Source organism: Lampris incognitus, chromosome 2 (assembly GCF_029633865.1).
Source record: "Lampris incognitus isolate fLamInc1 chromosome 2, fLamInc1.hap2, whole genome shotgun sequence".
Lineage (NCBI taxonomy): Eukaryota > Metazoa > Chordata > Actinopteri > Lampriformes > Lampridae > Lampris > Lampris incognitus.
Genome location: NC_079212.1, coordinates 121687623 through 121831801, shown reverse-complemented (window position 1 = coordinate 121831801; position 144179 = coordinate 121687623). Strand labels below are relative to the sequence as shown.

The window sequence follows — 144179 nt, the reverse complement described above, 5'->3', positions numbered from 1 at the left end:
CCGGGCACTGCAGCTGCTCCTAGCCACACAGCTAGGATGGGTTAAATGCAGAGCATAATTTCCCTGGAGGGATTAATAAAATATATCAAAATAAAAAATAAAAATCTCAGTGAAGAACAAACACAAAGTATATATTAGCCACTCTAACAAGGGTGGTCATTCTTGAATGTTTGTTCAGAGGACACCAGGATTTTTTTTTATTATACTTATTTACTCTTTTTGAAGAGATCAGCAGTGGCCAACATCCACACAAACCCAAACTACAGTCAAGCAGGAGGTGAAATGGATTTGGAGAGACTAGTGCTTTTTCCATGAGTCAGATTCCTGGTTTTGCATTGGGCCTTGCCAAACGGGCTGATTAAATGTTCACCTGAGCTGAGCACATTGTTCCATTAGCACTGTGCAACATAAACATGCACAGGCAAATGACTAAGCCTGAGTCTATAATCAGCCTGTTCTCAAGTGGGGCAGCTCCACTGGTCACGCTTTGTGTATGTTTACAAGATGAGTGTCTGAGAGCGAATGAAGTAGAACCTCAGGAAGGCAATTACTATTCTGGAGGATGATCTCAGCCCATCTCCTGATCCCCGGGTCGAGAGTCCGTTTCTATCCTCATCCTAGACCAATGAAACACATCCAGCATCGACAGGTTGCCTCACAGTCAACATGTTGAAACTAATAAAAATGAAAATACAAATAATGAAAAACATATGTGTAAACTAATGAACAAGAAGCAGTAGTCACTTACAATGTGAGCTTTCACTGAAATTTCAAGCTTGAAGTGCTTGATTTTTTTCATGACTGGGTTTTGTTTCTTCTTCCTTATAATTTATTTTTTGATGATGGCAAAAATCTGGTCATAAGGAAAAACATAAATAATAAACAGTGAGTGTATCTTAAGTATAACTTCTCGATTTGCTCCTTTCCTTCTGATTGATGCAGCGCAGTATGCAAGTCAGACAAACAGAAAAAGGAACCATGTAAGAAATTCAGCCAGTACACCAAACCTTGCTGAGATGCGAGCATTGCTGCCTAGTGGACAGCCATGATTCTAAGCTCATCAAATGCTGTTAGTAGGAACTTGTGTAAAATAACTCTTTAACTTTACAAGCGTAATAAAAAATGAAATGATGATGTATATGACATAATTCAGCGTTTAGGGGCACACAGTTATGAGGGGCATCCACTGACTGAAATACACACACTTAAGCATTTCTCAGTCATCTACTGTTTAATCAGTGTGTGATATGAGGATTTTGGAAGTACCCTATACACAGTTTACCTCATATTTTGCTCCTTTTGTTTTTTGTTTTTTTGTTTTTTCCCTCTCTGTTGTGTGAAAAATCTAGTCATGGATGTTCATCATTTTGTTTATTTCTGATAAAAAAGGCATAGCCTTCAAATCCCATGCTGCACTTTCTTCGTGAAAGATTGTGTGTGATAGATTGATTGGAAACTGACCTTTGAGATCATATTTATATAGTGAGTACTTAAAGCTTCGGAATTTAAAATGTTGAATGATTTCTGCCGTTGTTAGATAATTTTCGATCAAAAACAAATCTAATATATTAAAAGAAAATGTCTTTAATGTTAACGGCTTTCTAAATCAGGCTTGAGAGCCTCTTCCATCTCTGGACACACTGGAGGCTAATGCAGCAGTGATGGGAGCCATGTTGATGTAGAAATGCTGGATGAATACACCGATCAGCCAAAACATTAAAACCACCTGGGGACACTGCCATCAGGGAATACCATTGCCATGAAGGGATGTACTTGGTCTGTAACAATGTTTAGGTAGGTGGTACATGTCAAAGTAACGTCCACATAAATACCAGGACGCAAGGGTTCCCAGCAGAACATTGCTCATAGCGTCACACTGCCTCACCAGCTTTCTTCTCATAGTGCATCCTGGTGCCATCTCTTCCCCAGGTGAACACCGCACACACACCCGGCCATCCACATGATGTAAAAGGAAACGTGACCTTCTTCCATTGGTCTGTGGCCCAGTTCTGATGCCCACATGCCCATTGTAGGCACTTTCGGCGGTGTACAGGGGCCATCATGGGCAGTCTGATCAGTTTGTGGCTACACAAGCCCCATACACAGCAAGCCTTAATGCTAACTACCCTACAAAATCATCCATCCATCCATCCATCCATCCATCCATTATCTTAACCACTTATCCTGTTCTCAGGGTCACGGGGATGCTGGAGCCTATTCCAGCAGTCACACACACACACACACACACACACACACACACACACACACACACACACACACACACACACACACACACACACATATTCATTCCTAGGGACAATTTAGTACGGCCAATTCACCTGACTTACATGTCTTTGGACTGCAGGAGGAAACCGGAGCCCCCGGAGGAAACCCACACAAACACGGGGAGAACATGCAAACTCCACACAGAGGACGACCCGAGATGACCCACCAAGGTTAGACTACCCCGGGGCTCGAACCCAGGACCTTCTTGTTGTGAGGCGACCACGCTAACCACTGCGCCACCCTACAAAATCAGATGACTGCAAACAAAAAAATAGCAAATATGATGAGGTCATACAAGCACTCCATTTCTACTATCTGTAAATCAACATCGGCACAAGAGAGTGCAGCAGCTGCATCTTTGCATGTTTCATGGACCCTTGCTAAAGCTAAGAAGCCATTTGCTGATGCTGAGTTGATTAAAATGTGTGCAACAGATATGGTTGGCGAAGATTGAAGTCTTGATGAGAAAAACGAGAAAATGGTTGTGGAGCTATTAAAGCAGGTGCTATTGTCGGCTAACATGGCAACAAGTAGAGTAGAACTTCTAGCGGAGGAGTGTTTTTCCAATCTACTCACTGATCTGAAGAAAGCAGAAGCCATATCACTAGCCATAGACCCATCCTGTGACCATACCGATATGGAACAGCTCACTGACCTTTCAGGGGAGCAACTTTGTTTGCTTCCTCTACCTGGGCGCACAACTGGGGAAATCTTAAATGAATTAACACAGTTCTTTGAGAAGAATGGCTTGGATGTGAAAAAAATTGTTTCCATTGTCACCGATGGGGCTCCGTCAATGGTGGGACAACACAAGGGCTTGGTAAGCAGGCTTGCCGCTGTCAACCCAGCGCTCTTAGTATTTCATTGCATTATTCACAAATCAGCGTTGTGCACTAAACTGTGGGGAAATGAAAGAGGCGATGGATACTGTGATGAGACTGGTAAATTTCATTTGCGAGAGTTCTAGTCTGCAACATTGCCTTGTCAGAGCATTGCTGGAGGAAATGTCCGCGGAACACAAGCATCTTTTGCTGCATAATGATGTTCACTGGCTGAGCAAAGGCAGTGTGTTGGAGAAGGTGTGCGACTTGATGGCGCAAACCTTCCTAGTCTAGATGCCTAGATGGCGGCGGAAATTCACGTTTGCGGCGGCCTCACCCAGTACCGTCCATGCAGTGTCTTTGTCCACGTCTGCGTCTGAGTTTGTGTCTTCGTTTGATGGCTGGGAGAGCTTGGTCTGCAGCGTCCTGTGGGCCCAGGGACCATGGCCCTGCTCGGAGCTGTGCCTGAAGAGGAAACACCGAGGTTAACGCTATAGTTCAGTAGTTTTTTTTTATTGTGCCCATTCAAAGTAATTTTGGATTGATATGCAAGACTTTATAAATGGAAAAATGCGTACTAATGTACAGATTAATGTATGTGATGTGATGTTATATTTTGTGCTTTATGGGATGCACAGCGATATTAAGTTTAAACCTAAGCTTTTATTTATTCTTGGTAAATTCCACCATTGGAGTCGCCAGGTCTTTTTGCTGGGGTTTAAGCCCTGAACGTTTTGAGTGTAGTTCCAAATATAATTTCAAATGTAAGCCTATGTGAAGCCGGACAAAAAACATAACTTGTGTGTGTGTGTGTGTGTGTGTGTGTGTGTGTGTGTGTGTGTGTGTGTGTGTGTGTGTGTGTGTGTGTGTGTGTGTGTGTGTGTGTGTGTGTGAATGAGAGACAGGGTCTGATGGTTAGCGCTGAGTGACATGACACAAGTTAAAGCGGGAAGAGACGAGTAGAAGAGAAATGGCAGAGCGTGCAGGGAAAAAAAAACTCAAATCTTTTTGGATTTTTCCAAAAGAGAAGGAAGGGTAAGAATTTAGCCTATGTAATAACTTTTCAATAATGGTTGAAATTGCCTGCTGATTTATGATATGAATTTGATTCGGCAGCTACAGTCATGATGAAGAGAATCGTGATTGTAGGTGCCGTTTAGCTAGCGGGCCATACTTGTCATCCCACGGCATACTTTTATTGTCCTTTAGCAGCCAAAATAAAACATGTTTCCATAAAACAAACTAAAACGGTAACGACTCATTCATTTTACCATAGGCACAAACAAAAATTAACCATCATATCGATTTAAATCTAAATGAACTTCAAGTAAATAATTAACTTTACGCCATTATATTGGGGGTGTTGTTTAGATACTACTTAAGTTCGATCATGTAATGTAATTAGAATGCAATCCATTCCAATTATGAGTTTCATTTCAGTTGATTTCATGGTTTTACAGAGGGCAGCAAAGATGAGCTCCAGACTGAAGAGCCGGCAGCCGCAGCTGAGTCAGAATCAGGCGTGGAAACTGGTAACAACAATTTGGTGTTACTTGGTGTGTTTGTGTGTCAGAGAGTGAAGCAATTTTGATTAGCTAAAATGCTTATGCTACTCATGCCTGTAAATTGGAATTAATTTTGTCCATTGCAAATGTCAATATAGACAGGTCAATGTCATTGTGTACCTTTTAAAGTTACACTGAAATAACGAATGATTTAATTTTAGCTTATTTTATCATGCCATACACCAATTTGGCAATCTGTCAAAAAAGTAAAATAAATAAATAAATAAATATCAATACAGATACAGGAAAAAAGTTTTAATACATTGCAGTTTTATATATATATATATATATATATATATATATATATATATATATATATTGTGGCAGGATGAGGAAAAAACACAGGAGACGAAGGCGAGTTTGCCGTTTATTCCTCAGCTCCAAACCCAAAACTAAAGCAGGAACAACCCTGCACCAGCAAGCCCGGGAACATAAACCACGCCCCCAGCTCACAGTCCTGCTGGGTGAGAGGCATAGCCCCTAGTGTCCGCCACACAGCCCCCCACCCGAACACCCAGAAGGGACTCCTGGATAGAAAATTAGTGTCTCACTGGAGGCTTAAGCAGCCTGCCATAACGGCTGCGCCGTCCCTCAGCCGAAACAGTAGGTGAAACACTGTCCAAAGTCGGCTCAGAAGCAGAACGCTGAACCCGTGAAGACACTGCCAGGGTCCTGGAAGGAGGACGACCCCGACGGGGAACCTGGGCCGGAAACACAACTTCGCCTGCCACCCTGTGCGCCGGTTTAAGCCTATCAAGCGTGACACGCTCCCTACACCCACCCATATCCAGCACAAAACCCTTAGGACCCGTCTCAAGAACCCGAAATGGGCCATCGTATGGGGGTTGGAGGGGCGAGCGGTGAACATCATGCCGTACAAAAACAAAACGAGCCGACATGAGCTCCGCAGGCACGAACGGCCGCGGAAAACAATGGTGAACGGGGCCTGGAACTCGAGTGCTGTCGGACAAAAAAGGATAAACGGCCGGACGGGGTCGAGGAGCGGAACTCCCAGGCAAAAATTCCCCAGGGATGCGGAGCGGCTGACCGAGCACCAGCTCAGCGGGCTAAGCGTCGAGGTCCTCCTTAGGAGCCGAACGCAACCCGAGCATAACCCAAGGTAAACGATCCACCCAGTTACCATCCGAGAGCGCAGCGCACAGCGCTGCCTTGAGCGACCGGTGAAAACGTTCACACAAGCCGTTAGCCTGAGTGTGGTACGCGGTATTGCGGTATACCTGCACACCCAAGGATCGCGCAAGCGCCGACCAGAGCTCTGACACGAACTGGGGGCCCCTGTCTGAGGTGATATCTGACGGAGCGCCGAAACGGGCGACCCAGGAGGAAAGAAAAGCGCGTGCAACATCCGAGGATGTTGTGGAGGACAGAGGGACAGCCTCTGGCCACCTGGTGGTCCGATCCACCATTGTGAGCAGGTGCGTAAAACCCTGTGAAGAAGGTAGAGAGCCCACCAGGTCCACATGCACGTGGTCGAAACGTCTGGCCGGGATCGGAAACGGTTCGAGGGGCGACTTAGTGTGCCGGTGGACCTTAGCGCGCTGGCACGCTACACATGCAGCGGCCCACCCCTTTACGTCCTTGCGGAGGCCAGGCCAGACGAACTTGGAACCGACCAACTTCACCGACGCCCGAACTCCAGGGTGCAAGAGGGAGTGAATCGAATCGAAAACTCGACGGCGCCAGGCCACTGGAACAACGGGGCGGGGACGGCCGGTGGAAACATCGCAGAGGAGGGCAGGACTGCCTTCCTGCATCACAGCGTCCTCCAGCTTGAGGCCGGTACGCGTTGACCTAAGGGCAAGGACGTCCGGGTCGCTGGGCTGGTTGGCAGCCATAGCGGAGAAATCCACACCGAGGTGCACAGGACACACAAGCACACGCGACAGACAATCAGCAACAGGGTTGGACTTCCCGGCCACATGCTGAATGTCCGTTGTGAACTCGGAGATTGCCGCTAGGTGGCGCTGCTGACGAGCAGACCACGGCTCAGTCACCTTGGACATGGCGAAAGTCAGCGGTTTATGATCCACATAAGCCGTGAATGGGCGACCCTCCAGCAGGAAGCGGAAATGCCGGGTTGCAAGGTGCAGTGCCAGCAACTCCCGGTGAAAAACGCTGTACTTGCGCTCGCTATCCCGCAGTTTGCGGCTAAAAAATGCGAGTGGCTGCCACGCATTCGCCACACGCTGTTCAACCACAGCCCCCACGGCTATGTCAGACGCATCGGTCGTTAAAGCTATGGACGCCGTGGGTGTGGGATGGGCGAGGAGGGCAGCGTTAGCCAGGGCGCACTTAGCTCCGTCAAAGGCCTGGACCCGTTCGGGAGTCCAGTCGACAGGGTCGTTAGCCTTCTTAAGCCGCAGGGCTTCATAAAGTGGCTGAAGGAGGTGGGCAGCGCGAGGCAGGAAACGGTTATAGAAATTCACCATGCCCAAGAATTCCTGCAATGCCTTAACAGAGACTGGGCGGGGAAATTCCGCCACCGATTGCACCTTAGAAGGCAACGGGACCGCGCCTTGCGGCGAAATGCGGTGACCGGAGAAGTCAATCACCGGCAGTCCAAACTGACACTTGGCCGGGTTGACTATCAGGCCGTGTTCGTCCAAACGACGGAAAACCTGTTTCAGGTGCGCCAGGTGCTCGTCAGCTGACGGACTGGCCACTAATATGTCGTCGAGGTAAACGAACACGAAATCAAGGTCACGCAACACCGAGTCCATCAGCCTCTGAAAGGTTTGCGCAGCCCCCTTAAAGCCAAAAGGCATGCGCATGAACTCAAAAAGCCCAAATGGGGTGATCACTGCTGTCTTGGGCACGTCCTCTGCGCGCACGGGAACCTGATGATAGCCGCGCACCAGGTCCACCTTAGAGAAGATAGTGGTACCTGCCAGGCGTATGGAAAAGTCCTGTATGTGTGGGATGGGATAGCGGTCATTGGCGGTGACGTTGTTCAGGCGGCGAAAGTCGCCGCAAGGCCGCCACGACCCATCCGCCTTGGGCACCATGTGAAGCGGGGAGGCCCACGGGCTGTTGGAACGCCTCACTATACCCAGACGCTCCATGATGGCGAACTCCTCCTTAGCTATAGCCAATTTTACCGCGTCGAGGCGCCGCGCGCGCGCAAAAACTAACGGTCCCAGAGTGGGAATGAAATGTTGTACCCCGTGTTTAGTAACCGTGGTGGAAAAGGCAGGTGTAGTCACCGATGGAAAATCCGCCAGCAAACGCTGAAAAACATCCCCTAATGCTAAAAAGTTAGCGTGTGTTAACGGCCCGGCTCCACCTGTCTCGCACGGAACAGTGGTGAAAGACACAGCATCAATTAAACGGCGGTTTAAAACATCAACCAGCAGACCATTAGCTCACAGAAAATCCGCGCCGATAATAGGAACAGTAATGGCGGCGACTACAAAGTCCCACTCAAAATGGCGCCCGTGGAAACAAACAGTCATCAACCTTGTGCCAAACGTCGCAATGGACGAACCGTTAGCTGCACTTAACTGTGGGCCGCCGCCTTCGGTCGACCTGTCTGTCTTAGCAGGAGGGAGTAGGCTCTTTTGCGAGCCTGAGTCCACCAGAAACCGTCTTCCTGAAATCGAATCCTTAATGAAGAGCAGCTCACTACGTCCGCCAGCGCCCACAGCTGCTACTGAGCGCTGGCCCTGGAGTTTCCCGGCGCCTCAAACGTGCACGGAGGGACGCAGCGCCTCGCCTTGCCGCCGAACCGCTGGTGGAAGAAACAGAGGCCTCTCCCGCGCCGTCTCCGGGCAGTTATTCCAGCCACCAGCGCCGGGTCCGCGTCCTCCGACGCCGGCTGCAGAGGCTCAGAGGCCACACTCTGCACAGAGAACCGTCTGGTAGCCAGCAGCACCCGATCGGCCTCCTCAGCCAAACCTTGGCAGTCACCAGCGGCCAGACACGGGGAGTTAGCCAAAGCCGCGCGCACAGGAGACGGGAGCTGGCGCAGGAAAATGTGCGGGAAATGGAACCCACCTTCGTCCGAGCCTAGCAGCGACAGCATATTGTCCATGAGATCCACAGCCGTCCCGTCGCCCAAACCAGATAGGGAAAGGATTCTATCTGCCCTCTCTGCGGCAGATAGACTGTACCTCCGGAGCAGAAGATGTTTGAGGGCGACGTATTTACCGTGTTGCGGAGGGGCGCGCAACAGCTGCATGGCCCGGCGTGTGGACTATTGATCCAGCGCAGCGACGACCAAATAGTATCTGGAGTCGTCCGCGGAGATTCCACGCAGGTGGAACAGCGCCTCGACATGCTGGAACCACGAGGCCGGGTCGCTCTGCCAGAACTCTGGGAGTTTCACAGCCGCGGCGAGAACGGCCGGCTGTGAGAGTTGGGGCGGCGTGGCCGAAGTGGATTCACACTCATCTTCTGCTCCAAACATGTTCAATTCGGGGTCACCAATGTGGCAGGATGAGGAAAAAACACAAGAGACGAAGCCGAGTTTGCTGTTTATTCCTCAGCTCCAAAACCAAAACTAAAGCAGGAACAACCCTGCACCAGCAAGCCCGGGAGCGTAAACCACGCCCCCAGCTCACAGTCCTGCTGGGTGTGGTGTATTGGATCGAGCACTCGGTTCTCGATTGTGTTGGACTGTCACCACTACTGAGTTCTGTAATACACTGGTCGAGCCTGTAGTGTGTGATGTCTCCGCCAGTAAAGATCAGACTTGTGCCGCATCCTCGTCTCCGTGTACTTATTATTGTATTTTTAAATCACGTCAGGACACAGCGCTGTCGCTCGACACAACCTCTCCATGGCATTCTTTATTTAGACTGACACAGCATCAAAGGCAGACCCGATCAAACAACCCAGAGCCCGCAGGCATCACCAATCGATCCCAGCACAATAGAACAGCACCAAATCAAATGCAGCACTGTCGATGTGTGCAGACATAACATTCCCCCCCCCCCCCCGGCAGGATTTCAAACATGAAAGGTTGACACAAAGTCCTCTAGGTGGCCAGGGCGTAAACGTGTGCGAACAGGTCGCGGGGCGGCCTGAGGCTGGGCAGGCCGAGGTGGGGAGGGAGATGGCAGGGGAAGCTGAGGCCCAGAAATGTCTGGGGCCCGTGCAGGAGCTGCATGAAGCCCCGGGGCGTCTCGCCATGCTGAGGGAATGGCTATGGTTGTGTCACCAGCTGTGTGTGGCGGAGCTGACACCTTCCGTAGACGACTGGAGTGCCACCGAGTGCCATCGCTGAGGAGGTAAGTGGCTGGGCCCAGCTGACGGGTGACTTGGAGAGGAGAGGACCAGTATGAAGCCATTTTATTGTCCCTGTGGGGCCTGCGGACCCTGACCCAGTCTGACACATTGATGTCTGGCACCCTGGTTCGTTTTGACTGGTCAAACCGTTGCTTCATTCGCGTCTGCTGACGAGTGACTGAGGCTCTGACCCCAGAGGGAGGTGCCTGAGGTGTGGAGGGGCGGAGCCTGTCAAGGGGCATGCACAGTTCCCGGCCTAGCATGAGAGAGGCTGGGGAGATGCCTGTGGTCGAGTGCTGTGTGGCCCGATAGTGCAGCAGAGTGTGACGGATGGCCTGCATGAAAGAGCACCCTTGGGCCATGTGTGCTCTGAGGCCGTTCTTCAGTGACTGGTGAAAACGTTCAACGCCGCCATTGGCCTGGGGGTGGTAGTACGCAGTGCGTATATGACGGATGCCCTTGCTTTCGAGATAAGCAGTGAACTCAGCAGAGACCAGCTGAGGGCCGTTGTCAGTGGTGATGGCCTTTGGGAGGCCCCAGCGAGAGAAAAGAGTCCAGGAAATCGATGATGATCTGTGAGGTCACAGTGCCGGAAGTGGTGAGTTCAGGCCATTTTGAGTGTAGATCGTAGGCGACCACCATGAAGCGTTGGTGGTGGGGAACTCCATGGATCTCACCACAAATGTCCAACTGCAGGTGTTCCCAGGGCTGAGAGGGCCAGGCGAGAGGTTGCAGGGGTGGGGGAGCCTGGTGGCCAGTCTTGCCACTCACAAGGCAGGCAGAACAGTCCTTCACCAGAGCCTCAATATCTCTGTCTATCCCCGGCCACCACACCAGGTCTCGGCAGCGCTGTTTCAGTTTCACAATGCCCAGGTGGCCTTCATGCGCCGTATTCAAAACACGTGCACGGAGAGCAGCTGGGACCACTGTGCAAAACCCACGTGCCACGCAGGTGTCGTTCCAGCAGGAGAGCTCCTGTCTGACTCGGGCGAATGCAGCCAGCTCCTCTGGGACCTTGTGAGGCCAGCCGTTCTGGATGTAGGTGCGGAGCTGGGAGAGGACAGGGTCCTGTTCGGAGGCTGCCCTCAGCTCCTGCAGAGAGACAGTGGCCTGGAGGGGTGTGTGTAGCATTTGGACAATGTCCTTTTCCACACAGTCAGTGTCCGTCTGTGGAGCTGGGGTGGAGACAAAGCGAGAGAGCAGGTCGGCGACAACATTGTCTCTGCCTGGGGTGAACTGCAGGCTGAAGTTGTACTGGCGGAGGCGGTCAGACCAGCGGTGCAGCCTCAGGGGTTTGTGGCCTGTCCCAGATGTGGACAGCAGCACTATCAGGGCCTGGTGATCTGTCCTGAGGGTGAAGGAGCAGCCATAGAGGTAGAGGTGCCACCTTTCACAAGCCCAGATACAGGCTAACGCCTCACGCTCACCCACGGAGTACCGCTGCTCGGTCAGGTTGAGGGCACGGGAGGCGAAGGCAATGGGCTTCTCCACACCGTTCTGGGTTTGAGACAGCACAGCCCCTATCGCTGTCGCTGATGCGTCACAGGTCACAAAGGTGGAGCTGGAGATGTCGAAGTGAGCCAACACTGGTGGTGAAGTCAGTTGAGTCTTGAGATCACGCACAGCGTCACTGCATGCCTTTGACCACACCCATGGCTCGTCCTTACGCAGCAGCTGGCGCAGGGGGGCTGTGGTCGCAGAGTACTGGGGAAGAAACCTCAGGTAGTAACTTGTCATACCCAGGAAGGAGGTGACCTGGGCGGCCGAGCTGGGCTCAGGGATGGCCTGAATGGCGTCCATGTTGGATTGTAGTGGAGTTACACCGCTCGCTGACAGCCGGAACCCCACGAAGTCGATGGCTGGCACAGAGAGGACACATTTCTCAGCATTGAGAGTTAGCTTGTGCTTGGACAGGGCTGCGAAGACCATGTTAAGGCGCTTGTCGTGGATTTCACTGGTGGGCCCGTGTACCACTATATCGTCCAGATAAATGGCCACGCCCAGTATGCCAGCCAGCACGGAGACCATGATTTTCTGGAAGCAGCTAGGGGCGGAGCTGAGACCGAAAGGCATCCTGGTGTAGCGAAACACTCCTGCATGTGTCACAAAGGCTGTGAGGTTTCGGCTGCTGGGGTGGAGGGGCACCTGTAAGTACCCCTGTCTGAGGTCGAGCTTGGAGAACACCTCAGAGCCATAGAACTGAGCAGTGAGTTCTTCTGAGGTGGGCAGTGGATACTTATCAGGGACCACTGCCTTATTTACTGCACGTAGATCGACGCAGACACGCAGGCCCCCCGACTTCTTCTTAGCCACCACGAGGTTTGAGACCCAAGGTGACGCGTCCACGGGTTCAATGATGCCAGCTTCCAGCAGTTGTTGCAGCTCGGCGGAGACCCCATCACGGAGAGCCAACGGGATGCGGCGCAGTGGTTGGATGACAGATTTCACAGCAGGGTTGAGGAGAGGTTGATGGGTGAAGGCGGAGAGGCAGCCCAGCCCCATAAACAGCGATGGCCACTTCTGCTGCCAAGGTGTGGCGACAGTCAGGATTGCTGCCCCCCTTGTGTCTAAGAGGGAGAACCCCAGAGCGGAGAACAGGTCCAGGCCCATCAGGTTGGCCCCACGGCGTGCCACATGAAAAACTGCATTGGGCACCAGCTTGGTTCCATAGCGGACAATCACTTGGAGAGAGCCAACCAGATCGATTTTGGAGTCACCATACCCACAGAGGACAGCTGAGGGTGCGGACAGTGGCAGTGAACCGAAAAATTGACTGTAGGTATCAACATTCAGGAGAGACACACTTGCAACGGTGTCCAACAGCAGGGGGATGCACACATCATTAATGTTGACTGTGCATGATTTGAATGACACTGGCCCAGAGCTCACCTTGTGAATGATGGCGGTTGAAGACTGGGGGGTGTGGCCCTCTGACCCAGCCGGGGAAGATCGGCAGACGTTGGCAAAGTGATTGTGCTTACCGCAGCTACGGCATGTCTGGCCACGGGCAGGGCAGTTCTGAGCCCTTGAAACATGAGACCGAGACCCACAGTTACCACAGGACTGTTGAGGGCGGGGCCGAGAACGCCGTCGTTGCAGTTGCAAGACGTCCCCAGTGGAGTCGGCGCCCGCCTCGCTCTGGTTTGGTTGCGTCCCGAGGGGCAGCCGTGAGTAGAGGGAGGAGTCGTTGGCAGCTTGACTGGAGGTGGCCACTTGCTGTGTATTTAGCATAGCAGCACACTCAGCTGCTCCCTCAACCTGTAGTGCGATGGTAATTGCTCTGGACAGCAGCAGATCGTCTTTTTCCAGCAGGAGAGTCTCACGCACCTTTGCGTTGTTGGTGTGTTCGATTAGCTGGTCGCGAACCATCTCGTCCTGAAGCGCGCCAAACTTGCATGAGCTAGCTAGCCCTCGCAAATTAGCTACGTACTGCCGCACAGACTCACCAGGCAGTTGGTGTCGCTGACGGAATATAAATCGCCGAAGGAGGGCACTCCGTGGAGCAGCGAAATGGGTGCTCATAAGTCCCACAGCTTCGGCAAAGCTTGTGACGTTCCCCAGAGTCCCGAGCTCACGATGACCCTCTGCTCCCAAGCAGTGTAGCAACAGAGCCGTCTTCCTAGCCTGGCTCACGTCGTCGAGCCCTGAGGCGATGATGTAATTTTCAAAACTATGAAGCCAGCGAGTCCATGGTACCGGAGGCTCGCCAGGTAATGCCAGGAAGGGGGCAGGTGGTGGGAGAGAGATATCAGCCATCCTCGTCGCCAATATTGTATTTTTAAATCACGTCAGGACACAGCGCTGTCGCTCGACACAACCTCTCCGTGGCATTCTTTATTTAGACTGACACAGCATCAAAGGCAGACCCGATCAAACAACCCAGAGCCCGCAGGCATCACCAATCGATCCCAGCACAATAGAACAGCACCAAATCAAATGCAGCACTGTCGATGTGTGCAGACATAACACTTATATATATTAGTGATTAAGTTAGTAACCCACGAATAGTAACACTACAATGGTGTACATAAGAGAAGTCACAACATGGTGTCAGAAGACGGAGTTACGGTATAATTCGAGGGCGGTACTTCAACGAGTTCGCTGGTAGCTGAGGCAGCTAGCTAACAAGTGCTAGCCTGCGCACAAATATGGAACAGTTCAAGCCGCCACCACCGCTGATACTTACCGGGAATGTCGCAGAAAACTGGGAAGATGGGAACAGCGTTTCCAGCTGTACACGACCGCTTCAGGTGCGTTGGATAAGGAAGAGACGGTTAAAATAGCCATTCTGCTTCACACCATCGGCGAGGAGGCGCTAGAAGTGCATAACACACTCACCATCATCCCAGGAGACGACGAATCGATGGAGGACGTTCTGAAAGCCTTCAAGGACTACTGCAGCCCTCGGAAGAACGTCGTGTTCGAACGCCATCAATTCTGGTCGCACACGATGTCAGCAGGAATATCGGTGGACAGATTCATCACAGAGCTGCGCCAGAAGAGCAAAGACTGTGAGTTTGTCAGACATGAAGATGACATGATAAGGGATAAATTAGTGTTCAGCATAAATGATGCCCGTTTGAAAGAAAGACTGTTACGTGATAATGAGCTTACTTTGCGCAGGGCTGTAGAGATATGTAGATCAGCCGAGCTCGCCAAGTCACAAATACAAGCGAAGCAGACGTCACATGTTGTCCAAGACGCCTCAGTGGATGCATTAAAGAAAGCAACAGGGCAAACGCGCACGGGCAGCTGGAACAAGAACAAAACGAGCAGCAAGAGGCATGTAACAACAACTCTCTGCCACAAGTGTGGAAATAAACATGAGCCCCGTCAATGCCCAGCTTATGGTGCGGTGTGCCACAAATGTGGTAAGAACAATAACTTTCCAAGGTGTGTAAATCAAGCACTGAAAAAAGCGGCAATTACAAGACAAAGACAGTGCATAATCTAGAAAGTGAAATTGATTCCTTATATATAGGCATGATTGGAAAATACAGAAACAAAGCAGCCCACCAAGCTAAAGGCACTGTATGGCGTGAAACAGCCACGGTCAGAGGCGTAGCAATTAACTTCAAGTTGGACACAGGCGCCGATGCAAATGTGCTTCCAATGCGCGTATTCCGGCAGCTACAAGGTCCCGTTCAGTTACGGCCCACAAAGACTGTGCTGATTGCTTTTGGTGGTGCACGACTACCCTCAGATGGTGTTGCATCTCTAGATTGCCGCACGTCTAAGCATATTGGACTTCCATGTGTCTAGCCGAGCTGGCAAGCCAATCCTGGGTGGAGATGCGTGTGAAGAGCTGCAGCTGGTGAGAAGAGTCGAGGCGCTTGCAGTGGAGTCCCCACAACCAGCAAAACCTCCGGCCACCAAACATGCTTTATTAATCATTGAAGTATGCAAGTAGAAAAGACTTGTTCAGTGTTGATGCCATAGTGTTAATGGTCCGGTAAAGGGTCCACTGTTTAAGTAACTGATGAGAAGGCCACATCTCAGCTGGAAAAGAGGGATGTGGTGTATTGGATCGAGCACTCGGTGCTCGATTGTGTTGGACTGTCACCACTACTGAGTTCTGTAATACACTGGTCGAGCCTGTAGTGTGTGATGTCTCCGCCAGTAAAGATCAGACTTGTGCCGCATCCTCGTCTCCGTGTACTTATATATATTAGTGATTAAGTTAGTAACCCACGAATAGTAACACTACAATGGTGTACATAAGAGAAGTCACAACACTGGGTGAGAGGCATAGCCCCTAGTGTCCGCCACAATATATATATATATATATATATATATATATATATATATATATTATAACTGCAATGCATTAAAACTTTTTTCCTGTATCTGTGTTGATATTCCACTCCTCATTAGTTGACCACTTATAACACCATTCATTCATGGAAAAAAAAACTCTATATATATGTATATATATATATATACATATATATATATGTGTGTGTGTGTGTGTGTGTGTGTAACATGCACAGATAAACAGACTCGCTAGTCCTTGGCTAACGGGTTGGACCCTTTAGTCGACTGGTTAACGTTGTCGCCTGTGTTGCAAGACATCTGGGTTCACGTCCTGGCTGTGACGGTTCCCGGACTGCCCCCCAAATTTGCTATATATATATCGATATATATCGATATATATATCGATATATATATATAGTAGAAGAACCCCGCTACAATGTAGCGGTTTGGTTATCCACCCGTCTAAATCTCCCTCCTCTTCATCCTGCCAGCTAACCGCCTTCCGCCCCCCCACTCCAACTCCCTCCCCCCAAATGCTCAGAATCATCTGAAATGCCGAGAAAAGTGGTGCCATTTTTAGAAAATGCATAATTATGTATAATTATTCTAATTATATTTTAATGTTCTGCTATTTTGCTGGTCCTCTCTGGAACAATACCAACCACCTCCAAAAAAAATTAGGATCATAAGTGCATTTTTGCAAAAATGCATATATTTTGCATAATGCCAAAACATTTCTAAGTCCCAGAATTTTTTTTTTATATAGGTGAAAAAATCAAAGATGCTCAGAATCATCTGAAATGCCGAGAAAAGTGGTTTTTTTAGCCATTTTTAGAAAAATGCATATTTTGCATATTTATGCATAATTATGCATAATTTTAATTTTCTGGGATTTTTCCCGTACTCTCTGAGACAATACCTACCACCTCCAAAAAGAATTAGGGTCATAAATGCTTTAGTTTTCGGTCCCGCTATCTACACTAACTAACACACACACACACACTAACACCACACACACACACACATTACAAAAATATATGAGTAGATACACAAACACACACACACACACACACACACACACACACACACACACACACACAGCGGTGCTAGAAAGTTTGTGAACCCTTTAGAATTTTCTATATTTCTGCATAAATATGACCTAAAACATCATCAGATTTTCACACAAGTCCTAAAAGTAGATAAACAGAACTCAGTTAAACAAATGAGACAAAAATATTATACTTGGTCATTTATTTGTTGAGGAAAATGATCCAATATTACATATCTGTGAGTGGCAAAAGTTAGATATGTGTTTTTGTCTTTGTGTTGCAGTGCTGTGGGCTGGGGGAAATGACCAAGTGTTCCTGATTCCTGACTTACACAATGAACTTGTGTCATTTTTATCCGTACTGTGGAGCCAAAAAGCCCAAGAATATCAGAGGTTTTTAGTGACAAACAGGTGATGGCATGTTATTTTTTTGCGTGACATGTCTCATATAAATCACCTTAATCTCCAATTACAAGGCAAGAACCACACTGTTGCAGACATGTAGGAGGTGGTTGAAGCTTTCCAGTCAAAGCTGAACCTTTTGGAGAGAGACAGTCATGGGAGAAAGTTGCACTTTCCACATCTGCGGGAGCATTGCGAGAAGAAAATGTGAGAGGATCCGGCGATGAAGGATTTTGTGACGAGCCTGGCAGAAAACGTCAAGGAACAATTTGAAAGCTCCCCTAACACTCAGCTAACATCCTCCTCTTCCTGAGACAGCATATTCTCCGTTGTGGATGACGGCCAGTGGACTGCAGAGGCCAAAAGGCTGGTTGGTATCTTCCATAGATGAGGCAACTCTTCAGATGGAGGTCTTGGAAATGGGAACATCTGATTTGCTCAAAGCACAACACGACGTTGGGGTGAGTGACTTTTGGATCAGTGTGGTTCCCCAAGCTCAATTTAAAAACATGAGAGCTATTGCAATGCTACTACTCACAATTTTCCCTTCCACGTACATATATGTGAGTCATAGTTTTCTTCAATGAACTCGCTTGATCAAGAACCAGGAAAGAAACAGACTCCCCAATGCACATCTTAGCCAATGCCTCAGGCTTGCCACAACAGAATATAGGCCCGACATGCGAAAGATTGCCTCATCTCGTTGCTCCCACTTGTCTCACTGATTAGTGAATGAACATCCATTTAGTTTTGTCCATTTGTCCTTAATTAATTGGTTGGTTTTGGATTTATTTTGTTTCAAAAGTGTGTGCTTTTTTTTGTGTGTGTGTGACCCTCAACACAGGCTTTAAGAATCCCAGGCCTAAATTATTACTACTACCACCACCACTACTACTACTACTACTACTACTAATAATAATAATAATAATAATAACAATAATGATAATAATAACAAAAATAATGATAGTAATAATAATTGTAATAGCAGCAACAACAACATCTGCACATAAAACAACTTTTGCTAGTGCAATGGAAAAAAAATAATGGATGTTTCAGCCCTTGGCTTGGCATGCATGACATGATTTGGCCCTTGGGGAAAACTAATTGGGGAACCCTGGCTTAATCCTTACTGCAGCAGCTGGATTTGAATCCAGCCCAGGCCCTATGCTGCATGTCATCCTGTCTCTCTACTGTCACTATCAAAATGAAGTGAAAAATGCCAAAAAGAGAAAGTCCCATTTGATGTCTGTTACTTATTAGCCCTCAAATGTCTTGTTTTATGCATGGAAACTGATTTCTGCACTAAATATACTGCAGGGTTTTGGATGCATAAAAAAGGGTGTGTACAAATGGAAAATAAGTAATCATAATCTGTGTATCATAGTGGAAATATTTCAATTTACAGCTATTTAATGTATCTTGCAGGATACTCAATCAGCCTGAAATGTGAAAGGACATTTTCATGTTATGTACAATTGTTCTGAATGATGCCAAGGACACAGGTAAGTCAAAAGACATATGCTGCAGCCATTGCTAGGTTTATATTTGTCCGATTAGACAGATATATTACATTATAATAGTGCACTGACTCGTGAGTTGATGGGATGACCAACTGGTCACTGCTTTCTGCTGGTATAAGAGAGTGGTGAGTGTGTTGGAGAAGTCATTGTTTGGAGAGTGTTTTGAGGGATGAGGGCAATGATAAAATAGGTCCAACTACTATTACCATGGCCTCACAGGAACAAGGGTATCAACCTTGAAAGACAAAATCAAAGAAATAATAGAAAACAACTTCTGTAAGAACCCATTATACCGCCCACATACCTTCCTTTTTTGAGACAGTCATAAAAGGCGACTTGGACTTGGCAAAGGTTTCATGACTTCTTGCTGAGATTTTCTGGGTTGAAATCAAAATGTATGATGAATAGCTTACTGTGGAGCTAAAATCCATAGAAAATTACTTAAGAAGATACATTTTGATGATATTTTCAATTTCCCCTTGCCTCCCACATGTCCCCCGGCACCATGGCTTCAAATATTTCCTAGAGTACACAACTGCCCAAAGATTGTTTAAACCACTTTTTCTTCCACAAAGAAAAGGAGCCAACACTGCAGGTGTGTACATACTCTCAGTCAGTGTGTCCAACATGGGAGGATGTTCACTTGCAAAACTGACAGAATCTTTCCTAAGCCTCCACAAAAAAACATAAACCTGCGGAGTCATTTAAGCCATATGTGCCTCACAACATGAATAAATATATGTGGATTACGATGCAGGTGCTGTATCTCCATGAACCTGGTTGAACAACTGGCAATTGCCCCAGAGGGTTAGGCTGCATCCGTAGCAGGCAGCTTATGCAGGGAAAAATCATAGGACAGACACTCAAGTGGCTTCAGATGATGGACTCTTGTGATGTGCCAACCAAACACTCAGCCCATAAACCACACATGCAACTTCTAAAATCAATTCAAATTCAAAATGAATGCATCCTATTCAGGGTAGAGAAATGCTGCAAATTAGACTCATACAGCATCTTGAAGCCTTCCAAAAAACAAAAAAAGCACAGTTTTGAAGCCCCGAAAGTGGCGCTAATTAATCCATTGTTAAGATGTTTTTTCACAATTCCATGTCACCCGGAAAAAAAATGGGGGGGGGCTGAGATAGAAGCCTGATAAGAGGTAGTTACTTGATTTTGCGGGCGAGTGGCGTTCCAACTAACACTGGCTTGTATACTGACAATGAATAGGGAAAAGAGAGAGAGAGCAAGAGAGAGAGAGAGAGAGAGAGAGAGAGAGAGAGAGAGTCGGGGGGGGGGGCAGCTAGAGATGCGGTGGCTGCTTTATCGCAGTTAATTTTTGTATTCATGTCTCCAACATCATTTAACAGTCTCATCATTTGATCTTCTCTTTAAAGTTTTACCGGCCGCCGGTTCTCAAGTGAAGTATTGTGAGTATTATAAATTGGTGAGGCTTCCGATTTAGGATCTAAAACAACAGACCACCTCAATGTGTTGAAAATCAAAGCCTGCAGGCAAAAACAACACCATATGGATCCATCAGGATACCTACAGCTTGCTGAATTCATCTTGTGGACAGCACAAACATCAATGAAATAATGAAAACACTTGGCGTCTTCCATGTTTTTTCCCTCCTCCTCATTCCTCACCTGATGTGTTGAGTACTGTTGAGACACAAGATAAGAAGAGTCTGAAGACATGATGATGCAACATCTTCAGCATTTTCCATGAGCTCATACTGCCACAGAAATGTTGACATACCAAAAGGCCACTTATAAATGGAGAATTGGCACATGAATTATCAAATCAAATCAAATGTCCTTTTTTCGAACATGCAAATAAAAGAAAAAATGACCAAGCATGAATTAAAAAAAGTGATAAAAATAAAACCAAACAAATTCAACAAAAATAATTCTCAATAGAGAATCAAACAAATATATGTTCGAAAAGGAGCAGGCAGAAGCTACTACTTACAATTTCCTCCCCCGTCTAATGCTCAATTAATAAACCTAAATAATAAACTTAATTTTTCACACATCAGGGTAAGTCATTTTCAATATCTATCTCAGAATGACTCAAAAAAAAAAGGGCTCAACGCAGCTATTTTCTTCACACGTAAACTCCTCTTCTTCTTCTTTTGGCTTGTTCCCTGTTTCACAGGGAAACTTTTCATGACTTCTTTCCTGCAGGCCCATAAATGCTCTGCAGCAGCGATTCAATATGTCCGCCTCCTCATCCTTAAGCTGGTATGCAGCAACATGGGAGTTGAATACAGTTGAATGGGCAGCACTGTTGGTAGAGGCTTCTAATTTTTCTTAGTTCCCTGAAGTGAAGCAGATTTCTTCTCACAATGGCCTCCCCTCCTGGTTTTGAGATTACTTTTTACCTATAATCCATGTGTGGGCCCAGAAATGCCCTATAATAGGGATTAGAAATGTCTGGCCCTTGTCCGTTAATTGGTGCTTCAGTAGAATGGGTGGTGTTTCTGGAAGTGGCTTCAAGGTTTTATTACATTTCATTGAGTAATAATCCGTTTTTAATGCCAAAATATTGTAAGGTTTATATTACTGGAGTTTTGCACATTGACTACTTTGTACACTAATGAAGCCAAAGTGACAGCACTGAGAGGAAGTTAAAAGAACATATTTCAAAAGAGTTTTGCCATTTATTTTTGTTGATTTTTTTTCCCATTTTGTGTCAGTTGGAAATGGAAACAATTAATGTTTTTGTAGATCAAAATTTCTTGGCCAATCTGATAATTGAATATAACACTCAAATCTGATAAAGGCAGAAGCATATTCAACATTCATCAAAACCTACAGTGTTCAGGGCGTCCGGGTGGCGTGGTGGTCTATTCCGTTGCCTACCAACATGGGGATTGGCGATTCGAATCGCCGTGTTACCTCCAGCTTGGTTGGGCATCCCTACAGATACAATTAGCCATGTCTGCAGGTGGGAAGCTGGTTGTGGGTATGTGTCCTGGTCGCTGCACTAACGCCTCCTCTGGTTGGTGCGCCTGTTCGAGGGGGAGGGGGAACTGGGGGAAATAGCATGATCCTCCCATGCGCTACATCCCCCTAGCGAAACTCCTCACTGTCAGGTGAAAAGAAGCAGCTGGCGACTCTACATGTATTGGAGGATGCATGTGGTAGTCTGCAGCCATCCCCGGCTCGGCAGAGGGGGTGAAGCAGAGATCGGGACGGCTTGGAAGAGTGGGGTAATTGTGGGCCAGATACAATTGGGGAGAAAAAGGGGGGGGGCCTATAGTGTTCAGAATGGGCAGCTTTCTTTTCTGTTTAGCCATGTTATTCAACATGTGAACAATTCAAGATTCCCTTCGGGTATGTCCAGTTTACAGGTGTTTTGTACAGTTGAACATTCGAGTTTTGTTGCACAAGACTGATTCAGTAGGCTTACACACTATTCTGTATGACTTATTCAGTATATTCCCTCCAATCCATTCAAACTTTGATGCTTTGTAGTGTTTCCATACACAGCAATATGATTCAATATAATCAGTACATACGACTCAGTGTGTATCATTCAGTAAGTACCATTTGAGTCTTGATTTGTACTGAATTCATAAATGATTCGTTTAAATATGATTTATTTGTTCATTATGACCACCGCTGTCTGGAGGTTGCCTACTAGACCTCAGTCCTGCTGAATTTCAATCAGCAATTCATCTGAAAGAGAGAATTTTTTTCTTGATTTGGTTGCTTGCTTCTTGTTCTTTAACTCAAACTCAAGTAAAGCAAAAAGAGGGTGTTGTGGGTTAGTAAGTCGTAAATGGTAATCCAAAAGACACATTAAGAAACTCATGCTTTTTCCAAAAGGTAGAAGTGGACATTGAGCATTCCGGGGAGGGCAGATACGAGAGTTCTGAATTGCTATTACTTCCCTGGTTAATAGAGATACACACACAGCCTCATTTAATTAATTACTAGAGCTTCAGCATAGAGCAGGGAGTCGGTCTGAATTTGCAAATAGTGCGTCCCTGTTTAATGAGGTTGAACTAAGCCACAGCACACACTGCAAACAGCTAATAGTTGGATCAGCATGTAGCCCTCTAAAGTTTGATTGGAAGAGATTGAATTTTCATCCTTGTCTGCTTTTGATTGCAGGATGCTCATTCCCAGACATGCCTATGATGATACAGATGCAGTTTTGCTGGACTGAAAGCTGATCAGACACTGAATCAAAAACTACTATTACCATCCAGATTTTCTTAAGTTAGGTGCCCTTGTTAATCATGTATCTCAGTTCATCTACAGAAAGAAAAACAGACAAATTGGCCAAACGTTAAGGTGCGGTAACATAACACTGACTGATTGTGTGTGTGTAACGATAGCAGTTAAAGTTATACTGGCATCCTTTTGGCCATGACGCATGCAGTGTGACGTAAATATGCTGTCATCTCACAGCTTGTGGCTTTGTGTACTGTTGGGGGGCTTCTTGGTGTCCTGCAGAGCTTCCTCACTACAGGCCCACCCCCTGCCGTCTGCTCTCCCTGCACACGTACAGGCAGTGCATTAGCCCCCTGAGTGAGTCAACTCAACATAAAGCAATACAATCAATTAGAAGCTCTTGCAAGCAGTTTCAGGCTTACTGTCCCATTTTCGTCTCACGGCATATTCCTTCCTCCGTCAGCAGCAAAACACGAGGTAACAGTGATGGTCTTAATATACCAATCTACGTATCTTGCTGATTTTTGGATCACTCACCGTAAATGTATTACTCTATGATTATTCAGAGTGCTCTTGTTGCCGGGAAATAATGTTGGGATCAGGAGTTAGACAGAGCATTCATATTTTGTTCTGGAAGAATATCTGGTAACAATGTGGTTCTGGCTGAATTAATTGTTATCAGTTTCTGGCACCTACTAGTAATCTCACACACATCGAACATATGTACAACAATGACAAAAATAATATGCAAATTGGCATGTTTGCAAAGGGTTCATTTACAATTAATGGAAGGTCATTGGAACCAACTAGAGGGCCAGTTAAGGAATAACTGGAATTATTTCTCCATTTAAGCTGGGAGCAACACAGCGGAGTTCAGTAACGACTAAGACAAGCAACAAAACAAGGGCCCAATGAGGCACCCAGTAACATTAGGTCTTCAAATAAGTCTTTGTAACTACAAGGCCCAGCAACTCATATTGGTTTCTGAATATGAAGGGTCTTGCCGGAGGTTATCATGCAGGTCTTGGGCACTGGCTGATAAGAAACAGATTGGGATTTCTTAGGTGAGCTTCAGCAATAGCTTATCTGACCACATCCTGATGAGATTTACTAAGACTAGGAGAGGATGGCTGGACTGCTTGTGATTCCAGACAGAGCCCCATAGATAGTTTTTTTTCAAGTGCATTTTTTTTTGGGAGCAGTCACACAGAAGTCACCTTAAAATCCAATATAAAAGGCATTGTCTTGTTAATGGCTTTAGCCCTACCTGGAATGGTAGGAAGCACAAAATGCTGTTCGCACATGCCAAAACCCTGCTTTGGTGCTGTTGTATGCACATAACTTGCACAGGTCACCCAATTACCTCAGGTCTTCCCAGAAGAAGGGGGAGGAAAGGAAGATATCGTTGCTAAAGTTCACCTGGGAATGTAACATGGGTGTCCCTTCGTGAGAGCCATCATTGATACCAGACGAACTAAACACAGCCCCATTCAAGTCTAATATCATGTATAGTATTAACAACATTATGAGGTAATTGATTAATTAGGAGTTAATAATGGAATAATTAGGAATTAACAATTAAATTTCATCATTCCAAAGGGCAGGAATGGCAGGGCTTTCCGACCCAATTATATTCCATTTAGAAATGCATTTCTCTCAAAATCAAAAAAATCTAGAATTGGGGACTTATCTTATTGAGCTCAATGAAAGTAAGCCTGTATGTACACTACCGTTCAAAAGTTTGGGATCACCCAAACAATTTTGTGTTTTCCATGAAAAGTCACACTTATTCACCACCATATGTTGTGAAATGAATAGAAAATAGAGTCAAGACATTGACAAGGTTAGAAATAATGATTTGTATTTGAAATAAGATTTTTTTTACATCAAACTTTGCTTTCGTCACAGAATCCTCCATTTGCAGCAATTACAGCATTGCAGACCTTTGGCATTCTAGCTGTTAATTTGTTGAGGTAATCTGGGGAAATTGCACCCCACGCTTCCAGAAGCAGCTCCCACAAGTTGGATTGGTTGGATGGGCACTTCTTGCGTACCATACGGTCAAGCTGCTCCCACAACAGCTCAATGGGGTTCAGATCTGGTGACTGCGCTGGCCACTCCATTACCGATAGAATACCAGCTGCCTGCTTCTGCTCTAAATAGTTCTTGCACAATTTGGAGGTGTGTTTAGGGTCATTGTCCTGTTGTAGGATGAAATTGGCTCCAATCAAGCGCTGTCCACTGGGTATGGCATGGCGTTGCAAAATGGAGTGATAGCCTTCCTTATTCAGAATCCCTTTTACCCTGTACAAATCTCCCACCTTACCAGCACCAAAGCAACCCCAGACCATCACATTACCTCCACCATGCTTAACAGATGGCGTCAGGCATTCTTCCAGCATCTTTTCATTTGTTCTGCGTCTCACAAACGTTCTTCTTTGTGATCCAAACACCTCAAACTTGGATTCATCCGTCCACAACACTTTTTTCCAGTCTTCCTCTGTCCAATGTCTGTGTTCTTTTGCCCATCTTAATCTTTTTCTTTTATTGGTCAGTCTCAGATATGGCTTTTTCTTTGCCACTCTGCCCTGAAGCCCAGAATCCCGCAGCCGCCTCTTCACTGTAGATGTTGACACTGGATTTTTGCGGGTACTATTTAATGAAGATGCCAGTTGGGGACCTGTGAGGCGTCTGTTTCTCAAACTAGAGACTCTAATGTACTTATCTTCTTGCTCAGTTGTGCAACGCGGCCTCCCACTTCTTTTTCTACTCTGGTTAGAGCCTGTTTGTGCTGTCCTCTGAAGGGAGTAGTACACACCGGTGTAGGAAATCTTCAATTTCTTAGCAATTTCTCGCATGGAATAGCCTTCATTTCTAAGAACAAGAATAGACTGTCGAGTTTCAGATGAAAGTTCTCTTTTTCTGGCCATTTTGAGCGTTTAATTGACCCCACAAATGTGATGCTCCAGAAACTCAATCTGCTCAAAGGAAGGTCAGTTTTGTAGCTTCTGTAACGAGCTAAGCTGTTTTCAGATGTGTGAACATGATTGCACAAGGGTTTTCTAATCATCAATTAGCCTTCTGAGCCAATGAGCAAACACATTGTACCATTAGAACACTGGAGTGATAGTTGCTGGAAATGGGCCTCTATACACCTATGTAGATATTGCACCAAAAACCAGTCATTTGCAGCTAGAATAGTCATTTACCACATTAGCAATGTATAGAGTGTATTTCTTTAAAGTTAAGACTAGTTTAAAGTTATCTTCATTGAAAAGTACAGTGCTTTTCCTTCAAAAATATGGACATTTCAATGTGATCCCAAACTTTTGAACGGTAGTGTATATGTTTTTGAACATCATCTGATACAACTAAATATCCTTTCACCATAGTGGTAACCTGTAGTTCCAACTCAGACCAAATGACATTATGGGATTTTTTTTTAATCTTGGCTCAAATGTCACCTGTTCTTAAATCTAACACTTCCCTAATGAATCTTGTTAATTGAAGATTAACAAGATTCACTGACAGATTCCTTGACAGGAGATTGACAGGCAGCTTGGTGCAGTTTCAGCAGTATTGCGGCTGTTGTACCGGACCACTGTGGTGAAGAGGGAGCTGAGCCGGAAGGCAAAGCTCTCAATTTACCCGTCAATCTTTGTTCCAACCCTCACCGATGGTCATGAGCTTTGGGTGGTGACCAAAAGGGTGAGATCGCGGATACAAGCAGCTGAAATGAGTTTCCTTCATAGGGTGTCTGCGCTCAGCTTTAGAGATAGGGTGAGGAGCTTGGACATCCGGAGGGAGCTCGGAGTAGAGCCACTGCTCCTTCGGGTCAAAAGAAGCCAGTTGAGGTGGTTTGGGCATCTGATTAGGATGCCTCCTGGGTGCCTTCCTTTGGAGGTTTTCCAGGCACGTCCAACTGGGAGAGACCCCGGGGTAGACCCAGAACTCGCTGGAGGGATTACATGTCCAATCTGGCCTGGGAACGCCTTGGGATCCCCCAGGAGGAGCTGGAGGGTGTTGCTGGGGAGAGGGACATCTGGAGTGCCCTACTTAGCTTGCTGCCACCGCGACCCTACCCCAGAGAAGCAGCTGAAAATGAATGAATGAATGGATGAATGAATAATGATTAATTTTCAATTAAAACAAGACTTCTCTCAGAAAAGTCCTCTTAGTTCTCATTAGTCAATGCAGATTTTTTGTTATCAGATATTTGCGAACCCATTACATGAAGTTTAATACCCCCAAAGGATTCTGTGGTCTTGCACAAGCAATGCTAACTGAAAAAAACAAAAAACGAATATTGTCTTAATGTACACTACTGCCTTTAGCAAATCTGAAATGCAGTCAGCAAGCACGTGCAGTCAGGAAAGGGGGAAATATTCAATATTCTCAGTGAGTAGCAGGCTGAATGAATTAATTAAGCTCTCGTTTCTGGAGGCTCATTAGCATTCCATTGTACTGCTCTGTTACTACACGTGTATTTGCAAGGCCACAAACCTCGTCGAGACCTTATACTGCACTTTTTATCAGGGTGGCATGTGTAATGCTCTTATCATGGTGGCAATATGTGTTCTGTTCATCTCAGTTACATACTACAGTACATATGTGGAGGAAAGGACAATCCGTCTTGAGGGATTTATTAAAATCACACCAGAGGAATCTTAGCCCACTAATGCCTCGAATACTTGGTCATGCTCTCTTTTTAGCAATACCACTCTATGCTTGAGTAAAGAAAGGAGGAACAGAATAAATTTTGCCTCTTTACATAGGCGGATTATGAGATGATGGGCCCCTGGGCATGGACACATAAAGGGCACCCCCCCCCCGGAGGGCAGGTACACTGACTTGCAGCCAACAGCAACAATAACTAAATTTACTTGTACCTCAACAGGATTTACAGCACACATACACACAATTAACACAGACAGCATATTAATTAAGACATACATTCATCTATAGTTTCCTTCAGTTTTTCAGGAGGACTTTTGGGGCTTTGCTATTGAACAGAACCCCAATGACTAAATCCTTTGCCTGGGACCAGACACTGATTTCACCCACTTCACTGAAGTTGACTGGTTTTTCTGGTCTAGCATCATGACATGAAACAACGGTTTCTCGGTTCAAAAAGTGATTATTCAATGAGCGCTGTGACAGGATTAATGAATAGCCAATCAGCGCCATGGGTGGGACTAACACCGTTGTCAAGATGACATGTCTTCTCAATATCGCCCGACATCCTAGTTTGTTTTTACTTCTGGTCTAAGGACAGGATGTTGTGTTGCTGTTAAGCCCACCGAAACACACTTGTAATTTGTGATACTGGGCTATACAATTAAAATTGACTTGACTTGACTTATTTCGCTCCACTCTTAAAACCCTGGCAAAACCAGTACGTTGGCATGGCTACACATCAGCATTGACTTAAAAAGATGTTAGATCCTGGTGGATACATTGGTCCCTTGTGATTGGTTAAGGGAAAATCGAATCCCCGTACCCCACAGAAATCAGTTAGAGTGGAGGCAGTGTCAGACTGAAGATGGAAATAGAGTGTAACGAGTTGACAATTCTGTCTGATATCAGGCAACAAAGCCCTTTCACTATGTGACAAGAAATGCAAAGTTAATAACAGCGACTTCACACAGAGGCTCTGGCTTAGGGGCCACCTGAGCCCTTGGGCCCCTGGGCCTGGGCCCGGTAGACTGGTTCGGTAATCCACCCATGCCTTTTCATGTTTAGCATGAAGAAAAGGTGTAGTCAGGGGCAAGGTTGGAATGCAAAATTATTTCATTCTTCATTGTGAAGGTTTTTTTTTTTTGACATATAGGTCATGTTGGAATTTGAGACATTAAAACACTGAAAAAAAATAGTTGTTTTCAACTAGATATATGAAATACAACTATAAATGTCAGACTGATGATGTCAGAAAACATTGTGATCCTTAAATGATAGCCTTGGGGATTTATAGCTCCCTTATAGATGGCTTCATCTTCTTCTTTTTACCATGGTACCTTGGGCATCAAAAGGCAAATTCTGGCTAGACTGGTCAACGGTGAGACACTTCACTCCTATACATACACCTTTGCACTATCAAAACTCTTTACAGTTTACAGCACTTAAGCAAAATAATTTTATACTAATCATGTGTTTATCATGGGTGATGTCTCCTAATTAACAGCCCCTATGCCGTTAAATATTTAAAATACCCCTCCACTCAAAAATGTGTTTTTCTTATGTTTGTGCCCCCTAAAATGTCTGGCCTTGACTATACTGACTTGTATCTGTGCAGTTTGTCACTGGAGCGGTGTTTTCATATTCCTCTACTGTAGGAAGAGTTGTCTGTTCACTAGAGCGATGTTTTCACATTCCTCTACTGTAGGAGGAGTTGTCTGTGAATTTCCCTAAAATCTGAGATTCAAACGTACCCTGAGTAAACTAGATTTGGGACGTCACAAATCTGAAAGCCAATCGCTGTCTAATATGCAAATGTAGGGCGGGCAAAGAAATTGAAATCTGTTGCGCAGATGTTTTCACATTCCTCTACTGTAGGAGTTGTCTGTGAATTTCCCTAAAATCCGAGATTCAAACGTACCCTGAGTAAACTAGATTTGGGACGTCACAAATCTGAAAGCCAATCGCTGTCTAATATGCAAATGTAGGGCGGGCAAAGAAATTGAAACCTGTTGCGCAGAGTGCATCTGCAATGTTCATTTCATTGAGGAGCGTTTCCATAATTGAATACAAGAGTCACTGGTTTTTCACCAAAAATTAGTTTTGAAGTTTTGCCAACTATTTATCCTGGGACTGCGACAGTGAGTGGAAGTCAGTATGTAGTAAGTTATTTATTTTACTCAAACAACAGTCAGATGACAGCTTTCTGCATGTAACATTTCCTTTGTGATTTATAAATAGCATTAACTACGTTGGCTTTTTGCTAGCTGATGCTAGTTGTTTGGTAATAGTAAAACTGTAAAATATGTATTTAACTAACATTTCAAAGTTCAGCCATATGAAATGATGATGGCTGCTTGAGGCGCGGTTTACAATGTAAACCTGTTTTCTAGTCTGGACTTTGATCCCGACTGGGCTCGCAGAGGTCCCCCCCCCCCCCACGCCCGCTCCGGAGGCACCACTAAAGGTGTCCGTCGTTGTGCACTTTTAGGGCTGAGGGAGTGGCAGTGGAGGGGGGGGTTCCCCCCATTCCCCCCTCTGGTGCAGGTCACCTCTCCCCGACATCCCAGCAGTTTTGAATTTTAGACTACTGCCAATGAGCGAGTTCCCAGGCAAACTTAGTTGGGTATCAAGATAAACAGATATTACACGTAATATAAAAATCTCAGCCAGACGGAATGTATTTTTCTGCAAACTTTGTTATATAATGAAAGCCACTTTAATCGACACTGTATTCTTACAATGAATGTATCTTCTGCATTTATGGGGGTCAGTGTCAGCGTAAGTGTCAGTGTCACTCGCATTGCCTCTCATCCGCAATGGTCGGAAATGTATCTCGCACTTGGCTGCTTTGGTGCATGTTTCCTGGAAGATTTTCGCAAACTGTTTTTGAATTGGATCGCATTTCTTCAACTTGTCTGTCAACCTCGTCTGCAGCAGAGATGCAGCTCACTAGGTCGCAGTTTTCTTTCTGAAGAAACTGGGATAGGTGGAATGTTTTAGCAAGCATCTTCTCGCAAACATTCATTGTAAACATGAATTCGGCTTTATCAATTGCACTGAAAAGCTGGTAAGCTTTAACAGACGAATCCCCAGAGAATGTGTCACTAATCTTTATCAGGCTAGATCTCACTGGCTCATATAGCTCATTAAAAGTGATTATGGCGTTGTGACGCTCTGCCCATCTTGTTTCACACAGGGAGCAGTCTGGTTTTCTTTTGATCAGGCATAAGCCACTGTATTTCCTGTCTCAAGCAGAATCATGAAAAAAGTGGCAAATTTCAGATACAATGCCAAAGCAATTTCTCACTAACTGACTGTACAGCATTTGTTCAACACCAGATTTAGACCGTGACTCGCACAGTGCACATACCCAGCATGCTTATGCTTTTCTTTCAGTTTTGCCTGTGCCCCGTTTATACACCCACTCATGGCAGAGGCCCCATCAGAGCCGGCCCAAGGCATAAGCGAACTAAGCGGTCGCTTAGGGCCCCCGCACCAGCAGGGGCCCCCAAGAGCGCTTGAAATGTCAAACACGACAGGTTGATAAATATATATATTTTTGTGTGCATGATGTAATCATATCAGTTGTAATCACCAAAAAACAAAAACAAAATATTTCGATATCATGTTGTTAACAGACTGACAAATGAACGTAGTGCGCACAGTCAGTCTCAGCAAAGCACCAGCAATTAAGGAGCACTTCTTTGGGTTTCTATTAGCTTCCGAAACCACTCATCTAGGCCTCTCTGCACTGATTTTAAAGAAGCTTGAAGAATTAAACATCCCTTTCCAGGACTGTAGGGGACAATCATATGACAACGGGGCAAATATGAAGGGCAAAAATAAAGGTGTGCAGGCTAGGCTGTTAGAAAAAAAAATCCATGTGCTCTTTATGTGCCTTGTGGTGCACATACCCTGAACCTCATGGTTTCAGATGCTGCCAAAGAGATGCTTCTTGTGTTTTTGGAAATGTTAAAAACATTTTCAGACTTTTCTCAAGTTCTCCTCAAAGGTGGGCCATCTTGCAGAAGCATGTGACCATCACACTCAAGTCTTAGAGTGAAACGCGATGGGAAAGCCGCATCAAAAGTGTTGAACCATTGCGCTACCAAGGTGAGAGAAGCTTTGTTGGAAGTCAGGGAGAACACTTATGACTCAACAGTGGAAGTTGAGGCCCACTCCTTTGCCGAAGAAATTGGCTCATTTAGATTTCAGATTTGTTGTGTGGTCTGGTATGACATTCTGTCACAAATCAACACCACAAGCAAGCTCCTTCAGTCAGCCAACATGCAGCTTGATTTCACAGTGGCTCTCATCCAAAAAACAAGAACAATTTAATCAGTTACAGGAGAACTGGTTTTAATGATGCATGGGTCTCAGCAAAAGAGATATGTGAGCAAATGAACACTGAGGCAGTGCTGAAGGAGAAGAGATTGAGGACCATTAAAATAATGTTGGCCTATGAGGCAGCTGATGAGCCACAAGCTGATGCCATGAACAGACTGGAAGTATCTTTTTTAATGGTATTGTAGACTGTAGCATTCAGTCTTTGGGGGACCGCTTTCAGTCTCTGGGGGAAGTCAGAGACAACTTTGGAGTGCTGCTGAATTTCAGCCAACTTGACCCACAGACAAGAAGGGAACAATGTAGTCTTCTTGGGGAGAAACTCGCATGTGGAGAAGAAGCAGAAATTGATGGGAGTGAACTGGCTACAGAAATGGAGAGTCTTCCAGAACTCCCCCAAGCCAGTATGACAGCATTTGAGCTCTTGACTTACCTGTCTGAAAACCAGATTTGTGAGTTATATCCAAATCTTTGGGTAGCTCTAAGGATAGCCAGCACTCTCCCTGTGACTGTAGCTTCTGCAGAGCGCAGCTTTTCCAAGTGAAATTGATAAAAACATACTTAAGATCTTCCATGGCTCAAGAGAGCGATTGAGTGGACTGGCACTTATAAGCATTAACAATACAGTTGGCTGCGATATCTCCTACAATGACGTCTGTGAATGTTCTCATTCGTCCAGGTCATGGTTATCCAAAGGAATTGAATCGAGAGCAACTGGACTTGGTCTAGCCAGAAAGGCACGAACTGATGAAGCCTCTTGGATGAGAGGCGAAACGTCTTCATGGATATATACCAAGTCCAGTTGCACTCGATTCAATTCCTTTGGATACAATGACGTCATAAATGACTTTGCCTCCAGAAAAGCCAGGAAACAAAGATTTTAAGGAGAATGATAAATTAAAGCACTTTATTTTGGGATATTTTCTGAACCATTAGCACACCTCTGAACACCATAGTTTTCCAAATAGTTTTTATTCATCTGCATATTATTTAATCTTTATTGTTATATCGTTAGATGTTAGAAGTTCCTCTGTTCATTGTATGTCATTTTTTAAGTTTCTATTTAATTGATTTAATATTGTCTGTTTTTGCATTTGCATTTTATGTAAGAAAATAATTTATTTCTTTGTCACTGTTCTGCACTTTTGCACAGTTCAAAAACAATTAAAATAGTTAACTTGTTCAGTAAATGCATTGTCTGCTGGTTTATTTTAAGACTTTCCAGCACAGTAGTAAGTCAAGTGGTAATGATCAAGCATGGACATAATATTGTCGGTGGTGGGAGGTGGATTTAGCGTGGGGGATGGGCAGGGGGGGGCAAATCAAATTCTGCTTAGGGCCCAATAAAGCCTTGGGCCGGCTCTGGGCCCCGTCATAGCCCTGACCACGTAAGAATCGTACATCAATGCGTGCTTTCGTGATCTGTCCATCAATAGAATTGGCAACTGCTTCTCCAGTCAACGCTTCTATGTCTATAAATGACAGAAAGTCCTCTCTGGTTGCATGTTTGCCATCATCACGCTTAACCACATATCGAATGCAGAGAGACAGCTGTTCTCTTCCAGAGCAATATTTCATTTCATCCGCTAGTACACCAAAAAAAAAAATAGCTGCATGTAGAGGAGCTCAATCGGGAGTCGTGACAACTTTCTCTTTCAGCTACACAACGTACACCATTTATTCCTTCACCATTACAACAACCACACAAAAACCCGCGCAGCGGAAGTGTACCACTGTAAACCCGAACCGGGAAAACAGCAGCTGTAAACAAACTTTCCCACTAGCTCAATAAGGGGAATTATGTATTCCTATAACCACTACATGCATTTATTTTCTCATTCTGTGTTTCGGGACTGCAATAGCTTGCATTCGCATGAAAGTGACCGAGGTGTTGGAACAGAGCTTTGTCGCCAGCTAGTGCCCCAAATCGAATTAGCGCTCTGAAGTTCCGATCGTTGTGTTTGGGCCGATGAAGCCCAACTGGCCCCGAATCTACATGCCCTCGTAGCGCGATTTCTTGACGAGCACAGAAAATTATGGTTTTAATTATGCTTTTCAGTTTTTCCCTGTTTTCTGTAACCTGTTTTTTCTTCTCAGAGTCCAATTTCAGTGACATGTCCTCAGTTTTGTTTTGAAGAATCTGTTGAAAGTGGTCAGCTCTAACAATTGCAACAATGTGGTATTTTTTCTTTGCATGATCTCTAAATGCTTCTAATGCCTGCTTCCAGTTCGAGAATAGTACACTGACTAACTTTCCGAACGTAGCGTTGCCTCCTTTGCCCAAACCGTCCACCGCAAACGAAAGGCAATGCTTGCAGAAGCAACCACCCGCCTGTGCCGAATAAACTAGCCAAGTATATTGGTTCAACCAATGACGCTGAAAACTTAGCCTACCTTCATTCACGGGGAATGAATGTCCAGTTAAGGGCGTCCAGTCAGATGAATAAATGTTTCTCCTGTGCTCATCTGAAAGTCCCTTACTTCGTCTTTGTGAAACATAGTCCATTATGTCAGACTTCGGTGAAACGTTAACAGCAACAGCCTCCTGTGCTGTTTGCTCCCCCACCGCGGCCTCCTCTGCTTGCACCATCGTCGTATCCACCGATTCTCTGCCAGAAATGTCGCCGTCGCCGATAAGCTCAGATTCAGAGGCTTTGGGCTTTTTCGGGGGAAGAAAGAAGTCGCTGATTTTTTTTGTTCTTTTTTGTTCTATCCATTGCAGCTAGCTAACGATTCAAGTAGCTAGCTAGCTAACATTAGTGATGATCACGGCTAGCTAACGATTCCCTTTCGAATTGAACAAAGCTTTCGCACAATAGCTCAATTATGATTGGCTTGCTGTGAGATACGCGTGTATGGCCAATAGCATACATGATTACACAAGATAAGTGATGTGACTTGTTCAATTTATGTCTCTCAAAGAAAGAGGGTGGTTAAAAAGCCAGATAGCTCACTGATTGGTTTATGATAAACTCACTGCAAATTTATGGGAATCATTCAGCATAGGGACTGCGCAAAATCAGTGTTACTTGATAGCTGAGCTGCACTAAACTTACGTCCGTGAATAAGCAGTTTGGAACTGTCAGAAGATATTTCTGAGGAGGGGGGGGGTTAAACCCGAAATCCCCCCGGCTACGCCAGTGCGGAGCAAACTCGCGCAGACATGGGAAGAACATGCAAACTCCACACAGAAAGGACCTGGGACAGCATGGGGTTCAAACCTAGGACCTTCTTGTTGTAAGGCAACAGCGCTAACCACTGGGCCACCCACTCAGTTACATAATAACAATGTGACAATGTGAACACACTGTAACATCGTAGCAGATATTGTGTGTTTCACAGCCAGTCTTTTACAAGCTAATAAATAACATAAACAAATAAAAGACATTAACTATGTAATATTTGCTAGTAATATTTGATTTGCTACTGTCCCTTACGGCTTTCCGTAGCACCACAACAAAGTCACGTGATGTACGTAACAACGTCAGTCTAAATCCGGTCAGTGAATAAACACCCAGCACGAGAGAAGTCGTCCTTGCTTTATTAATGTTATAAGTTAACATAGCCAGAGGGCACAGATCATTACATGGTGTCAGAGTAGCGGAGTTTAAATACCCAATATGGATTCGTACGGCGTTCCAGCTCCACGGATGGACTGGGAATCAGCGAACTTACCTGAAGCATGGAGACGATTTCGACAAACAACGGAGCTAATGTTCAAGGGCCCCCTGCGCGGGAAGAATGAAGAGGAGAAATGCAGCTACCTCTTGCTCTGGATAGGGGGAAAAGGGCGCGATGTGCACAACACTTGGAAACTCAGAGGAGAACAAGCCAAGAAGCTAGAAACGTACTACGATAAGTACACTGAGTACATCACCCCCAAAGCAAACCCGATTTATGCCAGATATAAATTTCCTGAAAAGATGCAGGGAGAGAGTGAATCCTTCGAACAATTTGTAACTGAGCTAAAGCTTCTAGTCAAAGACTGTGGCTACCCAAATGCCGACGAGATGGTCAGGGACCGCATCGTGTTTGCCACCAACTCACCCAGAGTGAGAGAAAAGCTACTTAGCCAGGGAGCTGAGCTAACACTAGAAAAAGCCATAGATGTAGCCCGCTCACACGAGCTAGCAAAGCAACAGCTAAAGTCTATGGGCCAGGGCAGCACGCATGAAACGGTGCACGCAATAGGCAGAAAGACTTACAATCCGAACGCACCCAAAGCAGCTAACGCTAACTTCAGACAAAGGGAGGGTAACGTTAGCACCGCCGCTAGGGCATGTAGCTATTGTGGAGGGCTATACGGCGCTAAAGCCACTTGCCCAGCTAAGGGTAAACAATGCATTAAATGCAAGAAGCTCAATCATTTTGCTAAAGTATGCAAGTCTAGCTCCCAGGGACAGACAAAGTACTACCGCGGCACAGTACATGCCGTCGGAGAGAACCCAGAAGAGTACACCACTGACAGAGAGCAGGAAGAACTGTACTTCGACAACATTACAGTGGAGAGCACCGCTGTGGGAGAACAGACAGAGCTGTACATAGACTGCATCTCAATAGAGAATAACGGGAAAAGCAACGAGCAGGCCTACGTAGAGGTTGGAATAGGCACACCTCCACAGAAGGTAAAGTTCAAACTAGACACTGGGGCACAGGCCAATACTATTCCCACCAACCTGTTCCAGGCGCTGTTCAAAAATGTGACACTGAAACCAGCAATATACAGACTCACTGAATATGGAGGAGGCGCGCTGAGCGTGAAAGGCACATGCAAACTCAGATGTAAGTACAGAGACAATGCAATGATGCTGGACTTTTACGTCATTGACACAAACGCCCCACCAGTCATGGCAATGAAAACATGCCATGACCTAAACTTGGTAAAAATAGTGATGGCTGTGAGCGAGGAAAACAATGTCACATCACAGAGCATAATAGATGAGTATGCAGATGTTTTCCAGTGAATAGGAGAGTTCCCAGGCGAGTGCACCTTCCGCGTCACACCAGATGCAACGCCGGTCGTCTGCCCGCCACGCAGAATCTCCATTGCCCTACGCAGCAAACTGAGGGACGAGCTGAACAGCATGGAGAAAGGCAGCATAATCTGTAAGGTAACAGAACCCACAGAATGGGTGAACGCACTCGTCGTTGTTGAGAAGCCAAAGACAGGCAAACGAGTGTGTTTAGACCCCAGAGCTCTTAACAAAGTGATACAACGACCTCACTACCCCCTCCCCACACTGGAGGACGCCACCACAAAGCTCGCTGGAGCTGAGTACTTTAGCGTGTTAGACGCGCGGTCAGGCTATTGGGCCATCAAACTGAGCACTGAATCATCAATGTTGACGACATTTAACACAGTGTTTGGCAGGTATCGTTTCCTCAGACTGCCCTTCGGAATTGTGTCTGCTCAAGACGAGTTCCAGAGACGCGTGGATGAAACATATGAAGGACTGGACGGTGTGACGGCCATAGTGGACGACATACTAGTGTTCGGCAAGACTAAAGAGGAACATGACCAGCGTCTCAGAGCGATGCTGAAGCGCACAAGGGAGCGAGGGGTGAGGCTCAACCCCGACAAGTGTCATATGCGTGTCCGAGGTAAGCTACTTCGGCCACACGCTCTCACACGAAGGCATCAAACCAGACCCACACAAGGTGAAGGCGGTCAAGGACATGCAACCCCCACAGAACAAAGCAGAGCTGGAGACAGTCCTCGGGATGATCAACTACCTCGCTTGATTCGCTCCACACCTCTCATAGATAAACTCACCCCTCAGACAGCTTCTGAAACAGGACAGTGAGTTTGTGTGGGATGCAGTCCACGACAAGGCATTCCAGGAGATGAAGAATCTCATTACACAACCCAGGTCCAATACTCTCATATTTTGACCCGCAGAAAGAGCTGCGACTCCAAGTGGATGCATCCAAAAGTGGCCTTGGGGCTGTCATGCTCCAAGATGGCAAACCAATTGCCTATGCGTCCAAGTCACTCAACAGCACTGAAGAAAACTACGCACAGATAGAGAAGGAGCTCTACGCTGTGGTCTTCGGCTGCAAGAGGTTCCACGAGTACATGTACGGATGAAAAGTGATTGTGGAGTCAGACCACAAGCCTCTGGAGGCAATACTAAAAAAGCCACTGGCAGCAGCACCACCCCGGCTGCAACGGATGATCCTGGCGCTCCAAAAATACGACATCCAAATCATCCACCGCTCCGGTAAGGACATACCGGTGGCCGACACACTGTCACGCAAGTCAATAGAACACCACAACAGTGACTTACAGGTAGGGATGGAGGCCCAAGTGCACACAGTCCTCAGCAACATCCCTGTGAGCGACACAAGACTCACAGAAATCAAGCCGGAAACAGCGCAAGATCCACACCTCAACACACTCAGACAAGCCACACTCACTGGCTGGCCAGACACAAAGAAAAAGTGCCCGCCCAGCACCAAGGAATACAGGAACCACAGAGCAGAAATCTCAGAAATGGACGGTATCCTGTTCAAAGGTGAGAGAATCATTGTCCCCCAAAAGCTTCGCAAGGACATGATACAGCGCATCCATGCCGGCCACCTCGGCGTGGAAAAAAGCAAATGCCGAGCAAGAGACTTACTGTTCTGGCCTGGCATGGGGAAACAGATTGAGGATGCGGTAGCAGACTGCAGCATATGCCAAGAACGGCGCAGCGCAAATGCAAAGGAACCAATGATGTCACACGCCATACCCGAGCGGCTGTGGCAAGTGATAGGCACAGACCTATTCACATGGAACTCATAGGACTTCATAGTCACTGTGGACTACTACTCCAGATTCTTCGAGCTAGAGAGACTACAGCTGCACCTCATCTGCCGTCATCATGAAGCTGAAAGCAGAAATGGCTCGACACGGAATCCCCGAGACTATCATCAGCGACAACGGTCCGTGCTACAGCTCTGGTGAGTTCCGCAACTTCTCACAGACATGGGGTTTCTCACACACCACCACAAGCCCCCATTACCCACAGAGCAACGGCCTCTCCGAGAAGACTGTCCAGACGGCCAAACGCATCCTGGACAAAGCCAAAGCTGAGAACAAAGACCCCTACATGAGCTTGCTGGAGTATCGCAACACACCGGTGGACAACCTGAAATCACTGGCACAGCTACTGATGAGTCGGAGGCTGCGGTCCATTCTCCCATCAACAGCAAAACACCTGCAGCCACAGATCGCCAGTCAGGAGGATGTTCACAAAAGGAGAGAGGTATGTCAACAGCGCCAGCAGGCGTACTACAACCGAACAGCCAAACCTCTGCCCCACCTGCCCGCAGGCACACCAATCCGCTTCCGGCAGGAGGATGGATCCTGGAGACCTGCAACTGTGGAAAGACCAGCAAACACAGACAGGAGCTGCCACACCCAAACCAAAGAAGGTCAGATCTACTGACGCAACCGTCAACACCTGCGACAAAGCAGAGTGAACACTCACACTACACACACACACACTTCACAGCAGACTGTTACCAGCGCTAACAACAACACACAAGCCCATCAGCAAGAACATGCTGAACCTCCAGACACGAACAATCAGCGACAACCAGACACACAGCCTGGTTACACCACGAGGTCAGGTCGCACGATCAAACCAAGACAAATCCTTGACTTATGAATGTTAAAAAAAAAGAAAGAAAAGAGAATTGTACACCTACCTGTACTATTCCTGAAATGTTCATGCACTACTAGTGATGGAAAAGAAATGTTCATACTTATCTGTTCCTGAAATGTTCATGCATTACTTGTGATGAAAAGAAATGTTTACAGCGTTCACTTACCTTGTGTACCTACCTGCTATGTTTGCAGTTACCAGTAATGACATGGAAAAAGAAAAAAACAGATGAAATGTTATTACGGTGTCATATTTAGACAGTGAAGGAAATGTTTTGCACTACTTTGTTGCAGTCCAGTTACATAAGCGTTCTACTTTCATATTCTTTCTTATTAAGATTGTTATTTGCTTATAAACGTGCTCAACGTGGTCTGTATCCCTGCAGAGAAAGCAGCACTTTTCAGAAAAAGGGAAATGTAATATTTGCTAGTAATATTTGATTTGTTAATGTCCCTTACGGCTTTCCGTAGCACCACAACAAAGTCACGTGATGTACGTAACAACGTCAGTCTGAATCCGGTCGGTGAATAAACACCCAGCACGAGAGAAGTCGTCCTTGCTTTATTAATGTTATAAGTTAATATAGCCAGAGGGCACAGATCATTACAAACTACACTTACCATTCTTATGTATGCTAGTCGCTGATTTTGGTGCACAAAAGAGTCTGAGTGTGGGTCAGGGTCAGATTGAGGCTCAAAGCTAGCCATCTTGACGCGCACCACTTTCACCGGTCAACCTAGAGCAAGCAGCGGTGGTGGGCGGGGCCGCAAGCCATTTTCATTTGCATAATCATAGATCCTGAATTTCTCAATGAGGGAGAAAGAGTGGATGTGCTTCCTTCCAGCCCCCTTTAAGCTTTTCTTTTCTTTTTTTACCTTTTATGTGGGGAAACCATGTTAAACAATATCATCTCAGAGTATTTTTAAACTTTAAGACGTGTCTGGAGGGGTAGTTTGATTTTCTTACATGTGCTTCAATCCTTGATAAACAGAATCCCCCCACCCCCTTTTTTTTTCTCCCCAAATATATCCGGCCAATTATCCTATTGTATTTTTAAATCACGTCAGGACACAGCGCTGTCGCTCGACACAACCTCTCCGTGGCATTCTTTATTTAGACTGACACAGCATCAAAGGCAGACCCGATCAAACAACCCAGAGCGCGCAGGCATCACCAATCGATCCCAGCACAATAGAACAGCACCAAATCAAATGCAGCACTGTCGATGTGTGCAGACATAACATTCCCCCCCCGGCAGGATTTCAAACATGAAAGGTTGACACAAAGTCCTCTAGGTGGCCAGGGCGTAAACGTGTGCGAACAGGTCGCGGGGCAGCCTGAGGCTGGGCAGGCCGAGGTGGGGAGGGAGATGGCAGGGGAAGCTGAGGCCCAGAAATGTCTGGGGCCCGTGTAGGAGCTGCATGAAGCCCCGGGGCGTCTCGCCATGCTGAGGGAATGGCTATGATTGTGTCACCAGCTGTGTGTGGCGGAGCTGACACCTTCCGTAGACGACTGGAGTGCCACCGAGTGCCATCGCTGAGGAGGTAAGTGGCTGGGCCCAGCTGACGGGTGACTTGGAGAGGAGAGGACCAGTATGAAGCCATTTTATTGTCCCTGTGGGGCCTGCGGACCCTGACCCAGTCTGACACATTGATGTCTGGCATCCTGGTTCGTTTTGACTGGTCAAACCGTTGCTTCATCCGCGTCTGCTGACGAGTGACTGAGGCTCTGACCCCAGAGGGAGGTGCCTGAGGTGTGGAGGGGCGGAGCCTGTCAAGGGGCATGCACAGTTCCCGGCCTAGCATGAGAGAGGCTGGGGAGACGCCTGTGGTCGAGTGCTGTGTGGCCTGATAGTGCAGCAGAGTGTGACGGATGGCCTGCATGAAAGAGCACCCTTGGGCCATGTGTGCTCTGAGGCCGTTCTTCAGTGACTGGTGAAAACGTTCAACGCCGCCATTGGCCTGGGGGTGGTAGTACGCAGTGCGTATATGACGGATGCCCTTGCTTTCGAGATAAGCAGTGAACTCAGCAGAGACCAGCTGAGGGCCGTTGTCAGTGGTGATGGTCTTTGGGAGGCCCCAGCGAGAGAAAAGAGAGTCCAGGAAGCCGATGATGATCTGTGAGGTCACAGTGCCGGAAGTGGTGAGTTCAGGCCATTTTGAGTGTAGATCGTAGGCGACCACCATGAAGCGTTGGTGGTGGGGAACTCCATGGATCTCACCACAAATGTCCAACTGCAGGTGTTCCCAGGGCTGAGAGGGCCAGGCGAGAGGTTGCAGGGGTGGGGGTCTTGCCACTCACAAGGCAGGCAGAACAGTCCTTCACCAGAGCCTCAATATCTCTGTCTATCTCCGGCCACCACACCAGGTCTCGGCAGCGCTGTTTCAGTTTCACAATGCCCAGGTGCCCTTCATGCGCCGTATTCAAAACACGTGCATGGAGAGCAGCTGGGACCACTGTGCAAAACCCACGTGCCACGCAGGTGTCGTTCCAGCAGGAGAGCTCCTGTCTGACTCGGGCGAACGCAGCCAGCTCCTCTGGGACCTTGTGAGGCCAGCCGTTCTGGATGTAGGTGCGGAGCTGGGAGAGGACAGGGTCCTGTTCGGAGGCTGCCCTCAGCTCCTGCAGAGAGACAGTGGCTTGGAGGGGTGTGTGTAGCATTTGGACAATGTCCTTTTCCACACAGTCAGTGTCCGTCTGTGGAGCTGGGGTGGAGACAGAGCGAGAGAGCAGGTCGGCGACAACATTGTCTCTGCCTGAGGTGAACTGCAGGCTGAAGTTGTACTGGCGGAGGCGGTCAGACCAGCGGTGCAGCCTCAGGGGTTTGTGGCCTGTCCCAGATGTGGACAGCAGCGCTGTCAGGGCCTGGTGATCTGTCCTGAGGGTGAAGGAGCGGCCATAGAGGTAGAGGTGCCACCTTTCACAAGCCCAGATACAGGCTAACGCCTCACGCTCACCCACGGAGTACCGCTGCTCGGTCAGGTTGAGGGCACGGGAGGCGAAGGCAATGGGCTTCTCCACACCGTTCTGGGTTTGAGACAGCACGGCCCCTATCGCTGTGGCTGATGCGTCACAGGTCACAAAGGTGGAGCTGGAGATGTCGAAGTGAGCCAACACTGGTGGTGAAGTCAGTTGAGTCTTGAGATCACGCACAGCGTCACTGCATCCCTTTGATCATACCCATGGCTTGTCCTTACACAGCAGCTGGCGCTGGGGGGCTGTGGTCGCAGAGTACTGGGGAAGAAACCTCAGGTAGTAACTTGTCATACCCAGGAAGGAGGCGACCTGGGCGGCCGAGCTGGGCTCAGGGATGGCCTGAATGGCGTCCACGTTGGATTGTAGTGGAGTTACACCGCTCGCTGACAGCCGGAACCCCACGAAGTCGATGGCTGGCACAGAGAGGACACATTTCTCAGCATTGAGAGTTAGCTTGTGCTTGGACAGGGCTGCGAAGACCATGTTGAGGCGCTTGTCGTGGATTTCACTGGTGGGCCCGTGTACCACTATATTGTCCAGATAAATGGCCACGCCCAGTATGCCAGCCAGCACGGAGACCATGATTTTCTGGAAGCAGCTAGGGGCGGAGCTGAGACCGAAAGGCATCCTGGTGTAGCGAAACACTCCTGCATGTGTCACAAAGGCTGTGAGGTTTCGGCTGCTGGGGTGGAGGGGCACCTGTAAGTACCCCTGTCTGAGGTCGAGCTTGGAGAACACCTCAGAGCCATAGAACTGAGCAGTGAGTTCTTCTGAGGTGGGCAGTGGATACTTATCAGGGACCACTGCCTTATTTACTGCACGTAGATCGACGCAGACACGCAGGCCCCCCGACTTCTTCTTGGCCGCCACGAGGTTTGAGACCCAAGGTGACGCGTCCACCGGTTCAATGATGCCAGCTTCCAGCAGTTGTTGCAGCTCGGCGGAGACTCCATCACGGAGAGCCAACGGGATGCGGCGCAGTGGTTGGATGACAGATTTCACAGCAGGGTTGAGGAGCGGTTGATGGGTGAAGGCGGAGAGGCAGCCCAGCCCCATAAACAGCGATGGCCACTTCTGCTGCCAAGGTGTGGCGACAGTCAGGATTGCTGCCCCCCCTGTGTCTAAGAGGGAGAACCCCAGAGCGGAGAACAGGTCCAGGCCCATCAGGTTGGCCCCACGGCGTGCCACATGAAAAACTGCATTGGGCACCAGCTTGGTTCCATAGCGGACAGTCACTTGGAGAGAGCCAACCAGATCGATTTTGGAGTCACCATACCCACAGAGGACAGCTGAGGGTGCGGACAGTGGCAGTGAACCGAAAAATGGACTGTAGGTATCAACATTCAGGAGAGACACACTTGCACCGGTGTCCAACAGCAGGGGGATGCACACATCATTAATGTTGACTGTGCATGATTTGAGACACTGGCCCAGAGCTCACCTTGTGAATGACGGCGGTTGAAGACTGGGGGGTGTGGCCCTCTGACCCAGCCGGGGAAGATCGACAGACGTTGGCAAAGTGATTGTGCTTACCGCAGCTACGGCATGTCTGGCCACGGGCAGGGCAGTTCTGAGCCCTTGAAACATGAGACCGAGACCCACAGTTACCACAGGACTGTTGAGGGCGGGGCCGAGAACGCCGTCGTTGCAGTTGCAAGACGTCCCCAGTGGAGTCGGCGCCCGCCTCGCTCTGGTTGGGCTGCGTCCCGAGGGGCAGCCGTGAGTAGAGGGAGGAGTCGTTGGCAGCTTGACTGGAGGTGGCCACTTGCTGTGTATTTAGCATAGCAGCACACTCAGCTGCTCCCTCAACCTGTAGTGCGATGGTAATTGCTCTGGACAGCAGCAGATCGTCTTTTTCCAGCAGGAGAGTCTCACGCACCTTTGCGTTGTTGGTGTGTTCGATTAGCTGGTCGCGAACCATCTCGTCCTGAAGCGCGCCAAACTTGCATGAGCTAGCTATCCCTCGCAAATTAGCTACATACTGCTGCACAGACTCACCAGGCAGTTGGTGTCGCTGACGGAATATAAATCACCGAAGGAGGGCACTCTGTGGAGCAGCGAAATGGGTGCTCATAAGTCCCACAGCTTCGTCAAAGCTTGTGACGTTCCCCAGAGTCCCGAGCACACGATGACCCTCTGCTCCCAAGCAGTGTAGCAACAGAGCCGTCTTCCTAGCCTGGCTCACGTCGTCGAGCCCTGAGGCGATGATGTAATTTTCAAAACTATGTAGCCAGCGAGTCCATGGTACCGGAGGCTCGCCAGGTAATGCCAGGAAGGGGGCAGGTGGTGGGAGAGAGATATCAGCCATCCTCGTCGCCAATATTGTATTTTTAAATCACGTCAGGACACAGCGCTGTCGCTCGACACAACCTCTCCGTGGCATTCTTTATTTAGACTGACACAGCATCAAAGGCAGACCCGATCAAACGACCCAGAGCCCGCAGGCATCACCAATCGATCCCAGCACAATAGAACAGCACCAAATCAAATGCAGCACTGTCGATGTGTGCAGACATAACATATCCCACTCTGCCAAGCTGTCCCGGTCGCTGCTCCACCCCCTCTGCGGATGGGTGCAGTCTACCACATGCCTCCTCAATACATGTGGAGTCGCCAGCCGCTTCTTTTCACCTGACAGTGAGGAGTTTCGTCAGGGGGACGTAGCGCGTGGGAGGATCGCGCTATTCCCCCTGTTCCCCCTCCCCACCAAACAGGCGCCCCGACCGATCAGAGGAGGCGCTAATGCAGCGACTGGTACACATACCCACATCCGGCTTCCCACCCGCAGACACTGCCAATTGTGTCTGTAGGGACGCTCGACTAAGCCAGAAGTAACCCGGAGATTCGAACTGGCGATCCCCGTGTTGGTAGGCAACGGAATAGTCCGCTACGCTACCCGGACGCCCGATAAACACAAACTTCTTAATAAATATTTTGTTGATCATTTGCGATATTTTACCCCACAAAGAGCATGGTGTAGAGGAGCTCAAGCAGGAGTCGTGACAACTTTCTCTTTCGGCTACACAACGTGCACCATTTATTCCTTCACCATTACAACAACAACAACACAAAAAACCCGCGCAGCGGAAGTGTATCACTGTAAACCCGAACCGAGAAAACAGCAGCTGTAAACAAAGGTTCCTACTAGCTAAATAAGGGGAATTATGTATCCCTATAACCACTACAATGGCAAGCAGGGTGAGGGTTTATGTATTTGTGGAAGTTCATATTCAGTTACCTTGCATGAAAGATCTCGTTCTGTCTGGCCAGTGAAGTCCAAGCTATTGCAATCCTTTCCCATAGCCAAATCATTGCCTTTCAAACCATTCACTTGAGTGTTCTGTACAGTTCTGTACAATGTTCCTTCTCTATGTGCTACCTCAAATTGTGTTTTCAGATGCACAGGCTAGAAAGCTAACTTTCTGTTATTATCTCTGCTGCCTACACTGTCAACACCTGAAGTCAGTATAGTGCACTATATGTGAACAAGATCTGGGGTGCCTGTGCGAGCTACCAAGCCAAAATGCCTCCCTTTCAAATGATTCAGGATACAAACCATGCAATGAAATAGTACAGGTGACCGGAGCACCAGGATGGTGGATAAACTGGTTTTTGGCATCAAATAATTCCTGTTTTGGAAACACTGTTTTGAAAAAAACTGTCAATGCAGTCTTGTGTTGTCAGAACCACACCTCCAACCTGCTATCGCAAGAACTATCACTGAACATACATAAAGAAACCCACTTTTTGTCATTTTTGTACAGGTTACAATGAAATTTGTTCTCTGCATTTAATCCATCCTATTGTATAGGAGCAGTGGGCAGCTGCAGCACCCAGGGACCAACTCCCTTCTTCTTTCCACTGCCTTGGTCAGGGAAACAGACAGGAGTATTAACCCTAACATGCATGTCTTTTTTATAATAATAATAAATTACATTTGTATAGCGCTTTATGTAGACACACTGGAGGAAACCCACGCAGCCACGGAGAGAACCAAACCCCACACAGAAAGGACCTGGGATGGGCTGTGGTTCGAACCCAGGACCTTCTTGCTGTGAGGTAATCACTGGGCCACCGTGCCACCAATAAGGGTATATTACTGAGGTTTGATCGCATGTGTCTGACCTCAATTTGTATCTTTAATGCTTACAGCTACAGATTGGTCCTGATTAGTTCATTCGGGTGAGGAAAAGTTACAGCATGGACTTTTGGTTATATGTGACCATTATATAAGATTGGCCCCTCCAGCACCAACTGAACATTGCCAGAACTCATTCAAACCACATAAGGAGCCAAAGGCACAAAACTGATTTGTCAGAAGTTTCACAGACCCACTTCTATCATGTGTTGTGAGCAAGTGTGCATTAATCATAAAGTCTGTGTGAGGAAATATGCATAACTGTATGCATGTGTTCAAGGCAACCAGAATCCACAAACCTACACCTGTTGAAATGCCTGGCTCCAGAGGATGACTTGACTGATATATGCAATTTTAACTTGATGCTGGGCAAGGTGTTCAGCACTGTGGAGGATGACGTGTAGACTGGAGCTGACATTTATCCCCAGAATGGAACATACCTTTCAGTTCATCAGTCGAACAACAGACTTACAACATAAACACAATCAATCACGGCATGATCAACACATACAATGACATGTGAGTGATAAATGGAGGAGGGATGTTAGCAGGAGGTGGACCTGCATTATTGATTATTTTGAACAATACAAACACATTTAGGTTGTATATAGCTTCATAACCTTGATGGATTTACATGTGAATGATGTATTGTGTGGAAGAATGTCTCTTGGGTTTGTCATGAAGTGATTTTGAGGCACAGAACATTCTTCACACGTAGAACACAAACCCCTATTCATTATTCTTTGACACATTCTCACAAATACTACCTCATCAGGTATGACAAACACACACATGTACACACGAACACACACGAGCATCTCAGTTTTATTATAGATTCAAATCTATCACAGCTCTTAAGGAAAATGATGATGCTCACGTTTCCACCTCCAATAAAGAAAAGCAAAAAAGAAGAAAAAAAACCCTCTTACTCTTTCACTGTAGCAGATGTCACACACTACTTTCAAGGATGTGAGCGCTACGGTGAGGTGGGACCAGCTGTCAGATGAGTGGCTGGATAAGAGGAGTTGGGAGCGCGGCGTGACAGCACACTGATCTCCGGCCTACCATTCCTTCCCCTGGCCCACACCATGTTTCCTTTCCCTGTGTTTGCAGCAGGCCAGAGGTGCTTTGAATGGCAGCAGTCCCAGAGTCTCACAGAGGAAGCATGGTGTCATACTGTATGCACAACTTAAACCCCAAGCTTTTTCACCACATCATACAGAATGGAGTTTTGGTAAATTATAGCATATGTTTTCTTTTACCATCAGTTACTTTAAATTGTGTTACTCTAAAATCTTCTTAAATCCTCTGTTGTTAATTGTGTGTAGAAATACATATAAGGTGGGGTGTCTGGGTAGCGTAGTGGTCTATTCCGTTGTCTACCAACATGGGGATCGCCAGTTCGAATCCCCGTGTTAACTACGGCTTGGTTGGGCATCCCTACAGGCACAACTGGCTGTGTCTGCGGGTGGGAAGCCGGATGTGGGTATGTGTCCTGGTCGCTGCACTAGCGCCTCCTCTGATCAGTCGGGGTGCCTGTTCGGGGTGGGACTGTGGGGAATAGTGTGATCCACCCACGCGCTACGTCCCCCTGGCGTAACTCCTCACTATCAAGTGAAAAGAAGCGGCTGGCAACTCCACATGTATCGGAGGAGACAAGTGGTAGTTTGCAGCCCTCCCTGGATCGACAGGAGGGGTGGTGCAGCGACCAGGATGGCTCAGAAGAGTGGTGTAATTGGACGGGTATAATTGGGGGGAAAAAGGGACAAAAAATACATATGAGGTTTCCAAGTGAATTTGCATAGGTGCCTGATGGAATAAAAGGTGGATGCAAAATGTTTAGAGTACAAAATATTTACAATAATTTGTATGCTGCACTGTTGTAGGACATGGGAATTGCAGAAGAGGTCTAGTGGTGGTGGTGTGAGGCAAATATGAGGCAAGGTTTCCAGAGATCACAGCCTGGCTTTGGGAATCAGACGATATGTTACGTCAGCCTGGGCAGACAGACAACTGAGAACCATTGTTGAAATGCTGAAGTAAAAACCTTCTGCTGTCTCTCTCTCCAGAGTCTTCCGCACAGCACTATAAGATCAGATGTCCCATAGGTTTTATGCCGAGTACTGCTCCGCTGTCAGTCATATTATAGCAGATCGGGACCATGACATCTGCTTTACAATTTAAACAAAACTTGATATACTGTGCTGTGTAGTGAAGTTGTTGACCACAGAATAAATCAGTTCATTAAAGCCCCCTTTTCAAGAAAAACCGTGTTCCTGCCAAAGGGAAAAAAAACATTATATACCGTTTTAACTGAAACATAAAATTGAATAATTACAAAAAAACCCCATACTAAGTAACCAAAAACATTTATGAATATAACTGCAGATACACAATACAGTACTGGAAAAAACAATATCAGCATGGTCTATCACCGACGCAGCTTCAGCAGTCACATTTTCTATGGTCACACGTCTCTTTAAACTCTCCTAAACAGTATCTTAGTTGTTTGAATACTTTTAACATGTGATCACAGATAGTTAAGTCAGTTCATCTGGACACAACGTTTAGTGGGAGAAACGTTTCATCACTCATCCAAGTGACTCCTTCAGTCGCAACTTCAGACTGAAGAAGTCACTTGGATGAGTGATGATTTCCTTACGTGGATTATTGAGCATGCATAAAGAGTGTTAACATATGGTTACTATACTTTGTGGGTCAGAAATGTGCCATTTTGATACATTCTGAAGCAGTACTTCAAGAACACACTAAATAGACATAGTGTAAAAATATTCAATTTTTATGCATGCTCAGTTGGGAGTGATGGACAAATTCTTCTTACTGGGGATTCAAACACTTTGCTGTTGTCTTTCATCAGTAAACACACAGCCATTAGGCTATTTTCTTGCTCAGACATGCATAGACACATATACAGTAAATGGCAAGGGATTAATGGGGAAAAGGTGTTTCTAGTTGGCCAGATGAGCCATCACTAATTCTCCTAGCCTCCTGAGGATGTTCCAACCAAACTCCTGCCTGCCAGTAGAGTTGAAATCCTTGTGTTCTTCTTTTCTCTAATCCCTACATTAATTAATACACAGGATCTGATGTTAAATCCTTTGTGCTGATAATTAGGGGGCTACACATGGAAGATCAGTTCAACCAAACAACTTCACCTACTCGTCCCTACACTTAACGAGAGGACATCAGGGAATGCCGTCACAAATCTCCATAAATGCTGTTCCAAATGGCTTGGTTGGCAACCAAACTTGACAACCGCTAAGAATGCCTGTAAATTGATGGGACAGCTGACACTGAAACAGCCCACTCAGCAGGTCAAAAACTGATATGCTTACTAGCAACCCTTTGTGACCAAACTGCAATAACCAATGAGACTGAATTAGCTCTATGACATTTCAAGAATCCTCAACGGTGATGTGTAGCATCCCAGAACCACCCCCCTCACTCAATACCCACATCCAACACCCTCCATCTACCACTATCCTGCAAGTTAATTTGAACAACTGCCACCAGCACTGTGCAGGCCTGCCTGCTGACTAACCCCATTGGCACCATGAATGCATGCTCAGTGGCACCGGTCCATATGGGCCTTCTCAGCATCAGATAACTCCTTTAGGGCTGAACTCAAATAACAACCTCAAATGCCAAAATCTAAAAGAAACAATACAGTTGACTTGGCTACAAACCCTCTCAACATTTATTTCAACTGGTCTAACGTCAGCCCTTGTCTCAGTGACTAACTCTGCATACTTAAATCTCTTTCTCTCAAAGCCTTCCTCAACTGCATCCTCAAATGGAATCGTTAATTTAATGAAATACACTACTTGCTACCGAACCATATCAGGCCTCAAAGTAGAGAAATCAATTATCAGTGGGACCTGTAGCTGCATATTAACGTCTACCAACAATTTCCAGTCCCTCAGCCTCCCAAGATTACAATAAACAGTGAACCAAGAGAAGGGTGGAGAATTGATGTGATAGGTTTTACTGGCATGGCTGAACATGGAGTAAATTCTATTTTGGTTATCCCATCAATAATTTCTCTGAAGTAAATGTGAGAATCAGAAAAAAAGATTTAAAACAAACTACCATATAGGCCTACATTACATGCAGCATGCCTACAGTTTAGTTGTGTGTGTGTGTGTGTGTGTGTGTGTGTGTGTGTGTGTGTGTGGTGGTGGTGGGGGGGGGTAAGTAAAATCACTGTAAATGTGGCAGATACCTCATCGGACCTAGGACACCTACAGGTTGCCATCAGTCTACATAACGCTTCGGTTCTTCGTCCAGATCTTCCATCTAATAAACCGTGAGCTCTTGTTAACGTCACGCAACGTGCAAGTGATATTGTGCTAAAAGCAGTGTACTGATTAAATTCTGTTTTTAATTGATACCGATTGTAGGCTATTGCTGCAAGTTATCATCGCCGTAGAACATGTCACCAGTCTAAATCAAAGTTTATTTTTTATCAAATTAATTCACCGCCAAGAAATAAACCCGTGGTCGAGGAGGCGCTACTGTGAGTTAAAAACACAAGTTAATGCAAACAAATAAGCTCACTGTGAACGTTATGCGAACCGGTCTAAAGTGAGGTTTGCCAATATTCAACATCTTGCCTTCAGATACACACTTCCTGTAAAGGACTGTTCTTAAAATGACAAGTGCGCAGCGAACGGAGTGACGAAATCTGTGGTCAAAATATGTACGTTTTCTACGTACTGGCGGAGCAGGAGGAAGCAAGAATACTGTGTTTGAAATATTGCTGGATACACTTATCTCTGTTCTCGTTCGGTGTGTCCAAACTGAATCCAGCACGAAACTAGACTTAAATTGCAAGTGACTTCTGCCAACATCAGGTCGTGGTGTGTCGGGTACACAGCAGGTGAGTCCTCGGTTTCATAAGAAGCAGCGGTTCAGATAACGTCACGTATGATGCGTATTATGGCAGCTGTGAAATAACCCGGGTATTACTTTGAATAATCAAAGAGGATGTATGTGGTCGACATATGTGATGTTTATTGACGCCGTGTATCAGAAAAAAAAAATCTTGCCGTCTCGTCTTTCGATGTTTGTCCCAATACGCATGCGCATTGTTTCGAAAGTTTTATGGGACGTGTAGTTTAAACCCTTTTATTCCTACAGTACGCTGGCGATCACTTCTATGTACATTGATAAGCTATGGTAATTTCGTATTCAAATGTGAATAGTGTTACATGACGAAAAACTGGTTTTAAAATAATACCCCTTTACGGTGATACTTTTCAGAAATGACTTTTTTTTTTGCAGCCATTGTCAGTTGATGGGGATTTTCATTCCAAGATTAAAGTAGAAATGCCTGGTTAAGATGTCTCTGAAAGAAAATAATGAAAAGAAAAAAGGGTAAGCACAAGACTGTTTCAAGTGCTTATTAGGCCAGTAGGGAAAATACTTATTTGATCAGGTTATGCGGTATTGCTGTATCTTTGCTTTTTTCCCTTTTTTTCCAGCTTTCTCCCCACTGAGCTGTACACCAGTGTCCCACGCACATGTATGCCCATTGTATACCATCCAGACTATAATATCACCTTCATGGGCCTTGAAAAGCTTCATCCATTTGATGCCGGAAAGTGGGGAAAAGTCATTCACTATTTAAAAGGTAAGGAAAGTCTAAAAAGACAATGACAGATGGGGGGGGGGGCGTCTCCCTTAGCTGACACATACACGAGGCCTCAGTCACAGTGGATCAGAGAAGAGAAACAAGGTCAAAACAACAATGAGCAAAGTAGTCATGGGCTGATGTTTAGGTGTTTGTGTTGCAGGAGCAGTAGGACAGAGAGAATTAAAACTGTCTCCCTGTGGGAGACAGTACATTATCAGACTAGGCCTGCATTTCATGCAAAGATTTAAAGAAAATATGACGTGTGACAGAGCCACACAAGTTTGTGAAAATGTCGAGCTGTTTGTCTTTTGACATAGTACACAGTGTTGATTAGTGAACAAAACACAACTTGAGGCTAGCATCATTGCTGTCAGACTTGTATCTCCAGTGTATTCCAGTCAGTAATTTGGAACTGTGTGATTCTGTAAATGCTTGTTGCACCTTTCGGGTATCACATATAGGGTGTTTTATTTTATCTATTTTTTTAGATGTCTTGTGTTTTCTGGGGTGTAGTTTCATGAGAATAAGCAAATAGAGGACAAATTAGGAGCCACTATATCAGGAGTCATTAGAATTTCACAGAACATGTTACAATATAATTCTAAATTCACTAATTTTTAAGCCTAGTCTGATGCTCTTAGGGTATGATGTTAAATCCCTATCATAAATTGTCCGTAAATATTTAAAGAGTTGTACTTGTACTTTATATTTACTCTGAAAGTAACTCTTTGTCATGCTGCTGTAATCATATGAAGTTCTGCTACATCTGTATTTTAAAGGATTGGTTCACTTCTTTTGAACTCGGATCTCATTAGAAAATTGTCCGTATCATTTAGTATTGCACTGATGAAAACATAGACTTATCTCTTCAGTACTGAAATGCCTCTTTGTTCCATCCTGTCACTGGGCTTCAAGACCATCCGTAGGGGCTTCCAGCTTTCAGAAAGACTTAAAAAAAAACCCAATATATATCCCTTTTTTGAAAGGAGAAACACATTTCCCATTTCTATCCAGAGCCAAGCAAACTCTCACTGCAAGTGCTTTTGACCTGCAGACCATCTCATTGTTACCAACTAAAACTTTTTCTAACAGCCCTGTGGATAATATTTCCTTGAGGTTCTATGTGATTGCGATTTATATAGGTTTACAGGATGGTTGTGAGACCAGTTATGTTATATTGGAGACAGTGGCACTGATGAAAAGACAGGAGGCGGAGCTGGAGGTGGCAGAGTTGAAGATGCTAAGATTTTCACTGGGAGTGACGAAGAAGGACACGATTAGGAATGATTATATTAGAGGGACCGCTCAAGTTGGATGGTTTGGAGACAAAGCAAGAGAGGCAAGATTGAGATGGCTTGGACGTGTGGAGGAGAGATTCTGGGTATATCGGGAGAAGGATGCTGAATATGGAGCTGCCAGGAAAGAGGAAAAGAGGAAGGCCAAAGAGGAGGTTTATGGAAGTGGTGAGGGAGGACATGCAGGTGGCTGGTGTGACAGAGGAAGACGCAGAAGACAGGAAGAAATGGAAATGGATGATCCGCTGTGGCGACCCCTAACAGGAGCAGCCGAAAGTAGTAGTAGTAGTAGTATCTCAGCACTGGTGCTCTTGATCTTTGCATTTTATATAATTGGTTACTTATGCTGGGGATTCACACTTTGACTTCAGTTTTTTTTTTAAATATTTGTTCTGAGGACAAATAGATGCCTATGATTTGAAATTCTAATTCAACCAGCTTTTTTATGTGCTATGCAATGTGAAGAGGAAAAAAAGAATATAATACATGAAGCAAAATTGTGAAATGACTTCCTCAATAAAAATTTATTCAGTTAAGCTAATGATATTTGATGGTACTAATTCATGAATGATGGAAATGAAACCAAAACTGGTTTAGCACAGCCTGGGCAGGGTTGCGAAAGGGAAAGAGGTGTGGAAGAAGAATAACAATGACAACATGACTACTTCATTATAGTATCAAATTTACCTTTCTGTATGTATTTTTTCCATTTACTATTTGCAGTTTTGTTATCGTCAATTATACATTCACTTGGAAGACCTCTGCAAACTTATGTATTTGCCTCAGACTTCTAACAACAAACCAAGAGGTGATAGCCTGTCCGCGACAATGCATACATGATAGCTTACTGTGTTTCTGTGGGTCGCGTCTAATTAATCTATCTGCTTGAAATGCTGATCATTTTCAAGACTCCAATGTTGCTATTTATGAATGCCCTCACCTATTATAGTGAATATGCTCATCATCTCAGCAAAATCCTGTCATCAGCCAAGAACCTCACTCGACTGTCATTACATGATAAGCGCTGCTATATTTATGTATTCTGTCCTCCTTCTTTGAATTGTGAGATGGCATTTTTTTGTGTACATATTTATTTTAATTTGTGGCTTTATGAGTGGGTTTTATATCTTCTGTCAGTTGCACAGTGAAGTGGATACAGTAGAAACTGATCACCATTAGCAAAGTCAAGTTATATAATTGACATGAGTACACTTATTAAAAGATATTATGTAATTAAACAGACAACTCCTCCATTTTATTGGATTTAATTGACCAAAAGACAGTAGACAATACTTTCTAACCCCCTATGTATGAAAGACCCAAAATTATCACTTTAAACTGACTGTTTGATCACAATGACCAGATTTTTCAAACGGTGTTACTATGGGAATGATTCTGTTTGGCGACTTTTGATCAGCATAAACAGATTCCACTGTAGGAAAATAAATATTTCCACCATCTAAGGCTCCATCATGTGCTCTAGTCAGCATGGCAAGCATGGTGTCTCTTACAAATGCCTCCTGTCTCCTCGTGTATTTGGAGCCTGATGGCACAAATTTGACTGACTGCACTTTCCATCCCCGAGCTTTCCTTTGGATTCTCCGCTACAGAGTAGTCTTCACTCTCAGCCCCTCTCCTACTAATGCACCACCGAAAACAAAAACCCAATTGTGAGATGATTGGAATGATGCTGGTGGGAGTACCACATTCCATATGCCTGATCAGCAGGAGTCAGACTTAATATCTGCAAGAGGTTACTAAACTCAGACCGCATCACAAGGACGACTTCCCCAGTGTCATCCTTATTCTGATGCCGATCAGTGAAAATAAGTCACTGAAAAGTCTTTGGAAATGTTTTTATGTTTAAACGAGTACAAACTTTTTCATGTTTACTGCATTCATGATAGTCAAACATGATAGAGCTTTATAAAGACAATGTATGTGTTAAACAGTTTTAGTGTATTTGCCATATGCAAATTTATGTATTTACCACAGACTACTAACATATTTGATACCATAACATACCAAATGGCCTTCTCTTCCATTATTCATTTTATAGATATAATAAATATATATATATAATTAATATACTACTACTACTTCTACTTTCAGCTGCTCCCATTAGGGGTCGCCACAGCGGATCATCCGTTTCCATCTCTTCCTGTACTCTGCATCTTCCTCTGTCACACCAGTCACCTGCATGTCCTTCCTCGCCACATCCATAAACCTCCTCTTTGGCCTTCTATTTTTCCGTTAAACCAATCGATCAGATTGGTACTCAGTATCAAACACTTAATTTAGCAACCCTCAAGTTTTGCTAACCAGTGTGGTCAAATGATGTGCAGGCAGGTGTGCAGTTGAAAGGTGGCCTCCATCTCATACAGCTTCTCACTTTTTACCCATAATCCATCTACTACTACTACTACTACTACTACTACTACTACTACTACTACTTTCGGCTGCTCCCATTAGGGGTCGCCACATCGGATACTCTGTTTCGATTTCTTCCTGTCTTCTGCGTCTTCCTCTGTCACACCAGCCACCTGCATGTCCTCCCTCACCACAACCATAAACCTCCTCTTTCGCCTTCTTCTTTTCCTCTTGCCTGGCATCCCCATATTCGGCATCCTTCTCCCAATATACCCAGTATCTCTCCTCCAAACGTCCAAGCCATCTCAATCTTGCCGCTCTTGCTTTGTCTCCAAACCGTCCAACCAGAGTTGTCCCTCTAATATAATTGTTCCTAATCCTGTCCTTCTTCAGCACTCCCAACAAAAATCTTAGCATCCTCAACTCTGCCACCTCCAGCTCCGCCTCCTGTCTTGTCATCAGTGCCACCATCTCCAAACCATATAACATAGCTTGTCTGACAACCATCTTGTAAACCTTCTGTTTAACTCTTGCTGGTACCCCTCTGTTGAAAATCCCTCCTGACACTCGTCTCCACCCACTCCACCCTGCCTGCACTCTCTTCTTCACCTCTCGTCTGCACTCCCCATTACTTTGAACAGTTGACCCCATGTATTTAAACTCATCCACCTTCGACACCCCTACTCCTTGCATCCTTACCATTCCACTGTCCTCCCTCTCATTCACACATGTATAAATAATATACAATTAAGATAAACTAGCATTGATGGGCTATAGGCTCTAGTTCAGCCACCCAGACTACAACTACAAAAGAGAAGTGTTGAGTGATGCGATAAATGTTGCACAGATTTGTAAACACAAATTACCTGTGAAACATTGAATATTGTTTGTTACATTACAACTGTTTTCCCAGCCTTTAGTGACTGTAACCTGTATTTGTGGGCATCCTTTGATAATGTCTTATCCTTTTTACAGGCCATCATTTGTCAGTCTTAATCCTATATGACATGCAAATGGCTGGATGCTTTGATGCATATTAAAATCCCACTAATAGGCAAGTCTCCTATCCTTCGGTATAAGGCTGGATTGAACACAATGATGGTATGGGCACTTTATTATGCTCATTAGCACCACATGAATACAACTCATTTGGTAGTAAAATTTTCTATTCTATTTGTCTTCATTCTTCATTCATAAAAAAAATTGGAATACCTCAGGGAACAATGAAAGCGAATTAGAGGCCTCTAACATCAATGTAAAAATTATCTTATACATCAAAAAGTATCGAGGTGATTGTAATGTGATTTAATATGCCTACGGTTGCTTTGGTTGCACAAGCCTTTTCATGAAGTATAGCAGATAATATTGATTGATAATTGGGTGGAGGGCAGATGGATGAATGGAAAGGAGATAGAGTACGATTGAATGTTATCTTTATGACAAGTGATGGACGGTGATTTTATTTTGTAGAGGCATATTTACTGCTGAAACAATAAATGTCCTTAATGAAAAAACTGTCTTTTCATAGATTAAACCTAGTTCAGTTCTTTTGCTGTATGTGTGAAAAATAAAGAAAACAGCGTTCATTGTTTGTTGGAATGTTTTTGAACTATTTTTAGTCATGTGAATCAAGGCTTTTCAATACTGCGGTGAGTGTGCCTTAGACTTTTTGGATGTGCTTTTTTTGGATGTGCCCGTCAGCATTGCCTTGTTTTTTTTACTCATCTGCCGTGCATCCAAAAAACACCTGACTTAATTAACCTCACTGATCAAAAGAGTGCACCTTTTTTCCTCCCATGATTCTGAACTGTACAAAAAGGTAAAAGTAACTCATCTTAGCATTCAGCTTCAGGTGAACCGTCAAGTGCATCTGAGTATATATTCAAGTACAAAATACTTATAAATTAACATTTGACCTTTTTTTTTCATCAGTTACACTGCATTTGACAAATTTAGCCAAGGCATGCCCAGTGAACATGACAATTACACCTGAAGCCTTTTGACACATATTTCACATATTGATTTATTTATATTTTGACCTTTTTTTGTCCAATGTCTTAACTTTTCTCAAACACAGAAACAAAAAGACACGTCCATGAGAGAGACGTCTTGAAGTTTATTGGAAAAGATGGCATCCAAAATTTTTAAAGACCATACATTTGCAATTTTGACACATACTATCAATATGAAATGAGTTTTGTTGGGAAAATGTTTATGCAATGAAACAGAAAACTTCCCTATTTTGGATTTAATTGACTGAAAAACCCATACTGCCCAATTTCCTGTGTACAAAAGACTCAAAATTATCACTGTAAACTGAGTTTGATCACAATGACCCGATAATGCAAACAGTGTTTGTATAAGAATGATTCCATTGGGCCAATTTCAGACCTGTTTCTTTCTTTCTTTTTTTTTTTGGCTTTTCTCTGATATGACATACACAAGCTGTCTCGTATCAGGAAAGAACCCAAAAGCAGATGGGACAACCAGGTAAGGGAAGAATCAAGTCTGTATTGAAGTAACCGATCTCAGGGGTAGATCAGGAGTCGGCTCAGTGGCAGGTAGGCAGGCAGGCAGGCAGAAGTCCATGAAAGGCGACGTTCCAGCCAAGACTGGACCACAGGAGGCTTTTTAAGGGTGATGATCGCATTGATGTCAAGGGAGAGCGGCTGACTGCTTTGATGGCCGGCTGGTGTCAGGGGCGAACGCTTTGATGTCAAGGGCGAGAGGCTGATTGCTTTGAAGTCAAGGGAGAGAGGCTGTGACGGGGGGGGGGGGGGGTCAGCAGGTGTCAGGGGCGAACGCTTTGATGTCAAGGGCAAGTCAAGGGAGAGAGAGGCTGTGACAGAGGGGTCAGCAGGTGTCAGGGGCGAACGCTTTGATGTCAAGGGCGAGAGGCTGTGACAGCGAATGCTTTGATGTCAAGGGCGAGAGGCTGTGACAGTACCCCCCCTCCAAGGGGCGCCACCGGGCGACCTACCAGACCCGTCAGGGTGCGTCCTGTGGAAGTCCCGGATGAGGTTCACGTCCAGGACCAGGTGACGAGGGACCCAACACCTCTCCTCTGGGCCATATCCCTCCCAGTCCACGAGATACTGTAGGCCGCGACCGCAGCGACGAGAGTCCAGGAGACGATGAACGGTGTAAGCCGGATGATCGTTGATCATACGAGGAGGTGGGGGCGGGGGGACCGGAGGAACTAGAGGGCTGGTAGAGATAGGTTTGAGGCAGGACACATGGAAGGAAGGGTGAACCCGGAGAGCGCGGGGCAGCTTCAGACGGACGACAGAGGGGTTAGTGACTTTGACAATGGGAAAGGGACCAATATACCTGGGGGACAGTTTCTTAGCGTCCGATTTCAAGGGTAGATCCTTGGTAGAGAGCCATACCTGGTCACTGGGGGAGTAGTCCGGAGCAGGGGTGCGATGACGATCTGCCAAGCGCTGGTAACGGCCGGAGGTCCTGAGCAGTGCAGCACGGGCTCGCCGCCAGGTCCGACGGCACCAACGGACATGGGACTGGACAGACGGAACCGGAATGTCTACCTCTTGAGAAGGAAAAAGGGGAGGCTGATAGCCGTAAAGGCATTGAAAAGGGGACAACCCAGTAGCAGACGATGGCAGGGTATTATGGGCATATTCTACCCAGGGGAGTTGTGAGGACCAAGAGGATGGGTTGGCAGACACCAGACAGCGGAGAACCGTCTCCAATGCCTGGTTGGCCCTCTCGGCCTGGCCGTTGGTCTGAGGATAGAAACCCGATGAGAGGCTGACGGTGGCACCGATGGCAGAGCAGAAAGCCTTCCAGACAGCAGAAGTGAACTGGGGGCCACGGTCAGACACTATATCACGGGGAAGACTGTGGACCCGGAAAACCTCCCTGACCAGCAGAGCCGCAGTCTCTCGGGCCGAAGGCAGTTTAGACAAGGGCAAAAAATGAACAAATTTACTGAAGCGATCAACAACAGTCAGTACAACGGTGTTACCTTCGGAGGCGGGCAGACCAGAGACGAAATCCAAGGACAGATGCGACCAGGGACGGTGTGGAACAGGCAGGGGGCACAGCAGGCCGGCACTGGCCCGAGTGGAGGGCTTATTCTGGGCACAAACAGGACAGGCAGAAACAAAAGACCCAGTATCCTCCGTCATGGAAGGCCACCAGAACCGCCTGTGGAGAAAGGCTAGAGTACGGGTTACTCCACGATGGCAGGTAAGTTTGAAAGAGTGAGCCCACTGCAGCACACTAGATTTAACAGCATCTGGAACAAACAAGCGCCCAGGGGGACCGTTACCTGGGTCGGGCTGAGTCTGTTGTGCTGTCATGACCTCCCTTTCAATGTTCCAGGTGACAGCCGCAGCAGCAGCCGCAACCACACAGGTAGAGGGAACGATGGTGTCAAGTTGGAGCTTGGGCTCAGACTCCTTCCCATGCACACGAGACAGAGCATTGGGCTTGGCATTCCTGGAGCCAGGGCTTGACACCCGACAGGGGACAGACTGAGGCAGAGCAGACTGGAGGCATAAGGCATGACAGACGGGACTCCAACTTAAAATTCTGGCCGATGACCAATCAATATGGGGACTATGCTTAACCAACCAAGGATGACCAAGTATAATGGGAGCAAATGGAGAATTGATAACAAAAAAACTTAACTCTTATTGATGGTTTCCCAACAACAGGAGGCGCACAAGCTCGGTCTTAGAGGTTATCCGGGCCAGGAGACGTCCATCCAGGGCATTAGCTTCAAGAGGCTGGTCCAGACTCACAGTGGCAAGACCTAACTGCTTCACAACACTTGCATCCAAAAAGCTTTCATCAGCTCCAGAGTCAATTAAAGCCAAAAGTTTAGTGGACTGACCTTTAAAACTGATGGTAGCTTGCAACTGGGTACGTGGATGAGGAGACAGAGGGCAGACAGTTGGGCTCACGAGGATCCTCCTCCTCCCTCGTGAGCCTGCTAGTTTGACGGACGGTGAGGACAGGAGGCGAGAAAGTGACCAGGCTGATCACAATACAAGCAGCTGTTCTCGGTGATGCGGCGTTGACGCTCCTCCGGGTTGAGCCGGAAGCGGCCGAGTTGCATCGGTTCCGAAGCTGGGGAAGAGTCATGCCTCGGGCTTTCTCGGAGGACATCAGCCTCAGGCGAGCGAGCTCGGCCCCCAGAGTTTGGAGGTGTGGCCCGTGGTAAGTGGTTGTGACCAGGAAAGCGGCACATCCTCTCTCGCCTCCGCTCCCGGAGACGGTTGTCCCCACGAATGGCCAGGGTAACCAATTCCTCCAACCCTCCAGGCTCGGGGTAGGAAACCAATTCGTCCTTTATGGATTCGCTGAGACCGTTGGAAAAGCCAGCCTGGAGGGACTCGTTGTTCCATCCGCTCTCCGCTGATAGCATACGGAACTCAACTGAGTAGTCAGTGACGCTGCGGGAACCCTGGCGGAGAGAGATCAGTCTTTTTGAGGCATCCTTTCCCCGCACGGGATGATCAAAAACCTGGCGAAAAGCAGTGGTGAACTCAGCGTAGGATGAGGAAGTGGAGGCCCGCATCTCCCACACCGCTGTAGCTCAATCCAGGGCGCTTCCCCGGAGAAGACCCATGATGTAAGCGACTTTGGCTCCATCCGTGGAATATGACTGGGGCTGCTGGTTAAACACAATCTCATGCTGCATCAAAAAAGGGCGACAAAGTCCAAAATCTCCATCATACTTATCAGGCGGGGCAACCCATGGTTCCTTAGCCAAAGTTGATGGCGCTGGGGGTGGCGGAGCTGGAGGGGCGGGTCCCGGGCTAGCAGAGGCACCAAGTTGGGTCTGGATTCCGGAGATCTTTGAGCCGAGCTCACGGAGGGCGTCAGCCATCTCCTGTAGCACCTGGCTGTGCTGGCTGAGGACCGATTCCTGGTTGGCTACAGCCTGGCAGACCGTGGCCAGGTCTGTGGTGGAATGGTCTGCTGGTTCCATAGTGGCTGGAACGTACTGTCACGTTTCAGGAAAGAACCCAAAAGCAGACGGGACAACCAGGTAAGGGAAGAATCAAGTCTTTATTGAAGTAACCGATCTCAGGGGTAGAGCAGGAGTCGGCTCAGTGGCAGGTAGGCAGGCAGGCAGGCAGGCAGAAGTCCATGAAAGGCGACGCTCCAGCCAAGACTGGACCACAGTGGAGGCTTTTTAAGGGTGATGATCGCGTTGATGTCAAGGGAGAGCGGCTGACTGCTTTGATGGCCAGCTGGTGTCAGGGGCGAACGCTTTGATGTCAAGGGTGAGAGGCTGATTGCTTTGAAGTCAAGGGAGAGAGGCTGTGACGGGGGGGGGTCAGCAGGTGTCAGGGGCAAACGCTTTGATGTCAAGGGCAAGTCAAGGTAGAGAGAGGCTGTGACAGAGGGGTCAGCAGGTGTCAGGGGCGAACGCTTTGATGTCAAGGGCGAGAGGCTGTGACAGCGAACGCTTTGATGTCAAGGGCGAGAGGCTGTGACACAAGCAGTTTCTGTGCAGAATTGATCAGATTTATGGATCATGACAAGCAAATACTAGAAGGTTCTACAAACAATTCAAAATGGTTGATCATCCAAAATTGACATAATATAATTCAGATTAACCCAATATATATGGTAGGCTGTACATGACCCAAAGAATATAGGGAAAATACTTTTTTTTAAATTTTTCTCAAAAGTGTTATTTCCTCTGATACAGATTAGGAGTTATGTTAATCAGTATGTGCCTAACTTTGAGTCTCTCCCTAAAGGGAGAATGATTTACAAGGTTTTGTTTGGCCCACCTGAATCCAAAAATTGGTCTCAGACATTGTAAATATATTTTCTGAACAAGTGAATTATGACACACACTCTGAAAAATGCCTGGGAGGAGGAACTGGGTATACAGATTGGGGATGATATTTGGGGGGAGGGACTTAACAGGACCTGGTTTTGTTCTATTAATGCTAGGCATCAGTTAATCCAATTCAAAGTGATGCACAGGCTTCGTTATTCAAAAACTAAATTGCACAGAATCTTTTCTACCATTTCCTCTCTATTTGATCGATGTAAATCTGCAGAAGGCTCTCTGGCCCACCTTTTAAGAGACTTGCCCAAAACTGTATCATTTTTGGTGTGACATATTCGAGTGGTTCTCTGACATGTACGGCTGTATGTTTGAACCTGATCCAGAGATTGCACTATTTGGGTTTTCTCTTTCCTTACTAAACCACAGTGTCTCCGTGCAAAGTGCTATTATGTATGGAATGGTCATTGCAAAGAAAGTAATTTCAAGGCTCTGGAAGTCAGATACTGTACCTCAGTTTAAGACTTGGTTAACTGAGGTCACTGGTATATTACATATGGAGAAAGTTCGATATGGCATGATGGCCAATCTTAATACATTTTTTGATATATGGCAGCCATTTCTGGACCACCTTGCTCAGTACGATGGTGAACCTGACCAGCAGCAAAATCCATAGTGTGCCATCCACCTCTCTTATTGAGTGCATGTGCTAAGATGTGTCATGCTATTGATGCAGCAGTGTAATTCATTTATTTTCCTTAAATACGCCGTTTCTTTTTTGTCCTTTGTTATTAATGGTTTTTTTATGGGTTTCTGTTTCTGTACTGTACAGTTCTATGGAAAATCCCAATAAAAATATTGTAAAAAACAAACAGCCAAAAAAGCAACAAAAAAACAAAAACAAAAAATAAACAAACAACCCCCCCTTAAAAAAAAAAAACAAAAAAACAACAACTGTTATTTGCCAAAATGGAGAACATGGCAACAAAGTGGTTAAATGAAACTTGGCTAGCTTCCTATTTTTTGGACCAATACCTCTGCCAAGTTTTGTGCAAATCAGACGAAGTGTTACAAAATTTCTTGTTTACCAAGCATTTTGCTCAAATTCAATTGTGTTCAAAAATGTTCATTTTTTATTATATTTAAACAGACTTGTGTGAAGAGTTGTCTAATTTTATGTTAGCTGAAATAATGCATTTTTGGGATTTTATTTTTATTTTTTATCATTTGCCTATTTACAAAAAAAGTAAAATTAAGATCAGATTGAAGACCGAGACCAAAACAAGAATGAAACAAATTGGGTCCAACAAGAGGAGAATAAATTAAGGGGTCTCGAGAATTACATCACTGTCTTGCATCGCTGCTTTCATGTACACAGCGTAAGCATAAGCCATATTGCCAAATGACTGTGCTCTTGTGTATGTTCACCGTGTGAATAATTTACTAGTTCTGATGAATATCCCTGTAATCAATGATTAGCCATATATCTTCTATGACAAAGAAAGGTGCAATACTTCAGGATTAATTGTAAATGTAAAGGTTGGAGTCAGGGTACAAATTGGTACCCTGACTTCCATAGGTTGTTTGCTTAACAAGCAAACAACCTATGGAAAATACTGGAAAGCCAAACACACTGGTACAGAAACAGTTGGCACAAACAAGTGGTGTCAACCGACTCGAGCCAACTATTTTTTCATAGTTGACTTGAGTCGATTGGCACCGCATTGTTTGTAGCACTGTTCTACCACCAGTTTCTCAAAGGAAATACAAGACTGTAGGTCTGTTGATGCTGGAGAATCAAGTCAGTGTCCTGAGAAGTCATGGTGCATCAAGTTGATGTAAGGATGGCTGGTGCTGATATGGGGAATTTATTTCACAATAAGTCAGAATATCCTTGATGTGCATCAGCTGGCATCAGTGTGTTCAGGCCTTAATATTTCTGGCGTGGTCAAAACTGGCTATTTTGCACTCTGCACATACCATATTTATCACCTATCACCAAGAAGAAGTAAAATCCTTTATCCTAATTGGCCGATCACATATATGCGTGAAATAGCTGTCAAAATTCGGTACATATGGATGGAGAGTTGTATGCATATACGTACATGTGAAATACTTGTATACAGTGAATTGCATGTAAATTTTCCTTGTTTGTATAAGTACACAGCTTTTGTACATTTCCAGATGACAAATGATTAAATGTTAATTTATACATCTGCAAATATTGATGTGAAAGTATGAGTAACAAAATACAGGTACCACTTTTAATACATTTGTGGGCGACTATTCATGGTGGTCTAACGCTGTACTCAGGCCAACATACCTTATTCACAAGTTACATTTCTCTCAGAGGAGCAGTTCATCACTGATGGGAACATTGTGGAGGCCCGAGAAGCAACAGAAGAAGACCTGCTGATGGTTCACACCAAACGCTATCTCAACAGATTAAAGGCAAGGCTTCTCCCCAAATACTTCACATCTTTTGTTTATCTCTAATTAAGTCATATTAGTATTCACAACAATGCGTCATGCCTTATGTCTCTTCTCTGTCATTTCTTCTCAACGGATCACACGCATTATTCACATAAACAGTACAGAAAGGAAAAGGTTGATAACCAAGGAATCTGAGAGAAATCGGTATGGATTGAAAATTGATCATTATCATATATCAATATGAGTAAGACTTGTCCAGATTTAGAACTTGTGCTAATGTGATTCAGTATCATTAATCAAGTGTTGTTTGTTGTTCTCAGCCTATTCTTCTTTGTAGGTTGACTTTTTCCTTCTTAGATTGTAATTCAAGAGGTGATATTTTTGAGGGACAGTGGCCCAGTTAGCGCTATTGCCTCACAGCAAGAAGGTCCTGGGTTTGAATCCCAGGGTTGTCCAACCTTGGGGGTCGTTCTCTGTGTGGATTTTGCATGTTCTCCCCGTGTCTGTGGTGGGTTTCCTCTGGGTGCTCCGGTTTCCTCCCACCATCAAAAAGACATGTATGTTAGGGTTAGTAGTCCTGTCTGTGTCCCTGACGAAGGCAATGGAAAGATGAGTGTGTGTGTGTGTGTGTACATACACACAGGGTGTTGTGATGCGTCTAGTGCAGCAGTGTGTAGTTGGAGGGAAGGTGCATGTGTTCTTCCTGCCCTTAGCTTGCTGCCGCTGGCTAGCCTTTGTGACGAATAGGGAAGCATCCTAGCGTGTAAGCCTTCCCTTGCTAGTACATAGCCTCTCCTTCACCAAGACTCCTGCCAGGCCTCCCCGTGGCCACACGTGGTAACTGGGGTCTTGCAGCCCCAGGCTAACTTGGCAGGGGATCTCGGAGCAGCAGTGGGCCCCAGAGATATGGTGTGCAGGCCCACCCTGGTGGACACGCCCTGGCACCTATCAACCACTGCCCCGCTGCCTTGTGGGTGAGTCTGGGAAGACATAAGGCTAAGGGAGCTTACCCCAACAGAAAAGCAAGCTGTGGCGGCACGCTTCGAGGCGGTTTCCGAAAAACTGGATTTCCGGCAGCTCCGTGCAGTTGTGTGGAGGTGCCGGTCGTCTAGGGATCCCCCTTGCCATCGGAACCATCTCCTCTACAATCAAGTCATGTGGCGTTGGGAGAAGCGCACCCCCCATGCCACTTTAAAAACCATCTCTGCGCAGGTATCTTCTGCTATCTGAGTCCTCAAAGGACCCGCAAATAGAAGAAGATGGTCATCATCGGGCATGATGGACAACCAGCAAGCAAGCAAGCAAGGAAAGATGAACTGGAGTTGGTCCCTGGGGGCTGCGGCTGCCCACTGCTCCTAGCTACACAGCTAGGATGGTTTAAATGCAGAGAAAGAATTTCCCCACAGGGATTAATAAATTAGTTAAAAAAAAAAGCATTGAGGCAAAGAGTGTACCATCAAAATGCAGTGAATTATCACCTTAAGCAGCTTCATTCCCACCAAATCAACCAAGTTATAGCATATTCGGAAGATAGTTACAGCATATATGGAAGATAGCATTTCTGGTTGTCTCTTGGGAGTGCATGCGTCATCCTTTTGCAGTTTATCACACACTGGCGTTTCTTTGTTTTGTGGGTACGACAACTCCCAGAATGCCTCTTGTAGGATGCAGTACAGTTAGGTGTGACCAGTCCGTAGCTAATGATGATCACCGCATACGCAGAATTTCTGAGATTTGAATATAAATCTGCTGTACGAGAGATCTTTCTGTAGGAACACAGAGCTCTGTGGTGTTGTAGCTCTGACATGTTCTAAGACATCTGTTTATTTATTTTCTCCCCTTTGCAAACAGAGCCAAATCTTGCAGGGCTCAAGAGAGGTATCCCAGTTCTCTGCTGTGAAATTGCATTCATTCTATTGTACCCAGTGTTCATGTGAGAGCTGAGACATAAAGGAAAAGCTCAGTGCCAGAGATACACTTTTCTGTGGTCCAGACCTGAATACCCGTACCCAGATGTGTATACAAAACAATTTTTGTTTTACATTTTTGTTCCCCAGTTTTATTTTATATTTTGCAGTCTACTGAAGGCCATCTATGTTTATGTAATGTTTGTTATGTCACCTTAAGTGCCAAAGGCATGGCACAGACAGTTCAGCTTACGTGATTCTTTTGCATGTTTTCTTCTCTCCCTCCAGTGGTCACTTGTGGTGGCAACCATCACAGAAATCCCACCTCTCATGTTTCTGCCTAACTTCTTGGTGCAGAGGAAGGTTTTAAAGCCCTTGCGGACACAGACAGGAGGGACAATAATGGTAGGATGTCTATGATACTTGTCTTTTCGTTTCTTTGTCACGTATTTTCATTTTACATCTTCTGCCTGTCTCCAACCACCATCATTTGTCAAAAGGAGAGAAAGAGTTGAAGTTCTGTAACTGATGGTCATGCAGTTTAGGAATTCATTGATAACTTTTTTTTTTTTACCATGCTACCAATTCCTATCAAGTACTAAACTTTAAGTATCTACAAGCTACAAACACCAAGTTGTGATCCAATCTTTTTTTTTTTTGGCTGTTTTTGCTTTTATATTCTAGTATTGACTTAGACAAGTGGTTCTGAACCCCTTGACAAAAGCAAATCGGATGCATTTTTTTTCTTCACTTGAGAGATTTACCACAATCATATATATTGAAAATAGTGTAACAGTGTGCCGACCACAGATGTGTAGACTCACTAGCCCTTGACTAATGGGTCGGACCCTTTAGTAGCCTGGGTAGTGCAGTTGCCCGTGTTGCGGAGAACCCAGGTTCGATTCCCGGCTGACCCCTGAATTCTCGCTACATTGGTGGCAGCGGTGCTTGTAGTGGTGCTACATAGGTGTAGCAGTGCTATATTGGTGGTGGGCGACTGTGCTAACCAGTCAACTTAAGGGTTTGACCCGTTAGCCAAGGGCTAGCCAGTCTACACTTCCATGGTCGTTACACTACCCCCTCCTTCGGGAAGTGTGTCCCCGCACTTCAGCATACCAGCTCCCTCCTGCCTCTGAGTGCATATGCATACCATACTACCACTGCCGCCAATGTAGCGAGAACTCAGGGGCTAGCCAGGAAATACCAAATTTCCCCTCGGGGATAAATAAAGTATTGTGATTCTGATTCTGAATCGAACCTGGGTTCCCCGCACCACGGGCGACTGCGCTAACTAGTCAACTAAAGGGGCCAACTCGTTAGCCAAGGGGTAGCGAGTCTACATTGTCATGGTCGTTACACTTCCGTTACATTGTTACAATAGCATGCAACGTATGCATCTAAATTTCACAGATATTGAGTAAATACTGATGTTTTTCCCCTGCAATATTACAATATTTAATTCCAGTGTAAGGTAGATGACGGTTGCACTATGCCAGTGTAAGTATACATCAGTTCATGGCCTACATCATATCATTCTGTCCGCAGAGAGGTGATAAACTTGATTTTTAAAATTCCTTGGCTACTGCACACCATACATTGCTGTATCTTCTATGTTTAAACATGCTAAGACAAGGGTTATTCATTGTTGTGGTTGTATTAGAGATGACATTCGTTACTTCAACATGGAGTACCGTGCCTTTGATAGTACAAAAAAAGTGACTGAGCATCACTTTGTTCAGTTCTCTTTAGAATCCTTGAACCGACTTTGAGCTTTTTGTTTGATAACACAGCAGTACAGAGAAGGTTTTTGGTTAGACAATTCAGAAAATTTCTATATGATGTTTCATTCAAATAAGCCAGTATTTGGGAGAAAAATATGTTTCACGTTGCTTATTTTTTAGTCCTTGCTGATGGAAGATAATCAGAGGAAGATTTTTCAAGATTTAATGTCAATGACAGGGAAGCGTCCATTGCCTCTGGTATTACAAGAAGCACAGAACCAGAGTAACTGATTTCAGTGAAATCGGTGAAACTTAACAGAAAAAAAATAATCAGTTGAATTTAAAAAAAAAAAAAACATAAAGGGGCAGCCATTGTACAAATTTCTCCATCCTGCATTGATCCTGTGACACTAGAAGTTTTACAAATCTGTTAGCAGCAAGGAGATATGTAAGCGTGTGACTAATGGGGCATAATAACCTCATATGTAGCTGTTTGAAACAAACCAAAGACAAAAAGTTTTCTGTTTTTGAGGGTTTTTGTCATTCTTAATATATTTTTGTTTTGACAAGAGCTGTTAGTACGCTGTGTTGCTATACCTCAACAGCTTCATAGGTAGTCATATAATTCTGTCTAACGCTAGTAATCATAAGCGGCATAGTGGCGCAATGCTTAGCGCGGTTGCTTCACAGCAAGAAGGTCCTGGGTTCGAGCCTCGGGGTAGTCCAACCTTGGTGGGTCTTCCTGGGTCGTCCTCTGTGTTGAGTTTGCATGTTCTTCCCGTGTCTGCGTGGGTTTCCTCCAGGGGCTTGGGTTTCCTCCCACAGTCCAAAGACATGCAAGTCAGGTGAATTGGCCATACTAAATTGTCCCAAGGAATGAATGGGTTAGTGTGTATGTGTATGTGTGTGTGTGTGTGTGTGTGTGTGTGTGTGTGTCTGTGTGTGTGTGTCAGCCCTGTGTGATGGCCTGGCAGCCTGTCCAGGGTGTCTCCCCGCCTGTCGTCCAATGACTGCTGGGATAGGCTCCAGCATCCCCACGACCCTGAGAGCAGGATAAGTCGTTCGGATAATGGATGGACTGACTAATAATCATATAGTTATCTAAAAAAAGATGGTATAATTTCATGATAAGTCAGTAACACTGACACAGATACTGTAGTTGGAATTTCATTATACAATCTCTCTTTCATGCTTTTCCTTCTGATACGTGGGTTGGGGATTAGTTTCAGAGGTTGTCTTCCTCCACCAGCGGTAGCATAAAGCCCTTGATTGATGTTGTCCTCTTTGTGTTAATTACTTACTCAGCAGAACAGAGAAGAAAAGTGAGAACTGTTTCTATAAGGTATGTTATGCAAAAAGGAAGAATAGGATACAGCCACGGTGACAGAATGCACACTAGTCCATTAATTTTGAGAAATGAGGCTTATTGTATGGCTTCTCTGAAATCCCTGCTGCCAAAACAAATTGCCAAACAAATACTTTTCCAGTTCATTCACATACTATAATTTCATACACAGTGTGAGGCTCATGGGGAGAAATTTTTTCTCTAGCTTTGTGCAAACGTTTTTTTTTTTACTGAAAGAACTGGAAGTATTTTCCATCTATTCTCATGCTATCATGTAGATGCAATCAAAGGGCTATAGAAAGATGTCTGTTACTTCCTGTTACACCAGTTGCAATGTGTGTAGTGAACATTTGTTATAAGTCTTCCATTGCAGTGCGATAATGACTTTCAAACCCAATCTTCTCAGTTCATATCTCTTGCTCACAGGCAGCCAGCACACTGAGTTCCTAGGAGACGGCTGAAAACCTCCTTTTGACTTGCCTTTTTGAAATGAGCAGCTGGCATCTGTCGGCCTATGTTGGTCTATGTTGTCTATGTCAGTACCATTGTCGCAGGGGTGGGCAATCTTATCCAGAATGGGCTGGTGTGGGTGCAGGTCTTTTTTCCAACCAAGCAATTACACACCTGTGTCTCCTAAGACTCTACTGGTTGATTAGTGGGATCAGGTGTGTAACTGCTTGGTTGGAACAAAAACCTGCACCCACACTGGCCCTTTCTGGATAAGCTTGCCCACCCCTGGAGGGATGTAACATTTACAACAATGAGGCAGTGACTTCAAAGTCTTTTTTTTCCAATAAAGTTCATAATGATTTCCTCTGTGTTTGAAGTATGCTAGGTGAGCTCCCAGAGGCAGCTTCAGATGATGTGCCAATGCCATAACAGGAGATAGATTACCTCATCTCCATGAATAGCCATGCACTACTTTCATTAGGATTTGGTCTTAACATGTCAGGGTGTGAAAGTTACGAAGCGTGCCTGTTTCTCTCCCCAGAAAAAAGTGTTGTGATGAATAAACCTACCACCTATACCATGTATAAGTTCAAAGTCTTTATTTGTCATGTGTGCAAATGAAAATTGAGTCATTCTGAACAATGAAATGCAGCATGCTACAGTAGATACATGGAGCATAAGGAGCATTACATTACCTAAGGGAAAGTAAAAAGTCTTAACTCTTACTGCATTATTGAGGATGCTCCTGCAGCACATTATATTTACTTTTTGGGTTTGTATTTTATGCTGTTCTTTTGGATGACTTACAATTTACAATTTAATTTAGCAGACACTTTTATCCAAAGTGACTTACATCTGAGAGTTAATATAACAAGAGCAAGGACCTAGTCAGGAGGCGACAACGCAAGTGTCAAAATAACTAGGTTCAAGTCCGATAGGACATAGGTATGGAGCCCCTGAGTGGTCACGTCAATTTTTTGAAAATTTTTTGCGCTTCATTTGGTTGGACTACAATGAGCAAACATTGTACTACAACAAACATATGATTTACTACAATGAGCGAACATTGTACTACAAGCTTTACAATGAGTCTTTAGCTTCTTCTTAAAGATGGAGAGGGACTCAGCAGATCGAATGGAGTTTGGTAACTCGTTCCACCACAGGAGAACTATAGAAGAGTCTGGCTAGTGACTTAGGGCCCCGTTGTGATGGAAGTGCAAGGTGCCTTTCATTGGCAGAGCGTCATGAGCAGGACTGAGTGTAGACCTAAATGAGTTAGTTGCTGTTTTGTAAGCAATGACTTGCAATGAGTGAGCTGGTTGGAATTCAGTTTCTTTCTGAAGGACAGTTTTACTGGAGCAAGGGCTGACAATCAGCATACTGACAACTGTGGGAATCAACCTGCATTATTCATTAAAAGGAAGTCTCCCTTACTGCTAATACCACCCACCACCTTCTGTTCTTCCACCACACTAAATGTGCTTTTTGTGAATCTCTGGGGACTCACCGCCCTAAATGTCAAACTCTGGTGGGATAACTGTATTGTTGTACATTGAAATGTATGACTCCACTTTCTTTCATTTCAATCTCAGCACTGATGTTCAGGAACATCCAAAGAGCCCCCATGGGCAATTTTTGCAACTTCTGTTGAGTGATTTCCATTACTTTGTTCACAGTGAAAGATTATTACAAATGTTACAATTACCTTGTTTTGGAGAAATAATGTTTTTTTTGTTTAACTCTCAGAGTCAGCATATTGAATTAGGAAGCTACTTGTTTTACAGCTTATAACAAATTGGAAGAAACAAGAAATACTTACTGTAAGGGTTAAGGTGGTTATATAGCAAGTTTTCATTGTGCCTTGGGAACAGCATTTGATTGGAAATGGAAAACAGTGCAATTGCTTGGAACACATTTCTACTTTTGTATAGAGTTCCGTGTGTGAAAAGACATTTGTTCCACAAATGAAGATATCAAGATTCAGAAAAGGTCATTTGTCTGGGTGTTTCTTCTGCTATGAAGCATCTAACTGAAATGCTGTTTCCTCACTAGGCAGGAAAACTTGCCATTGACCGAGGCTGGGCGATAAATGTCGGTGAGTCCAATTCTATTACACACTTTTGTCTTACCCAATAGACAATCAATATTTGTGCACCCAAGTGATATGACCAATGTGGGGGAAATGGAATACCTGATAGATCTCCCAATCAATTAATTGGCTTTACTGCAGCTTTAATGGGTATGCTATTCAACTTCCTGTTGCAGCAATGCTTTTCCGAGTCCAACATAGGGCCGAAGGGTTTCTTGCAAAACCACAGCCTCACTTTCATTTACAGAATTCAGGTGAAGTAAGGACCTCAGTGTGTTATGTACAGTGTGTAACACCACTGATAATGAATAGGGGATTTCAGGGTGCAGACTACTTGGGAGCAATGGGGGGGGGGGGGGGGGGGCTTGGCTCCTCATTGAAAGACAGGGGTTCCCCTGAAAAGATGGTTTGGGAAAATATGAATTACCAAATTGTTTTTGCCACAAATTTGCTGTGTAAATTTCATATTTTTTCTATTGCAAAATATTATATTGTACATGCATTCTTGAATTAAAACTTGTGAGTTTAATAGGGCTGTTTCATCACTATTTCACTATGAAGATTCAGCTGTGCTATTTGTTGCGATTACCATCGAAACACTGTGGCACAATAGTAAACTGAGAAGAATTTTCTCATTGATGCTTGGCTTTGTCATTTAACTTATCAATTTCTTAAATTATTCCTGGGAAATTATTGTGCTCTATTCTATTTGGCAGTGTCATGTCGTAGGTGATGCTTGTGTTGACATTTGTCTCTGAGGCACAGATGCACTGATATAGACCAAGTACACACATACACACACACACACACACACACATATATAAACTTAGCACAAAAAGTAAGGAAATTTGTGTTTGGTAGATTATTTATTTGTTGTAACAATGCTTATTGGCAATAAAGCTTATATCAGGCACCTGATTGTCAGCACCTGGGGGTACCAGAAGCTCAAAACAAGAGTCAATAGCAACAGCAAAATAAGCTGTTTGGCATTGGCAGAGAAGATTTGGCAAATTTTTCATGGGCGCAACCCACATACTCAGCTCTGCTGCTCATCCCACAAATGCATGTTTCTTACAAATCTCTACTACTACTACTTTCGGCTGCTCCCGTTAGGGGTCGCCACAGCGGATCATCCGTTTCCATTTCTTCCTGTCTTCTGCGTCTTCCTCTGTCACACCAGCCACCTGCATGTCTTCCCTCACCACATCCATAAACCTCCTCTTTGGCCTTCCTCTTCTCCTCTTCCCTGGCAGCTCCATATTCAGCATCCTTCTCCCATTATACTCAGCATCTCTCCTCCACACATGTCCAAGCCATCTCAATCTTGCCTCTCTTGCTTTGACTCCAAACCGTCCAACCTGAGCGGTCCCTGTTTCTTACAAATGTGGCACCATTTAAAAGGGAAATAAACAGGCTTTCCACCGGTATAAGATTTATTGCCAAGAATCATTGTTACAACAAAGATATAACCTACCAAACACAAATTTCCTTACTTTTTGTGCTAAGTGTATATATATATATATATATATACACACACACACACACACATACATATACATACATACATACATACATACATACATACATACATACATAGTGTATATATATATATATTGTGGCGGACACTAGGGGCTATGCCTCTGACCCAGCAGGACTGTGAGCTGGGGGCGTGGTTTACGTTCCCGGCCTCGCCGGGGCAGGTTGTTCCTGCTGCAGTTGGTTTTTGGAGTTGAGGAATAAACATCAAACTCGCCTTGGTCTCATGTGTTTTTCCTCATTCCTGCCACATTGGTGACCCCGAATTGAACATGTTTGGAGCAGAAGATGTGTGTGAATCCACTTCGGCCACGTCGCCCCAACTCTCTCAGCCGGCCGTTCTCGCCGCGGCTGTGAAGCTCCCAGAGTTCTGGCAGAGCGACCCGGCCTCGTGGTTCCAGAATGTCGAGGCGCTGTTCCACCTGCGTGGAATCTCCGCGGACGACTCCAGATACTATCTGGTCGTCGCTGCGCTGGATCAGCAGTCCACACGCCGGGCCATGCAGCTGTTGCGCGCCCCTCCGCAACACGACAAATACGTCGCCCTCAAACATCTTCTGCTCCGGAGGTACAGCCTATCTGCCGCAGAGAGGGCAGATAGAATCCTTTCCCTATCTGGTTTGGGCGACGGGACGGCTGTGGATCTCATGGACAATATGCTGTCGCTGCTAGGCTCGGACGAAGGTGGGTTCCTTTTCCTGCACGTTTTCCTGCGCCAGCTCCCGTCTCCTGTGCGCGTGGCTTTGGCTAACTCCCCGTGTCTGGCCGCTGGTGACTGCCGAGGTTTGGCTGAGGAGGCCGATCGGGTCCTGCTGGCTACCAGACGGTTCTCTGTGCAGAGTGTGGCATCGGAGCCTCTGCAGCCGACGTCGGAGGACGCGGACCCGGCAGTGGTGGCTGGAGTGACTGCCCGGAGACGGCGCGGGAGAGGCCTCTGTTTCTTCCACCAGCGGTTCGGCGGCAAAGCGAGGCGCTGCGTCCCTCCGTGCACGTTTGAGGCGCTGGGAAACTCCAGGGCCAGCGCTCAGTAGCAGCTGTGGGCGCTGGCGGACGTAGTGAGCTGCTCTTCATCAAGGACACGATGTCAGGAAGACGGTTTCTGGTGGACTCAGGCTCGCAAAAGAGCCTACTCCCTCCTGCTAAGACAGACAGGTCGGCCGAAGGCGGCGGCCCACAGTTAAGTGCAGCTAACGGTTCGTCCATTGCGACGTTTGGCACAAGGTTGGTGACTGTTTGCTTCCACGGGCGCCATTTTGAGTGGGACTTTATAGTGGCCGCCATTACTGTTCCTATTATCGGCGCGGATTTTCTGTGTGCTAATGGTCTGCTGGTTGATGTTTTAAACCGCCGTTTAATTGATGCTGTGTCTTTCGCCACTGTTCCGTGCGAGACAGGTGGAGCCGGGCCGTTAACACACGCTAACTTTTTAGCATTAGGGGATGTTTTTCAGCGCTTGCTGGCGGATTTTCCATCGGTGACTACGCCTACCTTTTCCACCGCGGTTACTAAACACGGGGTACAACATTTCATTCCCACTCTGGGACCGTTAGTTTTTGCGCGCCCGCGGCGCCTCGACACGGTAAAATTGGCTACAGCTAAGGAGGAGTTCGCCATCATGGAGCGTCTGGGTATAGTGAGGCGTTCCAACAGCCCGTGGGCCTCGCCGCTTCACATGGTGCCCAAGGCGGATGGGTCGTGGCGGCCTTGCGGCGATTTTCACCGCCTGAACAACGTCACTGCCAATGACCGCTATCCCATCCCACACATACAGGACTTTTCCATACGCCTGGCAGGTACCACTATTTTCTCTAAGGTGGACCTGGTGCGCGGCTATCATCAGGTTCCCGTGCGCGCAGAGGACGTGCCCAAGACCGCAGTGATCACCCCGTTTGGGCTTTTCGAATTCATGCGCATGCCTTTTGGCTTGAAGGGGGCAGCGCAAACCTTTCAGAGGCTGATGGACTCGGTGTTGCGTGACCTTGATTTCGTGTTCGTTTATCTCGACGACATATTAGCGGCCAGTCCGTCAGCTGACGAGCACCTGGCGCACCTGAAACAGGTTTTCCGTCGTCTGGACGAACACGGCCTGATAGTCAACCCGGCCAAGTGTCAGTTTGGACTGCCGGTGATTGACTTTTTGGGTCACCGCATTTCGCCGCAAGGCGCGGTCCCGTTGCCTTCTAAGGTGCAAGCGGTGGCGGAATTTCCCCGCCCGGTCTCTGTTAAGGCATTGCAGGAATTCTTGGGAATGGTGAATTTCTATAACCGTTTCCTCCCTCGCGCTGCCCACCTCCTTCAGCCACTTTACGAAGCCCTGCGGCTTAAGAAGGCTAACGACCCTGTCGACTGGACTCCCGAACAGGTCCAGGCCTTTGACGGAGCTAAGTGCGCCCTGGCTAACGCTGCCCTCCTCGCCCATCCCACACCCACGGCGTCCATAGCTTTAACGACCGATGCGTCTGACATAGCCGTGGGGGCTGTGGTTGAACAGCGTGTGGCGAATGCGTGGCAGCCACTCGCATTTTTTAGCCGCAAACTGCGAGATAGCGAGCGCAAGTACAGCGTTTTTGACCAGGAGTTGCTGGCACTGCACCTTGCAACCCGGCATTTCCGCTTCCTGCTGGAGGGTCGCCCATTCACGGCTTATGTGGATCATAAGCCGCTGACTTTTGCCATGTCCAAGGTGACTGAGCCGTGGTCTGCTCGTCAACAGCACCACCTAGCGGCGATCTCCGAGTTCACAACGGACATTCAGCATGTGGCCGGGAAGTCCAACCCTGTTGCTGATTGTCTGTCGCGTGTGCTTGTGTGTCCTGTGCACCTCGGTGTGGATTTCTCCGCTATGGCTGCCGACCAGCCCAGTGACCTGGACGTCCTTGCCCTTAGGTCAACGCGTACCGGTCTCAAGCTAGAGGACGCTGTGATGCAGGAAGGCAGTCCTGCCCTCCTCTGCGATGTCTCCACCGGCCGTCCCCGCCCCGTTGTTCCAGTGGCCTGGCGCCGTCGAGTTTTCGATTAGATTCACTCCCTCTCGCACCCTGGAGTTCGGGCATCGGTGAAGTTGGTCGGTTCCAAGTTCGTCTGGCCTGTCCTCCGCAAGGACGTCAAGGGGTGGGCAGCTGCATGTGTAGCGTGCCAGCGCGCTAAGGTCCACCAGCACACTAAATCGCCCCTCGAGCCGTTTCCGATCCCGGCCAGACGTTTCGACCACGTGCATGTGGACCTGGTGGGCCCTCTACCTTCTTCACAGGGTTTTACGCACCTGCTCACAATGGTAGATCGGACCACCAGGTGGCCAGAGGCTGTCCCTCTATCCTCCACAACATCCTCGGATGTGGCACGCGCTTTTCTTTCCTCCTGGGTCGCCCGTTTCGGCACTCCGTCAGATATCACCTCAGACAGGGGCCCCCAGTTCGTGTCAGAGCTCTGGTCGGCACTTGCACGATCCTTGGGTGTGCAGGTACACCGCACTACCGCGTATCACCCTCAGGCTAACGGGTTGTGTGAACGTTTTCACCGGTCGCTCAAGGCAGCGCTGTGCGCTGTGCTCTCGGATGGTAACTGGGTGGATCGTTTACCTTGGGTTATGCTCGGGTTGCGTTCGGCTCCTAAGGAGGACCTCGACGTGTCACCCGCTGAGCTGGTGCTCGGTCAGCCACTCCGCGTCCCTGGGGAATTTTTGCCTGGGAGTTCGGCTCCTCGACCCCGTCCGGCAGTTTATCCTTTTTTGTCCGACAGCACTCGGGTTCCAGGCCCCGTTCACCACTGTTTTCCGCGGTCGTTCGTGCCTGCGGAGCTCATGTCGGCTCGTTTTGTTTTTGTACGGCATGATGCTCACCGCTCACCCCTCCAACCCCCATAAGATGGTCCATTTCGGGTTCTTGAGACGGGTCCTAAGGGTTTTGTGCTAGATATGGGTGGGCGTAGGGAGCGTGTCATGCTTGATAGGCTTAAACCGGCGCACAGGGTGGCAGGCGAAGTTGTGTTTCCGGCCCAGGTTCCCCGTCGGGGTCGTCCTCCTTCCAGGACCCCGGCAGTGTCTTCACGGGTTCAGCGTTCTGCTTCTCAGCCGGCTTTGGACTGTGTTTCACCTACTGTTTCGGCTGAGGGACGGCGCAGCCATTACGGCAGGCTGCTTAAGCCTCCAGTGAGACACTAAGTTTCTTTCCAGGAGTCCCTTCTGGGTGTTCGGGGGGGGGGGGCTGTGTGGCGGACACTAGGGGCTATGCCTCTCACCCAGCAGGACTGTGAGCTGGGGGCGTGGTTTACGTTCCCGGGCTCGCCGGGGCAGGTTGTTCCTGCTGCAGTTGGTTTTTGGAGTTGAGGAATAAACATCAAACTCGCCTTGGTCTCATGTGTTTTTCCTCATTCCTGCCACAATATATATATATGCTTACATCATGGATGTTTTATTGCCAATGACTCATTTCAAATCCTCTCTGAGATGCTCCCCCGCTCCCCTGAAAGTTGAGGTAGAGTTTGCACCCTGAGAGACTTCATGCGAAGACTTGCTTAAAAACATTTTCTAATTCATGAAATGACTATTTACAGAAAGTCATCTTAGGATTTGTTAGCTACTGATACTGCTTTTCTTGCAATTTCTGAAGCACTCCACTCAGCCCAAGATGCCTCCAAGTAAGTCATCAGTTGTCATCATTCTCGACATAGTCACATTCGATACATTAAATATCACATAATGTTATCGACACTGATGGACTTTGGTATTATTGGCATAGCATTATAGTGGATCGTACCAGACGGCAAGGTCATACAGCATACTATGAGAAGGTCAGGTGTTTGCCCCTGACAGTTTACTACAGGCATACCTCAAGGCTCAATGGTTGGCTCACTCCATTTTACAATCTCTATCAAGTCGCTTGTTTCAATCATCTTGGCAAGTTTCTGCCCAACTCCGCCTTTCTCACTTCCAACACATTTTACTGCTTGCTTGCCTTACATATCCCGGTTCAACTTTTCAGAAACTGAGTTGATGGTCATCTCTTCCAAATCCCCCCCCCCCCATCACCATAGTCACATCATTCAGGCTCAGTAAAATGACAGTCATGTCCTCTGGATCCACAAGGAACCTAGGGGTGATGGTTGATAATGAACTCTCATTTTCTGATCACTCTGCAGCTGTTTCCCATTTATACCACTTTGTTCTGTATGGCATCCATAATATCCAGCTGTACCTGTTGGAGCATGCTATGAAACTTCTAGTTATCTCCTGGTGAGACTGTTAGAATGCACTTCTTGCTGGCCTCCTAGCCATGATCCCACCACTGCAAAGAAACCAGAACAATGCTGCACAGGTTGTTGTCAACCTTCCAAGATATGCACATGTCTTGTCTTTCTTGATATTCTTGCACTGACTCCCACTTGCTGGTCGCATAAAGTTCAAAACCCTGCTGCTCACTTTTTGGCCAGTTCAAGGAACTACACTTATCTGCACATATCAACATATCCTGCTCACCTTTTTTGTTCTATCTCTGCCCACTTCAAAAGGTCCAAGCTCTGTGTCTAGTTTTATCTCACCTGACCCAAAATTGTGGAATGAATTCCTCTCACATCAGGGCTGCAGACTTTCTGACTTCATTCACGGAAGGCTGAAAAACGTGTATTTCCAGGCCTGCCTTGATTTATAGTTGGCCTGAGCATGGTTGTGATGCTGTTTTGTCCAGCTAATTTATAATTTCAGTACCCTATTATTTGCATCATTGTCGGTGATTTCACACTTTCACTAATTATTTCCACCAGGCAATAGCCTGGGGGGGATTATGCATTTGGTCATGTGCATGTGTCCCCGCAGGTAATCTCGCACATTTCTGGACCTATCAGCCTAATGTGCGCAGTTATGACTGTATGATTAAGAATCTCATATTTGCGGTGATTCAAAACCATTGAAAAATGTTCGTTCTCGCTACTGCACTCCCTCACGTCATTTACTCTAGCTTGCTCGACCACCGCCTCGCTCTCTCTCTCTCTCTGGAACATTACTGAAGTCGGAGCTATGACTGTGACCAAAATGGCCCCCTAGCAAACCTTTTCCTTCGTGCGAGGGTCCACAGACTGATGGGCAAAACATTTTTACTAGGTAGATTTTTTTTTAGCTTGAGCACTGCATATTTTATTTTTTTATTAACAACAGGAAAATATCCAAACTTTCAGGTAAAAAAAGAAGCCAATACAAATCAAATTTAAATGACCCATATGAAGAACATAAAATACAAATAACAAAAGACAATTACATAAACAATATGGAAAAACAACATGAAAAAACATGGAGCCACCACCCCGTGGATGCACCACACGCGGGGATGAGCATTGGGGAAGGGTGCAATGCAGGCTGGGCAGCAGGCAAAGGTGGGGACTGGGGCGTGTCAACTTCCGGCATTTCAGATTGGTCCCCGGGACGTGGAATGTTACCTCTCTGGCAGGGAAGGAGCCTGAGCTGGTGCGGGAGGTGGAGCGGTACCAACTAGATATAGTTGGGCTCACCTCCACACAGCATGGGCTCTGGTACCAAACTCCTGGAGAGGGGCTGGACTCATTACTTTTCCAGAGTTGGACAAGGTGACAGGCACCGGGCGGGTGTGGGGATACTCACAAGTCCCCGGTTGAGTTCCGCTGTGTTGGAGTTCTCCCCAGGGAATAATAGGGTTGCCTCTATACGGCTGCGAGTTGCTGGGGGGAAGGCTCTGACTGTTGTGTGTGCTTATGCACTGAATAGCAGTTTGGAGTATCCAGCATTCTCTGAGTCTCTGGGTGGTGTCCTGGATAGGGCTCTGCCTCAGGACTCAATCAATCAATCAGTCAATCAATCAGATTTTATTTGTATAGCACTTTTCATACAAACAAATGTAACACAAAGTGCTTCACACAATAATAAAACGAAATCAATAAACCTCCCCCCCTCACAAAAAATAAATATATAAAAGTACAGGCAAATGTTATACAAGTACAATCAAGTTTAAAACTGAGTTAGTAAAATAAATAAACGTGCAATGAACACTGATTAATTAAAAGTAACAACAGAGCAGAATATATAAAAATAGCAAAATATATAATACACACACACACACACACACACACACACACACACACACGCACACACTATGAGTTTAGCTGTAGGCCGTTTTAAAAAGTAAGGTTTTTAACCTGCTTTTAAATGTGTCTAGTGTGGGGGCCTCTCTCAGGTCCTCAAGCAGGGCGTTGCATCTATTTAGGGCATAAATACAAACCCCAATTCGAATGAAGTTGGGACGTTGTGTAAAACATAAATAAAAACAGAATACAATGATTTGCAAATCCTTTTCGACCTATATTCATTTGAATACACTACAAAGAAAAGATATTTAATGTTCAAACTGATTAACTATTGTTTTTTTTTGCAAATATTCACTCATTTTGAATTTGATGCCTGCAACACATTCCAAAAAAGCTGGGACAGGGGCATGTTTACCACTGTGTTACATCACCTTTCCTTTTAACAACACTCAGTAAGCATTTGGGAACTGAGGACAATAATTGTTGAAGCTTTGTAGGTGGAATTCTTTCCCATTCTTGCTTGATGTACGACTTCAGTTGCTTAACAGTCCGGGATCTCCGTTGTTGTATTTTGAGCTTCATAATGCGCCACATATTTTCAATGGGAGACAGGTCTGGACTGCAGGCAGGCCAGTCTAGTACCCGCACTCTTTTACTACGAAGCCACGCTGTTGTAACACGTGCAGAATGTGGCTTGGCATTGTCTTGCTGAAATGAGCAGGGACGTCCCTGAAAAAGACGTTGCTTGGATGGCAGCATATGTTGCTCCAAAACCTGTATGTACCTTTCAGCATTAATGGTGCCTTCACAGATGTGTAAGTTACCCATGCCATGGGCACTAACACACCCCCATACCATCACAGATGCTGGCTTTTTAACTTTGCTCTGATAACAATCTGGATGGTCCTTTTCCTCGTTAGCCCAGAGGACAGGACACGATGTCCATGATTTCCAAAAACAATTTGAAATGTGGACTCATCAGACCACAGAACACTTTTCCACTTTGCGTCAGTCCATCTCAGATGAGCTCGGGCCCAGAGAAGTCGGTGGCGTTTCTGGGTGTTGCTGATATATGGCTTTCACTTTGCATGGTAGAGTTTTAACTTTCACTTGTAGATGTAGCGACGAACTGTGTTAACTGACAATGGTTTTCCCAAGTGTTCCTGAGCCCACGTGGTAATATCCTTTACAGAATGATGCCGGTTTTTAATGCAGGGATCGAAGATCACTGGCATTCAGTGTTGGTTTTTGGCCTTGCCACTTACGTGCAGATATTTCTCCAGATTCTCTGAATCTTTTGATGATATTATGGACTGTAGATGATAAAATCCCTAAATTCCTTGCAATTGTACATTGACAAATTTTGTTCTTAAACTGTTGGACTATTTGCTCACGCAGTTCACAAAGTGGTGAACCTCGCCCAATCCTTGCTTGTGAACAACGGAGCCTTTCGGGGATGCTCCTTTTATACCCAATCATGACACTCACCTGTTTCCAATTAACCTGTTTGCCTGTGGAATGTTCCAAACAGGTGTTTTTGAGCATTCCTCAACTTTCCCAGTCTTTTGTTGCCCCTGTCCCAGCTTTTTTGGAACGTGTTGCAGGCATCACATTCAAAATGAGTGAATATTTGCAAAAAACAATAAAGTTTATGAGTTTGAAAATTAAATATCTCGTCTTTGTAGTGTATTCAATTGAATATAGGTCGAAGATGATTTGCAAATCATTGTATTCTGTTTTCATTCACGTTTTACACAACATCCCAACTTCATTGGAATTGGGGTTTGTAGAAAATGCAGCTTCCCCTGCTCTACACCTAGCATGAGGGATGGTTAAAAGACCACTGCCATTGGACCTGATAGCTCTTGCTGGTTTATAAGGAATCAACATGTCTTTTATATAGCTTGGTGCAAGGCCATTTAGTGCTTTGTATACAATGAAAATAATTTTAAAATTAATCTTAGTTTTAATGGGGAGCCAATGCAGAGATCTAAGAACAGGCGTAATGTGCTCATACTTTTTAGTTCTGGTGAGAACATGTGCTGCCACATTTTGAATTAATTGTAGTTGGCGCACAACTGATTTTGGGAGGCCAGTGAATAGTCCATTGCAGTAGTCTAGTCTACTTGTTACAAACGCATGGATTAATTTCTCAGTCTGATATTGATAGAAAGACCCTTAGTTTTGAAATGATTTTAAGATGGTAGATGTTATGGCTCGCTCACCCCGCGCCGTGGCCCGCCCACCCTGCACCGGCAGCCAATCGGCTCGTCAGGGCCGGGCTTAGTCATCAGGGCTGGGCTTATGTTTGTTGGCCTCCCACGTGCCCGTTGTCAGTTCGTGTTGTAACCTCCCCGCACCCACAGTAGCAGCCACTCTCCTCTCACGGTCCTTTTCTCTACGAACTCATCCCAGCCCTTGGTTCATGTTTTTCCCTTGCAAAGTTTCCCCGTGGAAGTATCCTGTCGTGTTCCCGTTTGGATTACCCGTGAGCCTTTTTCCCCTTGGACTTTCCGTTTTTTTCCTTGTCGCTCATTGCCTTCCTATGTCTGACTATTTGTACGCGTAAGGAATAAAGTACGCCAGTTCCCGGCTAACCCCATCTCTGTCTGTTGTCGTGTGCTTGGGGTCTTCCACAAACCCTAACAGTACAAACTGACCATGACGACCCCAGCCGACACAGAGAGCGTACCGGCCAGCCTGCTTCGAGCGGCTCTCATCGAACAGATACAACTGACTAACTCCCACACCCAGCAGCTAGAGGCAGCCTCCGCCGTGGTGAGAGATCTTCAGACTCGGGTCCCGCCCCTCCAGGCCTGTGTGGGTAACCTAACGAGGCAGCAGGCGGCATTGGCGAGCCAACAAGCAGAGATCCTGCGGCAGTTGCAAACCATCACGGCGGCTCTCACCATCCAGCCACCGGGCCAGCTTGCCCCTGGAGTCGTGGGTAACCCGCCCCCTGGGCCCGCTGCCCCGGTTAACCCTGTGGGGCTCAACCCAGTTCCCCGGGAGCCCTGCCTCTCCAGCCTACGACCGTTTGATGGTGACTTTGAGACCTGTGCCACGTTCATCATGCAGTGTGAGCTGGTCTTCCTGCACCAACCCAGCATGTTCACGTCTGATGCTGCCCGGGTCGCTTATGTGACCAACCTGCTCACAGGCCGAGCAGCTCAGTGGGCCACTGCTTCCTGGTCCATGAAGGCCAGTTTCTGCCTCACCTACGAGGCCTTTGAGGCGGAACTACGGAAGGTTTTCCACCATCCAGTCGGTGGCCAGGACCCTGGTGCTCGGCTGAGCAGTATCCAGCAGGGCAGTGGCAGTGTCACAGACTACTCGGTGGAGTTCAGGCTGGCCGCAGCTGAGAGCGGCTGGAACGACCGGTCACTTCGAGTCACCTTCCGGAGAGGTCTCAGCGAGGCTGTCAAGGACCAGCTAGCCACCCAGGAGGAGCCCACCTCCCTCGAGGACCTGATCAAGCTCGCCATCCGCATCGACGGATGCCTCTGGGAGAGGAGGCGCGAGCGAGCCCTGCGTGGATCCCCGTCCATTCCCCAGTCGTCCAGCACTCCTAACAGGATACCTACTCCTGTTCGCCCCCACTTTCCCTGTGGTCGTTTCTCCCCCCGCGCCCCAGACCATGACGGGGGAAGAACCTATGCAGCTGGGGCGCACACGCCTTAGTCCGGCCGAACGGGAGGCCCGGTTCAAGGCGGGTCAATGCCTCTACTGTGGCCAGAAGGGACATCTGATCAGCGGCTGCCCCACTTGGCCAAAAGACTAGGCTCACTGGGGCCCCGGGAGATCCTAGTGAGCCGACTTTCCTGTTCCCGCCGTCCTGCCCCACAGAACCATTTAGTTAGCGTTACCCTGGCCTGGGCTGACCAGCGGCTCACGGTGGGTGCACTCCTCGACTCGGGGGCTGATGAGTGTTTCCTGGACTTGGAGTTTGCTGCCCAGGCTAACATCCCGCTAGAGACACTGGAGAAGCCCATGGAGGCCTTCGCGCTGGACGAGCGCTGCCTGGCCAGCGTCACCCAACGCACCCACCCTGTCTTGCTCACCATAGCAGGTAACCATGTGGAGAGACTTCGGTTCTACATCATCCAGTCCCCGTTAGTCCCTGTGATCCTAGGGCGCCCCTGGTTCGTGCAGCATGAGCCACACATCGCCTGGGCCTCCGGTACCATCATGGATTGGAGCTCCTCCTGTCATGCCCAATGTCTCCAGGCGGCTCCTGCCCCATCCCCCCGACGTGCCCCTAGTACCCCGCCTCCCGACCTCTCCTCTGTTCCCCCTGAGTACCATGAGTTAGGTGAGGTTTTCAGCAAGACCCGGGCCCAATCTCTTCCTCCTCATCGGCCTTATGACTGTGCTATCGACCTCCACTCTGGGGCACCCCTCCCCAGCAGTCGTCTGTACAGTCTGACCATCCCCGAGAAAGCTGCGATGGACGAGTACATCTCCGAGTCCTTGGCAGCGGGGCTCATTCGGCCCTCGTCCTCCCAGGTGGCAGCTGGATTCTTTTTCATGAAGAAGAAGGGCGGGGGCCTCCGACCCTGCATTGACTATTGCCAACTCCATGAGATAACCGTCAAAAACAAGTACCCCCTTCCTCTCATGAGTTCCACCCTTGAGCCCCTCACCCAGGCTACAGTCTTCACTAAGCTGGACCTCCGGTGTGCCTATCATCTGGTCCGGATCCGGAAGGGGGACGAGTGGAAGACAGCCTTTAAGACGCCCCGGGGTCATTATGAGTACCTGGTCATGCTGTTCGGCCTCACCAACGCCCCGGCGGTATTCCAGGCTCTCATGAATGACATTCTCCGCGACATGCTCGACGAGTTTGTGGTGGTGTACCTCGATGACATCCTCATCTTCTCCAGGACCCTCGAGGAACATGTCCAGCATGTCCGCCAGGTACTCGAACGTCTCCTCCGGAACCGGCTCTTCGTCAAGGCAGAGAAATGCCGGTTCCATTCCCCTTCTGTTGACTACCTGGGCTTCGTCGTTGAGAGGGGACAGACCCGGGCCGACCCCCGCAAGATCCAGGCTGTGGGGGACTGGCCCGATCCCACATCACGGAAGGAATTACAGAGCTTCCTCGGGTTTGCGAACTTCTATTGGAGGTTCATCCGGAACTACAGCTGCGTGGCAAAACCTCTCACCAGGCTGACCTCCCCCTCCCAGCCATTCATCTGGTCCCCGGCTGCCTGCTCTGCGTTCCAGTCCCTCAAGGAGAGGTTCACCAGCGCCCTGGTCCTGCTCCACCCCGACCCCAAGAGGCAGTTCATCGTAGAGGTGGACGCTTCGGACACCGGGTTGGGGGCTGTCCTCTCCCAGCGGTCAGCATCTGACCAGAAGGTCCACCCATGCACCTTCTTCTCTCACCGGTTCCTCCCTGTCGAGGAGAACTATGATGTCGGGAACCGGGAGCTGCTGGCAGTGGTGGCTGCTCTGGAGGAGTGGCGCCGTTGGCTGGAGGGGGCGGAACAGCCGTTCACCATCTGGACGGATCATAAGAACTTGACGTTCATCCGGGCAACCAAGCGCCTCAATGGTCGGCAGGCACGGTGGGCCAGCTTCCTCAGTCGGTTTGACTTCATGCTGACTTATCGCCCTGGGTCCCACAACACAAAGGCAGACTCCCTGTCCCGACAACAGCCGAGGAGGGAGCTGGCTACAGAGGAGCCGACTCCCATCCTTCCTGAGGCGAGGGTGGTTGGCGTGGTTACCTGGGACATCGAGACCGTGGTCAGGCATGCGTTGCGCTCCCATCCCGCCCCGAGCCACGTCCCTCCACGCCGCCTATTCGTCCTGGACGCAGTCCGGCCCCGAGTTCTCCAGTGGGGCCATGCCAGTCAGTTTGCTTGCCACCCGGGTGTCCACCGCACCTTCACCTTTCTGGCTCGGCGTTTCTGGTGGCCCACCATGAGGAACGATGTCAGGTAGGGGCCTGCTCCGTCTGTGCTCGCAGCAAGGCCTCTCACCAGGCACCCGCGGGTCTGCTGCAGCCCCTCCCAACTCCAAGCCGGCCCTGGTCCCATGTGGCGTTGGATTTTGTCTCCGGACTGCCTCCCTCCCAGGGTAACACTGTGATCCTGACAGTGGTGGACCGCTTCAGTAAGGGAGTGCACCTGGTGGCCCTCCCCAGACTCCCATCGGCTTCTGAGACGGCGGACCTCCTGACGAGCCACGTGTTCCGTCTCCACGGCCTTCCCCTGGACGTCGTCTCGGACCGAGGGCCCCAGTTCGTCTCCCAGGTATGGCGGGCCTTTTGTAAGGGGTTGGGTGCCTCTGTTAGTCTCTCCTCTGGCTATCACCCACAGACTAACGGACAGACAGAGAGGATGAACCAGAGCGTGGAGTCTGCCCTCCGGTGCGTGGCTGCCAAGAAGCCCAGCTCCTGGAGCCGGTTCCTCCCCTGGGTCGAGTATGCCATCAACTCCCTGGTCAGCTCTGCCACCGGCCTCTCACCTTTTGAGGTGTCCCTGGGCTACCAGCCGCCTCTCTTTGCTGCGCAGGAGTCGGACGTGGCAGTTCCCTCCGTGCAGGCCCATCTGAACCGGTGTCATCGCGTCTGGGAGGTGACCAGAGCTGCTCTGCTCCGGGCAGCTGAGCGCGCCAGTCGGGGAGCCAACCGACGCCGGTCCCCAGCACCTACGTACCAACCAGGCCAAAGGCTGTGGCTGTCCTCGAAGGATCTCCCGCTTCAGTCCACCGCGAAGAAGCTGAACCCCCGGTTTGTCGGGCCCTTTGAGATCAGGAAGGTTCTCAGCCCCGCGGCGGTGAGTCTTAAGCTTCCGGCTTCCTTGAAGACCTATCCCGTGTTTCATGTGTCTCGGGTTAAGCCTGTCTCCCACAGTCCTCTGGCCCCAGCTCCGCCTCCCCCTGAGATCGTGGATGGGCAGCCCCAGTGGAAGGTCCGCGGGCTGCTGGACGTCCGGCGCCGAGGACGGGGGTTCCAGTATTTGGTGGACTGGGAGGGCTACGGTCCGGAGGAACGTAGCTGGGTCTCCCGCCAGCTCATCCTGGACCCTGGGCTGCTCACTGAGTTCCATCGTTCCCATCCCGACAAGCCGGGCAAGTCACCTGGTGGCTCCCGTGGAGGGGGGGGTACTGTTATGGCTCGCTCACCCCGCGCCGTGGCCCGCCCACCCCGCGCTGGCAGCCAATCGGCTCGTCAGGGCCTGGCTTAGTCATCAGGGCTGGGCTTAAGTTTGGTGGCCTCCCACGTGCCCGTTGTCAGTTCGTGTTGTAATCTCCCCGCACCCGCAGTAGCAGCCACTCTCCTCTCACGGTTCTTTTCTGTACGAACTCATCCCAGCCCTTGGTTCATGTTTTTCCCTTGCAAAGTTTCCCCGTGGAAGTATCCTGTCGTGTTCCCGTTTGGATTACCCGCGAGCCTTTTTCCCCTTGGACTTTCCGTTTTTTTCCTTGTCGCTCATTGCCTTCCTATGTCTGACTATTTGTACGCGTAAGGAATAAAGTACGCCAGTTTTCGGCTAACCCCATCTCTGTCTGGTGTCGTGCGCTTGGGGTCTTCCACAAACCCTAACAGTAGATGGCTGATCTTGTGAGGTGATTGATGTGGCTCTTAAAATTTAGATCACTGTCTATGATTACACCAAGATTTCTAGCTTCACTTTTGCACTCCAGAGACAGAGAGCTGAGATGAGCTGCAATTCTGTGTCTCTGAGTCTATGCACCAGAAATAAGTATTTCTGTCTTTTCTTTGTTCAGTTGTAAAAAATTATCTGACACCCATAAAGTAATATTGTCAATACACTGAATTAGGGAACGTATGGGAGCTCGATCATCAGAAAATAGGGATATGTACAGTTATGAATCATCTACATAATTATGGTAATTTAGTTTGCTTTTTTGTATAACATGTGCAAGTGGGAGCATATAGAGATTGAATAGTAGTGGTCCAAGAATCACACCTTGGGGTAGCCCACACATTATACCCACTTTGTCTGAGGAAGAGTCTCCAATAGACACAAAGAACTGCCTGTCCTGAAGGTATGTTCTAAACAAGTTGAGAACCGGGCCAGAAAGGCTGACCCATTTTTCTAATATCTCTAGCAAAATATCATGATCAACAGTGTCGAAGGCGGCACTGAGATCCAGGAGCACAAGAACAGACAATTTATTAGAATCTGTGTTCATATGCAGATTGTTCACAACTTTGATAAGTGCTGTTTCTGTGCTATGGTGAGATCAAAAACCTGATTGACAAATGCCTAGAAGGTTGTTAGATATTAAATAGTTATTAACTTGAGAATAAACTGTTTTTTCAAGGAATTTGTTGAGGAATGGTAAGTTGGAGATGGGCCTGTAGTTGGGAATAACTGTTGCATCAAGATTACTCTTCTTCAGAAGTGGTTTAACAACAGCTGTCTTAAGTGCTGCAGGAAATATACCTGTCCGAAGAGAGAAGTTAATAATTTCTAAAACGTCATGTGCTAAGCAAGTAAAAATATTTAAAAAAAATTGGTAGGGAAAGGATCCAAGCAGCAGGTGGACGACCTGAGCTGCCTAAAAATATTGTCTAGACTTTTAAGGTCTAGAGTGTCAAAGTGAGACATGGCACCAGTGATATTTCAGGAGAACTGGAGGGTAGGTTCATTACTGGATCTTGAGGCACTAATGTTCTGTCTAATGGCAAAAATTGTGTTACTGAAAAATGTAGCGAATTGCTCACATTTTTCAGTGGACATTATCTCTGATGGGTTTGGAGATGGTGGGTTAATAAGTTGGTCAATAGTAGAGAAAAGCACTTTACTATTGCTAATATTTTCATTAATGATTTTAGAAAAAAAAAGACCGTCTGGCCTGTTTAATTTTTTTGCTGTACTTGTTCAATCTATCCTTGTAAATTTCATGGTGAACCTGAAGTTTAATCTTTCTCCACTGTTGTTCTGCTTGGCGACAATCTCTCTTAAGCTGCCTAATAATCACTCCATTTCTCCAGGGGGCTTTTTGTTTTTCTATGTTTTTAGTTTTAATAGGTGCAATGTTGTCAAAGACATTTCGTATTTTTGAGTTGAAGTCGTTCACAAGATCCTCAGTTTGTGATGACATGGACGGCGACAACCCATTTACGATTTCTGAAAGGTTTCAATTGTATTATTATCATTGAAGCATTTTTTGATCATTCGAGTGCCCTTCTGTTGTACAGGAAGAGCAGACACATCAAAAAATACAACAGCGATCAGAGATAGCAACATCCATGACACGGTACAGTAATATTAAGTCATTTTGATATGACTAAGTCTAGAGTATGCCCCTTATTATGGGTGGGTCCGGAAACATGCTGAGTGAGAACAAATGCCTCCAGTAAGCTAACTAGGTTTCTAGCATCGGGGTCTATTTGATTGTCAACATTAACATTAAAATCACCCAGGATGATGAAACAATCATAATCAGTGGAAACCATAGACAGTAGCTCCGAAAATTCATCAACAAAGCCATGTTTAGATTTTGGTGGCTTATATTAATTATTGAAATCATAACAGTACAATGTATAGTAAGAGCAACGTATTCAGAAGATGTGAATTTCCCGAGGGGGATTTCCTTGCAGCTATAGGAATCAGAGAAGACAGCAGCTATTCCACCGCCTTTCTTATCAGATCTGGTGGTATGGATGAATTTGAAGCCAGGAGGTGCAGTCTCAATAAGCTCGAGTGTGCCATTTCTATCCAGCCAGGTCTCAGTCAGTAGGGTGAAGTCCAGGTTATAGGTACTTATAAGCTCATTAACTAAAAATGACTTATTCGTTAGCAACCTGATGTTTAATAAAGCCATTTTTATTGTCTGAGGTGCATGGCTTTGTGGGGGACTGGTAATTGAAGTCTGAACTAGCAACAAATTGTTTAGCTCCCTGTATGTTACAGGGAGATTACGGGGTCTGTGTCTATGGTTTATTATTACAGGAATTAGTATGGCAGAGTGACAGTCATTGGTATGATGGATCGAACTCACCAAAGGACCTCGATAAGTATGGTTTACAACGGAACCAAAATTGAAACCATCCTGCTCCTGTGGACGTCAGTTAGTGACGGAGCTGTCCGCACCTGTGTGCGGGCACCAAATATTATTGTCAATAGCACAAACATGAGAGTTGGAGACAATGGAATAAAACACGTTTGCAGCCAGCATTCGTGAGCCTGCTCGATTTGGATGGAGTCCATCCCGTTTAAAAATAGAAGAGTGCTCCCAGAACAGATTAAAATTGTCAAAACCAAATTGTAAACGAGAGCACTGTGACTGAAGCCAGGTGCGAAGCTGCAAAAGTCTGCTAAAATGACCAATGCCAAGGCCGAAAGTGGGAAGTGGGCTAGAGATGAAAAAATAACTTCCTTCTTACTAGGTTTTAGAAGGTTAAAAAGATGCATGAAATCCCAATTGTAAGAGCTCTGACTGCTGCCGTGGAATATCAATGCCCATGTGAACGACAACGTCCTCAACAGAGGTATATTGAGGTAGCAGACTAGGAAGTTCTACCAAAATGTCATTTACCTTGGCACCTGAAAAGCAGTGTGTTGCAGCTCTGTTCGACCTGACGTCGCTGATGATAGAATCACCCACAATTCGAACAGAAGGTGGCTGTGGGATGGGTGCTGTAGAAGAGTGCACCCGGCCATCATACACCAGTGGATGGGGGCTCCCAGCCAGTGTGGGGGAAACAGCGCCAGGGGGGATGCCATCAGTGGCCAGTTTAGAGCTGGCAGAGTGTTTGGACACTGCCTCCTTCAACAACCTACGTCGAACGGATGAGGTTTCTTTTCGGGATCCGGGGTTGTGAGCAGTAGCCGATGGTGAGTGTTCCGCTACTGGATGCGACACACTGGTCAGTGGAGGGAAATCTTTGTTGTCCAGAATGTCAAATCCATTTGCTGAAAGGTCAGGAGGAGCAGCCGAGGAAGGACAGCCAGCCAGATCAGGATGTACTGGGGGAGTTGGGGAGGTCAGATTTTCCAAGACTTGACATTTATTTCCAAACTGGAAAACCTCATTTGAAAGCAGTTGGAGGCGGTGTTTAGCCAGGCGGTTTTTACAGTTCTTAATGTTATGCTCGCGCACCAGAACCCGACTCGTGTGGCGAAACCCAAGAAAGACAGACACAGGATGACTTCAAAATCCACAAAGGTGGTTTTATTGTGGGAGTGGAATGTATGGTGCAAAAAACGTTCTGTTAGTGGGATGTGTGAATAAACTATGTGTGATGTGCCGTGGTTTGCGTGTATAACTATGTGTGAGTGTTCTTAGCCTATGTGTGGTGCGGTATGTAAATGACCAGGAGGTGTTGAAATAATGTGCGTGCACCTGGCAAGAAAGTCCAGTCCGTGATCCAAGAGGGGTTGTCCGAGGAAGTCCGGGTCCGAGATCCGGGAAGTCGAGTCCGAAAGGAGGGGTCTAGGTAGAGGGACAAGGGGGGAGATCGCAGGAGAGGTCCGGGGAAAAAACGTGAAGGTCGCTGGGGACGAGGGAGACGCGGGGAGCCGTGGAGGTCGCGGAGGGAGAGTCTTGGGAGGAAACAGAGACACGAAGATAAGACACTGGGGAATAAACAGAATGCAAGGAACGTCGGAGGGCTTGTCAGAGCTTTACCGCAGGGTTCAGTACGTCGAAGCCCGGAGTGGTGTTCTGGGAGACTTCCTGTAGAGGGCTGCCTGATTGCCGCAGGTGCGCCTGATGGATGATGGCAAACACCTGGTGCAGTGCAGCGCTCGTCTCCTCAGAGCGCGAGCCGAGCGCTCGGATGTTTCCGGCACGTCCGAGCTGGGGGAGTGGCTTGAATGTGCCGGGGAGGCAGCTCGGGGCGGTGTAACCACAACACTTAACCTGGACTCAAGGCTCTGGGATGGATGGCGTTGAGCAAACGTGGGTCTTAGGTTTTGCTCCAAGGCTGAGCCACACATCCTCCCCCAGGGTAGAGAGGCCTGTAGAGTGGATTGCTTCACCTCCAGACCACGGAATAGTGGTACCATTGTCCTTGGTCGATGCTGTATGGTCTGGGGGGCAGGACGGGCTGGCGCCCCTCTGATTGCCCAGGAGAGAGAGGTGTTTTGATTGTGCTGTGGCCACAGATGATAGGTCCAGGATTAACTTGTCCTTCTCCCTGAGTTCTGCCTGCAGTTGGGTAACGTCAGTCTTCAACTGTGCAAAGGTAGGTCGGCAATCCACACACACGGCCATGTTTGTTGTCCGGCAATTAGCAAGCAAATTGGAATAAGATTCCATAAAAGTGCAAAAAGCTTAAAATCCTCAAATAAAAAGCGACCGGCTAGCTTAGCCACCAGGCTAGAATTGAACCTAGTTAAGCTGGCAGCAGTCGAAATTAAGATCTGAAGGTCTGATTTAAAAAAATTTAAAAAAATAATATATATATATATATATATATATATATATATATATATATATATATATATACCGTGTTAAAATATATAAGTAAAACAACCAGAATCTAAAAGTGTAGCATAAAATTGTGGCCAAAAACTAGACAAAAAATGTCAATTCATGACAGAGCCTCTACAACGCAGACGGTTCACACCGACACGTGCATATCATATATAGTTCTATAGTTCTGGCAATGATGGAGAAACCTGGAGGGGTGTGATTGGGAGGAACGGCCTCCCCTATCTGAACCCGAGTGGTGCCTTGTTATTGGACTTCTGTGCAAGTCATGGATTGGCCATAACAAACACCATGTTTGAACATAAGGTAGTTCATAAGTGTACTTGGTACCAGATCATCTTAAGACCGAAGATCAATGGTAGACTTTGTGGTCGTATCATCAGACCTGCGGCCATACATTTTGGACACTCAGGTGAAGAGAGGAACAGAGCTGTCAACTGATCACCACCTGGTGGTGAGTTGGATCAGATGGCGGGAAAGTCTGCTAGACAGACCTGGCAAACCCAAACGTGTAGTGTGGGTGAACTGAGAACATCTGGTGGAGGCCCCTGTCCTTGAGGTCTTCAACTCCCACCTTTAGAAAAAGTTCTCGTGTATCCCGAGGGAGGCTGGGGACATGGAGTCTGAGTGGGCCATGTTCAAAGCCTCTATTGCAGATGTGACAGGCAGGCGCTGTTGTCATAAATTCATTGGTGCCTGTCGAGGTGGCAACCTAAGAACCCGCTGGTGGACACCGGCGGTGAGGGAAGCCATCAGGCTGAAGAAGGAGGCCTTTCAGACTTGGCTGGCCCAGGGGTCTCCTGAAGCAGCAGACAGGTACTGGGAGGCCAGAAGGGCTGCTGTTTCGGTGGTCGCGGAAGAAAAAACTCGGGTGTGGGCAGAGTTCGGCGAGGTTATGGAGGAGGACTTTCGGCTGGCCTCAAGGAAGTTCTGGCAAACCATCCGGCGACTCAGGAAGGGGAAATAGGGCTTGACTCAGTCTGTCTAAAGACTCGGGGGAAGCCCCACCCATATCCATGGCAGAGGTCTCTGAGGTAGTTAAGAAGCTCCTTGGTGGCAATGTGCCGGGTGTGGATGAGATTCGCCCTGCGATGCTGAAGGCTCTGGACATTGTTGAGCTGTCTTGGTTGACGCGCCTCTTCAGTGTCTCGTGGAGGACAGGGACAGTATCTGTGGAGTGGCACACTGGGGTGGTGGTTCCCATATTTAAAAAGGGGGACCAGAGGGTGTGCTCCAATTATGGGGGCATCACATTGCTCAACCTCCCTGGGAAAGTCTACCCTAGGGTGCTGGAAAGGAGGCTCCGACCAATTGTCGAACCTCAGAACCAGGTGGAACAATGCAGATTCCGTCCTGACTGTGGAACAACGAACCAACTCTTTACCCTTGTGAAAGTGCTGGGGGGGGGGGGGGGGCATGGGAGTTTGACCAGCCAGTCTACATATGTTTTGTGGACTTGGAGAAGGCTTACGACCGTGTACCACAGGGCACTCTGTGGGGGGTACTTGCGGGAGTATGGGGTACCAGGGCAGTTGCTACAAGCCATCCAGTCCTTGTATAACGAAAGCAAGAGCTGTGTCCACATTCTGGGCACAAAGTCAAACATGTTTTCGGTGGGTGTCGGACTCCAACAAGGTTGTCCCTTGTCTCCGATTCTGTTTGTGATATTCATGGACAGGATCTCAAGGCACGGCCAAGGTGAGGAGTGTGTCCATTTTGGGAACCTCAGAATTGCATCTCTACTCTTCGCAGATGATGTGGTTTTGTTGGCTTCATCAGAACGTGACCTCCAGTGCACACTGGGGCAGTTTGCAGCTGAGTGTGAAATGGCTGGGATGAGAGTCAGCACCTCCAAGTCTGAGGCCATGGTTCTCTACTGGAAAATGGTGGATTGCTCCCTCCAGGATGGGGATGAGTTGTTGCCTCAAGTGAAGGAGTTCAAGTTTATCGGGGTCTTGTTCACGAGTGAGGGTAGGATGGAGCGGGAGATTGACAGGCGAATTGGTGTAGCATCACCAGTAATTCGGATGAGAATCTAGAGCTTTCCAAAAATTTTGGGACATTTCACAATAAAACAATAGTGAGAAATTGTTTCTATATAGTATGTTTACGAAAGGTACAATAATTATCAATGTATGAAACTTAGCAATAACACAATTACCAGAGTATATTTTATGTAACATTTTGAAATGTACTTCCTTAGCCTTGTTTGAAAAACAGTACTTATAAGGTAAGAGCCAAGCCCTTCTCCAATTTATATTAACAAACATTTCAATTTGCTTAACACAGTAACAGAGAGAAGGTAGTTCTTTAGCCCTAACTATTGTGGATTCAAAATAAAAATGATTTAAGTGTTAATCTTGGCAGAAGCTATGAAATAAGAGGATTAAGGGTTTTATAACTAAATATGCTGACAAGGGTTCAGTAAGTTTCCACCCATCCACACAACACTGGTTACACTGTCATTAAATATAGCCTACTTGGGCAACAAACAAAATATGACCGTCTGATGAAGTGGCAGCTTGAATTAAATAAAATTTTGTTTGATTATTTTCACCCCCATGTAACAAGTAAAACCGAAAAATAAAAGGCATTGAGAGAACTAATAATGCAAATGAAAGCAAAAAAAAAATTATCAACACGGATACAGGAAAAAAGATTTTAATACATTGCAGTGTATTAAATCTTTTTTCCTGTATCCTGCAATGTATTAAAATCTTTTTTTCCTGTCTCCGTGTTTATATTCTGCTCCTCATTAGTTGAGCGCTCACAACACCATTGATGGTTTCGGAAAAAAACTCTATATATATATATATATATATATATATATATATATATATATATATATATTATTGCATATGTTTGAAAATGTATGCAACTTGTGCAGGGCCTTGTGCCCATGAATATAGTCCTTGAGTTAGTAAACAACTAACTGTCCATGAATATAGCCCTTAGGTTTGTTTCATATGGCATTTTCTTTAAGGAAAACAAAAAGATTTTATCAATGAGTGAATCTTTTGTAATAATGTCTCATGGTCACACTTGAAAAGGAGAAGACCTATTCTATTTTCACTTTTCTCATATCCGTGAATATTGCTCCTGGAATAGCCTTATACAGTTCCACTTGCAGATGAAACAAATATTCAAAAATAAAATTGTGTCTTAGTTAACTAAGTTGATAAGGTGCAATTTGAACTTCTGTAAAACAGCTTACTTGAAAAAAACAAAACAAAAAAAACATAACTTTTATGAGCATTGATGAGCTTTCATGACACTTCTCAACTAAGCTGAGTTTTTAATACTTATGTTACCTCGGAGCAGCCACTCTTTTTTCCATTTATGAAGACAAAAAGGCCATGGAAAGAGGCTTTCTTCCCCCCTTCCCTAGCTTTCTTCACTATGGGCCAAAGCATTTCTCTTGCTGCTTTTTCCTCTGGGACAGAAGCTTCTGTGATCCTTAGTTTGTTGTGAAGAATAATCTTTGAGCCTTTCGCCTCCTTCCAGACAGCATCACGATTGACGATGTATTGTAAACAGGACAATGTTACATCTGCTTGAGCCGTCTTGTTGTCGTTCCTGATGCAATGGACAATGTCGACCCCCTTCTTCAGTTTCATGAATTTTGGGAGCCATTTTCCCTAGGATACCAATGATCTTGCTCCTAATGTCTTCTCCATCTTCCTCCCTCACGCCATGAATTTTAAGGGACCACCTTCGGCTATAACGCTGACAGTGAGCAATACCTGCCTTCAGATTCTTGTTTTCTGCTTGTAATTTTTGAATCTCGTTTTTCATGCCTACCAGTGTTTCTGTTGATTAACATACAAAGTACGCTGCTGGCCTGTTAACATAAGCTTCTCCATCTGTTTTGAAGTTGACGCCATTGTTTTTTATATGGTGGAAAGTTTCCGAAAAGTTTCATCATGTTTTTCAGATAGCATATGGATTGCTTCTAGAATTTAAGCATCTACACTGCTGTCAAGCTGTGTCTTTTTCACTGCAGGTTTTGGATATCTGGGAGTGGAAATGTGAGGCCATCAGACTGGAAGTCCGAGTTAGCTTCAAACCAGTTAACATCTTCTAGTAACTCTTGTCCATGAAGTTCATTCAAATCCTGCATGGCCACATGGTTGTTGCAAGCTCCAGCCTCATGTTGGCATGTCTGATGTAACGCCATCAGCTTCCTACACTGCCGTGGTTGTCGATGAAACTTTTCTGCCTCTTCTGTTTCCCCATTCAAATTTGTTCCAGCTCAACATATTGTAGCGAATTCGGGGGGCAACCACAGGAACTGCCGCAGCTGGGACGCGAACCCGGTGCGGGAGACCTCGCTAACCGCTCGACTAAAGGATCTGACCCGTTAGCCAAGGGCCAACATGTCTGCTTATTCGTGTACGTTACACTACCCCCTCATTCGGGAAGCGCGTCCCTGCGCTTAAGCATATCAGCTCCTTCACGCCTCTGGGCGCATACGCTTCCGATGGCCTTATGGTCTCACTATCCCACTTCTGACACCAATGTAGCGAATTCGGGGGGCAACCACAGGAACTGCCGCAGAACTGTAAATTGCATATCACAAATTGGAATGAGTGTGTACCCGTTGTACTTTGTTGTTTGCACATTTCATTTTGGAGCTTGTACCTTTTTTTTTTCATTTCACTGCACTCGGGACTTGTACTTGTGTGTATGTGACAAATAAAACTCTTGAATCGCTTGAATCTTGAATCTTCTTTCACGTCATTTTCCTTTCTTTTGTTTCTTTTGGCAGCCCCGCTGGGCTTTTGGTTAACACTGTCCATTTTCTGCTGCTTAGCAAGTTATCTCGCACACTTTTCACTGATACAACCTAACTGATAGTGAGTCAGGTAAAAATTAATTCCACTGTTTTTAACCTCGATTTGGCTTGAGAAAAACTGATCTTGAATCTGTGTAGTGTAAGTCCCCTGCTCTCTATGCCCATCCACCTTGACCATTAGCTATTAGCATTGCCACTTGCTCACCAGTCACCACTTGCCTAGCCATATCACCAATAAAACAATCATGAGACTTAATTTTATTGAAAACAACTTTTATTTCATTCTGATTGGATAATTATCAAGAACAAGAGAATGGGTCAAGTTTTGTGTCATATTTCAGTGGAGCTCAACATAAAAAATAAATGAATACTTTTTTTTTTCGCCCATCGCAGAGGGCCCTTTTGCGCACAGGGGCCCCTGGGTACGTGCTCAGGTTGCCATATGGTCGATCCGGCAGTGCACATCAATCATCTCACAAGATCAGCCTTCTACCATCTTAATTTTTTTCAAAACTAAGGGGCTTTCTATCAAAATCAGACTGTGAGAAATTAATCCATGCATTTAAAACAAGTAGACTAGACTACTGGCTACTGGCTTATTGGTATGCCCACCAGACTATGCAAGTAAAATGGGGTAATAGCGTTTCGGCCCCATTTGGGGTTAGCAGTGGTGTCGGATAAGGGGGAATTCTGTCTCCAGTTCTCTACAATTTATACATTGATGATTTGTCCAAACAGTTGAAAGCCTGTAACACTGGGTGCATGATTGGTAATACCTTGATGAACCATATTATGCATGCAGATGACCTTGTCATGGCGGCACAGTGGCGCAGTGGTTAGCGTGGTCGCCTCACAGCAAGAAGGTCCTGGGTTCGAGCCCCGGGGTAGTCCAACCTTGGTGGGTCATCCCGGGTTGTCCTCTGTGTGGAGTTTGCATGTTCTCCCTGTGTCTGTGTGGGTTTCCTCCGGATGCGCCAGTTTCCTCCCACAGTCCAAAGACATGTAAGTCAGGTGAATTGGCGATATTAAATTGTCCCTAGGAATGAATCTGTGTGTGTGTGTGTGTGTGTGTGTGTGTGTGTGTGTGTGTGTGTGTGTGTCTCTCAGCCCTGTGATGGCCTGGTGGCCTGTCCAGGGTGTCTTCCCAACCTGCCACCCAATGACTGCTGGAATAGACTCCAGCATCCCTGAGAGCAGGATAAGTGGTTAAGACAATGGATGGATGACCTTGTCATCCTTACTACCTGTAGTGCTGGTCTCCAGCAGCTCCTTAATATACACTGCTCAAAAAAATAAAGGGAACACATAAGCAATGCAATGTAACTCCAAGTCAGTCACACTTTAGAGATATCAACCTGTCCAGTTAGGAAGCAACGCTGATTTGTGAATCAATTTCACCTGTTGGTAAATTGTCTAATTTCCACCAGGTGGAAATTAGACAATTTGCAAGACAACCCCTATAAAAGGAATGGATTTGCAGGTGGTGGCCACAGACCATTTGCCTGTCCTCATCTTTTCTGGCCGATCTTTGGTTAGTTTTTCATTTTGCTAGTGCCCTCACCACTAGAGGTGGCATGAGGCGGTATCTGCAACCTACAGAAGTTGCTCAGGTAGTGCAGCTCATCCAGGATGGCACATCAATGCGTGCTGTGGCAAGAAGATTTGATGTGTCTCCCAGCACAGTGTCCAGAGCATGGAGGAGGTACCAGGAGACAGGCCAGTACACCAGGAGACGTGGAGGGGGCCGCAGGAGGACAACAACCCCGCAGCAGGACCGCTATCTGGTCCTTTGTGCAAGGAGGAACAGGAGGAGCACTGCCGGAGCCCTACAAAACGACCTTCAACAGGCCACTAATGTGCAGGTTTCTGCTCAAACAGTGAGAAACAGAATGCATGAGGATGGTATGAGGGCCCGACGTCCACAATTGGGGCCTGTGCTCACAGCCCAACACCGTGCAGCCCGATTGACCTTTGCCAGAGAACATCTTGGTTGGCAGATTCGCCATTGGCGCCCTGTGCTCTTCACAGATGAGAGCAGGTTCACACTGAACACATGTGACAGACGTGAGAGAGTCTGGAGACGCTGTGGAGAACGTTCTGCTGCCTGCAACATCCTCCAGCATGACCGGTTTGGCGGTGGGTCAGTGATGGTCTGGGGAGGCATATCCTTGGAGGGCCGCACAGACCTCTACGTGCTAGCCAGAGGTACCATGACTGCCATTAGGTACCGGGATGAGATCCTCAGACCCATTGTCAGACCATATGCTGGTGCAGTGGGCCCTGGGTTCCTGCTCATGCATGACAATGCTCGTCCTCATGTGGCCAGAGTGTGTCAGCAGTTCCTGTATGTCGAGGGCATTGATGCTATGGACTGGCCTGCACGTTCCCCAGACCTGAATCCAATCGAGCACCTCTGGGACATCATGTCTCGTACCATCCGCCAACGCGATGTCGCACCACAGACTGTCCAGGAGTTGACCGATGCCCTGATCCAGGTCTGGGAGGAGATCCCTCAGGAGACCATCCGTCGTCTCATCAGGAGCATGCCCAGACGTTGTAGGGAGTGCATACAGGCACGTGGAGGCCACACACACTACTGAGCCTCATTTTGAATCGTCTTGAAGAATTTCCACAGAAGTTGGATCAGCCTATGTTCTCATTTTCCACTTTGATTTTGAGTATGATTCTGAATCCAGACCTTAATGGGCTAATGATTTTCATTTCCATTGATCATTCTTAGGTTATTTTGCTCTAAACACATTCCTCTGTCTAATAAATAAAGATTTTCAGCTGAAATATTTCATTCATCGAGGTCTATATTGTGTTTTTAGGTGTTCCCTTTATTTTTTTGAGCAGTGTATGTTTTGTATATGGTGTGGAGCATGATATCAAATACAATGCTAGTAAAAGTGGTTGTCATGATCTGCAGAACCAAAGAGGTCAATTATCTAAAATTTCCTGATTTTAAATTGTCTGATAATAATCTTGGGATATGTAATAAGGTGAAACATCTTGGACATTATATTACTGAACAAATGACAGATGATGACAGTTATAGGCAATGTTGCATGATGTATGCACAAGCTAACACTCTCACGCAAGTTTGGTATGTGTTAAGTTAGTGTGACACGATGTCTCTTTTCAGAGCATATTGTACACCATTTTATACTGCACACCTGTGGTCAAACTACAAAAAAGCAAGCTACAGAGACTTCAAGTAGCTTATAATGATGCTATGAGAATACTACTAAAAAGACCTAGATGGTGTAGTGCAAATGAAATGTTTGTGGCTGCAGGAGTCAATACCTTTCAGGCTCTTCTAAGAAATTTCATGTATAAATTTATTTGCTGGCTCAGTGACTCTGATAATGTAATCATCAAGAGTTTAACTAATATAAGATTCAGTGCCACATGCTACCAATCCCAGCAGTGGGACCACTGGTATAGCTGCCTTCTTCTCAGACACTGTTCCTTTTATGTCATTTTATTGTGTTTACTCTGTGTATTGTCTAAGGTTTATCTTTTACCTACGGTTCTTATCTTTTATGGCTTTATTCTCTCTTCTCTCGTTTTTTTTTCCACCTTGTCTTTGTTTGTTATGGACCCTGAGTCTGCAATAAAGTTTTGAATTGAATTAAATTGAACTACTGTAATAGACTATTCACCGGCCTCCCAAAATCAGTTGTGCACCAACTACAGTTAATTCAAATGTGGCGGCACATGTTCTCACTGAAACTAAAAAGTATGAACATATTACACCTGTTCTTAGATCTCTTGCATTGGCTCCCCATCAAAACTAGAATTGATTTTAAAATTCTGTTAATTGAATACAAAGCACTAATTGGCCTTGCATCACACTATATCATTATTATTATTATTATTATTATTATTATTATTATATAAAAGACATGCCAATTACTCACAAACCAGCAAGAACTCCCAGGTCCAATGGCAGTGGTCTTTTAACCATCCCACGTGCTAGGCCTAGAGCAGGGGAAGCTGCATTTTGTATTTACGTCCCAAGTAGATGGAATCCCCTGCATAAGGACCTGAGAGAGGCCCCCGCACTGGACACATTTAAAAGCAGGTTTAAAACCTTACTTTTCAAAACAGCTTATGGCTAAGTTTTTGGTGTGTGTGTGTGTGTGTGTGTGTGTGTGTGTGTGTGTGTGTGTGTGTGTGTGTGTGTGTGTGTGTGTATTTTGTATATTTTGATATTTCTGCACTAACACCTGCTAATATGCTATTTATTTTCTGTATTTGCACTTTTATGATTGAGTTGCAATTGGATTCTCACTTAATGTAAAGCACATTGTGTTGCCCTGTGTATGAAATGTGCTATATAAATAAAGTTTGACTTGACTTGACACTGCTAATCATGCATACTACCGGGCCTGTCAGCCTACTAATTGTTTTGCACAGTTATGACTGTATAATCAAGGACCTCTTGTGGTTGCAGTGATTCAAAACCTTTGAAAAACCTGTTTTATACCCCAACTGAGTGCTAACTCCTCAGCTGTTTTTTCACACAAGTCCACACACCAGAAGTGGAGATACGTGGTCAATGCCTCCGTATTTTCCCTTCTCCTGGTAGGCAAAAAAAGGTGTGGTTTGTCGCGAAGTCCGACCACTCGAGCAGGGGAGATCTGCACTCTGCTGAATGCACTCTTCTAGTTTCACTTGATATGGCATGCATTATGACTATAATGTGATTACTTTTCGGTGATCTAAGGTTCCTTGTAGGTTGACAGATGAATAAATTAGCTAATATGCTGACTCTTGTATGTCACATTTGCAGTTCATTCTCTACAGAGGTGCTTATTAATGTGACTTCTTGGGGGGTGAGAGTTTCCTCTTTCTTGATTAGTTATGAGACAGTTATTAGCATTCACTGATAGAGCACTGGGCACATTGGGCACAGAAATTACTTTTTTGAAAACTGAATCTTATTGAATGTTGCACACTTCTGGAAAAAAAATCATTGAAAAGAAAAGGTGTTCTATAAAGTTATTTAGATACCATCTTTGACTCGGGTGAGGTAGATTACGTTATGTATTTGCATTTCCCATTTGAATCAATGCCATCAGTGTCCACTCTGAATCCTCCATTTTGATTAGCATGAGGTCTTTGGCTGAAAAGTCAGGGTCATTTTATCTCTCTCCTAGGTTTCTGCCAAGTAGAGAATGGAAAAAAAGCAGCATCAGACTTTTTACCTTGTGTGTCGTGCTTACTCAGCTTTCTCACACCCTCTGTTGATGAATCAGAAAAAAAAGATTGTTCAGCATCAATACACAGGATTTTAATAGAGATATGAAGGGTTTTCAGATGCGTCCAATATTTGCATATTGTGTGTCTCAATACTATATAAGGAGGCAGAAGCATAAGAAATAAGCATATTGAGGTCAGACCATGATGACCATACGTATTCCAGCCACCCTCTTAGCACACCCTATTAAGATTCTGCTCTACAACACACTTTAATGAGCGTAACCATGGCAGGGCAGAGGGCACTTAAGCCCTTAACCTAAATGAATCGCCATCATCCTAATTATCAGACATCCTCTCAGTCTTTTCTGTGCCATTCTGTCCACAGCTCCTCAGACATTTATTTCCCTGGCATTTGAACAAACCTCATTCTGATGTCAGTACAGGCATTTTTATTCTGTACAGGAGCAGCAACTATTTCTTTATTTGTTGTTTTTTTTTGTATTAGACAATAAACTCAAGAGCAAACAGTTGTTTTGAACGATAGACTCATCGGGTTATACAATAACTCTCTAGGCCTGTCTAATGATTCTGTAGGTCTTTTTAACGGCCCCTGGCTTCTTTGTGTCCCAGGGGGAGGATTCCACCACTGCTCCAGAGACAAGGGAGGGGGGTTTTGTGCCTATGCTGACATCACCTTGGCTATCAAGGTATGACTGATGTTGTCCGTCCACCATGTTAGAGGGGTAGTAAACCTTTTTATCTTGTTTTTTTTTTCAGCTGAAAACAGTTTTCCCAGTTGCCCTGGTTACAGGTTCAACAAAAATGAGAGCACATCACACGGCTGCATCAAGGGAGAAGACCAAATCTGCACATTACGATCAACCCCCCCCCCCAACTTACCTGCATCATTTGGGGTCATCAGAGACATTGATACCCCATACTGTGTAGCAGACATATGTATGGTCCAGTGCATTTGACCAATAAAATATGAGTCAAGTAGAAAGGTGACATGCTGGTGTTCACCAGCCAAACACTCTGGTGCTAGAACACTGCCACCTTCACCCCCCCCCACCCACCCACACACACATACACACACACACACACACACCACACCACCATCACTGTCTTCTTCAGTTTCATCCCTTTCTCTCTCTCTTTTTTTACATTTTTCAAAATGTGACTGGGAAAAGACAGGCTAAAAATTATGTTTACTTCCTCCTTTAAAAGATATAACATTTAATATGCAAGAAGAATAAGCATATTTTTAGACATGTAAATGCATTTACACCAAAAGCGTTGTGGGTAATGAAAGCAGCTGTCAGTTATTCATTTTCTATGAGAGCTGGTGACGAGGGAAGCCATTGCTATCGCAGTGCAAAAACGAAGTACTACTGAAACAACGTGCTAACAAAGCGTAAAGTACAAATTGTACATTACGATTCTCAAAACGCAAAGTGATGGATTGTTACTGTGTCATCTCCTAGGAGAAAAGATAACATTCTTTTTCCTTTACTCTCTCAGTTTCTTTTTGAGAAAATCGAGGGCATCTCCAAGGCCACCATCATCGATCTGGATGCACATCAGGTGAGACGACCCTCTTTCCTCTCTTTGCTACAGTGTATTGCTGTCAAGAAAATGGTATTGATGAAAAGATAATACCATTTTTCTCCACTTCACTAATAAATGAGGCTCCCTGCTGGGGAAAAAGAGCCCTCACTTTCATATTCAGCTGAGGGTAAAAAATCTAAAACATTTTCACTGACAAGCGTTCAAGGCTCTGGATAACATGAGAATCAGTAGCATACTGGTGGGGCTAGCACATCAGCCATATGTACTAAACAGCTTGCTGATATTTAAGTATTTTGAAATAATTTGCGCTGTTGTTTTGCCATATATTCTAACTGTTTTAGAAAAATAGAATATATGGAGATCCAATAATAAAGCATTTTTTTTTAATATTGGATCTCAGTCAACAAACCTTGATGAGAACTTCCTCATGCCAAAGCGCAACATAATCAGGAATCAGAAACACTTTGTCATTTCACTTCATGTACTTACGCACATGAGATGAAATGAAATATTGTTTCCCCCCCAGCCCAAAGCAGTACAACACAAAGACAAAAACACATATCCAAACTACAAGAACACATATATCCAAACTAGAACACATATATCCAAACTAAGAACACATTCAAACTAGAACACATACATCCAAACTAAGAACACATATATCCAAACTAAGAACACACATCTCCAAACTAAGAACACATATATCCAAACTAGAACACATATATCCAAACTAAGAACACATCCAAACTAAGAACACAAGCAAACTAAGAACACATATATCCAAACTAGAACACATTTATCCAAACTAAGAACACAAGCAAACTAGAACACATATATCCAAACTAAGAACACATATATCCAAACTTCAAGAACACATATATCCAAACTACAAGAACACATATATCCAAACTACAAGAACACATATATCCAAACTAAAACACATATATATCCAAACTAAGAACACATATAACCAAACTATGAAAAAAAATCACTTTCGAAGAGAATGAACGTCAGCCGTGATGACTGTAAGAACTGCCGGTTTGCATAGGCTAGCAGTTAGCTTAGCCTGCCCCGCGTCCACATCCTGTCAGACCGCTCTCGGTGTTTCCTCTTTGGGCACAGCTCCAGGCAGGGCTGTGGTCTCTGGGCCCTAAGGCCCATAAGGACCACAGACTGAAATCAGTAATATACTAAAAATAAACTGATTTTTGTACTTAGCCACAGAGAAAGACAACTCGTAATAAAGTTTCATTTTTTTATCTATTTACATATTTCTGGTCTCATGTCAGCCCTCACATTAAGCAAAGTATTATGCTTCATTCAAGTTGCAGTTTAGCGCATCGTGAGCAGAGCACACAAAAATATTGGCAGCTGCATAAATATACTGAATAAATGAGACCTACTTAGTACAATGTCTTTTATCTTAAAAGACTCTTCAAGGACTTATTGGCTATATAGCAGCCGGTATCGAGCAAGCCTTTCTCTTGTGGCATTGGACACCAACACCGCGTTGGGGGGAAGGATGTGAGAAAGTAATTGTTGTTGAAAGTTTAATTCAATTTAGGTGTAGTCTCTACATCACAACTGGAACAAAATCTGGACAATTAATGAAAGAGGGTGTATTTCCCTTGTTAGTCATTATGGTGGAGAGACACAGACTGCACAATTAAAAGCAAGCCAACTACAGGCAATAGCAATCTGTCAGATCCCAGACCTTTAATGACAAAAAGTGACAAAGGAATCTTCCATCACAGGCTACTGTACCTATTTTCCCAATTAGCACTACATGTGCATTAATCCCACAAGGCAGCAAAGGTGAAGATATTGAATTGTTTTTATTCTAGCAGCCTCACAGTAAATTATTAATCTAGCCTAACCTTGTTCTGAAGGTTAGAAAATCTAATTTTGCTTGAGGGACAGTTGGCTATTTATCATAGCAGTATTGTCCATTGCTGGAAAAGTCAGCTCATATGGGACCAGTGCTTGTTTACCATACTGACATTATAAAGGTAACTGGCAGGACACGGGCAGATCTGGCAGATCAGTTTCTTACCAGTCAGATGCATGTCGCTCCCTTAATGCTGCTGAAAGTGTCGTGAAAAGTAACACAGTATGTCAGCTTCGCAGACCTTGAACAAAACCAGTTTGAGAACAATTAAAGAAATAATTTAATTTTTTTTTGAAGTCTATCCCTGTTTTTTTTTTGTTGTTTTTTTTGCTTTTTGGATTTTCCCCCTTTGTATCCGGCCAACTACCCCACTCTTCCGAGCCATCCCAGTCACTGCTCCAACCCCTCTGCCGATCCGGGGAGGGCTGCAGACTACCACATGCCTCCTCCGATACATGTGGAGTCGCCAGCCGCTTCTTTTCACCTGGCAGTGAGTAGTTTCACCAGGGGGACATAGCGCATGGGAGGATCACGCTATTCCTCCCCCAGTTCCCCCTCCCCCCAAACAGGCACCCAACCGACCAGAGGCGGCGCTAGTGCAGCAACTAGGACACATACCCACATCCAGCTTCCCACCCGCAGACACGGCCAGTTGTGTCTGTAGGGATGCCTGACCAAGCCGGAGGTAACACGGGGACTCAAACCTGTGATCCCTGTGTTAGTAGGCAGCAGAATAGACTACCACGCCAAGCAGATGTCTGTCTATCCATGTTTTACACTCACCATTCATGTAGTACGTAGTTAGGTTTCATTTTCACATTAATGCGCCCTTTTCCTCATACTGGAAATGCAGCTCCGTCTTGCGTTCAATGCAATTAACGGGGAGACAAATCACAATCCTCATTTTATGCAACCAAAAAAAAATACTAAGGTTCAGCCAAAGGAAACACGGTGCAACAGCAGTCTACCATAGCGAATTCGAGTGGTCATTTATAAAAATGTGCATTCATTTTTATTGCTAAATTCTGTACCAGTGTTAGTTTTGCTTTGCTGCAGCAAAGTGACTCCTGTTGGTAATCACTTGCTGGCTGTGTTTTAGGAACTGGCAGGGTAGGAAATGACAGTAACCAACCTTATAATGACTTCAGAGCTTTAAAATGGCCACTAAAATTCGTTATGATAAACTGCTGTAGCATCATATAAGGTTTGGCTGAACTGTGCATTGTTTTATACACTGAATGAGGATTGTGGATTTGTCCGCCATTACTAATTGTATTGAACTCTCGATGGCAAGCTGGAGCTGCATGGCCAGTATGAAGAAAAGGATGAATGACTGTAATAATAAAACCTACCAACATTCCACATGAGCGATGGGTATAAAATAGAGATAGACTTAAAAAAAAATTGTGATATTCCCTTCAAGTGGGACTGGGCTCTAACCAATATGAAATTAACTTTCATTTCAATCAAATTAGGAAGTGGTTTTTTTGGTGTTTTTTTTTTTAAATCCAATCACTAAAACAATTTTCTCTTATCATTTCAGTGTATCTTAAATAAATTATATTTCTGTAATGTGATAATTCAGTTATGCCAACAGTAAAATTATCTTTTTTTTATGTAGTGGTTTAATTTCTTGCTCAAGGACACTTTAGTAGAGCAAATGCTTGTGGTCATATGGCTTCAGCTCAGGTCTTCTGGCTGTAGGGTGGATTTGCTAACTAACCACTTGGCCATTCTGACTGCTTTCCTCTGTTGCACCAAATGCTACTGACATTTATGAGCAACTACTGTAGTCATGTTCAGCGTTGATCCAGGTCACAAGTTATGTTGCATTTGTGTCGTAATGGTGTTGTAAATGGTCCATGTTTTGAAGCAGTGTGGTTTGTAAAACATCAGGTTTCACTGAAGCACTCTCTCTTCTCAGTGGCCCACATTCAGCTCAGCCCAGCTTTGCTCCTGAAAATAGTACCTTGACATTTTAGAGAGGTGATTATCATATTTTACTCTTACTTTGTGTTTTCTATGTAATTACTCATGTCCACCACCAATTAGCCCTGAGAACTTTGTTGACACTTTTGTTGACACTGATGATATCTCGGGGATTTGGAGGTCCATGGCCATATTCCAGAAGTACAGCCTTGTCTATTTTGAAGTGGGGCTTAATGCTAATGATGCCCCTTTACCGATTGATGGATAAGTAGTCAATACAGATGCCAAGTAAATAATTCATGAAGACTATACGCAAGACCAAATCTGCTTTGAAAGCATGGAAATGGGCCAAAATTTCCCCTTTCAGCAAATATTAGGATAGCAAGAAATATCAAAGTTGTGTACCAAGATCCTAGTTAAGACTCTGGTACGTGACAGCCGAAGTACTTTTGTCCTCTGTGTAAATTAACAACATTGCCTCACAGACTTTTTTTTTGACTCACCTAGAAGTAAAGTTGTAGAAGTGAAAAGCACTGTAAGGCCAAATTAATATTCAAATTGAGGTCATTGTGATAAAAAACTACACCAAAACACTGGTAAAGCTGCCTTTGTATCTTTTATAGATTTTATAGCGTTGAATAGAGACCAACACCACTACAGTATGTAGTGTGGAAACAGCTTGCTATTTGTAGATGTCATTATTTTCCTAGTTATCACCCTTATTATTTAATGTAATGTTTGTATTTCGAAAAAAACAAAACAAAAACAAAACAGAAGCAGAAAAAATCCAAGGACCCTCCAGTCCATACATTGTCCTTGCAATGTCTGGTAATGTATTGTTTTCTTCATGATTTTTTTTTCAAGTTTACATTGAACCTTATACTGGTTGAAGTGTGTTTGTCTTTCCCTCGGTCTGTTTTTTTCCCCATTCATCTTTCCAGTCAAATTATTTTTGCAATCTCTCTGAGTATGTATCTGCATGCAGAGTAGTTTATCCCCATTGATTTTACACTGATATTAATTGACGATAATGTAATCTCTCTATACATGCATATGACCTGTAAGAACCTTTCACTGTTGACCAACACCAATGATATCCTACCATCAGATGATAGATACTCCTTTGTCATAGGAAAATAGCATTTTGTTTGTTTTCGTTGATAAAAAAAGAGAATTTAGTAATGACACCCGGAAGCACAGGCTTTTATTGTTACATACCCAGGCCTTGTGCAAGCATGCAAGTTTTAAGAGAGCCCAAAACCATCTCCCTACATATGTCAATAAATAATTTTGAGAACATGAACTGTTTATCCTTACACAATTGTTACATATTATTGTTATTTTGTGTTGTTTTGATTAGGATTTGTTCAGTTGTGTTGGATTCTCTGAACCTGTTTGGACCTGATAATGGGACCTAAGTCGTTTTCAGATGATGAAGAAAAGACCCACTCCAAATCAGCTGTGCAGAGTTTTTCCTCATTACACAGTATTTCTCTATTTCACAGTATGTGTGGGAGACTAATAAGACTGCAGTCAGCGGGAGCCCATGCAGTATTTGGACTGATTTACTCCACAGTCACAGGCTGTCTGTTAGATGTGAGGGGGAAAAGAGCAGCCAGTTACATCATGATTTAGTCATCGTCTTTAGTACACCTTTAACAAGCCTCCATGCACAGAGGTGTATGCACATGTTGGTTGATTCACATGACGCAGACAGACATAGTGTCAGATACTTTAGTAGAAAATCATGCATTCGTTCCTTTTACCTTCCTTGCTTCTTCCACAGTTCGATAACAGTTTGGGGTGGCATGGTGGTGTAGTGGTTAGCACGGTCGCCTCACAGCAAGAAGGTCCTGGTTTCGAGCCCCAGGGTAGTCCAACCTTGGGGGTCATCCTGGGTTGTCTTCTGTGTGGAGTTTTTATGTTCTCCCCATGTCTGTGTGGTTTTCCTCTGGGTGCTCCAGTTTCCTCCCAAAGACATGTAGGTCAGGCGAATCGGCCATGGCTCTGTGCATAACTGTAGTCCACTGACTTCCGGGTCTACTGCAGCGGTCATACCAGTTTCCTGTTTGTTGGCGTGTGCTATTGACAATGGCATATTTTTCGCGATGCCTGCGAGATTTACCGTGGGAAAATGTCAGCGACATGCACAGAATTGTCAACAAACTTTCACCTGCACCTACCAGCAAACAGGTTAACTATTTCAAATTGTACATATCAAGTTACGTCCACAATTCTGTCTGTCCATCCGTCTGCTCATCATTTTGTGGACGTAACTTGCTACAACTTGAAACTTTTCACCCATATGCTGGTAGGTTCAGGTGAAAGTTTGTTGACAATTCTGTGCATGTCATTGACATTTATTCATGGTAAATCTTTTAGGCATCGCGAAAAATATGCCATTGTCAACAGCACACGCCAACAAACAGGAAATTGGTATGATCGCTGCAGTAGACCCGGAAGTCAATGGACTACAGTTATGCAGAGTCGAGGGTGTGAATGGGTGTGTGTTTGTCGGCCCTGTGATGGACTGGTGGCCTGTCCAGGGTGTCTCCCCACCTGCTGCCCAATGACTAGGCTCCAGCATCCCCGCGACCCCGAGTAAGGATAAGCGGTTTGGCTAATGGATGGATAACAGTTCGTCTTATAAAGGTGTTTACTTTCTGACCTTAGCATTCAACATGTGGTTGAATATGTTAAGTGGTCTAAGACTGCTATTGCTAGACAATGTCATTATTTGTTATTACATGGTTAACGTCATTGACGCTTGAATTGTTATTTTCAATAGGGGTTATAATACTAGAAACTAATAATGTCTGTTTTTTTGCATCACTTCCCCAGTATTGTCATAGAATTGTGCCATACTTTTTTAACAGCCAGCCATGCATGGGCCTTGCTTTCAGTTTTGTTTTTATAATTTTCCCTTTACAGAAGATGAGAAAACAGAAACAATCATGCAGGAAATATCTGTTAATTTTTTTGCCGTTCACATTTAGGGGGCAGAGCTTACTCCTGTTATGGTCCTACAAGTGTTGCTTTTCATTGTACTGCTCACCTGAATTGAGTCTGCAAAACACATATAAATAGGAGAGAACTATAAACGCCCCAAATGGCCATCAGGCAACTTTTTTACATCCAGTATTTATTCGTTACAGTTGGGTCCCTCTGTCCTGCTTTGCTTCCATTCATTCTGGACTTTGCTGTATCTTTTAATCTACACATGGCAGGAGTCAGGCACACTGCCTGACAAATGGAAGTGAAGTAATGAAAAGCGATAGAGTCACCATCACTTTTTTATGAGTGTCTCGACATTAATGCCGACGGATGACAAGACTATTTATCCTTCATCTCACCCTATCAGTCACAGCACCTTGTCACAGTTAAACATATTGCTCAGAAGTGACATCTGTGTGGATCAGGGAAAACGGATAACTTCCCACTGGGCTGCCATGAAACTAACCGTAGGCCGGTCTGTAATAGGAACCAGAAACCAGAAAGAGATGTGATCCAGTTACTGTACATACAAAAACTTTTATGTATTTGTTTGCTATTTAGTAACACTTTGTATGATGTCTATCTTTATTATACTTTTTTTAGTGTATTCATAATGAAATATAAACATGCTTATAGTGTATTATGACACAAAGAACCTATAGTGATTTATAATTGGTTATAAAGCACATCATAATATTTTATAAATACATAATTATAATGACTCATAGCACACTTGTGACTTATAGGCCAATGTGAGTCAATGCTTGTAGAGCTTTATGAACCACTTTTAAATTTTTTCTCCACTTTATGTAAAGCGAGACACTTTTTCAGTGTATTACAAAGCTTTATGAACCACTTTTTATGCGCTTTAAGTGAAGTGAACCAGTTATTTATACTGCATTATTGATTGAGCTTTATGAAACACTATTCATAACTCCGCATGAAAGGAGGTTCATAAAGCTTAGACTTACAATGTCTTCATTATGAATACACTGTAATGCACTACTATAAAGATGTACTTCATAGAAAGTGTTACCATTTTTTTATGTCGAAGCACCTTTTTTCAATGAAGGCTCTGCTGTGCTTTAGGGAAACGGACATGAGCGAGACTTTCTGGATGACAAACGAGTTTTCATCATGGATGTCTATAATCGCTTCATCTATCCAGGTGATGGATATGCCAAGAGTGAGTGAAATCACCACAGGTTTTTCATCGCAGTCTTATTTTTTAATTAAGTTGGTCAACTGCATTTGCAAGTTTTAAATTAAGAAAACTTTCTACAGCCTGGAAAAACGTGAACCACTATGAAGTTATATTTATATGTGTATTTGGATTGTTTGGTCCATAATTAGATGCTAAGAGCTGAGAGGGACAGTCATTTTGCTTTCCTGCATGTGACAATCTAATTTCAAATCCTATATCAGAGGACACTACAAAATTTGTACTCTCAGGGGTGTTAATAACTGGAAGATAGAATGTTTTGATGTGTTTAATGTATTACACTGATAAGCCAAATCATTACAACCACCTGCCTAATATGCTGTTGGTCCTTTGTCTGCTGCCAAAACAGCGCCGACCCACCAAGGCATGGACTCGACAAGACCCCTGAAGATGTCCTGTGGTATCTGGCACCAAAACATTAGCTGCTGCTGATGTTTTGACGCCAGACATTCAAGTCCTGTAAGCTGCAGGTGCAGATCATTCAAGTCCTGTAAATTGCAGGTGCAGATCATTCAAGTCCTGTAAGTTGCGAGGTGGAGCCGCCGTGGATCAGACTTGGTTTTCTAGCACATCCCACAGGTGCTCAATCGGATTGCGATCTAGAGAATTTGGAGGCCTTGAACTCTTCATCATGTTCCTCAAACCATTCCTGAACAATTTTTGCAACGTGGCAGTGCGCATGATACTGCTGAAAGAGGACACTGCCACCAGTGAATACCATTGTACTGAAGGGGCATACCAGGTCTGCAACAATGTATAGCTAGGTGGCACATGTCAAATTGATGTCCACATCAATTGCTGGACCCAGGGTTTCGCAGCAGAACATTGACCAGAGTATCACACTCCCTCCACCAGCTTGTCATCTTCCCACAGACCATCCTGGTGCCATCACTTCCCCAGGTAAATGTCGCACACACACACGGCCATCCACGTGATCTTAAAGAAAACGGGACTCATTGGACCAGGTGACCTTCTTCCACTGCTCCAATGTCCACTTCTGATGCTTGTATGCCCATTGTAGGTGCTTTTGATTGTGGACGGGTCATCATGGGCACTCTTGACTGGGCAGATAGGCAGCCTCAGACGCAGCAGGAATGTGTTGTTGTGACACATTCCTCCCATAACCATAACTAAAAATTTATGTGACTTGTGCCACAGGCGACCTTCTGTTGATATGGGCCAGATAGGATAGCCTTTGTTGTCCTTGTGCATTGATGAGCCTTTGGCTCTCAACAACCTGTCCCCGGTTTGTGGTTTGTCCCACCTCGGACCGCTGTCGGTAGATACTCACCACTGCTGACCGGAAACACCCCACAAGCTTTGCTGTTTCAAAGATGCTCATTGTGCCATAACAATTTGGTCCTTGTCAAAGTCGCTCAGGTCTTTACTCCTGCCCATTGTTCCTGCATCAAACACATTGTCTACAAGAACTGATTGTTCGCTTACCATCTAATCTACCCAGACCTTGACATGTGCCCTTCTTTGGAGATAATCAACATTATCCAGTTCACTTGGGAGTGGTCATAATGTTTTGGCTCATCAGCGTATACTATCTCAGAAATAATCATACCACTGCTTGCAAATCTCCATGAGGTGGGCTACTATCTCCTCCAATTCCAACCCGTAGATGTCACCGACTGCCATTTTAATTATGCAGTGATTTTAGTTTTCCCTCCACACCAGAGCTCACTAATGTGAAATACTGCTGGACATTTCTCATCCAGGAGCCCATTATAACACACATTGGTTATATGAAAATAAACTGTCAACATTCAATTTGTATTTATATCTAACTTGGTCAGTATAAGAGCTATTCAATATGTACTAAAGTAATTTAAGTTGAATAAATGTACATTCTGGTTTGTTTAAGATAAAGACCATGCAGTCCCATTCAGCTTTCTTTGTATTTTCCTTTTGTGGAACATTTATTTCCCTGACATCAAAATGGCTTCAAACACAAAGACATGGCATTTTCTGGACATTGTTTTACCTTTAATTCCTTCATAAAAGCTTTGAACAACTACCAAGAACACCATTTCCACAAGGTTATTGTGTTTTGTTTTGTTTTTTTTTTGTCCTGCTTTTGCCACATAATTCTGTTTCAACTAGATTCATAAAAGTCATTGTAATTAATCTTTCTCACCATTTGAATTAATATATTAGCAATATATATTAACTCAAATACAAAAACAGTATTTCTAATTTGGGCAAGAATTCAATAACTGTATGCAAAAGAAGGTAGCCCATATTTGACGAATATGTTGGACTTTATATGATGAATAATTTTGCAAGTATTTCTGGGATAAAAGAAATCCTATTTCATAAAGTACTATAGCATTTTTTGCTATACCATACTTTGGCTATACTTATTACAGGCTAGACAGGAATGGTTAACTGATAACAGCTATAGATATGTGGCCTCAGGAAAGGAAGGCCAGCTGACACCATGATGATCCCCATGTCATTGTACCTGTAGGAGCCATTAAAAGGAAGGTGGAGCTGGACTGGGGCACCGAGGACTCTGAGTACCTTCATGAAGTAGAACTCCACTCCGAGGGCACACTTAATGAGGTCCGACCTGACATTATCGTCTACAACGCAGGAACAGACATCCTGGATGGCGACCCCCTCGGGGGACTCTCCATATCTCCACAGGTACCTCCATTTGTCAGTCACTCTCAGCAGAAAATATTGCTGTGCTTTTGCTATTGACTTTCCTTCCATCCACTATCAACGAATTGACTAAACAACCAAGCCAAGGCTGTTATGGATGTTGTATGATTTTAATGTGTTGCATCATATTACTCATATTTCAGTGCGGTGATTCAGTGCTTAAGCATTTGTTAACCATTACATTACAAACAGCCATATTGAATAGGGCAGTGAACAACAAAACAATACATTTTAGATGTCACATCCAGTTGCCTTTGCTCATTTACTGTTACTCTTAAACTCTATAGTGAGGTGAAGTATAAATCTTTTCACTCTGTATAAATCTGTTAAGTATATATATATATATTTATATATATATAATATATGTAATATATAATAATATCTAATATATAGATATAATAATAAATATATAAGTATAAATCGGTTCACATGGCTTCTTCAGTTCTGACACTGGGAGGATAAATCTCATTATTTATCTTCATGGTGATGCTTAGCCCCTTCCAAGTACTGATATTTAAGAATGCAGTTATATGGGAAAGAATGAAGATTAGTCCTTCAAAAGTAAAAATGAAAGAAAAAGAAAAAAGACAGTAATTCTAGGCAATTTCCTCACTAGGAACATGAACTACCTTATTCACCTTATGATAAAAGTTACAAGTGCTGTTTCTGCATAAATTTCACGTATGAAAAACTGATGTGAAACAAAGTGAATGGTAAAAGTCAAACAAGTACTTGAACCAACAGGTCGAATGCAAAATTTTTTTTACTTCTACAATGGTTAGTCTCTTATACTACTCTGTAACAAGCCATGGACAAAGCAGAAAGTTCTCAAAAAGGTCACATTTTTGAGCACAAAGCAGAATGAAAATAATATAATTAATGAACCCATCCTCATCATTATGTAACATATCTTGACCTCTTTTATTAAGTCTCATCTTCAGTGTGCTGTAAGAGATGAGAAGCCCCCTCCCCACAGGGGGTACATATGCTATTCAGTTACAGAATGATTTTTACCATTTTCCAGGGGGATGAGTTGTCACGGTAATGGCCCAGATACCATAGGGTAGGTGAGTGAGGCAAAATTGGGGCCAGTGGGTTCAGACAGGTATAAAACACTTTATGGTAGCCTCAGTTTATTCCACTGTAAGTGGATTTGGTCCAGATCCAGTTCTCCCAATCTCCATCTGGGCTAATTTGAATGAGGAGCAGTTAGGAGCTCATTTAATGATGTCCTCTGCAACAATGGAAGCTGGATTGCTTTTCTGGACTGGATTCTGGAAAGGTCCTAGCTTCCAAGGAGGGCTTTGTGATTCTGTTTTAAAGTTGGATTTATTAATCTTTTTCTTTTCTTCTTGTCTCATTAACTTTTCTTTTTTTTTTGGTATGAGACATATTCTGAGGCCTGTGGGGAGTTGCCTTCAACTTGCTCTCCCTTAACAGAAGAAATACTGCCTGGAAGACACTGTAGTTAAACCATTTCTCTTAGCTTCAGCTTCAGGACTTGCCCTTTCAAGACAATTATTATTAATTAATAAAATCAATCCTAGTGACGTTAATTTGCTTCATAATAAATGAGAAATTTGACACCAGCTGTTCTCATTCAATTTCCAAAGCAATAGGATATCTGTGTCTCCTCCTAGTACCTCCCACATGTGAGCTCCTTAATGTTACAGTGAGAGGCAGAGCTCTCCGATATGGAGTTAGACATGAGAACAGTAAGACAATCTCCGACACCTCCATCCTTGCCTCAGCAGGTGCTGAGACAAAAAAGACAGAAACATGAGAACATCCAGAAAGATCATAATTACCATCTGAGAACTTGGAAAGAATGACACTATCTATCTATCCTCTCTCTCTATATATATAGCAAGCTAAGTAAGGCACTCCAGATGTCCCTCTCCCCAGCAACGCCCTCCAGCTCCTCCTGGGGATCCCAAGGTGTTCCCAGGCCAGATTGGACATGTAGTCCCTTCAGCGAGTTCTGGGTCTACCCCGGGGTCTCCTCCCAGTTGGCCGTGCCCAGTATACCTCCAAAGGAAGGTGCCCAGGAGACATCCTAGTCAGATGCCTGAACCACCTCAACTGGCTCCTTTCGATGCGAAGGAGCAGCGGCTCTACTCCAAGCTCCTTCCGGATGTCCGAGCTCCTCGCCCTATCTCTAAGGCTGAGCCCAGACACCCTATGGAGGAAACTAATTTCAGCCGCTTGTATCCGCGATCTCACCCTTTCAGTCACTACTCAAAGCTCATGACCATAGGTGAGGATTGGAACAAAGATTGACTGGTAAATTGAGAGTTTGGCCTTCCAGCCCAGCTCCCTCTTCACCACAACAGTCCGGTACAACGTCTGCATTACTGATGATGCTGCACCAATCCGCCTGTCAATCTCCTGCTCCATCCTACCCTCACTCGTGAACAAGAACCCGAGATACTTGAACTCCTTCACTTGAGGCAACAACTCATCCTCAACCTTGGAGGGAGCAATCCACCATTTTCTGGTAGAGAACCACGGCCTCAGACTTGAAGGTACTGACTCCCATCCCAGCCATTTCACAGTCAGCTGCAAACTGCCCCAGTGCACACTGGAGGTCGCGCTCTGATGAAGCCAACAAAACCACATCATCCGCAAAGAGCAGAGATGCAGTTCTGAGGTTCCCAAAACAGACATACTCCTCAGCTTGGCTCCGCCTTGAGATCCTGTTCATGAATATAACAAACAGAATTGGAGACAAGGGACAACCCTAGCGGAGTCCGACACCCACCGAAAACGTGTTTGACTTTGTGCTGAGAATGTGGACACAGCTGTCCCTTTGGTTATACAAGGACTGGATGACTTGTGTGTGTGTGTGTGTGTGTGTGTGTGTGTGTGTGTGTGTGTGTGTGTGTGTGTGTGTGTGTGTGTGTGTGTGTATATATATATATATATTAAAAATAAATAAATAAATATATATATATATATATATATATATATATCGTCACCTTCTTAAAATAATGGCCTAAGTCGTATTTTCAAGTTTTTCAAAAAACAGAATAAACTGACAAATTTTGTTTCAGTTTCAGTTTATTCTGTTTTTTGAAAAACTTGAAAATATGACTTAGGCCATTATTTTAAGAAGGTGATGAGAATAAACTGAAACTGGAACAAAATTTGTCAGTTTATTCTGTTTTTTTGAAAAACTTGAAAATATGACTTAGGCCATTATTTTAAGAAGGTGACGATATATATATATATAACTTTGTTAAAAGAAACACTCAACGGTAGGGATAGTGCTTAACAAATAAGGAGCAAAATAATCCAGATAGTCAAGTAAATTCTCTATGAGAAAGTACAACCCTGTTTCATGCAATAAGCAATCATCAGACAACTGGATTATATATATAAAAATTTCATTAAATGAAACACTTAACGGTAGGTAAAGTGCTCAACAAACAGGAGCAAAATAATCTAGTTTTAAAAATAATCTGGATTTTATATATGTAGTAGCAAATTCAGGAGGCAGGCAGGAATCTGCCGCAGCCGGGAACTGAACGTAGGTAGCCTGGACTATGGGCGACTGCACTAACCAGTCAACTAAAGGGTCCTACCCGTTAGCCAAGGGCTAGCGAGTATAGTCATATATGGTGTGGAGAAAAGTGCTCAACGAACAACAAATGAGGAGCGGAATATTAAGAATATATCTTATTATATATATATATAAAATAGGATACATAAGTGGAATATATATATATATACACACACATATATATATATATATACATATATATATATATATACACATATATACACACACACACACACATATATATATATATCAGGTTTTCATTCTCGGTCTTCATCCTCTTCCAGGGTATCATAGAAAGAGATGAGATTGTGTTCAGGGCTGCCAAGCGACGGGGCATCCCCATCCTTATGGTGACGTCTGGGGGCTACCAGAAAAAAACTGCCCGCATCATCGCCGACTCCATCCTCAACCTACACCGGCAGGGGCTGATTGGGCCAGAGGTGCTTGACGCGGAGGGTTCATCTTCACTTGTGACCAGCATGATGCGTACTTCTGTTTCTGTTGGGTCAGCTCTTACTGTTGTCTAACCATGTGGTTTACAAACAGAAGTGGCAGCTCCATGGCTCTTAGAAGGCTGTGGGGGAACATTATACTGTACAATTATGGAGTGACATATGCACTAACATGCAAGGAACGTTAATAATGCTAATGAACAATATGTTCCAAAAGGAAAATTTAATGAGCAAGGTTGTGATTAAATGCTAAATTGATCTCCCGGGCCTAACCTATAGCTCACATTACACTACAAAAAGGAATTCTTCATGTTTTCATATATACATGAAAATAACTGACTGTTTATCTTGTACCGGGTAGAGCACTTTAGAGAATGATTCTTTCATCTCAGGAAATATGACTTAATAATCTGATGGGTAGTATACATAAATAGTCCTTGAAAAGGTTAATGGATTTTTCCACTTATATGGGAAAAAGTATGATGACAATTACCGTCCATCTTAGTTTATGGCTACGCAGGTGAAAGATGAATTGATTGGACCGTTATAACTACGAAACATTCTTATGTTGATTTTTAACCTGTTTGCATTTAATCATGTCATGATTCTTTCTCAGTAGTATTTAGTTCAATCACATTATTCTATCAGAATAGTGTGTGAGTCCATATCTCTTTGCAACATAATCCTCTAATCATAATGGGACTTGTGGTGTTTAATTAATCATGTTTAACTGCTGCGGATGTGTGGTACATACTACATATAGTGCAATGGGCTGCACATTTTCAGTTCACCACGATGTTTAACTGTCCTTTATTTTATGGGGAGCCCAATTTAGTTTCCCTGTAAGGAATTACCATTTCAGATTAACTTTGAATCTAATTTTGAAAAAGAGGCTAATATATGTGAAGCTGAGCTCTTCTTCTGGTTAGTGGAGGAACTTCCATTCTCAAATCAAAGAAGGTTGAATCGGTTCATCTTGTTACAACGTATATTGACAGAAATGTTTCATCACTAATCTAAGTGGCCTCTACAATCTAAACTGAATGCAGGTATCCCCACCTCTTATAAACAATACAGTGACATAACCACTGAAACCAACGACCAGTTTTATGTGTAAATATGGTCATTAACTAGCGTTTCAATGGCCATGTGTACTATTCTTTCTTACAATGCTGTGATTGCAAACATTCCCAAATCTTCTGTGAATAGTACACATGGCCATTGAAACTCTAGTTAATGGTCACACCCATATTTGCATATGAAACTGTTTGTTGATTTCAGTCGTGATACATCTTTATTGTTTATAAGGGTGGGGATGCCTGCAGTCAGTTTAGCCTGAAGAGGTCACTTAGATGAGTGATGAAACATATCTGTCAATACATGTTTTATCCAGATGAACTGATTCAACTGTCTTTGATTTTCTTACCTGGATTATTGAGCATGCATACAGAGTTCCCTTCTCAAACATTCTCTTCCTGTCCCCCTAAAAATTGATGTCCAATACCCACTGCAATGTCTTTGTGTCATTTATGAAACAAAATAAAAAAGTGCATATTATTCAGTAACCAATGACCAACGATGTTGGAGGTGAGTGAATATGAAGTATTTATTATGTGTCAGAGAAAGGTTTTATCAAGATCTTGTTTATGGTTTGTTTGTTGAAATCAGACATACTCTGAGTAGGATTTAGGCACATATTGCAAGTCTCAAGAGTTGTACAAATGGAGTGATGAAAAAATCCCCAAAAATCAGCTTGATTGCACCTGGAACAACACTGCAGAGGGGATTCTTAAGCAAGGACACTAAAGAATCCCCAGCAAATGCAGACATGTCAGCAGGCTATCGCCATAGTCCACAATAGGACATCATTCTGCATTTATTTTTGACAAAACATCTTGACAGATGAAAGGATAACTGGAATCATGAGAAGTTCCTGGGTTCGAACTCCGGGGTTGGAATCATGAGAAGGTCCTGGGTTCGAACCCCATGGTTGTCCAACCTTGGGGTCATTCCAGGACGCCCTCTGTGTGGAGTTTTCATGTTCTCCCTGAGTCTGTGGTGTGTTTTTTTCCGGGTGCTCTGGTTTCCCCCACCATCAAAAAAGACATGAATGTTAGGGTTAATACTCCTGTCTGTGCCCATGACTAAGGCATGGCAAGAAGAACTGGAGTTGGTCCCCGGGTGCTGCACAGCAGCTGCCTACTGCTCCTAGCTACACAGCTAGGATGGGTTAAATGCAGAGCAGAATTTCCTCATGGGGATTAATAAAGTATATCAAGATCAAAATAATAATACAAAAAAATGTTGGCACCCTTCTGCTTGAAGAGATGCTCCCCATTTCCATGTTTAACTTGGTAATTTAACTATAATGAAATTGTTAAACACAGCAGCTAAAAGCTTGGATTGTAAGAGCACTGAGACACCAGTGAGATGTCAAACCATTTGGAGTATCCCTGACCTGAAATTACTTTCATGCCCCATAAGTGGAAGGAGACTTTCTCTGATAAGAATTAGACGAGCAATAACATAAGAACAAGAACCTGTAGGTGAGGTGAGGCCGTTAGCATGACCTAGAGCGGAGGTTTTGAGTCATTACAATGAAACCATATCCTATGAACTGAGCACGGAGTGTATTACATGTTTCTGACCCGAGCTTTGTTATGGTGCTGCTAAGTGGACCATAAATGGCAACTGACCACGGTCATGTTTGCATGTTTATTAATTTCCACTCATGTGCCAAAAAAAAAAAATGAAAAAGGGCGTCGAAGAATGGGACACTCATGATCATTTAAAGGATAAAAGGTTCTAACTTCGAATAACATGAAAGGAAGTCCTCCTTTCGTGATCCAGGAAGCTGCCTCAGTCTTGTGCAAGGTGGACCGCATCTGCAGTGTCTGTGCTAATTAGTGAGGTGTTTGATGTCCTGTGCTGTTTTTTGTTTTGTTTTAATGGAGCTGAAAGATTCAGTGTAGTCTACCTTTAATTAGGACTCAGAATGGTACTTTATGGATGACATCCTGCCATTAATACCCATATGATCCTGGGTCCTTACATATTGACTCCTTTCAACATCATCCAGGGTTTATTGAATGCTTCATGTACCAAAAAAACGAATTGACTTTTTCTAAGCTTTGATTTTAGTTTTCGGTATTCAGAGATATTTTATCAGACATAAAAAAACACCTCTATGCATTCATCATGTTGCAGAATAAAGCCATACTAACAACTGTCTGTCGTCATTTTATTGCTTTATTTCGTTACCATATGGTTATATCTTACTTTGCTCTAATCATTAGTTGCAGCATAACTGATCTAGCTAACTACTAAAGCATCTGTCTGAACATTTGTGGTTGTCCAATAAATGCCCCATGTGATGTAATGGAGATCCCATCAAATACCTCTGTGACTCGGCAAGTAAACATCAAAGTACATCATGCCTCTTTAACTGGTGCACCCTGCCTGTACGGTTGTACGTCATTTTCTCACCTGTAATTAATTTAAATGGGACCGGACTACAAATGTAATTATCAGTATGAGTTGGCTTAGCTGTAGTTTACATTGTCAAATAACAGATGCATGATATTTTGTGAGCTAAATCGCGAGGCTTTAAAAAGTTAGCAGTTTACTGGACACAGTTTTAACCCTCATGTTGTGTTCAATAATTAGCCTTGGATGCTGGTCACATTGACCCAGGCGTTGGGAGTTTATATAACATTTATTCAAAAATACCCAATCATCATTTCACTGGGGTTTTTTTTGGTTGATAGTTATAATTTAGAACGGGTCATTTTAGCCTAAACCAGAACATAAAGGGTTTAATCATAGCATGCATTGGAGTGGAGGAGTTTGTATTTTACAGGCAATCATTTTTAAACCCTCAATCGCATGTTGACTAATCACATTTGCTGTTTTCCAACAAAGTTCAGCTACCTGGTTACATAGTTACACACATTCACTTTTTCGTCATCTGCTTTTGGCCAATGAGCTGCTTCGCTTGAACAGTGGAGAGACATATTTTGCTCAAAGGTACTTTAATAGAGGGGTATCCGGGTAGCGTGGCGGTCTATTCCACTGCCTTCCATCACAGGAATCTCTGGTTCGAATCCTCGTGTTACCACCGGCTTGGTCAGCCGTCCCTACAGACACAATTGGCCGTGTCTGTGAGTGGGAAGCCGGATATGAGTACGTGTCCTGGTCGCTGTACTAGCCTCTCCTCTGGTCAGTCGGGTCGCCTGTTCGGGGGGGACTGTGGTGAATAGTGTGATCCTCCCACGAGCTACGTCTCCCTGGTGAAACTCCTCACTGTCAGGCGAAAAGAAGCAGCTGGTGACTCCACATGTATCAGAGGAGGCATGTGGAAGTCTGCAGCCCTTCCCGGATCAGCAGAGGGGGTGGAGCAATGACCGGGACGGCTCTGAAAAGTGGGGTAATTTGCAATTGGGGAGGAAATGGGCGGGAATTAAAAAAAAAAGGTACTTTAATGGTAGTTTTTCTGCATCTTCTCCAACTTCACCCTTTGCCCCAAGTAACCAGCTACCATTTTATTTCTCTAACCTTTTAGTCAACAGCTGCCCTCGCAAAATCAGGCGCACGGGAAGCAAATGCAAATAGGTTTCTGCTATAATGGATTGTCTGGGGCGGCATGGTGGTGCAATGGTTTGCGTTGTTGCCTCACAGCAAGAAGGTCCTGGGTTTGAGCCCTGGGGTAGTCCAACCTTGGGGGTCATCCCGGGTCGTCCTCTGTGTGGAGTTTGCATGTTCTCCCCGTGACATGTCGGTCAGGTGAATTGGCCATACTAAATTGTCCCTAGGTATGAATGTGTGTGTCTGTGTGTTTGGGGGGGGGTCTGGGGGTCTGGGGGGGCCCTGTAATGGCCTGGCGGCCTGTCCAGGGTGTCACCCCATCTGGTGCCCAATGACTGCTGGAATAGGCTCCAGCATCCCCGTGACCCTGAGAGCAGTATAAGCGGTTCAGATAATGGATGGATGGATTGTTTGGTTCAATGTCAACATGTTTTGCTTGCGAATCAGTGTAGGCTACAGAATTTCTTCAGGGCCATTACCAACAATCCAAAAAAAGTGTGGAAGAAGCTGTCCAGTGAGCTTTATTTATTCCTTCAGCATGCTGATCTCCCATCTATTTTCCTTGCACTTATCAGCTTATAAATTCAAATATTGCATCAATTCTGCTCTTGGGTCCACTTTGAAAATGACTGAGACTGTCTCTCTTTGCTGCACCGGCAAGCAGTGCCGGAGTTGTGGTAAGAGCAATGTGAGATAGATTGGGTTGTACTCACCACCTCAAAAGAGCCTAACTAAGGAAATAAACAACTCAGGGTTTGATTCAGTAAGCACCAACCGAGGCAGGTGTAAAAGCATTCTTGCAGATTAATAATGGGGAGCTTAATGATATGAACATTCTGTTAAATGCATTTCTTTTAATAGAGCCTGTGGTAATGGAAGTTTTTATGGTCTTTTGGCAGTACTGGGATTTGAACTAATGGGTAAGGTGGAGAAATGCCCAGGGTTTTTGTCTGCTTGGTCCCGCTAAGATTTATTTTAGAAAGTCCCACAGCATAACAGAATCTTTCATGTTAAATGCACAGCCTTTGGATCCATCCCTACCATGCCAGGTTGCTCTTCATTTGTTATTCATGATAAAGGAGGGTCCAATCTGTGAAGAGCGGCAACTCTCACTTTAAGCCAGAAACAAACAATGAATCAAGTCTGTGGTGTACAGTGATAAACACCCTGGAACGGCTTCCCTGACAGTTAGTGGGTGACTGAGTTTCTGTATTCACTGGAGGTTTTAATCCAACATGAACCTGATAACCTTCGAAAATATACCATCCTGCAAATTACACCCGTTCGCAAAAAAACCCCCATAACAACTCCTGTCACAGTCTCCATTTTGCATCGGGTCCCTTTGTTTCTCCATGAAGTCAAGTCAAGTCAATTTTATTTGTATAGCCCAATGTCAAAAATTATAAATTAGCCCCAAGGGGCTTTATAGCAACACAACATCCTGTCCTTAGACCCTCGCATCAGATAAGGAACAACGCCATAAAAAAACCTTTATCAGGGAGAAAAAATAGGAGGAAACCTCAGGGAGAGCAACAGAGGAGGGATCTCTCCCCCAAGACAAACAGACGTGCAATGGATGTTTGTGTTTACACAATTTACAGAATACAACACTGAAAGAGGATAACAATTATAATGGAAATGTAAGATATATGAAGAATATGATGAGAAGGATGCCAAGCAGTGTCCAGATGCCACTGGAACAGCTCAGGACCCGAGCCACGGGACCAGCACCACCATCTTTAAAAAAAATGTCACATATCTTAGTGAGAGAAGGATATAACATTGAAACAGGGTAACAAAATTATATGGATTTATAAGATATATAAAAAGAAAATGTGATGAGGGTGATATCAAGCAGTGTCCAGGTGGCGGCCAGCATCACCATGGAGACCTGGGGGGATGACAGACTGCACGTGCACACAGGGGAGACACACATCACACCATTCACACACAGATAAAGGAGAAGACATTCAGAGAGAGAGATAAAATACATGTGAGAGAAGAGAACAGTTTGCAATAGTCAATCTATACGCGATAATCTCGTCGGCAGAACAGTGCACGAACCTATATGACATTACAGATTAAGTTAGAAATACAGGTTTACTTATACAAAGCCAACTGTCCCAGTCCTGGAGCAAAGTGGACAAGTTCCCATGTTGTTCTAAACAGGGTAAAACGAGATCCAAGCAACATCATTAAAAAGGCATTACTGAGTGTCATGTGGCTCCATGGGCTCCAGGCTGTGCTGTCACAGAGAATGAGGTAAACCTGCTGAATGTGGTGGCAGCACAATCTGAATGGGAACTTGATCAGGCAAAGTATTACGGTTTGCTCATTAGTTAAAATGAGCCAGCAGTTACTGACATCCTTATCATAACGTGACGTCTAGATCTGCCTTCGGTCCAGCGGGAATGTATTCGTCGAACATTGTATTCAAAGGAGCGTTATTCATGGTTATCCATCATCCATAGGAGTGGAGACTTCATTATGCCCTTACCAGTCATTCTGAAGGATTTCCAAGCCACGTGTGCTGAGCTTGCTTGTACAAACCTGGCCATTGCAAACACTGTGACAGCAGACTTGAGGAAATTATGGAACTGATGTTATTGTCTCAGTGCCTGATGTGCAGAGCATATATTAAACCCCAGGACTCGTATGAAACTGTCATTAAAAGTGCAGACACTTTGCTAAGTACTTTTGATGACTCCTAGAGCTTTTCTGAAAAAAAAAATGCATTGAAAACAACCATGAATCTTTTGCATGAAAACACCTCATTCACAAGGGTTTGGGCAGACATTCACCAAACATTGGCTGGACCTTGTAGCTTTTGGTCTCTGGTCAAGCGGAATTTCTCTCCCATAGTGATGTTGGATGAAATTCAAAGCGAACGAAGCGCACTCAGTCAACTCAGGACAGCAATCAAGCCTGCCACTTCAGCCCTCACAAGACGGCCCTGTTTACCTCCGATAAGTCATACCTGCAGCATGCAGGCACTCACAAAGCTTTAAGTAAGAAGAAGACTTTTATGAAAAGCACAGGAAAAAAAAGCATCAAAGCACCTTCTTTGCCATGATGAGGAATGTACTTTTAGAAGTCAGTAAAAAGTGATATACTGACTTTAAGGCAAAATCTCCCCACAAACCTGCAATGACCTAGAATAAAAATCAAACAAGGTGTTTATTTTGTTGCTCTGATAGATTTATTTTTTATTTTTTATACCAGACATTGATTTCTGAGGCAGAACAAAACAAAAATAAGCAATAAACCGCAACATCACATTTAGAGGCTTGAGTTGAATGCATCGTCTGGCCTTATAGTGGAAAGTGTTCGGGGCGTAATGTAAGGTTATGATTATTATATTGATTATGCAATAGCTCCCCTGCAGCTCAGCTGTCTCATTCACCTTCTCACCAAACGTTTTATGTAATAACTGGCTGGCCCTGCTCAGTGGTTGGCATCTTTTCATTTTGGTTGTGGTAGAAACAATACGAGTCAGTGCCAGCTTTTGCCGACGAGGATATTTCTCTTTCAAAGGCATCGTCTCTTTTTGTCACAGCCCAGAGAGACTGATGCTTTTGTGTGATGAGGCTTTATTTTTCAACAGAACACAGCTTTTGGTTGTGCTCTGACAGAGTGTTCCTCTCGCTTCATGATGCAAGAGAACAGTTTGTGACAGATAGGATCCTGTTTGATCATGATGTACACTCCAAGGCCTAGAGGCAGAAAACGAGAAATGGAGCCCCTGCCCACAGCAATCAAAGTCTGTTTCAGGAGTCTGCAGCGTTTATTGGAAAATGATGTAATCACATCATTTTCCTAGCTTTCCCCCCCTCATATGCATCTAGGAGAGAGACAGTGACAACATATTTGAATCTGCAAATTGTTCAATGAAGTTGCTTGCTAATTATTTGCAAAGGCACTCACTAAAGCAATCCCCCCTCCTTCTTTTTCTTCCTAATTGTACTTGGCCAATTACCCCACTCTTCTGGGCCGTCCCGGTCGCTGCTCCACCCCTCTGCCGATCCAGGGAGGCCTGCAAACTGCCATGTCTCCTCTGATATATGTGGAGTCGCCAGCTGCTTCTTTTCACCTGACAGTGAAGAGTTTCGCCAGGGGGACGTAGCACGTGGGAGGATCACGCTATTTCCCCCAGTTCCCTCTCCCCCACCGAACAGGCGCTGCGACCGACCAGAGGAGGCGCTAGTGCAGCAACCAGGACACATACCCACATCTGGCTTCCCATCCGCAGACATGGCCAATTGTCCATAGGGATGCCTGACGGGGATTCGAACCGGCGACCCCCGTGTTAGTAGGCTACGGAATAGACCGTTACACCACCTGGCGCCCCCAAACCCATGCTTTTACTAAATGAAATTGCTTTCTCATGTCACACAGGCACTTCACTATGAGATTTAAAACACAATATCTAGTACATGTGTTCGCCAGTTCCCCAACATCCTCGCAGGATTATTTCAGTGTCATATTTCTTTATTTTACTTAACGGAAACGGCTTCAATGGATAACTTTATAAGCCATAAAATCATGTTAGTGTGTGTGTCGTGATTTTTTATGTTGAGCCACAGAGTTATCCTGGCAGCTGTGAAGCCACCAACCAGCAGGAGGCCCTATGAAAATATGGATTTATACAGCCTTGTGATTTTTTTTTTTGAAGTGGCCTTGTCTTGGTGTAAAACCTTTAAGCAGACAAGCCTTGGGTGAGAAGTATAGATTTTTATCCACAAACGATCTAATACTGTCGAAACTAATCACTTGTATTATTTATTTCTTTATTTTGTGTCTTATAGGCCCCTCTAACATCTGTCACAGAGGGTCTGTTCAACACAAGTATGAATAATAGATTACATTCGCACAACACAAACATTAATCAGTAATTAGGCTTCAGGATTTCACAAGCAGACAGAGTGACCACCAACCTTCTGTCCTATCAACGAAATGGATGTTCAGACCATAGTAGTACATGCAGGTGCTCACAGGTACAGTGTGGCACCGAACAACATCAAACAATCAATACTTTCTCTGAAAAGGATCCTTACTTTCCTGTAACAGATTCCTTAAGACATCTTTCACAAGACTGGACCGCTGTCAATTGTTATGAATAGGAAATGGGGGGGGGGGCGTCTGGGAACCGTAGTGGTCTATTCTGTTGCCTACTAACACAGGGATCGCTGGTTTGAATCCGTGTCTACGGGTAGGAAGCCGGATATGGGTATGTGTCCTTGTCGCTGCACTAGCGCCTCCTCTGGTTGGTCGAGGTGCATATTCAGGGTGGAGGGGGAACTGGGGGGAATCGCGTGATCCTCCCACACCACATTCCTCTGGCGAAACTCCTCACTGTCAAGTGAAAATAAGCGGCTGGTGACTCCACATTTTCGGAGGAGGCACGTGGTAATCTGCAGCCCTCCGCTGATCGGCAGAGGGGTGGAGCAGCGACCAGGATGCCATGGAACAGTGAGGTAATTGGACGGGTACAATTGACAATTGGGAAGAAAAGGGTGGGGGGTCAAAAAAAGATAAAACGATTAATAGGAAATGGGAGGGGAGAAAGGGAGAAGCCCAAAGGTTTTGATGTCACTGGTGCTTACGGTGAAATCAGGCTGCCATGAGTTCTGGGGCTGAGGTCAGGGTTGCGTTATGTAGACTGATGTGATATACAGCTGAAGATGGCTTTAGACAGAGTTGTCTTGCTCTTGTCTATTTCGGTTGGCTTTCAGTATGGCTAGCATAGGCCTTTTTATTTTATTTTATTTTTTTATCATCTCGCTACCATAGTACATAGGCATTGGTTGGCCATTTTGAGTACAAGCGACTGTCTAGACAGCTTTGTGATGTTGCGGATCAGCAGCAGGAGGAGAAGGGATGGATGAGCAGTTGTTCTGGAATGTTCTTTAGACGTTGCACTCCGGAACAGAGGTGGCGAGATACAGATAAGTAGAAAGTTAAAATGATTGATCACAGAGAACACAGATGCTGCAGCTTGGCTGAAGAAGAGGTGTAAGAGATGATACCAGTTTGGTATTCAACACAGTCCAATCTATGGAGACTGAATGCTGTTTGAAGTATAGTAGACATGAGTACAGGGAAAAAAAGTAGGGGGAAAACAAGGAAAGAGAAAACAAAAAGTTTCATCTATCTATCTACCCACCTACCCACCTATCTATCTATCTATCTATCTATCTATCTATCTATCTATCTATCTATCTATCTATCTATCTATCTATCTATCTATCTATCTATCTATCTATCTATCTATCTATCTATCTATCTATCTATCTATCTATCTATCTATCTATCTATCTATCTATCTATCTATCTATCTATCTATCTATCTATCTATCTATCTATCTATCTATGCTGCAAGGAGCCAGAAAGAGAACAAAAATGCAGAGAAGAGATAAAAGAGAGAGAGCCCACAGGAAGATGTGGTTCACAGCTGCGGCACAGGCTTTTGTTAAGGTTCATATGACCATACAATAAAAATTTAAAAAAATCCCAACCTATATCCTATCGCTCCAAGATCCCTTACCAACCAAAAGCACATATATGTAGCAAGCAAACAATGCTCCAAGAATTCAGGTTAATCCAGATAACATAGTAAATAAGTCCCAAAAAAAAAGAGAAAGCAAACAGATACAATTATTTCCCCAATCAGGAAAAATTTGAATTATCTTGACTATCTTTTCACACTCTATTACAATAGCGTTTGAATTTAAGTTTTTCATTGCAACCTAAATTTTTCTTACAATAAAAGATGCAATGCAGGGAGATGCAGGTAAATTTAGGCTACAAAGAAGCTGTCAGAGAGGAGATCTCTGGGGCTGCAGGACCACATGATGAAAGCTCCAGATGGAGCTTTCATCATTCAATTTCCATCAGCCACAGTGATGTGGCTCTCTGCCTGGATCCAAATCAAATGATAATCAATCAAGATGTTGGCTCATCACGGCCATGCCACACCATGAACATCATCCTCCTTGAAAACATGCTGGTTTTCCTATGTATTTTTTGTTATAATTCTGGTGGATGTTCTTATCTGTGGAAAATGAGCCTAAATTATGATTAAGAAAAAGATGTATTTGTTTTTAAAGTTAGCCGATCAAAGTGAAGTTTGGTTTCAAATATCTTTTAAGCTTATTAACTTGGTTAACCTAAAGGAGAGAGTGAAAGTAATTGAGAGAGTCTCAGTGTTGTTCATTTAAAGCAGACAAGAGGGGAGGGGGTTCGGAGTCTCCAGCGTTGACTCAAAGGTCAATTATCTGACCCATTAAAAGTGCTCCTCTGAGCAACCGGCGGTTCCAGCAGTCTAGACAACAAAGAAGTCATGTTCCCGGCCTCATTTGATCAGCCTGCTGTTTGGCCGTAGATGAGAGCCAGGCACATACATTCATCCACCCCAGATGAATCTGTTAGTGAACTACACCCTAAAATTGCCATGTGAAAGCTGAAGAAACCACCATCAACATTCAAGCTGCCACAGTCAATCAGAGCTGAGAAATCAGGAAAACAATAGACCTTTCATAATAAAGGTGCAGTAATTAATTGCTGTGATTATGTATGTTTTAAGTCTTTTGAATTGCACTGTGTGCTCAGCATTGTTAAGCCTCAGAGTGTGAAATCTAAAATAATGTGTCTTGAAAATCTTACGCAGCCTTGATATAAGCTCTGTCTCACAAGCATCTTGCAAAGAGGATGCGTCATGTGTCATGTTAAAGCAAAGGTCATAAGGTCTCAGATTAATGAGGTTAAAACTTTTTTTTCTTAGTGAGCAATGCAAGTTGCCTCACCATTAAAGGATGTAACTTTTAAGAATTGTTCTTGGTTTAGATTTCTGATCTTTTTTTTTTTGCATATTGAAAGCTGCTGATTGACGATGAGCCTTGTAATATTACATCGGTAGATAATTCCAGAAAGTCCACTTTGAACGTGTACTTGAACATTAAGACTAGTTGAGTTGCAACTAGTTGAGTTATAGGTTGTAAAGCAAGTAGTGACTCGTGCTTTTGTAGGAAAACGACTAAAAGATTCATGGATTGGCATTCAAAAAATGTTTTTTCAATTTTAAAATGTTTTCTTACATTTACATTTTTTTTGCTTTACAGATAGTACATCAAGGGATGAGCCAAACACTTCCAGATGGTGCTGCCTGCAGCCTCCTCTTCTCCTCGCTCTTGCTGCCACTTCAGAACGTCTTGCTTCTCTGGCCGAGGCTCTCAAAGACCAAGCAAAAATTCTTGGCAAGACAAAACAGAAACCTGGGAAAAAAAACACGAAAAAAAAAACTGAAGTGTGATGAATAAAAGCTACAGAATGTCAGGAGTTACAAATGATTTGGACCAGAGCTCATTTTTACATCTAAGGGTTTAGATATAGTTTTGCATTTAGAGTCAAATACAGGCAGTTTATCCAGGGATTATACCCATTTCTCAATGATTTTTATCAAAGGGGTCATATGCCACTGACCCAACCCCAAAGCCAAAATCTGATTTCATGAGTTAAGTGGTACACATATATATTCCAAGTCTGCATTGCACTATACATCCATCTTAAGTCAGCCATGAGAATAGCCTCGTAGTATATGCATTCTTTATAAAATATAGTAATGAAAATGTCCTTTGGATAAAAGCTAAATAGGCTAGTCAGGAGAGAACTATAATGTTTGGCAGTAAGTACTATTTTCATCCCAAATGCATTTGAAGCAGAGAGACAGACAAGAGCTTCAATGTGCTGTCAGGCTCAGTCATAATAGTAATAATGAATGAGATGGGGATGATGATGATGATGATGATGATGGTTATGGTTATGATGATGAAGAAACAGATGAATGATATTAATAATAAAAATGATGATCAGAAATAACTTCTGTAATGCAGTTGCGTGTTCCTTTCCTCCCACAGTCAAAACACATGCAGTTTGGGGGAACTGTAGGCTTATTTAGTGTCGATGTGAGTAATTATTTTTCTCTCTATGTTTCTGGTCCAGCAGTACTGGTGACTTGTCTAGGGTCTCCCTTCCTTCTACATATAGGCTGGGAGAGGCTTGAGTACAATCTTAGAGTGATGCCAGAATTGGTTTGATGTGGTATTGTGTTACCAGTTAAAATCTGCCACATTTTGTATCGTGGGAAGGATCCTGTCAATGGGTTTCTGTTGCTTTCAAACATACACCTTTATATTACAGATATTACAAATTAAAAGCACATGGTCTCAAATTCTCCCCTTAGAGATAAGTCTAACAATCCCTTACATTCCTTTCCTCTGCTGTCAAGCACACTGAACACACCCGTTCACATTTTTTTCTCCCTGCATTTAATGGGATACATACAGAAAAAAGAGAATGATATCTTGGGTGGATGTGCCCCTCAAGTCAATGGACCAACCCTAGTTATCTCTGCCTCTGAGCCAATGCTTGATCCCTACCTGCTCACCAAATTGTGAATGCCAAACCCAGATCAGAGTCTTATTAGGCAGATAACCTATTATCTCCAACACCCAGGCACCCCAAAGAGCTCAGACAGAAATGCAATTGATTTGAATAATCAAAACACAGTGGTAAGGGCAGGTTACACTTTGGAATTTGATGATGACGATAATAATAATAATAACAATAATAACAATAATAATAATAACAATACATTTTATTTGTACAGCACTTTTCAAAGTACTCAGATGCTTTATGTATTTTAGAATAAGCATAAAAGCAGCACACCAAAAGAATAAAACACGCGACATTAATCACACATTAAATGCAATTCTGAAGAGGAGAGTTTTGATTAATGATGTAAATATGGACAGATCGGTGCAGTCTCTGATGTGTTTGGGGAGGGAGTCCCAGAGGGAGGGGCAGCATTGGAGAAGGCTCTGTCGCCCCTGGTCTGGTGCATGGTCCTGTGCGGTAGAGACAGGAAGTTGACGTCACAGGAGAAAAGGCTGCCGAAAGGAAAATGGTAGTGGAGCAGGTAGTGAGGTAGGAGGGGACCTGGTTATGGAGGGCTTTGTAAGTGAGGAGAAGGGCTTTGAATTGGATCCATTGTGGGACAGGGAGCCAGTGGAGGTTCTGGAGGACAGGGGTGTTGTGATCATGGTAGTGGGAGTGGGTGAGCAGGTAGGCTGCAGAGTTCTGAATATTTGTTTGGGACTTTGGATGATGAGCTGTAGAGAATGTTGTTGCAGTAGTCAATTCTGGATATGATGAAGGCATGTATCAACATTTCAGCAGCACAGGAGAGTGATGGGTGGAGATGAGATATGTTTTTTAGGTGAAAAGCGGCACATGTGGCGATTTGATTTATGTGGTTTTCAAAGGAGAGGTTACAGTTGAAAATTATTCCAAGGTTGCGGATGTGTGGGGAGAGGGACAGCGTGGCATTATCGATGGTAAGGCAGAAGTTATCAGTGGTTTTGGTAAAGGATTTGGGACAGATGATGATCATGTCAGATTTATCACAACTTAGTTTGAAGAAATTGGCTTGTATCCACAATTTAATTTCAGTGAGGCATTGGTCAGACTGGAGTAAGTTGTAATGGTGATGGATTTAGTGGCGATGTAGAGCTGGATGTCATCAGCATAACGATGGAAGTGGAGACCATGATGATATATGATATTACCAAGGGGGAGCATATAACAGATAAAAAGTAGTAGATGACCAAGCACTGAACCCTGGGGGATGCCTTGGGACAGAGGAGCGGTGAAGGAGGTGCAGTTGTTAATGTTAATGAATGGTTTTCTGTTTGTGACATATGACTTTAGCCAGGAAAAGGCAATACCGTTGATGTTGAGGTAGAATTCAAGGTGGGTGAGCTGAATGGTATGGTTGATTGTGTCAAAAGCTGCAGTGAGGTCAAGGAGGATGAGATTGCTGAGGTGTCCAGAGTCTGTGGAGAGGAGGAGGTCATTAGTGACTTTTAGGAGGGCTGTTTCTGTGCTGTCCTATGAGTGGGAACCAGAATGAAGTGATTCAAACAGATCGGGAGATGAGGTGAGCTTTGAATTGGGAGGTTATAGTGCATTCCAGTATTTTTGGCAGAAATGGGAGATTGGAGATATGCCAGAAATTGCTTACGATATCAGGGATGAATCCAGGTTTTTTGAGGGTGGGGGTGACAGTAGCCAGTTTAAGTGTATGGGGGATTGAACCAGAGCTAAAGAAGGAGTTAATGATTTCTTTGATGAGTGAGGAGATAGCTGGACAACAGTCCTTAACAAGATTGGATGGGATGAGATCCAGAACACAAGGGGAACTTTGCATTTCAACCATAAAGTTGGAGAGCTCCATTGTGAACACAGGGGAAAACTTTGACAAGGACTAAGTGGTAAGAAGTGTGGGGGGGTGGAGAGGTGGTCAGGTTGCAGTAGACAGTGTCAATTTTAGTTTGGAAAATTTAAAGAGTTGCATTGTTAACTGTGAAGGAATGGGAGTTATTGTTACTAGGTTTGAGAAGTTTGTTTGTTTATTGTGGAAAAGAGAGCCCTGGGGTTGGTGGAGTTAGAGTGTATGAGGTGTGAGTAGTAGATGAACTGGGCTGTGATGAGAGCTTCATTTTATTGTTGAAGGTAGTCTGTGTAGACTTGAAGATGCACTGTTAAACCAGTTTTCTTGCAAAGTCTTTTGAGCTGGCGCTTATGGCATTTCATTTGATGGAGTTCAGGAGTATACCAGGAAGCTGAGTGTGTGAATGAGAAAATGTTGGTTTTAATGGAGGCAAGCTGATCTAGACAGGAGGAGAGTGAGTCATTATTATAACTGACAAGATCAGAGGGATTACCAGACAGTGGGGGGGGGGGGGGGCAGGCATTTTATTGGCAAGAGCTGAGGGGGAGATAGATTTGAGATTTCTGAAGGATATTATGCATTTGACTTGGGGATAGGATATGGATGTCAATGTTTATGGTGATTGCCAGGTGGTCAGAGGCTGGAGAGTTGATGTATTGTGACAGCAGTGGAGCAGACTGAATCCAGGATGTGGCAATGGCTGCGAGTTGGGAAGTTGATATTTTGTGTGAAGTTGAAGCATTGCAACGGTTCCAGGAATTCTATGGCTTATTTAGAGTCAGTGTCATCAATTTGGATATTAAAATCACCCAGAAAGATAATGTGCAAGATCTGCAAGCAATCACTGAGACAATTTTGTTCAAATCCAGCATCACTTTCAATTTAGCAAGTAAAGCTTTTTGCTTGTGATCAGGCACATTATAGGGTCACATGTGTACCCCTATCATTGTTGGTGACCTAAATGAGGAAATGCATTGGTCTTTGAACATTAGTCAATATAGGGCTGAGTTTTTTTTTCCAAGATAAATTTCATCTGAGCCGTGCATAGGGCTTGTTACATTCAACTTGCTAGCTAGCAAGCTTTGTTTTAGCAACCCAATTATCCACACTTTATAGCCACAAATGTTACTGTTCATTACTGAATAAAACAGCTTTGATACAAAAAAAGACCTGTGCCATTAGCGCAGTTATCATTTTTGCTGGGTTTTTCCCCCCCTGAACTCTACACCTGATGGTATATTCATCATAATGTTGCACATACATAAAGTGGAAATCTGTCTTAGATCACTGTCTTTCACTAGTTGACCGACTTTGATGCTTCTTTCCAGTTGGTCCATCAGAGAGGAAGTTCTGTCTTATCCTCTCTAATGGACCAACCACTGTTATCTGGAAAAAAAATTCTGTTCCTATTATGTATATGTAGCCGGGTGGTAAATCTGTTAAATATGTTAAAAGATTTTCCACTTAAATTTAGTATAGTTTAACTGTTAATATATGTAATTGTTACACTGTCAAGCCATGTAAAATGTCGTTGCATGTTTTGACCAGTAAGTGGCAGTGGCGGACTTTTATTGTAACTCCGTGCAAGTTATCCAAGTGCATCTTGGGTATTCTTTCTTTTTTTTCTTGTGTGGAGCGCCTGAAGATTGCGGTGTGACAGTGCTCTGACTCCGTAGTAAGTAAGGGTAAATATCTTGTGAAATATACCTGTAACATTATTCCAAACAATATTGTATGTCGGTAATTTGACAAGATGGTTTGATTTAGACGCTACTGGAGTTGATGTTCGGTGATTTTGGGCGCGAGCCGTCGACCGCTGTTCGCCATTGCAGGCATGACAAGGTAATGTTGGCGTGAATTAAGCCACACCATGCCATTGTATTTGGGATGTAAAGGTTTTATATGCATTTTAATTCTGTTTAAAGGTAACTGACAGAGTGAGAAGTTGCGCGATCTTCAGGAAGTTCCACATGTCTTTGTTAAACTCTGTTTAACGTACATAGTCCACTGCCGTATTTTGCACCGTATTTTGTATTTATTATTTCCCTTTTTAAAATCTTTTCTGTTAAACTTGCCACATCTGTGAACATTTATGAGCTGTTTGCTCGAAAGACACAGGAATGTATGCACTCAGTAAAACGATCTGCATTCGAAGGTTCAAACAATAAAATTAAAGCTACAAGAACCCCGGAAGTAATTGTGTCCTGTGTGGTATCTAATTCCACGGGCTACATAATTTTGGTACCAGGAGTGGGGTGTAGCTAAAACACTTTTTTTAAAATTGGCAACAGAGTGGCTTATTTTTACTTAGAAAAAAAATACGGCAGTGGTGAAGATTGCTGGTGACGTCCGTTGGTGTTGAGTCTGAAGCCATCCTGCTGTGGAGGTGGTGACCAGCGAGAGACGACGTGAGGGCATCTAAGAGGTTCTGGTGCTTCCTGTTTCACACGACTCAGCCGTACCAGCGCAGAGGACTCCAGCGCTAACTTCAGCTACAAAGACCAAGATCAAGCAAGGCTCCAAGTTAAAGAATGTCCTTGTAGTATCCTTGAACCAGGTTTTGAACTAAATATCCTCATTTATACTGGACTGAGTAAAGATTAATATATCATTATGTCTAGTGATTCTGGTGATGAAGGGAGTTCACGTAATGATAATGGCCACACCTCAGGTGGCATAATGGGTATAGGTGAAGGTGCTACAAAAGAAATGCAGACCACCATGCAAGAGCTTGCCAGACTGCGAGATGAGCTCACCAGGTTAAATGGTGAAGCAAGGGCTCAGAGAGCAAGTGATAACAGTGCACCCACACGTTCATACATCTACGTTCCAAGAGAACGCCAGATCCAAGCATTTAGTGGGGAGTGTGGTACAGACAGGAGATCTGTCGAAGAGTTTATTGAAGAGGTTGAAAGGGTTTTAAGATACAGAGAGCAAACAACAGAAGAACAATGTGACTATATACTATCTCTATTGCATGGCCCTGCATTGGAAGAGGTGCGACTATGCATGAGGGGTCAGTCAGTGGGGCCCAGTGATTTATACTCTTACCTGAGCAATGCATTTGGGGAAAAGCGCAGTTCCACACAGCTTTTGCAGACCTTTTACAACCGTAACCAAACTGATGGAGAAGACCTCCGTGACTACTCCCATGCACTATCCCAGATTTTGAGCTCTGTAGTGAAACAGTCCACAGATGTAATACCTAATGAGAAAACTGCTCAGAGACCGGTTTATTGAGGGTTTAAGAGAAGCAGCACTCAGGCGTGAACTCAGGAAAATGGTTAGGGACAAACCAGAGAGCAGTCTTCTAGATGTGAGGAACGAGGCCCTCCTGTGGGAGATGGAGGACAGCAGGTCTCATCGTCCCAGGGTCATAAAGAGCAACCAAGTTACATCAGAGGTTCCGGAAACCCAGTGCTCTATTATTAAAACAAACAATGACCAAGGTATTGCATTAAATGATGTTCGGAGAGCAGTAGCCCATCAAGAAAAACAGCTAGCAGAGTTAGGCAAAACACTCGCTGATCTAGCCTTTGCTGTAGGTGAACTGAGTAAGCGCAGCACTCAACAGACATTCCTAGAGCCCAAGCCACGACCTAGACCCCAGCCAAAGTTCACACCAGATGGTCAGCCTATCTGTTTCAAGTGTAGAGGCATAGGTCACATTGCAAGAAAATGCTCACAGGCCAGAGGGGGTCAAGGGGACGCAACACCTAGTTCTTATGTAGTGCAGGAAAACTCGCACCCTCAGTTGTCATGAGCCACACAACTCGAGGGGAGGAAGCTGGCTCACCAAAAGAGACTCCAGACAGAAGCAGGATCTTAGAGCGTGCAGTCGGAGAATGTAAAACTGTTGAGGTGAAACTACGAGGTGTTACAGTGTCCTGCTTACTTGACACTGGTAGCCAGGTCAGTACAATTTCTGAGAGTTTTTTCAGGGAACACCTGTCAGTGAAAGGTGAAGACATTCACCCGGCATTTGAGTGGTTAAAGATCACTGCAGCTAATGGATTAGACATACCCTATATGGGCTATGTGGAGCTTGATGTAGAAGCCATGGGTCTGACTATCCCAGAGCGAGGTTTTCTGATAGTTAAAGATTCTGAACACTCTTCCTCTGTTCCAGGTCTAATAGGGATGAACATTGTCAAAAAATGCAGAGAGCTAGTACACACTGAGTTTGACACCACACTGCAAGAGAGGTTTGACTCAAACTGGAGAGAGGCTTTTAATCATCTTCATGCAGTACATGCAACAGACAGACTCTCTTTCGCTAGGGTAGCTGGTAAGGATGTAGTCCATATACCTGCTTCATCTGCTGCTACAGTTATGGCTAGGGGACTCAGGACTGTGAGTGAGGATGGTTATTTTTTGTTGCTGGAGTCTGTGGGTGTCCCCGTTCCTGGAGGTTTGGTTGTTGTGCCTACTTTGGTTTCATCGGGCAATCACATTTTTCCAGTCCGAGTCATGAACATGTCTGATGAAGATATCTGGCTAGGGCCACGGACTAGGCTAGGGGTTTTGACTCAGGTAGACTGTGTGAAAAGTGATGAGCTTTGTGAGGTACAGTTCCAGAGAATCTCAGCAGATACTGAACAAGTGAGTATCAGTGAACACCCTGAAACACCGACAGATGTGCAGGAAATTCTCGGCAAGCTCAATTTTTGTGGTAGCCCAGAACAGCAAGCACAGCTGACTTTGTTACTAGAGAAGTACTCTTTTGTGTTTGCAACAGAAGATGAAGATCTAGGCCACACTGACAAAGTACAACATGAGATCCATCTGACAGATGACATACCTGTAACACAGCCATACAGACGAATCCCACCCACACAGTACAGTGAAGTCAGGGAACATATTGGCAAGCTGCTTAAAAAAGGGGTCATTCAAGAAAGCTCTAGTGCTTATGCTTCGCCCATAGTACTAGTGAGAAAGGCAGATGGTAGTCTGAGGCTATGTGTTGATTACAGGAAACTCAACTCAAAGACAAGACGTGATGCATTCCCGCTCCCGAGAATTGATGAGAGTTTTGATGCGCTGAGAGGGGCAAAGTTCTTTTCGACCATAGATCTGGCGAGCGGATACCACCAGGTAGCTATGCATGAGAGAGATCGGACTAAGACTGCATTTACTACACCGTTTGGTCTGTATGAGTACGTGAGAATGCCTTTTGGTGTTTGTAACGGTCCAGCTACATTTCAGAGACTTATGCAAGTTACTATGAATGATCTCATTTTTCAGATACTGCTGGTCTACCTAGATGACATCTTGGTTTTTTTCAGAGACATTTGAGCAGCATTTGGAGAGACTTGAGACTGTGTTTAAGAGACTGGCAGAGACGGGCCTTAAGGTGAAGTTGCAGAAGTGTGCTTTTCTACAACAGTCAGTAAAGTTTTTGGGTCATCAGGTGTCAGCAGAAGGTATAGGAACTGACCCCTCCAAGGTCTCTGCTGTTAAGAACTGGAAGGTCCCAACCACTGCCAAAGAGCTGCAGTCGTTCTTGGGTTTCTGTAGTTACTACAGGAGATTCATTCGAGGCTTCTCACAGATTGCCGGGCCACTGCATGACCTAGTCAACAAATGTTCAGGTGTGAAAAAAACAGGGAAAGTAGGTCACCAGTTTTGTAATATGTGGACACCAGAGTGTGACTCTTCCTTTGAGCAGTTAAAGGAAAAACTTACCTCTGCTCCCATTTTGGGTTTTGCCGATTTCACACAACCATTTGTAGTTGAGACAGATGCTAGTCAGCATGGATTAGGCGCTGTATTGTGTCAGCAGCAAGGTGACACCAGACGTGTCCTAGCATATGCTAGCCGCAGACTACGCCAGGCTGAGAAGAATGACCGAAATTATAGTAGCATGAAGTTGGAGTTGCTTGCCTTAAAATGGGCAGTTGCTGAAAAATTCAGGGGTTACTTGCTTGGTTCAAAGTTTGTTGTCCTGACTGATAACAATCCCCTCTGCCACCTCAAGACAGCCAAGTTAGGTGCTATAGAGCAGAGGTGGGTAGCGCAACTGTCTGTTTTTGATTTCGAGGTTAAGTACCGTCCTGGTTGCAGTAATGCCGCCGCAGATGCTCTCTCTAGGCAGGAGTTTGCAGGGGAGCCTGAAACAGACCCTGACTCAGATTTTGACGACTGTATCACTGTGTGTAACCTGATTGAGCGAGGAACAGTTCTGGATCCTGGTCTTGTCTCTAGAGGTCTGGAGTGTTACAAAGTGAGACAGATCCGTGCTGGGGAGTCGAGGTCTGGTGAGACAGGTACTAAACAGGGCAACACCCCCACACTGCCAGGTTATACCAGAGAGGAGCTGGTAGGTTTTCAGGCCGGTGACCCCACCCTAAAAGAGTTTAGGGCATTTTGGGATCGGGGGAGGAGGCCATGTCCCAGAGAGAGAGCAGCCCTGTCTAGTCAAGTGAAAAGATTGTTGAAACAATGGAGATGCATACAACAACGAGAAGTGTTGTTGTACAGGGTTATCACAGACCCACGTCATGGAGAAGTGTGGCAGTTACTCGTGCCTAGTTGTTTGAGGGACCAAGTTCTAGAAAATGTACATAACAACATGGGACATCAGGGCATAGAGCGCACTGTAAACTTGCTAAGAGGGAGGTGTTTTTGGGTAGGGCTATGCGAGGATGTGGAAAGCTGGGTTAAAAACTGCGAGCGGTGCATTTTGACCAAGATGCCTCAGCCAAAAATCCATGCTCCAGTTCAGGCATTCCTGGCCTCCCGACCTCTAGAAGTGGTGGCTGTTGATTTTACAGTGTTGGAGGCAGCTTCAGATGGCCGTGAAAATGTCCTTGTTGTGACCGATGTGTTTACAAAGTTCACACAAGCGTATGCTACCAAAGACCAGAAGGCTGACACTACAGCTAAAGTTTTGCTCAGGGAGTGGTTCATGAAATATGGGGTCCCAGAGAGACTGCACTCAGACCAAGGTCGAAATTTCGAGAGTGAAATTATAGCAGAGCTGTGCAAACTCTATGGGGTTAAAAAGACACGGACAACTCCCTACAGGCCACAGGGAAACGGTCAGTGTGAAAGATACAATCACACACTCCATGACTTGTTAAGGACACTCCCACCAGAGAAAAAAAAGCGTTGGCCAGAGCATCTGTCTGAAGTAGTATATGCCTATAATGTCACTCCTCATTCCACCACAGGGTACTCGCCTTATTATTTGCTTTTCGGGGTACAGCCACATCTCCCAGTAGATGCTTTATTAGGGCGTGAGTGTGTGTCAGACAGGAAACAGGATTGGTTGTCTGTTCATCAGGAGAGACTCCGACAGGCACATGAGAGAGCCAGAGAGTACTCAGAGCAGAAGGCAGCTGAGAGGATCTCACTGCAAAATGAGAAGGTGTATTGTCCTCCTGTGGACATTGGTCAGTTGGTTTTCCTACGTCACAGACCCCCAGGTAGACATAAGATTCAGGACACATGGACCTCAACAGTCTACAAGGTAGTTGACATCCAGGGTACCACACACACTGTTGAACCTTTTGAGGGAGGTCCCATTAAAAGAGTTCATAGGTCAGAGTTGCGACCTTGTGCGAAACCAGTTCCCAAACCAAGAACTAGAACTAGGTTACAGACCACTACACAGCCTGTAGCTGAGGATGAGCCTGAGTCACCTGAGGCTGATTTTGTTATTGTTGAGGAAGTCATCCCTCGCCGGCTTGTGCAAGTACCTAACCTGCCTCTTGCAGCAGAAAGTGTTAGTTTACCTGTGACAGCACCCACAGATGAGAGTGACGGTGAAGGACCTGAGGAAGGTTATTCAGATATGAGAAATTGTGGCACAGAAACAGAATGTGTTAATGATGTGCATCCAAACGTTAGCGACAGTGACTTGCCCATTATTGAAAACAGGGACAGGCCCGCACTAACAGAGGATGCTGGTGGAGCAGGACGTAGAACCTATGCACCTAAACCTGCGATTAGGAAAAGCAAGCGGGAAATGGCTGGATCTCATTCAAACCCATTTCATCTGCCAAAGTCAACCTGTAATGCAGTCTCAGTCAGCACAGACATGGTCTCTAAGGTTTTGACAAGCCTGGGTGCTGCTCTCTTTGAAAAGGCCTTGCAGGGAGTATTTGAGTCAGTTCATGTTTCATAGTCACCGAGGACGTTGACTATATTTGCAGGGGAGTATGTAGCCGGGTGGTAAATCTGTTAAATATGTTAAAAGATTTTCCACTTAAATTTAGTATAGTTTAACTGTTAATATATGTAATTGTTACACTGTCAAGCCATGTAAAATGTCATTGCATGTTTTGACCAGTAAGTGGCAGTGGCGGACTTTTATTGTAACTCCGTGCAAGTTATCCAAGTGCATCTTGGGTATTCTTT

General features: G+C 45.1%; 1 protein-coding gene across 2 annotated transcripts; it reads left to right on the top strand.

Annotated features, from left to right (window-relative positions):
• Nucleotides 1-51294: 51294 nt before the first annotated feature.
• hdac11 (histone deacetylase 11) lies at nt 51295-120935 on the top strand. Of its 2 annotated transcripts, XM_056274582.1 has the most exons (11): nt 51295-51511; nt 51916-52008; nt 52116-52264; nt 65058-65158; nt 67336-67452; nt 72616-72658; nt 104289-104365; nt 105180-105242; nt 113128-113224; nt 115737-115915; nt 119780-120935. In XM_056274582.1, the coding sequence occupies exons 2-11, from the start codon at nt 51974-51976 to the stop codon at nt 120020-120022; spliced, it is 1104 nt and encodes a 367-aa protein (XP_056130557.1). In that variant the 5' UTR covers nt 51295-51511; nt 51916-51973; the 3' UTR covers nt 120023-120935. The 2 variants fall into 2 exon arrangements, with proteins under 2 accessions (XP_056130557.1, XP_056130558.1); XM_056274583.1 differs by lacking the exon at nt 51916-52008.
• Nucleotides 120936-144179: the final 23244 nt, after the last annotated feature.

Coding starts and splice junctions, on each gene's coding strand:
- hdac11 (XM_056274582.1), top strand. CDS start 51,974: ATGTCTCTGAAAGAAAATAATGAAAAGAAAAAAGG. Junction 104,366..105,179: donor ACATCACCTTGGCTATCAAG/GTATGACTGATG, acceptor TTACTCTCTCAG/TTTCTTTTTGAGAAAATCGA. Junction 115,916..119,779: donor GACTCTCCATATCTCCACAG/GTACCTCCATTT, acceptor ATCCTCTTCCAG/GGTATCATAGAAAGAGATGA.